Consider the following 105,024-nt stretch of genomic DNA (forward strand, 5'->3'; position numbering starts at 1 on the left):
ACAGGAAGTGGCCATGGCCAGAGCGACTTAACTCATCACTAAATGTGGCTGTAAATATTTTCTGTTTGGGGAACATGAGAAAAGCCACACTAATTTCTTCTCAGTCTTTTTTCTTGTAGGAAGTTCAAGGCACTAGGAGGAGAGCGAGAGGTCAGTTCGGCTTAGTATGTTCTGTGGGACTTTCATGCGCAGCTTCCTGTCAGTTCTGCTTTCCCATGAGCCTCATGGTCCATAAAAAGACCTCGTATCTTATCTTCCATGGCTTCATTAACCTAATGAAAACAATTACGGACCACGAGTCGGCACAGATGGTTCTTATAAAGCGAGCGCACTGATCTGACGGGAACACCTCCTGAGAAACGTTCGGAGAAATCTGAGAAAGGAAGTTTTGGAGGGAGACAAAACCTTTCACGTCTACACATATAACCTGTCAAGTCCAAAACCGTGTCCAGAAGTATTTTGGTGCCTTAAACAAGATATATTTCCTATGATACCGAGATCTATTATATTGACCTTTAGAATTCCAGATAGGAACAGAATGCTTTTTCGTGTTTTCTGGAATGTTTTTTTTTCTTTCTCCAATACGACATTAAAGCTTTAGTTGTGGAAATCATCACTCGTTAATTTTGCTGATGCCACTATTAATTTAAAAACTTATTTTTATTCCTTCGGAGTGAACGCGGGTGAATCTGACTGCAGTAGATGTGAAAGAAATATATTAAAAATGATGTTAATTCAGCCAGCGCACATACCTGTATTTACATCCTGTTTTCGGTCGAAGTCCACAGTAGTCGATTGTCGAGTTCACACGCGTGATCATAGGTACTAAACCTATGCGCGTGAACTCGACAATCGATTAGGGACTTCGACCGAAAACAGGATGTAAATACAGGTATGTGCGCTGGCTGAATTAACATCATTTTTAATATATTTCTTTCACATCTACTGCAGTCAGATTCACCCGCGTTCACTCAGAAGGAATCACTCACATGACCTGTGCACTTGTAATGACACATCAAGGATGTTAAGAGGCTAAAAGCAGGTTTAAAACTTGCCCCATTGAAGTCAACAGGGTGCAAATTTTAAAAAGAGGATAACACGGTGTAGGAAACACCGATTTTTGTCGTTGTTCTCTGTACTGACAGCACTCCAAATATACAAAAAAATTAGCTCAATGTTAAAATTGACCGGAGTTCTCCTTTAACATGCTAACTGTGGCATTGGGGCTCTTCAGGTGGCCTGTGCCTAGAAACGACCCGGACCATCTCATTCCAAAAGCCTATTAGTAGACCGCACGGCTATTTGAGCGGGACAAGTAGAGATTGCTCATACCTCTCAATAGGAAAAACAATATTCCCAAGAAGAACAAAGACATAGACACTAAGACATAGGTGAAAATTGCTTAAAAACATCACTCAGCGCTCCATTGGTGTACCTCAGAGAGAATTATAGGTACTCGGGTAGCACCGGGAGGCTGTGGAGGGATAATAACCTCTACGACACAATTACCTGCTCCATGAGAGGCTTTCAAGATCAGTAATCATCCCATCAAAACCAGATTCCCTTTGTGTTCGCTGAATAAATCCCTGACTCCTCAGCCTGATGGAAGCCTTCCAGAGTATGAACAGCATTCAGCAGGTCGTCCACACACCTCATAAAGGAAAATATGGGACAGAATTGGAACTGTGAGGACCTGATGCACAAGAGGCTTACAGGCGTGTAATGATGTTGAAGTGCCAGAACTGATGATAAGCTCAAAATGATTCTCCACAGGACGTCACAAGACCTTTACGGTGATCTATAAGTTCTGGCTTTATATTGGCTGTCTGAGATTACAAATAGATGAGTTTTGTGGTGTCTGCACTTCAGTGTTAAAACTGATTAAGGAATTCTAGTCTTTTTGAAATAGGATTGTAAAATTGTATTTATAGTAACAGCCATCTGTATATTATATTCAGTACATATCTATCTGTAAACATTCTGTTTATAGTAATAGCCATCTGTATATTATTATATTCAGTACATATCTAGCTGTAAACTCTGTTCACAGTAATAGTTATCTGTATATTATATTCATAGGACAATCTATCTGTAAATTTTTGTTTATAATAGTATTCAACTCTATATTTATTCAGTACATATCCATGTTCTGCACTTATGGAACCACTGTATATCCTGCACTTGCTGCTATTGCACTTCTGGTTAGACCTAAACTGCATTTCGTTGCCTTGTACCTGTACTTGTGTAATGACAATAAAGTTGAATCTAATCTAATCTAATCTAATCTAGTCTTTTTGAAATAGGATTGAAATAATTCATGAAATAGTTCTTTCATGGAAAGATGTGCCAACTGGAAGTAGACACACTGGATATAGTTGTTCGTAGTATTGACAACAGCTAAAAATCATGTCAAATATGCAATTTTCTTTTCTCATCAATAGATCATTTGGATGTTTGCATGATGTATTTTGTGGGCGGAGCCTATCTGGTGGCAGAAAATGACAGTTCTGCCCGGAACAAAATTGTAAACAAGGTAATTTTGAGATTATATCTCCCAATTCTGACTTTTTTCATGCAATTTTGAGTTTATATCTCACAAGTGTTTTCTATTTTAATATATTTTAAAATATCATTTATCCAAAGCTACATTTTCAGCTTTCTAATATGCTGATTTTGTGCTTAAGAACCATTTCTTATTAATGTTGAAAACAGTATATTTGTGGAGGTACTATACAGTTATCCGGACCACACCTGACCACAACCGCTCTTGGTTGGTCGTAACCCCAGTGATGGGTAGGTTTAGGGGCGGGGTTGGGGTAGGTCATCACATGTGGTCTGGATAACCGTATAGTACCTTTGTGGAAATCATGATATGCTTGTCCCAGGTCCAGTGTTTTTCAATTGCTTGATTATAAAAAAAAAAATACACAACCCTTTAGCGCCACCTGCTGCCTGCACATGAGAAGACTTACACTCCACTAGGGCATTGTTACATTTTCAGCAGGTTTTTGTCTGGCTTATACAATATTTTGGTGTTTGGATATATTACAAGGCACCTTTTAAGAATTTCAAGAATCCTGATAGGGATTACAATGGAGATGTAAATATTATTTAAAAAAACTATAGTTTATTGTTTCAAATTATACTTATCTATACAGAGACAAGAGGAAAATCTCAAAGAACATAAAGACAGAAACTTCTATAGATCAAAGGGGAAAAAAACAAAGAGAAAATGGACACAAATTCTGATCTAAAGACAATGAACGACAGAAATGCAGCCCTGTTACATTTTGATGGTGAGCAAAGTCAAAGTAATAAATAAAACTTTTCTATCTCATGACGAGTTCATTCCAGCGTAATATGAGGTGCCCACTACCCAGTGGGACGATTCAATCTGTACAAGGAAGAGCTTAAAAACAAACACAGACAAACATACAGAAGAGCTAAGAGTGGCCACTGAGGTTTCCACAAACACTGTTTAGCACTGGACTTCTTCATTTTCAGTCTCTGCTAAAAATGTCCGAAAGCAAGTGGCATCAAGCGTTCTCTGTTTATCACCAGATCACTGCAGATGAAAATCCCCCTGAAACTGGTCAGATGCACAGTAACACCGTTCTTAGCGATGGCCCAATAGAACCACTTCTCTTATTGAATCTGCTGTAAATAGTTGCTTCCCATATTGCTTTTTTTTTTGGCAGGCATCAAATGTTAGATGTTTTATTCCAAGAAACCATCCAGAGTGGTCAGGCTGGAGGTGGGCTTGCTTGTAACGGGCCTGGAAACCTTCTTCCTCTTGGACTTCATGGCGAGGGGTCGAATCTCAGATAGAGGAGACTGGTGCACATACTATAATTAAGGAAATCTTATGAACAAAAGCAATAACTCAAATCATTATTACTAGCAATATAACTATTTTCATGGGATAAGGATACAGGTTGGATAAATTTGGCTCTTCCTCCAAGTCCATCATAGCCGGATCTTACCTGGAATAAAAAGCAAGATACATGAAGGCAAACTGCACAAACACAACAAAACAAAACCAAATATACATTAACATTTAAAGGTTGGAGTCAGTCAGATTTATTTAAAAAAAATAAAAAATTCATGGTTTCTAACCAAATATTAAGCAGCACAACTGATTTTAACATTGATAATAATAAGAAATGTTACTTGAGCAGCAAATCATCATATTAGAATGATTTCTGAAGGATCATGTGACACTGAAGACTGGAGTAATGATGCTGAACATTCAGCTTTGCATTTTTTTTAGATATATTAAAATATAAACTAATTATTTCAAATTGTAATAATATTTCACAATATTACTGTTCTTACTGTATTCATGGTGAGCATAAAAACTACATGAATGGTTTTGGAGAATAAGTTACAAAAACGTATATGTCTCTCACAGTGCCAAATTTGCACGGGTCCAGCATGCTCCCAAACGCGTTCTTTCTGAAGAGCAGCGAGTTCCTTAACATGGGCCCCATGACATCATCTTCTTTAACACGACCATTCTAGGAGCAAAAACACACACATGCATATATTACACCCTCCATCTAATCCAATGTCACATTCTTCAACACCAAGACAGCCCGCTTGAACACATACACTACGTCCGTGTGCATTTTCCATGTTGTTGGATAAGGGTCTGTGGAAAAATCAAAACAAAAGGATATCACAAAAAAATCTGATGAACATTAACTAAACAGTACAGCGCAGAATGAAAACTCACGCCGAAGGGTCCAGACGAATCTTCTTAGACGGGACCTGAGCGGGTTTCTTCTCCACCTGTTCAGGTGTGTTGATGTCAAAGGTCAGGTTCAGGTCAATTTCCTGAGAGTCTGTCATCGGACCATGACCAGGAGGCTTCAGCTCCAGAGGAGCAGGGCTGGAAATGCAGGAATAAACATCTCTTTCAGCAGATCTATCAAATCAATCTCAAAGTATATGATCTACCAAAGAGAGGATTTAGTTCAAATAAAAGTCATTTCTGACCTTTCAAACACCAGTCTGCTGATGGCCTCATTAGTGCGTGTTGGAGTGCTTAACGTCCGCTGAAGAATTTCCACCTTCTTCTTCAGGCTCTGCAAAACATCAGATATCAAACCAGGAGTTTAGAAACACAGCTGTAAGAGTGTGCATCTTGTCAAACTATTTCCATGCTTATTATAAATGCATTTTTCCAGAACAGTAAGATTTCTCAGTTCATCTTTCCCTTGAATTTCATTTGCATTCGAATTATGTAAGTTTTAACCTTAAAACACACCAAACTGGAAAAACAATCAATATAAGCTATAAGGGTGTTTGTATATATTTTATAAAACAAAATTGTGATTTTCTAACAGTGATCTCTTTGTCTGCGTTGGACAGGTCATTCTGAAGTGCCTTCATGTCCTCCTTTATCCTGTTTGTCTCTTTAGTGGCTTTCTGCAACTGCAGTGGGAAAAAAAAGTATAAATAGGAAAGTGATCATATAAATAAATAGATGCTAAAGAAAAGTATAAAACAATCAATAAGCAATTATACATTTTAAAATCATATTTTTTAATGAATAGTTTCACAGAAAAGAAAGTAACCTTGCTGTTAGAAGAGAGCAGTTCCCTTTTTAGCTTCTCACACATTTCATTTGTTGATTTCTTGCTTTCTTTCAGGTTTTCATACTCCCTAAGGACAAATACAATAAGTCTGAGCAAGTCCTAGCATATATGAAGACGCACAACTGGCGTTTTGAGGAAGTATTGATGGTTTGGGAAGTAAAACTTCTAAAAAAGTTCTAGGTTTAAAACTACACAACTGCACTAAATATACAGCGGTGGCAATGTGTGGATTTGCTGGAAGTAAAACTTACTTTTTAAGTGAAATGCAGTAAATGGAGAGCTGTTCAACTGCAGACTGACCAACACCCATATCAGTGATCATAGCCTCCACCTCTGACCTTTGACCCTGTAGGACCACATCTAAACTAAAGGACAGAAACATATGCAATATTTATTTAATAAAATAAGAATAAAGCTCAGTAAATATTTATTATCCATATAACTTGCATCAAAACTTCAATAGACCATTTGGGAGTTTGCAAACAGTGATGAAGCGTTTTTTTGGTCGGATCCTACCGAGTTTATATCTCACAATTCTGAGAAGAAAAATCATATTTGTGAGATATAAACTCAATATTCAGATTTAAACATTATGCATTGCACTCAACAATCATTGCACTCAAATTGTGTCTATCTCTCCATGTGATCAATAAAAATAATTAACTTTAATCTTTGAGTGCAAATCACTATTGAGGTGTTCATAAAAATACACTGAATTATTGATGCTGGAAAAACACAATCATTCACTCGTCCATTTCTCTATAACTCTCTCACACACGTTAAACTAGAGTTTTTTTTTATTTTAGATGCCACAGACCAAATGCAAAAATTTAAAAGGCATCTGTCTTTAATAAATACCCAATTTATAAACTGAAAAATATATAAATATATTTTATAAATATATAATTTTATAAATATTATAAATTATAAATATAAAATTAATTTCCATTAAGATACATTATTATATACATTTACTTCTCACTAATGTTAAATGTATTATTTATTTATTTATTTGTTTATTTAATATTAATTGTATTATTTATACTAATCAGTCGTTGTTTTTAATCTAATTTAATCTATTAGAATAATAACTACCTTTTTTTTTTTTTTTTAAATCACATTTTTTTTTAATCTAATTTATTCATTTACTTATTTTTTTTAAACAGTTTTTCTCTAGACTTTTCCACAGACCGCTGCATTAGTCTTACGAGACACATGACTTGTACCTCTCATAGGTTTTCATTTTGACTCTGAGTCGCTTGGCTTCCTCCTTGGCTGCCTGTCCGTCATTTTTCTGACTCTCCAAGAAATTCATCTGTTTCTGAGAATTCATATACAACAAAAAGACCAGCATTAAATTAGTGCGGAAAGCATGCCAGACTAATAGACAAGTTTTCCAAAACACGTACCCGGAGGACAGAACACAGCATCTCTTTGTCTCCGATGTCCTTCCGGACTCTATCCAGGTCCTTCTTCTGCTTCTCAATTGTGTCTTTTAGAGTGTCCACTGACTTCTGCTTGTCCCTCCATTCTTTCTCTGGAATGTACAACACATGCAAACATACTAATATGAATGGATGGATTGATGGATGGACCAATCAATAACTTGAGGAAATGATTTCCGTCTTACCTTTTACAGACAACACTGCTTTCATGCGATCAAGCTCATTCTGAAATCGGAACAATAAAAGAAGACAATTTTGTCAATATACGTTGTTAAACTCTGAGCACTGAATAAATTCAACAGCATGCTTTATCACCTGTAAACTTTCGGGGTCCACTGGCGCCCCATCGTCCTCTGGGGCTATGTCAAAGAACAGCTTGTTGATAATGTGTCGCGTGCTGACCTTAAACAGAAAGAGTGAGGGTTTCATTTCAGTCCAGAAATTCATTTAATTGTACAGGAGAATTAGTCAGTTCGCAGATCAAGCCAAAGGTTTACCTGTTTTCTGCATTGTGGACAGGTTTTGCTTGGGGCCGACTGAAACCACTGGAGAAGACTTTGTTGAAAGGAAAATAAACATGGGAAGTATTGTAATGTCATTATTCACTGTTTAATTATTCAAACATTGACATTTCTAACTATTTGAATGTACATGCATTAATACTCTGTTTAAATTTCCCACACCTTTTGACTGGTGAATGAAACTTTATCAGCTTTTTTTCTTTTTATTATAGTTTTATAGAGACTGCATAAAGAGCAATTTCAGCCAATTAAATATTGTTCAGAATAACTAGGACAAAAATATTTAAATTTACATGACTCTTCCATGGCAATGAGGATCTTGTGTTGAGCAATACGTAATGTTATGTTGATATTATTAATAAATATATACAAGTCTCACCAATAAAAACAAACATGCAGTAGAATGAAAAAGGAGACACTTACCAGACATAGTGAAAAGTGTGACCACAGTGAATTGCAGCCACATCTTTGGAATTATCAAAAAAATCCGAGCAGATGGTGCAGTATGCGCGAATGGGCATCGTTGGTCTAAAATATTAGACACAAAAAGCTTAAAAACTCCACGTTGACGGAACGTTTTGTGTTTTGTTCTTTACTGGTGTGTTGTGTAATACCTTGTGCTACTGGTTTATTCCTTCATGTGCAGTATATACTCACCCAGATGACGCTGAGACGGTTGAAGGGCCTTATTCACACGAATTTCCTCAATTAAACGCCATAACCATGATTAAATGGTCTGTTTTTGGTTAAGTTTTGAGCTCCCGATTACAGCAAAGCAGCGCGCTTAGTTCAAACGTAATGACTCCTCCTCTTTGTTCGCGTCATCAACATACGACTCCGAGCTGCCTGAGAAATGTACAGAAATCCGTTAATATCAAACCGTTATAGAAAAAGCCAAGCGAGATTTATATGGTTTGCGTGTAAAATTAAATTTGACATAAAAAGCGTGTACATTGTATTGAGCAAAGTAACAATACTTAAACAAAACTACAAGTTCCCGAATTAACAACTACATTTCCCATAGTTCATCTCTTTTCTTGTGTTGCCTGTTCTGTGACAGTCGGAGTTGATTTTTGACCCAACGCCAACGGCAGGTTAACTTACACTGATTTGGATAAAGACCGTTTAAGGTACAGTTGCGATAAATTGTTTTATTAGGAGTCTAAACTGTGTGGACAACATCTGTTAGACGTAATTAAATTGAAGTTGGCGCAGAAGAAAATGTCTTGTTGTGAAATTCAACAGTTTTTAGAGGTTTAGCTCAGTGGCTAAGTGCGTTAGCCTGTGCTAGTGGATTTATGCACAAATGAGAAAAATCACAAATCAGGTGCATGAATATCTCAAGACTGGCATTAACATACACTATGTTTTACAGCTTTAAACCGAGGAGCTTTTTAATACGTTACATTGGATTTTAATTAAAAATGTATTATTATGAAATAATAACAACAATAGGCTAATTATTATTATTGTTGATATTAGAAGTATAAACAGTCTGAATTCCTATGATGTAAATATATGCTAATATTTCTTTCATAATTACTAATAACACATTATTATTAATATTAACGTTACAGATAAGCATAGTTTTTCCTAACAGTTGTTCAGAGTTCTCAAACACATATAACTTTCACCCAAAAAATAAAAATTATGCCATTTTTCCACTGTTGTCTGTCACTTTGACCCAATGTCTGAAGTTAACTTTTTGAAATTGAGGAATTTACTAATTTCTGGTTCCTCTTTTAATGTGTCTATCTGTAATTTCACTTCCAGACATTGATGGAAACTCTTTCAATTGTACTGTTGGCCCTTCAGAGCTGTAGGGATCCTGCAGTGAATCGCTCCTGGCACTGACTGGCACTGCAGGACACCGCGTCTTCTCTTATGCCTGATGCCAGGATGGCGGCAGACGTCCACAATAAGGGTGTATCCTGGGAGGTTAAAAATGGCAACTTGGCGCCATCAGATCGATTCCGGCAGGACCGTTCGGACAGTCCGACCCCCGGCCTGGTGGAGGGGACCGAGCCAGGTTAGTTTCACAGTTCACACTCTCAGCTATAAAGCTGTGGAATGATTATTAGATTTAAATAGATTTTGTTTTTGTCCAAGATTGTAATCTTTGTTCATCTTAGAATTTTCTTAGTTTTTATGATGCTGTAACAAAGTAGTTAACGAGACCTATATGGTTTTTAAGCCTACATGTTGGTCCTTTATAAACAAACCACACCTTTTTTCTTAGTCATGCATATCCTCATAATATCCCATTGTCTTTCCTGTAGTGAGTGATCAAATAACCCAGATGTCGTCTGTATATATGTGATAGATGACTAGAATCTTAGAACTAGTTTAGTCATGTAAATGATTCTTTACAGAAGTTGAAGTTTATCAAAACAGTTTCATAATGCTTTGAAATCTTCAAAGTCTTCCGGCTGTTTCCTCAAACTGGAAAGTAAAAGAGTGCCTGTGTTAAATAACAGTGGCTACTTGGCTTTGTGGGAATTCTTGATCCTAAATGAGTTAAAAGTTTTTAATACATTTAGTTGATGCATGTACAGAAGCACCTCAATCTCATTGACTGTCCAGTCTCACTCTTAACCAGCAACCAGCAAGGAAGGGCTTGATGCTTGCTTTTTTTCACAAGAAGCACTTGTTTCTAATTTTTTAAAAATTTAGGAGTACATACAGAACTTTAAGGGCGCAATGAAAATGTAGAGATTATTCCTGTGATGCAAAACTGAATTATTTCTCCAATCTTCAGTGTCACATGATCTTTCATAAATCAAACTAATATGCTGATTTGGAGTTCAAGTAACATACTATTATCAATGTTTAAAACATTTGTGCTGCTTAATATTTTTGTGAGAACCATGATCATTTTTTTTAATGATTCTTTTATGAATCGAAAGTTCAAGAGAACAGCATTTATTTGAAATAGAAATCTTTTGTAATATTATACATGTCTTTACTGTCTGAAAAAATCTTACTGACCCCAAACCTTTGAATGTTATATGATAAAATTTTATGACAACAAAATGAAAAGTACAGAAAATTTCGGAACATTAATCGTAAATTAACTCTTAATTTCCATGTTATTTTACTCAAAATGCACAGAAAAAGACTTATTTTTCTTGATTTTTTATTATCCATTGTCAACACTGTGATTTACATTAATGATACCTCAAATCATATAGCTTGTTGAACAGAGGTGTGCTAGTACTTTTCTAAGCAATGTGTCACTACTTGACAGGTGCCGGACAGGAGGGCGCCATGTTTGTTCACGCCCAGTCTTTTGAGGACCTGACTGCTGACGGTGAGTCTAACACTGATGATAAATCTGCAGAGGTGGGCGACGCTCAAGAAGCGTCTCTGGAAGGAGGTGAGGAGGAGGCACAGGAGGAAAGCTTAGAGGCTGAACAGGAGGAGGTGGGCAAAGAGGAGGTGCAGAGCAGGAAAAAGGCAAAAGAGGAGGATGTGACAAGCGAAACGTGGCGGAGTCACAGGAAGCATGTGTTTGTCTTGAGTGAGGCTGGGAAACCCATCTACACACGCTACGGCACAGAGGAGGCGCTCTCCAGCATCATGGGAGTCATGATGTTACTCATGTCAATTGTAGAAGATAAGAAGAATATCATCCGCTCCATCCATGCAGGTAGGAAATATCCAGAAAGGAAACAAAAAGGAAAATAGCTGATATTGATATATGTGCACTACTATTCCAAAGTTTTGATGCTGAAATTTTTTTCAGCTTTTTTATCTTTTCCATCACAGGAATAAATTATATTTCGAAATATATTTAAAATAGAAAACTGTATTTAATCAAATAAATGCAGCCTTGATGAAAAAAATCTTTCCAGAACTTGAGAATGGTTGTGTATACTTGTGAGATATTTTTGACAATTTTTATCAGGAACATCAGTTTACATTTATTCATTATTATGTATTAATAATATTTATTAAAATTATTTTATTTTATAATGAAAAAAAAAAACTTACTTATGCTTTGCTTTTTGGCTTTATATTGTGTTTTAACTAAATCATCAAAATGCAAATGCACTCTTCCATGAGTTTTTGCCCTACAATCAATATACCCTAGACATTTTTGCGTAAACATCTCTTTCAGATGGCTATAGGGTGGTATTCCTGCGGAAGAGCCCTCTCATCCTGGTGGGCGTCTTTCGAACAAGCTGCTCCGACCGGGAATTGATGCGAGAGCTTCATTACATCTACTACCAGATTGTTAGCCTGCTCACCCTCACGCAGCTGAACCACGTTTTCCAGCACCGGCAGAGCTACGACCTGCGGCGCCTGCTGGCCGGCTCAGAGCACCTCACCGACAACCTGCTGCGGCTCCTGGACCAAGACCCGGGCCTGCTGCTGAGCGCCGTGATGTGCCTGCCTTTGGCCAGCTCGGCCCGGGACATGGTCTCCTCCAGCTTGCAGGCTGCGAAAGCTAAGAACCTGGTATTCTCCATCCTGCTAGCAGGAAACAGGCTTGTGACGCTGGTGCGCAAAAAGGACCAGTTCCTGCACCACATGGACCTGCACTTGCTCTTCAACTTGGTCGGCTCTTCGTCCTCCTTCCGTGCAGGCGAGGGGTGGACGCCCATATGTCTGCCCAAATTTAACCCGGCTGGATTTTTCCATGCACATATTTCTTACCTGGAACCAGCCTCTGATCTGTGTCTGATCCTGGTATCCACCGATCGAGAGGATTTCTTTAACCTCTCCGACTGCAAGAAACGGTTTCTGGAGCGTTTGCGCAGACGCAATGCATATCAATCCCTACAGGAAGCGCTGAACATGCCAAGTTATCCTGTCTCACAGGTCGGCATACCTGAGCTGCGACACTTTGTGTACAAATCTAAAAGCTCTGGGCTCTATACAAGGTAAGAGTTTAGTGATGATCATGAAAAGACAATAAATGATAGATGGATGGATGGACAGGCATTGGAGCTTGATATTCATTGCTTTCACCTGCCTTTTATCTAACTTCCTGTTTTCCTGTCAGCCCTGACCTTCCAGAACCATACCAGGGAGAAGAGGAGAAAGAAAGGCTGATGGGATTGTACCAGCAACTGCACAGCTGCCTGCATAACCCCACACGCCTCCTACGCTACATTTATCGCTGTGCAGACACTGAAAACCTTTATGCCTTGGTGAGTCTGCTGTAAAGTGCATTAGATGGATACCTTTCAGAGATGTTGTCATGTTTTTGCATTCTTGAGGAGGTATCCAGTTAGTTCACCCAAAAATGAAATTGAATTTCTGTCATCATTTACTCACCCTTAAGTTGTTCCGAGCCTAAATTCAATCTGTTCATCAAATAAAGCGATTGCGTCTCTTCAGAAAATTTGGGCTAATCACTTTTACGATCTCTTTATACATTTTTGAAGCCTCAGAGTGGTAGTTGCGTAGCTGTCAATGGAGGAACTGAAAGCTCTCGGATTTAACAGATCTTCATTTGTGTTCAGAAGATGAACGAAAGTCGTACGGGTTTGGAACGACATGAGGGCGAGTAATTAATGACAGAATTTTCATTTTTGGGTGAACTGTTCCTTTCAGTGCATTAAAACCCTGAGGTTTTTGCTGCTTTCTACCTTTCTTACATTTGTCAAACCTCAACTCTCTATAGGTAACAAGTGGCTTCGAGCTCTACCTCTGCTTCAGTCCTTTGGGAACAAAGAGCCTCGCTGTATCTGCTGTCAACAAACTCCTAAAGTGGATCAGGAAGGAGGAGGATCGTCTGTTCATACTCAGTCCCTTAACATACTGAGCCAGTTCAGGTAGCTCTCAACACCTGTAACACTAGTGAACGTCTGACTTCAGACTGCTGGAAGAGCAGCACCCGTGAGCCTACGTGAATGCATGAATATGCAAATGGATGCTGTCAGATATTAAGGGCTTGATTGCTATTTTGAGGGCTACTCACACTGGTGAACTGCAGTCAGTGGTATCAGGAAAGGTTGAAACTGAGTAAAAAAAGCTGGGAAAAGTGTTGTGAAAGTAATGCTGTATTAACAAATAATTGCTTTTAAATGTGGCCCTGTAACCAGCAGCAAAACATCGAAGGCAGTAGAACTAAACAATCTAATAAATGCTTACACTGTCTGTACGCTGCTAGAAACTGAACATCTAGGCCTTTGCTTTTTATATATATATATATATATATATATAATAGACCTGTCACTGTTTCAACCTAACATCTATAGTTTTAAATGAGCCATGTTAACAAGTATTACTGATTGCATTAATAGATTATTGAGCTGTGGCCTTTATGTTTCTCATACGTTTGGGTGACATTCAAATATGTGTGATGTAGAGGGACTGAAAGTATAGCTAACCAAACTGACTAGCATTTTATTTAAAAGACATGACTGACTAGGTGCAAACATTGCAAAAACCTGAAGCATGGCTCGATTTAAAGAGGAATCCACTTGTGAATTGGTCTGTATAAAGATCTCCATCTCTCTGGTTCAAATGTTTCAGTGACTGACAATGTGTTGCTACTGAGCGCCTCTCCAAAACTATATCTAAGGACCAATTGAATCAGAGATAGTAACTTTTTATATTATGATTTTCTTTTGTTTCATAGGTGCACTTGATTTTTAATTTGTTACTAATGCTTTAATTTGAATTAATAGTGTAAGTGACACTGTGTGTCATTAGGGATTCTAATGCAAGTTATCCATGTGTGGTCTGGTTATTCTAGTCCTATGGGAAATCATGAGATAAATGATGTAGATGTTAATATATGCCAGAGAATAATAGAAATTTGTATATCTGGTATTTCAAAAATATTTGTGGTGGTGGCGGTGGCACTCATGCTTATACTTTCCGTCTAAAGCAATTTTGACACGAGTTGAAAACAATCTTAAGAAATTAAATGCATTTACAGAAGACATATACATTTTGCCATATGTTTACTTTATTGGTTGGCTCTCTCTTTTATTCATCAAATGAAAAATTACATGATGCTGTTGTGTAGGATATAGGATTGACAGCTTTAGTCATGTCGGACATTTATTCTCCTTATAGTTTTTATTTATGAATATAAAAGAGCAATAATTAACAAATGAATAGTAATCAATTCAAATAATCAAAGAATAACATGTTGATTTAATATTTGTGTTAAGATTTATTTGTGTCATTAAAAGCTATAAAAGCGTATTTGTGTCTTGTACACTACTGTTCAAAAGTTTGGGGTCGGTAAGATTTTTTTTTATTATCTTATTTTTTTACCAAAGCTGGATTTATTTAATCAAAAATACAGTAAAAATTATTTTGTGAAATATAATTACTATTTTAATATATTTTTTAATTTAACTTAATTTATTTCTGTGTTGCAAAGCTGAATTTTCAGCATTACTCCAGTCACATGATTCTTCAGAAATTATTCTAATTATGCTTGCGTATTTGGTAATAAGAAACATTTCTTATTATTATCAGTGTTGACATTTTTAGATGATGATGAATAAAAAGTTCAAAAGAACAGCATTTATTTGAAATAGTTTAAAAAAAAATCTTTACTTTCACTTTTGATCAATTTAATGAACCCTTGTTGAATAGAAGTATTCATTTCCTTTAAAAAAAAAAACCTGAACTTTAAAAAGTTTCCTCAAGTATGTGTCTAGAGACAAAGGATTACTGATTCTTACAGTATGAATAGAAATTTGGTTACTCTGTGAATAAACTCATGCTATTCTTGATGTGACTGGAAAGGTGATACAAGGAAAATACACATGAAATGCAAAAGTATGCAAATCAGTATTAGTGACAAAAGCAGAAATAAAAATGCTGAAAATATGTTGATGTTCAAATAAAGTTAGGATGGGTGCAGTTAATGTATTTGTGTGTTTCACAGAAGTTAATACAGGTTTGGAACAACATGGTGGTGAACATGATGAATTTTCCTTTTTTTGTGAACAAATGGGTCTCCTCTGCTGTCAAGATGTCACATCTTGCAGGTAATAAATAATTCTAAAAAATGAAAAAAGGGATGAATGCTTATGGGATTTCTGTCATAATTTAGAACCAATCCTAATGAAATAACATATTGTAAGGATCAAATATTCTAGTAGACAAACTCAAGAAAAAAAATACTATGGAAGTCAATGGGGTCCATCAACTGTTTGGTTACCGACATTCTTCAAAATATCTTTTGTGTTCAGCAGAAGAAAGAAATTCATACAGGTTTGAAACAACTTGAGGGTGAGTTAATGATGATATAATTTTCATTTTGAAGTGAACTCTTCCTTTTAACAACTGACAGTCTATATTCAAAGGTGAAGAAAACCTTTTTATATCCACATATGTAAACATGACATTTGCATTCAACTGTAGATTGTAGAGAAAAATGCAGCATGCAAATAAAAAACCCTGAATGATTTGAATTTTTCAAACAAACACGAACTTTACAGATTCAGGTGTAGTATGTAAAATAAAGGGGAAATAGTTGATGTCAAGAAAGTAAAATCACATTTATTTTTGGTTGGTCTCACTGAATCATTGTCATCAAGTTGAATTTATGATTTTAGACTTTACTTTTTAACAAGCACCAAAGCGAATTATTTTATGTATTACTTATTTCAATTATTTATATTAAATATATATTTATTTTGAAATGGTAATAACTGGTCAGTGTTACTAAATCATTGTCAATAAGTTGAATATATGCTAACAGAGTTTACTTACAGTTTTTATTGATTTATTTGAGAATTGACATTATCCACTCTCAAAAGAATGAGAAGACATATCTTAGTCTCATAGTTCATAATTGTTATTTTTGAGATATATTCTTGTGTGTTGTTATTCTGAGATAAAACATTTATAAATACAACATTTATAGACATCTCCATCTGTAAAATTAGAGTCGTGAAATACATTAACATACTTTTTATGAAAAGAAATTGTACTTTTATGTACTTCTGCATTCAAATTCACAAATGATGAATGGTATATTTTGCAAACCAGTTTTCATGTATATTTAGTTAGAATACATTCTTTCTTTTATTATATTTACATTATTTACTGTATAATATACTATAACTCAGTAGTGTCATGAGGACATGTATTCTGCTGAATATATGAAACCTACATTGTGTATCACGTAATTGTGTTTAGGTTATGCAAAGGAATGTCATGATGTAAATCTAACACAAACCCCACCTCTGTAAATCCAGTATATAATATTCCCGCACTGTCCATCTGACACCCTTCATCTGGATCATGGCACTGCAGATCATCTCCGTGGTTCTTTTCACTGTGTTTTTCTCCGAAGGTACGTCATACAGGATTTATTTCCATGTGTCCATCCATTTCTTTTATAGCTTTGCTGATAAATGAAATTTTATTACATTTTTGTGAGACTTTTGCAGACATTTATTTCATTGTTTAAAAAAAAAATCACATTTAGAAATGTTTTTAAAAGTTTTATATGCACGCTATGAATGTCCCTCATTATCTTCTCATTGTCTTTCAGCACTGACACTGACGTGTTTCAACTGTACTGACACTATCATTACAGCTGGAACATGCATACAAACTGCTAACTGTCCTTTAAATTCACAGTGCAGTTCCGTGACCACCACGAACAGTAAGAATAACATGATTATGAAACGTGCATTGGGTAAGGAATATGTTATTGACTGGGTTTGCTAGTGAATCTTCTTTATTTTTAATGTTGTTGATTGTAGATGTTGTTGTGAAGAGTTGCGCTACTGCCTTGTGTGTTAATTCGAGCATAAATGTTGGAGTGTTCGGGACGTCCTCCAAATGCTGTTCTTCAGATTCCTGCAACAATCCTACAGGTACTATAAACATATGAATGTAAAGGAGGAAAATATTATTAATAAATATTTTTATTAAATAACATTTGAAAAACCTCTATACTGAACAACAAAGAACAATATTAACTAATGAGTGGTGGTGACCAGAGAGAAATGCACATTTCATTCGGATTACATAAGCAGAGAGCTTTCTATAGATATATTTCTCAGGTCTGTGAGGCAAGTAGCTTTTAATAACAGCGGTTAATTTTTTAATAGTAGTGGTTAATTTATGAGACGAGCTCCAGTTCACGTGCCAGCGCCTCCGTGTCCTGATTATATTGCCTGCAATATTTACTTCTTATTTATTAAATCCAGGCAATTAGTTGATGAAATTAATACAAAACGAAATTCACTTTAAAGAAAGGTTTTCTACAAAAACAAACTTAATGAAGTGGTCAAAATCATGTCTACCCACTCGTCTCCAGATATACTGCGCATCTTATGCATGATCTTACTCATGCTTTTCACTTTTCATATAATCAACAAAGATGAAATAAAAAAATAAAGTATTTTTTTTTAAACATAAATATGAAACTAAATCGTTTTATTTAATGATAGGCTACAACACGTAGGCTTATTAGCGCCGCTTTCAGAGCGCTCACGTCCGTAACGGAGAACTGTCACGTCCTTAACATTGTTTTTTCCTCATAAATGCAAAACACGAAAAATAAAATGAAATGAATATTTTATGTTCTGTGGAGAGCCAACCCTCCTTCATCCGGTGGGTAGTATTACTTTTGGTTTGCGCAGTGTATTTCACAGAATGACAAAAAAATATTTTGCCACCTAAAAGTTAAAGATTTGAGTACATCAAAAGAAAGTACATCATTGATTTGAAATCAAGATCCAGGTCATTCTGACTGCTTTTGTTAACTGGATCAACTGAACCAGGGAAAAGATCTCCCTCAAAAGAATTATTTATTTCTGAATCATGTTCTTTTTTCAGAGAGTTAATGTTTAAATAAGTATGTTCATCATACAAAGCCATTGTATAGATTCAGAAGATGTAAATATAACGCACAAGCCCTATGGATCACTTGTGTGATACTTGTGGTGTTTCGTGTCCTTTTTGAAAGTCTCTGACAATATGGCGACAGTTGCTAAGGCTTTTTAATGTATGTCTGAGTTCAACTGTCTCTGCTTTTCTTTACAGCTTCAGACTCAGAGAACGGAATGAGCTGCGACACCTGCATTGGCACAGACTGCACAAAAACACTGAAATGTAAAGGTGTCGAGGACCAGTGCATCACTGCAGCAGGTGATTCATGGACAATTGCTTATTAAAATCGAATCTACTATGCAGAGACCGAATTGCTGCTTCCTAATGTGAATTCCCCTTCTCTTTTTTTCTCAGTTGGATTAGATGGCGAGAACTCAACTGTCAAAGGATGCACAAGCCAAAACATCTGTAATAACCGTGCAATAGTGAGCAATGCACTACCCCCAGGACTAATCATATTTTCTGTTTTATGTCTTAAGGCAAACAATACCTTGAATATGACTATGAATATGACACTACCTGTTTCTGCTGGTACCAGTAGTTTCCCAACTTTTTTCCATCTGAAATCTGGTTTTCTTTTGGTTTTCTTTGTATTTGGATGCTCAGTTTTGTCAATGTAAAGCAGTTTCAAGCTTTTCTGATAAATTGAGGGAAATGTATTTGTTGAAAATGATCACCTGTCTAATAAGTGTGCTGTTGTATTTCTAATCATGAAGTTAATCATATAAAATAACCATTTATTAACATTTACTTTATTAGCAGTCTTATTAAACACAAAAATTTGAATTATCAAAATCCCTCGCTATATTCTTGTCGATGTGCAGAATAATTTGAAAGAGAGGAAAGTAACAGGGATTAATAATTTCATATTGACGAAAGTTGAATTACAGCACATTTTCACTGTTACATGAGCCCATACACTTTAGGTGTGCTTTGTATATTTATAGTAGTATTTTTAAGATAAAAAAATACACTTCTCCCAATCGATTGCATTTTGAGGACACAGTAAGAGATCATATGAAATTAGGTTTGTGATTTAAATTAATTAACATAATTTATCAAGCAGTACTTCAATGTTGATAATGTAATGAATGTCGAGTATTCAAGCCCCTTCATAACTATATAAATATAACATGTTATAATATAATATATTATAATATAATAGTGTGGATAATACATTACCATATTTTTCTGTGAAACAAAATAATAATAGTACATTTGGACAATTTAATGTCAAAGTACTTTTTTTTATAATTTAATAAAATATGGTATTATGATATAACATTAGGAGAACAAAAAGGTTTGCTATGAATAAGTAGAAATATGTTTTTCATTAAATCAGATACCATAAACTAATGTTAAATTAGTACAAACAATTTTCCACAAGTTTCGGTGCATGTCTCTTTAAATGATAATGAGCAACTGCTCACCCCACCCCTCTCTTCATGTTGACACGTGCTGCCATGGCAACCTGCTCAGCAGAAAGTATACAAATGGCTGAGGGCATAAATATGCTAATATGGGACAGTCCGTCAGTGGTCGTGGGCGGAGCATGAGCAATATGACGTCATGATTATGGAGAATCTTTAGGCTTTTTGAGGATAAAAAAAAAAAAGAGTGAATGGATTTTTTTCATTGTATGGTGGTTGTGTACACACTGCAAAGACACATTTATATGCAAACACCATATATAAAAGAGATTTTTGCATCCGATGACCCCTTCAAGCTAGTAGTTTACAATTTGAAAAGACGGTTGGAACATTTTGAGGGTTATGTGACAAACAATATTTTAAGATTTGTTATCAAAATACCCTGCATGTTTATCTATAAATTTCATATCACAAACAAAGGTATATGCATTTAAATACAACCAAAAACATTGCCATACATAATTCTGCACATATGATTCCATAGAATTATGCATAATTGCTTGGTTAAGAGTTTCTCTGTCTGTCATAAGGGTTGAAGTCACATGTGTGCCAAAAAGCTGTTTTTTTTATTCTCTTGATAATTATTAACAATGCGACCTAGTGTAAGATTCACACCAGCAATTTAACTCTGGATTTAGGATTTCAGATCAAGTTTGGTGCTGTCAAGACACTAGGCTGTATGTAGATTACAATCATAAAGTTAAAAAATTAGAGGTTGCTCTGAAAAACCTCACTCAACAAGTACGAATTCATGGTCATATATTAATAATGATTTTGGCAAAGTTTGAATTAGATTAAATGGAAATAGATTAAAAAGTTTGCTTTTGAGGTTTGTACAGCTCAGGGGTCTCATTTATAAAGCGTGCGTACGCACAAAACGGGTCTGGAAACGTACGTACGCCAGTTCCCACGCAAAGGTTGTGATCTATAAAAAACAAACTTGACGGGAAAATGCGCACACCTTTAAGCAAACTTTGAGCCGTGCGTACGCACATTCTGGAGACAAAGGGAATTGGCGACACCGATGGTGAGCTGGAGTTAAGTGTCTTTTTGGTCACTTTTAGACAGAAAATCTAAAGAAAATTTAACATATACAGAAAGATAATACAAATATAATTTCACTCACCAAGCCTGCCACTTGAAGCAAATATCCATCCCTTCTTAAATGTCCGTGCCAACGAGCGCGTTGGGCCGTTTAGTGAAACTGACGCAAATAACAGTTTAAATAAATAAAATAATGATTTAAACTAATGGAGTTAAGCACTTAAACATGAAGTCATTACTGAGAAGTTACAACATTTTTATATTCAAATTCAGTCAATAGAAATATTTGTTGTTAATGCAGTGTTTTTGAACACTTTTCCTCTGGCATGCTTTGTTTTAATGTTTTAACCACAGAGATAACTGCTTATCATGATAAGAATAAGATTGATTGTCTGAGAAAATAGTTTCGTGCAAATAATGCCCAAGGACTATCTGTTTCCATTAAAAGTATCAATTAAAAATACAATTCGGCCAGTGGAAAAGATTGAGAAAAACTTTCTCTGAAATGTATTTTACACTATTTGATTTATGTATTCAAAAACAAGGCAAGGATAGGCAACTACTTGATTTTTATTAATGTAATGTGTCTTGTACCGTTAAACGTTATCACGTGGGTGAATAATCATATGCAAATGATATGCAGATGAGGATCTGCATAGTAAAACTAGGCGTTGTAAGCTCCATATATGGTTATTTCGGGGAGGAGACGCATGTGCGCAAAATCTTCCGCTGACTGGGATTTATAAAGTGTATTCTGCGCAGGTTCTGGCGTACGAACGTTATAAATCCGAATATTATTTTGCGTAGGCCTACGCCATTTTTGGCTTTCGGGCGCACGTACACTTTTAGTAAGGTTCCTACGCACAGTTTTATAAATGAGACCCCAGGTGTGTTCTCACAACCACAGTGACACATTACATTATTTGGACGTTGTGTGCGTGAGATTTATTTATTCTATTCATCAAAGGAATAATATTGAATTCTACTATGCCTACTAGATTGGCTAATGAATATTAAATAGATCACGTGACCAAGGAACGTCTGCATGCGTAAATAATATTAATAAAAATGCCGTCACCATAGTAGCGTTCATTCCATTGACTGTATAAAAAAGGTTCAGTCCCGTATGCTGGTGGGCGGGGCCTATCAGCTCCAGTCAGTGGCGCTCGTGGATCAAACGAAACAAAGCAGTCGTCCCAAACACCAAGACAGCTCTCTAATTATGTATCGCTAAAGTTTCTTATCTGGTTTTATGTATAAACGAAAGTCAATATATTCTGTTACAATATTTGGAAAGTTGTTTCCCCTCTTTCATTGTTTTCACTCGTGGGGAAGTTTCTACACGTTTAGAGTTGGAAATGCAGTTATTGATCTGTCCTGAGATCTGTTCTTCGCTGGTTTATCATCATCATCATCATCATCATCATCATCACTAACAGGTTAGTGTGTTCTTATTGTCTGTTTATCCTAAAATATTATTACTATATATATATATATATATATATATATATATATATATATATATATATATATATAAAATTAGGTATTTACAAGATTATATTTTTTTTGTAAACAATCCTTGTAAGTATTCGATCATTTATTGTCTTTTGTTCGTTTTGTACTTTGTATCCTCCATCATTACATTATAAAATCTACCAGTTGCAATACCTCAAGGCAGATTAAAAACATGAAAAACTTTGGGTTCTCATTTAAATAAATAAATAAATCGAACACAACATGTTTCTTGTCATTATGCTAAATCGATAACGATTGAAGATTTCAGAGGCTCGATCTCTGACTAATATCAAACGTCAAGCCAACTTTATCTCTGTTGAACTTTTGTCACTAATAATTATTAGGATTTATAAATGGCAAGAAGAGTATTAGATAGGTACAGAGCATCACAAATATGTTTTGTTCATTTAACCGAATAAGCATTAGGCTACAATGATTGATCAGGCGATATCAGACACAAATTGCATAATCTTTTCATGGACTAAACAATCTCAGGTTAACCTCAACCGTTGCCTAAACGTTATATCCTTGATACAAATAAATCAAATGGAGCAGCCGTATCTTTGACAGAGCAGCCTACATGTATTTCAGAAATTCTACAAGTTTGGGGACTCTGAGATTATTATAATTTTTTTGTCAGTGCAAATATAACAAAGACAAGTAGCCTATGTTTTACATGGTACATGGTAAGGCAGTCATGTAAGCCTGGATCCAAGTTATTGAATATTTAAAAAAGTAGTTTTTCACTAGGATCTTTTAAAAATTGATAAGCCTGCCTAGTCAGATTTCTATCCTAACTATGCATCGGTATATGGTTATTATTTGCATTTAGCAATCGAAAGAGACCTGTGATCCATTATAAGGTCCCTATTCTTTGGTCAAGATCTGTTTTAAAGAAACGCATACTACTTTCCATTGTTTCCCTAAAGATTAATAAATTCTATACATGTAATGCATTCTGTGCCACGGTGCAAATGCTGTGGCACGATTTTGAAAAGTAATTAGTTCATTTGTTACTTTAAAAGGCGCTTGACTGAAAAGCGGAACAGTCCATTTGCAACTTTTGCTCAAAAAAGCACGTCTAGGTTGTGACAAGAATGTCAATTAGAGAGGCCCTCAGTGTACAACATGGTGATGAGCTCTGTTAATAAATAACTCAGAGGAAAACCAAGAAATATAACATAGAACATTCTGTTATCTCAGAGTTGTACAAAATATCTATTTTTACCTTTTAGTGACTTTCTCTCTTGCAGAGATGCTGGCACAGAATGACATGAATGCGCAAAACCTCGGTTGGTGTTTATAGACTTACTGAAGTCAGAATTATTTGCAGTCATTGAAATCTTTCCCTCCATTACAATAAGACATTGTTTATGTCATTTTATTATAATTTAGATTCTGAAACCTTTATTTTAAGATAGTAGGATCACTTATTAATTAGTATTACTTGCTAATATCCATGAGGTTAGGGTTAGATGACTAAATGATGACAGAATTATAATTTTTGTCTGAGCTATTGATTAACCATTTTAAATAAAGCTTCTTTTGCGTTTGTTCTGTTCTCAGGGCTTCCTGTTTTCAGGATGTCTTCTCTGACAGATGCCTGCTGGAGGTAACCGAAACACTACAGCCATTTTTTTCACCCTGGAGTGGACATGGTCCATTGGGCCACTCATCTGGTGACATGTGTCTGGATACAGGCTATAATGTCTTCTGCATTAGACACTTGTCCCCCAGCGGCCCCCATCGCTGTGGACTTCTCGGTGCCGTACCCCATGACTTACTTTCAGACCCGCAATCCCATCCAGAACATAGTTACCAACTCCGTTTTCCAAGAGGTCTATGTGGCCTCTCAGAACATCATCGAGGCAGTGAACATCACTCTAGGGAAACTGTGGGAACTCCGTACGGGACCGGTGGCCAGTCCGGAGTGTGAGGTATGCAATTTGTGTGATATCGCAAGAGATCCCTTCCATGAGGACACAGACAATGAGGTGTTGCTCCTAGACACGTTCCTGATGTACTTGTACTCGTGTGGAAGCTCCCAGTACGGAGTTTGCTATTTCCATCAACTCCATGAAAATGGAAAGCCTCCCGGGCCTTCAAAGTGTTTATTCCGGAAGAAGTTCAACTCTCCGCAGTTCTGTCCGGATTGCATCGCTAGTCCTTTGGGAACTAAAGTCTCCATGGTGGAAGAGGGTCAAACGGTTTACTTCTTTGTCGCGGCAACAGTGAACAGCAGCGTGACTCAAAAATACGGTCGCATGTCCATTTCCGTACGCCGACCAGTTGCAACCGAGGATGGTTTTTACACCGACGTCAGAGGGTTGACGGTTTTGCCTGCTCTATGGCAGACATACAGCATCGAGTACATTTACAGCTTCTACACGCAGGACTTTGTCTACTTCTTGTCTGTCCAACGAGAGAGAACCGACTTGGACACTTCGCCCTTTCAAACAAGACTAGGCCGTCTACCACGCCACGAGTGGGAGATGCGACGGTATCGTGAAATTGTTTTAGAATGTCGCTTTGAACCCAAACGGCGACGGAGAAGCAACGTCAGCGAACCTTTCAAAGACGTGGTCTACAACGTGGTTCAAGCGGCCCACTTTGGAAAGGCTGGACGGGAGCTCGCCGATGAGCTGGGTGCTGAAGAAGAGGATGATATCTTATATGGTGTGTTCGCTGTGACTGATGACTCGGGTGTTCCTGAAGATGACTCGGCACTTTGTGCATTTCCGATGGATACGGTAAACACAGCAATAGATGACGGAGTGGAGGACTGTTGCAAGTCGGGACCAGAGCAGCTTTCCAGAGGCCTTTGCCATTTTCAGCCCTGTGAGAGCTGCCCACACGAGGTTGGTGCATTTCAGCTTATTTATTTACCCCTTTGTTTTTGTTCACAACAATCTACTGTAAATTCTGTACGATTTTGAACCAGTTTTATGGAAAGCATCCACGACACACTGTCGATAACCACAGAAGACTGACTTCTAAAGGAAAAATGCAATTAATGTTTAATTTTAGCACATGACTTTACGTGTGCTTTTGAAGAATTGGTTGGTGGACTGCATTTCTTGTCCATCATAACTTTCCATATGTTGGCTTTAATTGTTTCCGTCTTCAGTCTGTTCCCATTACACTCTCTCATTTCGCATGTTATTGTTTTACATTGAGACCTGCGAAGCTTTTTAAGTGGGCAATGGCGTACCTTGCCACCTTAAGAAAAGGCTAAAGGTATTTTAATTGGCTTGCTTCTTTCTTTTTTGTTATTTTGTTGTAAAATGTTTCGAGTGACCACAGTCTGGGTCATAAGTCACTTGCTTGTATATTCTGTCTCATGTCTTTGTGTTTGTTAGGATTTCAACTTCTATAGAGAGTAAAAATGGCACTGAATGCACTACACTCATAAAACAATAACTGTGTGGTTTGATTGAAGAAACCATGTAAAAATTCTTTGTAACTATTTACACTGAGGCTTTTTCAAGCACTTATTAGGTGTTGCACTTATACACATGCACGCAAAAACAGTTTTTGTTAATGCAGGAATTAAAAGCAACTATTGTAGTCCAATAGAATTATTGGGGAAAACACAGTGGCAAAGCCATTTGGCACCCGCTGGACAGTTGGTTCAGACAGATTCTCACAGGTTTATGAGGTTGATATTGCGTTATAGTCACTGTTTTTTTTGGAGGCTGTGCTTTTTGTGAGTCTGATCGTCTGAGACATTACTCATAATGATTTAGAACTTGAATCAGACTTGCAAAACAGTGACCTGCTTGACCTGCTAGCAAAATAACACTAAACAACACCCAGTTTAAAATCATGCCTTTTAAGACAAGATTCTTAAGTAGACTGTGCTTTGCTTTGTGTGTGAGTGTGTGTTTAAATCATATTTTTTTCTTTTTCTGTTATGTATATTTCATATTCAGGCCTGCAATAAATAGCTCTGCTTCTGCTAGACTATCTAACATCTGTTAAATAACTTACTGAATTCTAATGTTCCCCTGCTCTGTATCACAGCAGGATTCGTAGAAAACAATCTCAGCCACTTATAGGAGATGCTAACTTCATTTTCTTTCATTATGGAAAGCATTAAAAGTCTGATTTTTCAGTTTTGTGGAAGGTTTTGGAACATTAAAAAAATGTGAATGGAAAAAATGCACTTGTAAGGCAAAGTGTTTCAGAGGAACATTTTTGGGCATGCGGCAGATAGAACACTTTTAGGCTCCACTGAGGGTATCAGAGAAACTTGAAATTAGGGAGGAGGACATTGAGTTCATGATTGTGGTATGTGTTCTAAAACTAGCATGAGGTTGTCTACGAAGTATGTTAAACACTCTTTTCTAAGCCATTTTTGCACTTACTTTTAACCAGTAAGTGTCAGATGATTTTTAGTGGATATATGAAGTTTGATATATCTAATGCAGTGACACTGGATTCATTTTTGCATGTCTGAATTCTTTTTGCGAAACTGTATCATACCTAAGTTACTTACATTTCTCTGTATATGCCTATAATGCTAATGTACATTTGAAATGAGTTAGAAGCAGCATAAATGTGTGGCAAGTGTTTTAAAATATGTGAAGATCATTCTTTCAGTGTCCAGATGAGAACTGTCTACTTTTACGCAATCCAAATTTCCTTGTAATGTGTGGGAGAATGTCTCAGAAATCTCAGAGTGTGATTGCGAGTTTGGTGCTATAAAAACACAGTTTACAGATGGTATGTGTGTATGAGTGTGTGATAGTTTAGTTAAAAGAAGAGTTTATCCATTGTGGTCAATGTTTATGGGAAATGAGTGGAAAAAGTAGAAAATTACAGTGTAATTTTTGAGATTTCAATGAGAGACACAGATTACTCATTTTGTTAAAAAGGATGATTTAGCATTTTGAACAGGTAAAAATGTTTTTTTTTAAAAACATCATCTGCATAGAGCTAGTTTAGTTTGTGGTAAATCAGTCTACATAGTAAAATATTTAGTTTCCACACTGGGAATGCATTAGTGAGAATTGTGCTGTCTTTGTCACCCCCCTTACTTAAATAGTAAGTCAGTCTCAGCCACTTATTTCATAGTTATGTAGGACACAGTTTTTTGGTTGATCAGGGGTTGTGTGATTGTGTGGTTAATGTCTACACAATGTATATGCCAAACAATACAGGAAAGGCTTCAGAGAGCCACATGTACGAGCTCACCATAGTTTACAGCAGAGCAGAATACCATGATAGTATTCACCAGAGCACGGCACAGAGAAATTTGAGTCTGAGTTTGTTTGTGTTATGGTTGGAATTATTGTGGTAAGATTCTATTGGTGGCCTAGGTTACTGGAATATCCAATTTTTTGTTTTAAATATTCCTCGCAAAACATTGTCATACAACTGCCATTTTATCTGTGAAAGCATTTACATTACACTTACATTTAATCATTTAGCAGATGCTTTTATCTAAAGCGACTTACAAATGAGGAGAGAATACGCTGAAGCAATCAAACTAACAATAGGGCTGTCTGTCTATCTGTCTGTCTCTCTGTATGTCTATCTGTATGTCTGTCTGTCTGTCTGTCTCTCTGTATGTCTATCTGTATGTCTGTCTGTATGTCTCTCTCTCTGTATGTCTATCTGTCTGTCTGTCTCTCTGTATGTCTATCTGTCTGTCTGTCTGTATGTCTATCTGTCTGTCTATCTATCTGTATGTCTGTCTGTCTGTCTGTATCTGTATGTCTGTCTGTATGTCTGTCTGTCTGTCTATCTGTATGTCTATCTGTCTGTCTATCTATCTGTATGTCTGTCTGTCTGTCTGTCTATCTGTATGTCTATCTGTCTGTCTGTCTGTATCTGTATGTCTGTCTGTCTGTCTGTCTGTCTGTCTATCTGCATGTCTGTCTGTCTATCTGTCTGTCTGTATGTCTGTCTGTCTATCTATTTGTCTGTCTGTATGTCTGTTTCTCTGTATGTCTATCTATCTATCTGTCTGTCTGTATGTCTGTCTCTCTGTATGTCTGTCTGTATGTCTATCTGTCTGTCTGTATGTCTGTCTATCTGTCTGTATGTCTGTCTCTCTGTATGTCTATCTGTCTGTCTGTCTGTCTGTCTGTCTGTATGTCTGTCTCTCTGTATGTCTATCTGTCTGTCTGTATGTCTGTATGCCTCTCTATCGTTAATTTGTCTATCTCTCTGTCTCTATCGTTCATCGTTTTGTCTATCTGTCTGTCTTTTTATATTTTGTATTTACTATATTTTTATTTTTAACTTTTTATTTTATTTACTTTGTATTGACCTATTTAAAAATATATATATTTATTCATTTTTTCTTCATTTTTTGAACATCCCATGTTATTTTCATGTTATGTTCATTCTGGTTATTTATTTACAAATATGCAAATAACTTTTGTGTGTGGGTAAATGACGGATTTTAGAAAATGAATGAAAGTGTTTGTGAAAATGTCGAACTTTTGGATGTTGTACCACGGAGCATCTATTGTAAAGACAGACAAACAGATATCTGTAATACAGCAGTGCAACTCTGTTTGTTTTCTTGCATATGTGTGATCAGAGCATGGAGCACAATATGACCTGCAGAGATCAGCCCACCCTGGTGTCTCAGCCGTACTACAGAGTAGACCTCTTCAACAGACAGATGAGAGGCGTTCTGCTCACTTCTATACTGGTCACCAGCATCGAGAACAAGACAGTGGCTCATATAGGCACATCAGATGGGAGACTCCTGCAGGTGTGGATCAGAATGCTAGCTATGCCGGTTTGATTTATCATTATACCAACCTCTTTTCTTTTCACTCCACAGCTTGTCTTGAGAAGGTCCAGCCCTGTCATCTTTGCGAATTACTCCCTTGTAGAGAACCAGAAGGTCTCGTCTACCGCAGCGGTTCTCTCCCCAGACCATCTACTGTTTGTTGTTGGAGATAAGGTATGATCCAGATAAAGTTCCAACCATGATTTCACATGCAAGAAATATTCCAAGTGGACATGGCCAAGTTTCCAGAAGGCTTTATTCCTTCTTTGGGCTAATAAAAGTTCTATATTCATAACTGGCAGATGATTCAGGTGCCTCAGAGAGGTCCAGGTTGCCGGCACTTCCTCACATGTGCCATGTGCCTGACCGCACCAAAGTTCATGGGGTGTGGATGGTGCTCGGGTCAGTGCACCTGGGCTTCTGAGTGCAGGGGATACTGGGGAAATGAGTCATGTCCGCCCGGCATCACAGAGGTGAGATATGATTTGAAAATTAATCGTACAACGATCCTGTAGATGTAAAGAATGGATACATTTATATATATAGATATATGTTTATACATGCACTGCCCAGCCCCAAAAAAAGTTGCTCTTTGGATTTATTATTGGATCATAATTGCTGTGATTTTAATGTTTCTAGCATGTTACATGTTTGGCAACTGTTCTTCTAACCCTAATTGATGGAGTGTGTAGCTTTTCATTTCTTAAACAACCATGTAGGAACTAGGAAGACACATCATGGCCATATTTCCTTAATTTTTTAGTCAATGCAAGAGTCAAGCACTTTGTAAAGTTTCCTCCAGCTCATCCCAAAGACTTTCAATGAATTTAAGGTCTGGACTCAGAGGTGCCGATTCATGTGTGAAAATGATTCTTCATACTCCCTCCCAACCATTCTTTCACAATTTGAGCCTGATGAATCTTGACATTGTCATCCTGGAATATGGCCATGATATTTCTTCCCACATGATTGTTTAAGAAATGAAAGCTACACACTCCATCAATTAGGATTAGAAGAACTGTTGCCAAACATATAACATGCTAGAAACATAATAATCACGGCAATAGTGATCCAATCATGGACTCTTAAGCATTGCTTTTTTGGCCGGTAGTGTTTACATGTGTTTATATATGTTTACCCACAGGGTAATAGAAAGCATTTAGCAAATAAAACATGAATGGAAATGTTCTGTGCTCAGTTTTTCCCCAAGACAGCGCCCCCTGATGGTCAGAGTGAGATGACTCTGTGCGGATGGGAGTTCCAGTCGCCCCTGCGACCCGCCATCACGACCAGAACCCATGAGGTGAAGCTGGGTGAGACCGCCTGTGTGGTCCAGCCTCACAAAAGCAACAACACACAGTAAGTATTCCTGATTTCCTCTTCTTACAGATGATGAATAACAATAAAAGTGGATTTTTTTTTGGGTCAAACTTTGGTGGCAGTATTTTTTTATTTTTTTAAAGAAATTAATGCTTTATTCAGCAAGAATGCATTAAATACGTGCACGGTTTTTTGTGTAAATTTACACTTTGTTGAAAGATATTATTATCAAATAAATGCTGTTCTTTCTAACTTTCTATAAATCAAAGAATCCTGAAAAATGTAGTTTTGTTTCCACAAAAATATCAAGAAGCACAACTGTTTTCAACATTGATAATAATAATAATAAATGTTTATTGAGCTAAAATCTGCATTTAGAATGATTTCTGAAGAATCTTGTGACACTGAAGACTGTTGTTATGATACTGAATAATTTTTCGCTGTTTTTCTATATTTTCTAATTAAATAAATGTGAGCATCAAAAATTCATTAAACAGTTTTACTAATCCCAAACTTAATATATAAATTATATAAAACCTTTGTCAAATTCACTCAATCTTAACTGCACAATGAATAAATAGTGTTGAAAAAGTCATTAGGCAGTTAGGCTTCATTTTCACATAAATATTTGCAAATATATTTTGTATGCTCATGGAAAGTAGAAAGATTTTTGGTTAAATTTTACATGGTTGAATGAAGGTAAGTGTTTAAGTCATGTAACTGGTCATTTTTCTGCCCAGCTTATTGTGTAAGATCCGCTCTGGGGCGTCAGAGCCACTTTTTAAACCAGTGAACGTCACAGCAAAAGTGCACGAGGGCCGAGTGGAGGGCCGTTACTCTATTGAAGGAAGTGCAGAGATGCCTGGATTCACCTTTGTGGTAATTAGTTCATACACAAGCAAAACATGCATTTTCTTGTCAAGTTGATTTTTTTTAAGAATAGTCATTAGCAAGTGTGTAGACAACAGATTACCTTTGATCAACATCCTTTTTTTCACCAGGTTCCAAACATCACTGAGGTTCAACCTGACTATGGGCCGGTGGACGGAGGAACCCTCATCACCATCACAGGTCCTTATCTGGACTCTGGCAAGAACAGGAAAGTTACGCTTGATGGAGAAACATGTCCAATCCGAAGGTGTGTGTGTATCCATTATATCAGTCTTCAACTGGTGGCCTGAAGAGGCACTGCCAATTATATCAAATACATTTTTGTGTGAATATTCCTAAAAATCAAATTATTAATAGTTATAATAATGTACACTAACTTTTAAAAATGTTAAGGTTGGTTAAAAATTTTTTTTAATGTCTTTAAAATAAGTCTCATTTGCTCACTAAGGCTGCATTTATTTAATCAAAAATACAGTAAAAAGAGTATTATTGTCAAACATTATTCAGATATAAAATAACAGTATTATAATCAATCTTGAAAACAGTTGTGCTGCTTAATATTTTTGTGAAAATATTTTTATGTTTCAGGATTCTTTGATGAGTAGAAAGTTCAAAGGAACAGCATTTATTATACTTTTACGTCACTTTTGATCAATTTAATGTGTCCTTGCTGAATAGAAATTAATGACCCCAAACTTTTGAATGGTATATTACAGTAATGATTAATTTAATTGTTTTGCAAAATGTGTGAAATATATCATAAAGTATGTAAATGCATGTTATTGTTGGCCAGGTCTAAAATGCACAGTTTCATACAATACGTAATGATGTTCATGCTTCAGTGTATCTGTGGCCAGAGGAAACCTGTCCTCCATCGTATGTGTCTCTCAGCCTGTGACGGAGGTGAAGGACGTGGTGCTCCGTGTCTACATCGATAAGTCCCGTGTTGTGACCACTAACGTCTTCCGCTACAAAAAGAACCCTGAGATTCTTGCGGTGCTGCCCGATTGCAGCTTTGACAGGTACTGTAGATGCAGGAAGTTATAAGTTGTTTATTGGCAACTGAGAAAAGCTTTCAGGAAAAAAATGGATTGTCTAACATTTTATCTTGCTGAATTGCAGTGGGTCAAGAATCGTCATTGAAGGCCGAAATCTGGACTCTGTCTACAAAACTGTTGTCTACTTTAAACCCAAAGAAAGCCACCTCAAGCCGGTTTCCACTGTATGAACTCTAAACTTTTGCTCTTGAGATATTTTATACTACTGATCTTTTACCTTGTTTATTTAAAGGTTTATCATGAGGAATATTGCTTAATAGTTTAAAATTAAAATGTATTGTGTTATTCTGTAACTTTCAGAACTCAAAAAGTTCAAAAAGATTTATTGAAGCTACTGTAGGATTGAAAAACGGTCAATTCTAAAATCCTTAAGAACATTAAATATCTAGTTCAGTCATGAAACTCTAGACTAGAGGACACGGGCTTATAGGTCCTTTGAATGCAGTCTACAAGCAATCACATTATTACCGCATGGCACAAACTGAGTTTCCTCTGCTGTTCCTGCAGCCAATAAGATCACTTGCTATTTAAATAGTCTGGTTCATTGTTTACTGTAAGCTAGTCCTGCAACGTGCTATCAGAGTTCCTCTGAAATCCTCCTCCTCTCCCAGCTCCACCTGCCTAAATCTGCTATGGGATTTACTGTATGTTTATTTACACATTTTATTTAAGCATATCTTACTTGCTCACAGCAGCGTGTCTGTGTATCTATTAGCAGTAGCAAGTCCGTACTTGCTCTACCGCAGCACCAATAATCAACAGCAGCACCACCGTACCAGATCTAGTCCGCCAAGGCTAAATACATCAACATTTCCATATTCAATAACATGCTAAAACTAATCAGAGAGTTGTCATGAATTAACTGAAATTTAGCCCACACAGTCATGGTGAGGCAATAAGAAGGTAGCAGGATAGATAATCTTATTCATACACACTAGTAAAACTAGTCAAACATTGTGTGGTTCCTAGCTGTGTAGCACCTAAAGCTCTGCACATCTTATATAATCTAAATGTTAGAAAAGAGTGGCTGGAGTTTATTTTTACGTTTCAGTCGGATCTGTTTCAGTGGCATGTTTTCAAAGCACTGTATCTCATTTCAAATCATACAGCGCGTGCAGAATTATTAGGCACGTTGATTTTCTGGTCATATTTTTTTCCAGGCACATTTGACCAATTCCAAACCACATTAATCGTAATAACTACAATTAATTTTGTATTTAAAGGGATAGTTCACTTTGAAATGAAATTTTGGTATGTTTTAGCTTACCTCAAGGGCATCCAAGATGTAGGTGTCTTTATTTGTGTCTGTCAGTCATATAATGCAGGTCAATGGTCACCACCTCAAAGAGCATGCACAGAGAAGTCCAAATTAATCAATTCCCCATCGTAAGTACACATTGATGGCCTAAGACACGAAACGAGCGGTTTGTTTGTACACAACCACGTCCAAGTGATCTGAAGCCAGAACGCGCGCACACGTCACACACCAGGAAGATCACTTGGGCGTGGCTGTGTACAAGAGGTAAAAACTATATAAATACTGTTCATTTTCTCACACAAACCGCTCGTTTCGTGTCTTAGGCCATCAATGTGTACTTACGATGGGGAATTGTTTAATTTGGACTTCTCTGTGCATGCTCTTTGAGGTGGTGACCATAGACCTGCATTATATGACTGACAGACAAGAACGGTTTGACCTAAAAATATCAAAATTGAAACTACTGCGGAAACAAAGACACCTACATCTTGGATGCCCTTGAGGTAAGCTAAAACATACCAAAATTTAAGTTCAAAGTGAACTATCCCTTTAATCATTTATAAGTGATAATTGTTCATGAAGGCTGGAAATGAAAAACGCCTTATTTTCAGGTGTGCAGAATTATTAGGCAAGTTTTCTTTTACAGATAAAATAAGCCAAAAAAGAGATTTAACTCAGACTGAAAAGTCAAAAATTATTAAATGCCCATGAGAAGAATGCAATACTAATGCAAAACTAGAAATTGCAGTTAAGGCATGACCATTGGACAGTGAAATACTCATTAGGTCAGCAGGGTCAGACAAATACAGGTGGAGAAGAAAAGACACATGTTAACTGCAAAAGAATTAGGAATTAAGGTGAAGAATTAAGTGTGAAACCATCAGGAACCCTTTAGTCTCCAGCGCCACCATTTTCCAGAACTGCAACCTACCTGGAGTCTCCAGAAGTGCAAGGTGTCAGGGTCTCAGAGACTTGGGTTAGGTAAAGAATCCTAAAAATGTACCCCCTCTTAATAAGAATCACAAGCTGAAGTTTTGTGAAATACATGAAGACTGTTTTTTTATAGGCTTTATAGACAGATAGATTGAGAGTGACTCTTGAAGGACCAGCACCACATCCTCTTCTACCACTATTTGAAGAATTTATCTTCCAGAATCTGACAGTAAGTATTGGGAGTTAATTTTTAGCCCATCTCTGCAAAACGGACTTCAGGGTAGGAGATGGACTAAAAATAAACTCCCAAAACATATTAAAACGTATTCTGGAAGATGAATTCTTCAAATAGTGGTAGAAGAGGATATGGTGCTGGTCCTTCAAGAGTCACTCTCAATCTGTCTGTCTATAAAGCCTATAAAAAAAACAGTCTTCATGTATTTCACAACACTTCAGCTTGTGATTCTTAAAAAATATGATCAGAAAATCAACGTGCCTAATAATTGTGCACGCACTGTATAATCGTCTTATAGGCACAGCAGCCAATTTAATTAACACAAATTGGATAACATAAAGCTACAAGTATAAGTGTCCAGCTCTCTTTATTTATTTTTCTGTTTAAAGATTATATATGTAGTTGGGTGAATCTACCTACTCTGTTTAGGGTGTGTTCACACGTGTAGTTCGGTTCTCTTGGTTCCTTTGGTCCAGACCAAAAAGGAAAATGACACATTTAGTCCTGGTTCACTCTGTGTTCACACTGTCATTTTTAACACCAAACCTAAAGATGGCAACAACAACAAAAATCGCACCAGAGTTCGTTTTAATCGAACCAAACCTGCCAAGTGTGAACACACGCTTAATGACCACAACAACAATGCATGGTTTTTGGTGTCTTCGGAGCATGTAAGACTTTCATAATGTTGTCTCGGTTCTTCCGCGAGAGCTGCGATTATAAATGAAAGATTAAAGTGTTTTAAATCTTTACGTTTGCAGTGTTTTAGTGTTTTCAGATTGCAACATCATAGCGAACAGATATATATTTGTGGGCACATGGCACAATCTGACATTCGCCTTGTTTTACATTTGTTCCATACTGTTGTTTTCTGAAGGAGTGCAGGGGTAAAGCAAAACCCACCCGAATGGAGTGCGTCACCCCAGTCTTCCATCGCGATGAGACCGAAGAGGGCGAGCTCTCGTTTGACATGGACGGAGTGCTTGGCCTGTGGAAACAAGACTTCTCCTACCACCCCTATGGCAGACCCATCCCGTTTGAGACTGAAGGTCACATACTGAGACTCTACCCTGGGTTTGATGAAGTGTCCTTGCATGTATGTATTAAATCACATTATTCCATTGCTGCTCTGACTTTTTTCACTCTCGATCATCTTTCAATGTATGCCTTGATAACGTTTTATTGGGTCCAAAAGTCTGAGACCACATTTAAAAACCAAAGAATTTTGAACATTTTAAAAGCTAAATCATATTTAAAGATTTCACTAGTAATATCTTTCACTATAAAGACACTGTTTGTGACTATACAACTTTTTTGTTCTTATGACGCAGCATCAGAAGTTGAACCTTGTGAGTTCTTGCATGTCAATCACGATGACGGTTGGAGACGCTGACTGTGGCGCCAAAGTTCTAGATAATGAGATCACATGCAGGATCCCTAATAATATCACTATTCCCAGTGAGGGTTTACCTGTGAAGGTGAGTGCTTGAAAGCATGTGTAGATCTATAAATGCAATAATTTTACCTTGTCTTTAGCCAAATCACCTTGATTGCCATTAGTTGCATAATACAACCTTACTCTGACATCAGTATTTTCTCATGCCAGGTAACAGTTAATGGGTACACACATAATGTTGGCACTGTAATCTTGGTCAGTAACCACTATATGGTGGGTATTGTGCTTGGCATACTGGCAGCTCTGGTCACTGGTGCGGTTATGGCCTTCATTGTGCTGAAACATCTGAGGAAGCAGAAAAAAGGTGAGCACATTTCACATTTTCCGTTCATTTAAGCAATGCCAACTCTTATTTTGCGGTCAAATCTTTTTCAGTCATTTTTCAGTTACACATCTTAGCAAGCACAGTTAAGACTATATCGATTTTATCAATACTTTTTTTTTTTTTTTTTAAATCCACAGCTTCGCTGGCAGAAAGTCGTCTGTCTTATTTTTCCCACAGTCGTTCGCGTAATAATAGTGTGGATTTATGTCCCTTAGGAGACTACAGACGTGGTGAGACGACACTTTCACATCAGCAACCAATAAAAAAAAAGATCATAATGATCGATCACTGAATTATCAGCGTTCTCATATTTTTTTATTGAAATATTTTTCAATATAAGTTTTAGATATATAATTGAATGGTTTCTACTAGGGATGGGGGAACAGTTCTGGTTCGGGTCTGATTCTAATTCCATATAATTCCAATAAATGGAACCAAACATTATATATCATAATATATGATTTAATATAACACATAACTAAAATAAAGTATGTGTCCTACTAAGAGCACAAACCTAATTTTTGTTCACATGAAATATTAGGTCTACACATTTACTTGAAGGCTAAAAATATTTCAGAAGCACTTCCATTTTTCTTTGCTCCTTGTAGAACTGCCCGTCACAACCATCATTGCACCTGCTGGGGTCGTGGCGTTCCCCGGCCTGGCCTACACAGGCACCCTGGACACAACCCTGACCCCTCTCATGCCCCCAGAGAAGATCTCCATCACCAGTTTCCGCCCTGAGCTTCTGGAGGAGGTGAAGGACGTGCTGATCCCAGCTTCCATGCTCAAGGTTCACCACCACCAGATCATCGGAAAGGGTATGCTTAGAAATCAAATATGCTGAATGCTGCAAATAAATTGATAGGGGGTCGATAAGATTTTTGAAATGTTTTGAAAGTCTCTTATGCTCTTCAAGGATGCTTTTATTTGATCAAAAATACAGTAAAAACAGAAATATTGTGAAATATTGTTATAATTTTAAATAACTATTTTCTATTTTAATTCTTCAGTGTCACATGATCCTTCAGAAAGCATTCTAATATGCTTATTATGCTGATTTTATTTTTGTGGAAACCTTTATACATCATTTTTCAAGATGCTTTGATAAATAGAAAGTTCAAAAGAACAGCATTTATTTGAAATAGAAATCTTTTGAAACGTTGTGAATGTCTTCACTATCACTTTTAATTAATTTAATGCATCCTTTCTGGATAAAAGGATTCATTTCTTCTTTTTTTTTTTTTTACGTAAAAATATAACTGACCCTAAACTCCAGGGTTTAGAATATGATATTGCTTCATTTCTCAAAAAATGCAATTACTGAAAAAAGGAATAAGGTCATATTTTGAACTTGAAGATTAATAAACATGCTTTTTTTCGTAGGACACTTTGGCACAGTTTACCATGGTTACCTCACTGACCACAACAACAGAGAAATCCATTGTGCTGTGAAATCTCTCAACAGTAAGAAACTCCTCAATGGCTCGTAAAGATGCTCCTGAAAATCTGAACTGCACTCTTGGGATGACCTACCTGATGAAAAACATTTATTTCTCACAATGAGCTGCCTTTAAAATTGGCTAGCTGTTTGCCGTGTTCCTGTTGCTTAAACCAAGGTCATGGGTTTGAATCCCTGGGAATGCAATAACTTAGTAAACGTCTACCGTACCTTGAACGCAAATGCAATTTCCTTTGGATAAAAGTGTCTGCCAAATGCATAAATGGTACTTTATGAAAAAATAGTTTTCATTCCAAAATATTCAAAACATTTGTTTTCAAACAACATCCTGGGTCTAAGATCATTTTTAGAAGACTGATCTCTAAATGTAAATTGACTTAATATATCATATAAATGCTTGCATCACAACTGTTTTTTGTCTGTTTTTGTTTTCTCTGGTAGGAATAACAGATGTGGAAGAAGTGGAGCAGTTTCTGAAAGAGGGCATTCTGATGAAGGGATTTCATCACAGTAATGTTCTCTCTCTTCTGGGTATCCTGCTTCCTGAAGAGGGACTTCCCTTGGTGGTCTTACCTTACATGAAACACGGAGACTTGCGTCACTTCATTCGCTGTGAGAAGAGGGTCAGTTGCTAGAACTTGAACTCAGACACATCAAATATGTTATGTATTTTGCCTTTCACAACATGTTTGTATTTGGGGATGGATTTCACAACATGACCTCCTGCACTGCTCATAACCTTTATAGAAGTTCCAGGAAGTGATGTTGCCAAAAATTATACAAACTCACTGTGTCTGTTTTACTTATTTATTTGGGTCTTATATAGTCTTGTTGTCTTATCCTAGAGTCCCACAGTTAAGGATTTGATTGGCTTCGGGCTCCAGGTTGCTAAAGGAATGGAGTATCTGGCACAAAAGAAATTTGTACACCGCGATCTAGCGGCACGCAATTGCATGTGAGTTTTGCACGCACAAAGATTATGAATTAAGGCCCTGATATACTTTAAGCGAAATCGAAGAACAAACTGATGTGACGTCATTTCGAACAAAATCAGGCCAAAACAAAGTTTGTTTGGAGTTTTCGGGAGTTTGAAACAGCTTGCCAAACAAATATTCAATAAAAGTTCACTTCGACTGACAAATACCTTCAAACTACTATTGGTCCATTCTGATTAAAGGGTCAGTTCACCCAAAAATGTTAATTATCCCATAATTTACTCACCCTCAAGCCATCCTAGGTGTATATGACTTTCTTCTTTCAGCCTAACACAATTGGAGTTATATAAAAAAAATATCCTGGCTCTTCCAAGCTTTATAATGGGAGTGCCAATTTTTTGAAGCCCAAAAAAGTGGATCCATCCATCATAAAAGCAATCCATACGGCTCCAGGGGGTCAATAAAGGCCTTCTGAAGCGAAGTTTTTTTAAAGAAAAATATCCATTATTATAACTTTATAAACTATAAGCACTAGCTTTGCATTATTTGCATTCTTATCTTTGCTTTATTTTAATTCGCCTATACCAACTATTCTTATGTATGTAAATGCACAGTGAAGTTCAGAGTGCAACTGTGAATTTGGTACTGACTCATCCAATGTTCTCTCAAGGCTTGATGAATCCTACACCGTAAAGGTAGCAGACTTCGGAATGGCTCGAGATGTGCTTGAGAAGGAGTACTACAGTGTCCAGGATCACAGGAAAGCCAAATTACCAGTTAAATGGATGGCCATTGAGAGCCTGCAGACGCAGAAGTTCACGACCAAGTCAGATGTGGTGAGATATGAAAATGAAATATGCTTATGTTTAACTACTGGATTACTATAAGTATTAATTATACACTGTTTCTTCTTAACTTTTTATTCTGTCTTTGATTGCAGTGGTCTTTTGGGGTTCTGATGTGGGAGATGCTCACACGAGGAGCCAGCCCGTACCCTGAAGTTGACCCATATGATGTCACACATTACCTCTTAAAGGGACGACGGCTACCTCAGCCACAGTATTGTCCAGGTCCCTTGTAAGTTTCTCTATTTTTCTACAGGATGCACTTATACTCCAACTTAATTTTCTTGATCGATCGATAATGTTGGTGTACAGTAGAAAAGTTTGGCTTACACAGGCTGGTTTTTATTCTGCAGTTGTTTTCCATTCTTCCATTTGTTTTTAGACATTGCTCCACAAGAGTGACCTGGCCTTTTGGAATTTCAATGGTTTTAAGTAGCTGTCAGTCCGTTTAGTGTTTTTCCACCATTTGAGGTTCAGAGGGTTTAGAGCTTACTCAGTATTCAGAGCGGTGGAAAAGGTCAATCGAAAGGTTATTGTGAATGTCCCTTCAATTATCCATCACCTCAAGCACTACACTCATAGAGTTAATCATCATTCATTTTCAGACAGAGGGAAATATTTAAAAATCCCAAGTGACACTGCAAAACTTTGTAAACCTTGAGAAATTTCCAGCAATCACTAACCCAACTTTTAGCTTTTAGGCAGAGTTGAACTGTGAAAAATATGTCTGGGAATATTCTAAAAGAGTTCCATGATAACAAAATACGTTTTTTTCTCTCTTAAGTTTTAGATATTTAAAGCAAAACAAAAGTATAAACTTTGTTTTTCTTGGATATAGTTACAGAAGCCCCATATACACACACAACAGTTAGTTCTGGTTCTCTAATCTGATTGACTGAGAGCCTTTTCCAGTCATAAATTATATTGAACAACAGAACTACATTTTAAAGGGCAGAGTTGGAAACTCTGGAACACTGAGTCACTAACCATTCCTTAAATTATGACAGAGTGTTGTAACAGGATGTGGAAACATGACGGGTGGTGAAGTTCAGCCATGGAAACTGTGAATGTGTTTGACTCAAGATCATATGGGGTTACTATGACATCAGATGCCTTATTTTGCAAATATAGTATGACAAAGCTGGTCATTTTTCAATTGAGGTGAGCCAGTTGAGAGATGACTGACCCTCACCTCTCTATCTGCAGGTTTGCCATTATGCTACAGTGTTGGGACCCCGACCCTGAGAAGAGACCAACCTTCTCCACACTGGTGTCCGCTGTAATGAGTATCCTGTCCAGCCTGGAGGGGGAACACTACATCAGCCTGAAGGTCACATACGTCAATCTGGACCAGCCCCGGCCCTACCCCGCTCTAACAGACTCTGCCGATGAATATGATTCGTCAGATGCAGATGATGCAGGCTCAGTCTCTAGCTGATTGGCTAACTGGTTTGATACTCTAAAAAGGGAGTCTTTTTCTCGGCCTTGCTGACAAGGCAGTAGGTGTGTTCGACTTGAAGTGGTGCTGCGCAGACTGATCGGTGTATGACATCAAAGTATCGCGAGAGCGATTCGAAAGCATACTACACACCTAATGACTGTGCTTTAAAGAGGACTACTTATGCTTTTTTCTTTAGTGTGTACTGTTGTTGTTTGAGCATGAAAAAGGTCTGCACTAGTTAAGTGCTGCAAAGTTACAAAGCACAAAGTCCACTATAAAGGGAGTTCTTCTCTATATCAGTAAGCACTGTTTCTGAAATCCCTGAAACGCCTCGATTGTAGTCTCGAGTTTTCTTCTGGTAACGTACACGTCACAATATCCCTAATTTATAATCATAATTCCCGCCCAAAGGCATTTACAAAAAAAGTTGCAGTTGCATTAGTTGTGTGTTGAAACTTGCGGTTATGGTAAGGGTTGTGACATTTACGAAACACGCCCAAAGCAGTTGACCAATCACACTGGTCCAGCCGACCAATCAGCACATTGTTCTTTTAGTAAGGAGGGGCTTCATAGAGACAGGAACTAAACAGAGCATTACTGACAGACTGGGAAGAGAGGTGCTGCAACAATGTCAAATATGTGAAAAATAAAGTTATTTTTAAACATTTAAGTATGCAAACCTATTCCAGTAGACCCCAAAAACAAAATCAAGACTTTGTAAAAGTGAATAATGTGGCCTCTTTAAATAGCATGCTAGAATACTACATAAACAGTACTATTTTAACAGTAGCCATACTGGTGCACGGTATATGGATTTAATAGGGGCTTTTGCACTCAGTTATAGGAACTAGCCACCATGGTGGTCCCCCGAGAACTGCCGAGAAACTCTGTCACTTTCGTCCTGCCGTTCTGGTTGTTGTGTGGGATTTTTATTTTGACAACGCTGAGACCGTCTTCCTTAGTTTATACTAGATAAGTAAACAGTAGAAAGAAAGTAAACAGTATGCGAAAAAGTATTATAGCATTTGGCTTGTGGTTGATGCCCAATGTCACTGTCTGAGCAGAAATACATAATCATGTTTCGCTTGTTCCCTTCAAAGTCGCGTTGGATTTCCTCCTTAGCTTAAAGGTGGAGAAGTGCCTGGATTTCGGCGGTATTTCCATATTATTGGAGTAAATATATAGGCTATAAACTGTTTACATAGCTTTTTTAAAATGGCGGGTACCGGTCTTTCACATGTGTTCGACCAGTCAACGTACACTTATGTCACTGGTAGCTCCTTTTGTGCTAGGTTATGCTGCCTTCATGTGCTATAAGAATTATCATAAATATGGGTTTCCTAGTTAAAAATTGAACATGAATGCCCTCTCAAGTCATATTTACCTCTGGGAATCTTGGGGATAATTTTGATACCCAAGTTCCCTTAGTGGGGCGGGCAATAAACTTTAAACATGGCCGAGGGAAGAACGATTGCTGCTGTGACTGCTATTCTTTATTAGTTTTTCACAACAGCTACATCGCCTTGTCTTGTCATTAAAGTAATGCATATTTACATATATGAATAATCATTTAAAGCGTATTGTACAGCGAAAATACCCTGTGTTTGAGCGAAATTCCAGAATCGTCAGCAGGCTGACTATATAGCGCGGTGAATGTTTGTATGGTTGTGAATATTGGACGCTAAATTATAATTTGGGCTTTTATAAGATTTTCCCAATAAAATATAGAATAATGAATAAACCGTCCTCAATGATTCCTGTTCTTTTCGCAAACGAAGCACTTGAATGCGACGAGCTCGTACTCACGACTTCAGAAGTGGGAAGTAGTACATTTCCGATTACACGTGAAGGCAGCATTCAACCCTAGTCTGAAGTAGGAGCTAATTTAGTCCCCCCAAAAGTCATTCCTATAACTAAAATCGTTCCCCGTGCGAACACGCCAAAAAGCTGATACTTCCACCAATAGTTATAGGAACTATGAAAACGTTCCTCCGGTGCGAAAGCCCCTATTAGGCTTTTATAATGAAACATTTTATAATGTAGCCTATGCATGGAAGAGTTGGATGACCTAATACAAAGTTTTGTAATGAACCTCTAGATGGTGCAGACTTTCAGTCATATCATTCTCTATAGGTTACAGCTGATTGGTTCCTGCTGTATCTGTAGCCAATGAGCTTGCGTGCTCAACCTTCAAATACTTGGTTAGCATTTGCCTTAGCAGTGCAGCACACTTTCAGAAACCCTCCATCTTCCCCAGCTCCACCTGTCTAGATCTGCTACGGGTAATTCATGTACGCTATATTGTACAGCAGCAGCATGTCTTATATACTCACAGCAGCGCGTCATGTATGTATTGGCAGTGGCGAGTCCTGTACTTGCTCTGCAGCAGCAGCGTAGCAGATCTATTCCAAGACCAAATATATCAACATCCTCATACCCATTACCATGCCAAACGCTCTGAGAGTTGTCATGACAGAACTACATTTATAAAAATGTGCAGTATACCAATGCAATCAAACTAAGTTACATTTATGTGTAGTTCGTATCATATGACGTTATATTTTGCATATAACAGGGCAAAACGCTCGCCATAAGAGTCAAAATACTGTATGAAACCTGTATGTTAGTATACTTCTGGCCTTGTACTGTATGTGCAGGATTGTTAATGAAGCTTTTGAAGTGATTAACTTTGAAATCAAGTCAGCAGTGACAGGAACAGCACTTAACACATTTGTTTCTCACTCAAGCACTGTCCTCATTAGACTTCATTTCAGTTGTAGAGGATGTATATTTTATTTATGAAACAACTACATTTTTATGTGAATAATTTTCTGTATTTTCCTATGTATATATAGGCCTATATCCGCACCACTTAATTTTAAAGATAGGTTGTAATCAGTGAGCCTTAACTTGGTGTTTGGTTTGTGATTATATCAGATGCTTGTACAGAGAAGGGATTGAGTGCACAATGTTTGGGATGAGTCAGCACTGAAAGGTGTTGAACTGAATATATCACCGTGCTGCAGTTACAGAGCCTGTAGAAACGAGTGAGAATTTGACATCTACGATGCACATCTCTAAATAAAATCCAATTTTGCCAAAGGTGCCAGGGTTTAGTGTATACTTGAATTATCTTGGGTAATATATATATATATTTTTTTTAAGAACTTATTAAATGGCATCATTAGCATCTGGAAATGACGAACAAAACCAAAATGCTCTACATTTGTATTAAAAAAGGTTTTGTACTGATATAAGGACAAGGGATCTATACATTGTACAGTTTTTGTTTTGGAGTAAACTATGACGCCGATATAACCGGCATTATATGTGTCTTTGCATATTAAAGTGGGGTAGAAAAAAGTATTTTAAAATCATAAAAGGGAACACACTGTACCTTTGAGCTTGTGCTAGAAGAGAGCACTAGGGGTCAGTAAAAGCCTTTTCGTGATGGAGCAAATATTAAATGGGATGCGCTTTTCTCAGTTTGCAGCAAAATGAACAAAACCAAAAACAAATTATGATTCCCTCATATAATTATGCAGTTTAAAGTCCAATAATCATTTTCAAAGCAATGTGATTATTTTTTTTATTTTTTTTGAGAGAAGAGTGTGTGTCTTTCAATATCACTGTATGGTAGTTTTACTATTATGATTCCTTGTCACTGTGTGTTATATTCCGTTATGCATATCCTTTATTCACTTTTCATGCACAGACTATAAAACCGGCAACACTGAATTGACTGCACAATTGCAAAACTTGTTGGCCGACAGTGTCAGACAGAAGCATGAAGAGAATAAAAAGAGAGATCCAAGTCGACAAAAGCCACAAAGAACTCAAGGTTCAGAGGTAGTAAGTCTCATTCCAACAACAGAAGCCAATACAAATAAAACAGAGAGGGAAACAAACATCATAACGTTGTTTTTCCCTCCCATGTCTCTCGCTCACTTCCTCTGTTACAAGATAAAAGAACCAAAGTAAATTCCCAGAAGATGCAGCCTTTGATTGTGAGCTCATATCTGCACCAGTGTCAAAAGTGTGTGTGTGTGAGGGAGAGAGAGAGAAAGAAAATTTCCTACTGGGTGAGATGAATAGTGAGCTATAGACACAGGCTGTTCTCGCCGCATAGTCACAACCTGCAGCCTTGAACCCTTTCATCATGTTCTAACAGCTCGGATTTAGATCAACACTCTCTCTCTCTCTCTCTCTCTCTCTCTCTCTCTCTCTCACACACACACTTCACACTCACTCACACACACACGTTGTGTTTTCATGCTTTATGGGGACATTCGATAGACATAATGATTTTTATAGTGTACAAACTGTCCCTACAGCGACATGGAAAGTCCCCATAATGTAGGGTTTACCTGAATCACACACACACACACACACACACATGGTTTCAATGTTTTATGGGGATTTTCCATAGACATAATTTTTATAGTATAAACTGTATATTCTATCCCCTAACCCTAAAGCTACCCATCACTGACAGAACTTTCTGCATTTTTATGTTTAAAAAACTATTTATGATTTATGATTTTCCTCATGAGGACCAAAAAAATGTCCCCACAAGGTTAGAAATAACTGGTATTACTACACTTGTGGGGACATTTGGCCCCCATAATGTAGGGGATACCAGGACAACACACACACACACACACACACACACACACACACACACACACACACACACACACACACACACACACACACACACACACAGACAGTTATGAGATACATACAGTACAAATCACATGCTTGTTGCTGCCTATTTTTTGAAACAAAAGATTTTTAAATTGCTTGTGAAAACTATTCTAATAATATGCGGAAATAAATTTCCTGAATATGCTGATAAATATATTTTAAAAGATTACAGAATTTTGCTTCTAGTAAATTCCCAGCTAATATGTTCAAAGAGCCTTTTACTAGCATTCCTATTAAGTCATGAAAGTTCATGATTAGGTTCAAAAGGTCAGTTTTAAAACAATTTTTTTTTTTTTTTTTGTCATGTGAACATTCCGTTTCATCATAGTGCAAACATTGTTACTCTGAACATTCTGAAACAAGAAGTACCATTTAAAAAATGTTAGACAAACGTCCAACTAAAATGTTTAAAAAACATGAGTAATGCATAAATAAGGTTTTAATGTTTTGAGAACATTATTAAACACCAGATAACTTTGACCAAACAATCTGTTACTGGAATGTTCATAACTTTGAGAAAACCTTGAATGTAAGCCAAAATATAATCTGCTGGTTATATCTTGTTTTAAGGATTTTTTTATATTTTTTACTGAAAAACAACACAAACATACTGATTAAGTCATTTTTTTTGCAGTGTTGAGCTCCATAAAATGCTTTCTAGGAAGGCAGCTCACAATTTGAGTCATTAATGTCACATGGTTTTGATGATGCACAATACATTGAAATCATATCTGATCAGGTGGCGTGATATATTTATGCTGCTGGTATTAGAAAGAGAGATCAATGAGGCTGGTGAGTCAAAAAGAAATTTGGTTTAGGTTGTTGAGTCCAAGACAGAGACAGCTTTAGAGCAAACTCTGAAAGACAGAGAGACAGGAGGAGAGAACCAAAGACGTTCCGGCATGTGTGAGAGTTTGAAAACACGTACAGGTTTGGGTTATCATCCATAGGGATCTGTTCCAACAGTGTTGCTCTGAATCACTTATTACTGAGCTCCAAAACAAAAGTTCTATAGGTGCTGGGAGAAGTAAAGTCAGCGTCTCAATAAAAAAAAAATCCTCTAGATGCATCCTGCATATCTAATGGGAGCTTTCCATAATTTAGATTATTTTTCGTATATAGGAGATAGGAAGGAAATATATGTATCAGGACGTCTGATAGGTTTATTTATATATTTAACACAACGTAACTGTAGAAGAGACTCGACAAACTAAAGGTTAACACACATTATCTTATATACCTTGCCTTTGAAACCTGGGATCATTTTTTAAAATATTTCAAAAAGTTTGCCAGACCGTTATCTAAAGTTCTGAGAACATTCCCTGTTAGCTGGGATGGTAGTACACTATTTTAAACATCAATAACTGCAGAATGTTCCTCAACCAATCTCAAATGCATCAACCAATCACATGCTCTTTCACTTATTTCACCTGACAAAAAGGAAGTTAAACTGAATTCACTTGAATGATATCTAAAATTGATATTTGTGATGGCGTCCTCAAATTAGGAGTCATAGCGATGATTCAGAAACAGACTGGTAGCAGTTATTGTATTTGCAATGCATGAAGAAACGAACAATCTGATTGTTAAGCCCTGTTGTGTGAGGTTGATTGGCATCACCTCCCAAAGCACGTCTACAGAGAATCTCATGTGAGTATACATGCATTTGAATTGCAGAATAAACTTGTTATTCTCAAGCCTAATTTTACCATGCCTTTCTTCCATCCAAAACCAAATAAAGAAGACAACTGGCAAGCATTCTGGACATTACATGTACATTTGGTAGACAACCACCAACCAGCAATATGACTAATGAAGCTTGTCATGACCACTGAATATTACATGAACACATTCATGGAACACAATCTAATCGGCAAAATCAATCTCAATGAATATTTAGTTGCAAGTGGTGAAGTTATTTATTCACATGGGTACTATACCGTATATTATTCTCAATGCAGAGGCATTAGAAAAACCTAAAATATCTTTGGAGCATTATGTAGATCTGGCACTTGCTTCCATCAGTTTAAATATGGTAAATCCTGCGTCTGTAAGCTTTTGGCTGGCTCTCATTGCTAGATGAAATAAGACATTAGAACTCATCACCGTCTCAGATTAATCAGTATCTAGAAGGGCATTAGCACCTCCTTAGCGTGTGCTGAAGAGCGGGAGTGACAGGAAATCATTGTCTTGGCCAGTCTGCTCAATCTGAGAGTCAGTGGATGGAGTCTCTCGAGGTTACTGAGGGTTGTGTTGGAATAGGAGAATTCATTTCTATGTGTGTTTGTGTGGGTGTTGATAACATAGAAATGTGAAATATCACAGGTACTGTAGTTGTTGTCGCTATCATCGGTGCAGTTAAGTTCTGTTCACATCAGACCTGTTAGGATTAGTTGGCTTCAACAAATATAAAAAGGAAAGAATTGTTTTGTGATGCTATATAGCAAGGCTTTTAATGGTGAGACTGGATTTAGATTTATCGACCAATATATTGGTCATCGGCTTTCAAATATAAAGAATTATTGGTTATCGGTATCGGCCAAATTTTTTTTATATTGTGTTAAATAGCATCCCTACTGTAATACAATATAAATATTAGATGAAAAACTTAAACTTAAAAAATTTAAATGAAAATTAAATATGTTGCCTTGGCAACTAACTGAAATAAATATTATTGGAGAAGTACTAAAACTGAAAAAAGCTCATTCAAAATATCAGTAATAATAAAACAAACTGCTATAGAATAAGCTTTATTAACCACGTATTATGGTTGACCTTACATAGCCTACATAGATAACAATAAAAGAAAGAAAAAATGAAATAAGACTGCTTTAAAACATGGACATAAGCCAAGGGCATACAGCATAACCACCTGGCTCCAGTCACTTGGTGAAAAAGTGTTTTTCTGGCTTGAGATTTATGCAATCTGTCCAATATTTAACAACTTAGAAAGGTTAAAAGCATTGGGTTTTCACCCTTGGTAAATCACAGCAGAAGCAAAGCAAACTGATAAACTTCTTCTGTTCGGACCATTACAAAACTTTCAAACGTCAACACTTCTGGAGTTTTAAAGGTTTTGTTTGCAGCACAAAAACGGAAGTTAAAAGACACTATTCTAAAGATGGCGGCGCCCTCGTTTCTCTGGCGCATAAGGTCTATACCATTAGACATAACTTTGTACCAATTAAACGTCCTGCAAGTTTCATAGCTTAAAATACCCTCCTCATTATAAACAAAACATTTAATCAAGCTAAAAAAAAAAAAAATGAATATGGTGGGTTTCTGTGACATTACACAAGCAAATATATTTGCAAATGTCTGCCTAGTGCCTCCAAAGCAAGACGTCGACAAATACATCATAAGCCCCGCCCACTGACGTTCAGGCTGACTCGTTGCTCAAGTCAAAAGCAAATTGAACCCATTATAATCACTGACGCTGTCTACACTGGATACAGTTTGCTGACTCCATGTGCTTGAGTCTGCCAACAACAGTACAAATGGAAGAGTAATTGAAGCATATTTGCAATTTGCTCGTCCTTTTTAAACAGCCCATTACTCATTTCTTTGGATACTTCAGAAGGATAACCAGCATCATGGAACAGGTGGATGGTTTATTTTTAATGCATCGCGTCAGAGGATTATATGTTTGTTCGGAGACTTTGATGGCAGGAGGCACAGGAGAGTTCACAAATAAACTTTTGTTGACAGATGAAGCAGTCAGCTGTATCTGATTCTGACAGCAGTCGCATCACAAACTGGTAAATTATTACATAATGCTTTGTCTGTAAATGAAGGTTTTTTTTATGGATAATGCTTTTAAAACACTCTCGTGCAATGGTGAGTGGGAGTTGATACTGTTTCTTATGCAATGACAGCCAATCATAACAGTGGCCGTTTACTGACAAGCCTTAAAGGAGCCGCGCCGTTAAAAAAAAGGATCATTTTTCTGTCAGAGTCAGAAGGAAGGTTGAAAATAATCGTTTTTCCACGTACTGTATATGAATTATTTTCTTCCACAGAACAAAATTTGAAAACTCCATATGGAATTACAATGAACAGAACAGGGGATAAGTACAAATAGATGCAACTGCTCCATAAAAATATCTTAAAATTATTCCATAAAGCTTGTACACTATATTCACAAACTATTTACTTAATAAACACACCTAAATCAAATCCAAAAATGCTTTTTCTTCCAAAAAGGTTCATACAGATCTAAACAAGCCCCCTCTCAAGCTACACAATCTCATAAAAACACATTATGCATGTGATTATGTGTAGAGTGATGTTTACTGTGTGCTCCAATCATCCTGAAATAAGTCAGTGTTGTTCGCTCACTCAAACAGACCATGCTGTTTTTAAGCCCTTATAACCAATGTTCTCTCTCGACCCCACTGACAGCCTATGACTGCTGGGAAAACAGCAGCGCTACTCTTGCCTATGTGATGGGTTTGCTGCAATATCACACCAACAAGTTTGCTCTTCACATTCACATCCATATTTAATATGGGGAGCTGGCTGCACTACCACCTGTCAAGTACCCCTCACACACGCACACACACATACACCTGACCCCTGTGGGTTTGCAGAGGGAGATAAGGGCTCTTGTGGGCATCAAACTGAAGCTGGGAGAGTTGCATGGGTACTATTGGTTCTGGATCAGTCAAGAATTATATTATATAAACCTGTGCTTCTCATGAGCACAAATACTTCCATGCATAAGTTCAATAATGACGTCAATGCTTTTTGATTATATACTCTATTTCTAATAACGTAGGTAAAAAAAACTGTTCCCCTTCAAAAACACAATCTCACATAGTTTATCTTTTACCTCCGAAATTCAATTACATATCAGATGCTGGAGAGAAAATGTTTTCATTGAAGAGGTCTCTTATGAGCAGTGGAGGAAAGAGAGAGAATATCAATTCTAAGAGTTTTAGTTTACCAATATTTTGCTGCAATGTGTCTAGTTTTGCACACTTAATGCAACACCCTGAACCTCATCCCTGCTAACAGGGAACATTCTGGCAAGGGTCTCTCAACATTATGAACAAACTTTCTTATTCGTTCAAAGTTAGCTGGTCTTTAATAATGTTCTCAAAAGACCACCACAAAAAAAGTTATTTATACAGTACATCTTTTATAGATGCTTTAGTTATACTTTTTGTCTATTTTTTTTAAACGTTACTACTTGTTTGAGACCATTCAGAGAACATTACAAAAGTAACGTTTGCATATTGATAAAATGGACCGTTCTGTAAATGGAGAAAACATTTTTAAAACATTTAAAACACTGGATGTTTTGTATGGAGCCCCGCACATCACATGCAGGGAAAAATATGTTTATTGTGGCCACAAATTAACAATTAGTTCCTACAACATATACGTCAGCACCTTTTACTAATTCGTTACCTCATTTTAAGTAAATTGTGCGCACAATACAATAATTCACTCTCTTGTTTTACTAAACTTTGGCCACATTGTAATGATTCATTCCCTTGTTTTGTTATTCCCGAATTAGTTCAACGTAGGCCACGATTCAACTAAGGGTACGTTTGCATGATGTACTAAGTTTTTAAACCGTGCACTTTATTTGAAGAATAAAATGAGAGAATAAACAGGCACACGAGGCATCATTAGCTTGCCTCATCATACTCATCATTAAGTGTTTAAGCTGCCATTGGTGATGCATGGTACCATCAGCTTTCAAATTATCTTGCTGCTGATTTATATAAAATTGTTAATTATTCAAGCTCGAACATGGTTGTTAAATCTAAAGATAATCCAACACATTTTGCATTTGAATGCCTGAAGCTGTCTAACATCGACGGGTTGTAACTTCAGAGACACAGCACTTTGTAAATCAATGGTTATTGACTAGCATGTTGGAAGATCACTGCAGGATGTCTTTTCAACGAGGCTCTGTAAAACTGTAGCTGAGTCATTCCTACTATCCAGCACATTTTCATGTTCCGATAATACATGTCGTAATTGTGACGTCTGTTCTGGGTTTGAATTTAGTTTGAATTGTGATCTGTGTTTGGCGCGTCTCAATCAGCTTCCTAGTTCAGTAGTTGGAGCACTGATCAGGGAGTCGGCCATTTTAAGGGCTGTCTCAATCGCAAAATCCTTCCAGTGCACTGAAACGTTCGCTCCTTCAAAAGTCACACAATTTACTGTAAAAAAATAGGGAGCATTGATGCATACTATGTTCCCTTAGTGGACGTTCTGAAGCGTGAAACATAGGCCTATATCACATGAGCCAACTACAAACCATTAATAATATTTCAGGTAATGACCCAGACAACAACATAGTGTTGGCCCAGATCCGGCCCACATCTGGACCGCATGGAATCCACGTGTACCCGATGTGGGCCGGATCTGGGCAGACACTATGTTGGTGTCTGGGGAACATAATCTAGCTGACATTTATAATTGATTTATGGCTAAAATAGGCATATATGTAACAAGCAATGTATTTATTATAATGTACTATAAATAACATTAAAAAATAATATCAGAAATCAGTTCTGCGGTTCAAAATACCAGTAGTGAAGTTGTACAATGAGGACGTTGTCATGTCACCGGAAATAGTCTTCAGTGTCCTAATGTGTAGTGAGCCAGCATCCACACTATCCTAACCAGTGCCTGAATATGTGTACACGATATACTGATTCACAACCTAGGAAGCTAGGGAGCTGATTGAGGCGCACCCATCATTTTCTGTTCAGTTTCCTGTGTTAGTTCATGTTTCCTTAGTTCATGTTTGTCTTAGGGTACGTTTACACGACAATGAAGTACTAAAACCGGAAACGTTTTTTTCCTTTCGCCTAATGATTACAGCCCCATTGACACCCTGTGCCAATGCATTGACGAAGTCAACAGTTGGATGTGCCAAAACTTTCTTCAGTTAAACAAAGACAAAACTGAAGTCATTGTGTTTGGAAACAAAGATGAAGTTCTCAAAGTGGACGCATACCTTGACGCTAGGGGTCAAATAACTAAAAATGAGTCAGACCTTAGTTTCAGTAGTCATGTCAAAGCAATAACTAAATCAGCATACTATCATCTGAAAAATATTGCAAGAATTAGATGCTTTGTTTCCAGTCAAGACTTAGAGAAACTTGTGCATGCTTTCATCACCAGCAGGGTGGATTACTGTAATGGACTCCTCACTGGGGTTCCCAAAAAGACCATAAGACAGTTGCAGCTCATACAGAACGCTGAGCAGAACCAGAACATATGAACACATCACACCAGTCCGCAGGTCTTTACATTGGCTCCCAGTTACATTTAGGATTGATTTTAAAGTATTATTACTGGTATATAAATCACTCAATGGCCTAGGACCTCAATACATTGCAGATATGCTCACTGAATATAAACCTAACAGATCACTCAGATCATTAGGATCACATCAACTAGAAATACCAAGGGTTTACTCAAAGCATGGCGCGTCTGCTTTTAGCTACTATGCCAGCCGCAGCAGAGCCAGCTTCCAGAAGAGATCAGATGTGCTCCTAGTCACATTCAAATCCAGACTCAGCTGAATGAGCACTGTGCCACTGTTCGTCCGACTGTTTGCACTTTATTTTATTTTATTTTTTATTCTAAACTGTTTTATTTATTTGGATTATTTTAATCTCTTCTATGTAAAGCACTTTGAATTACCATTGTGTATGAAATGTGCTATATGAATAAACTTGCCTTGCCTTGCGTTTTTCGCGTACAGACGACAACATTGTCAAAAACATTTGTTCCAAAAAAACAATTACAAATGCTGTATTCTGCTGCCATACCAGAGGTTGGCGATGTCACTTTGAAAAGAAACACTACACGCCTATAGACTGAACACGTAATACGCATGTGAATGACATCATCTTTTTCACAGATTGACGTTTTTGTAGTTTACACAGAGATGATAATAGTATCGTTAAAAACTTGCACTTTGTAACCCGTTTTCAAATGCTATGGCATTTTCAAGCCCCCAAAATGCCATGGCCGTGTACATGAACAGCCAAAACGCATAAAAAGTTTTCAGTTTTTGAAAGCGGTATCGTCTAAATGACCCTTTAGTTCATCAGTTGCCATGGTTTTTGATTTGCCCTCATGTGTTACACCTGTGTCTAGTTAATGATCTTGTTTTGTCCATAGTGTGTGCCTGTGTATTTATAGCCCTGTGTTTGTTCCTTTCTTTTTCAAATCTCATCTAAAAATAGTGGTTGTTCTGTTTATCGCATTTTTGTTTCCTGTTATCCTGAGGAGTGTTACTTTGAGTTTGTTTTCATTAAAATAACTGCTTGCGAATATATTCAACCTATATTTTCAATTTTTTTGCTTCAACCCCTTGCTGACAGTAATATACTGGATAAAATATTTAAAGATTATATTAGTATCTTTTATATTTTATCACAATATCAACAATTTAAAGAAGTTTTGATAGACTTTTGTTCCCTATACGGTGACATATCCGAGTGAAACAGCTTATCAATTAAGAATAAACAGCAGGACTTGATTTTGTAAATAGAGAATTGATTGGATGGTTGTGGTTTGCTATTGCTGTGATGTCATGTGAGTGACAGGTTGCCCCTCCCTCACACGTCATCAGAGAAGAGAAGAGATGATGCTGCAAGTTATTTTGATTTAAGATTATATGGGTATAAAATTGCTATTTTGGTGTTTTGTTTTGTTCCTCTCTCTAATCAAGATATTTTAAATAAAACCAATATTTCTCAGGACTATTGTTTTTATTGCTTATTATTTTTTTTAAGTGTCCTCAAAATCACTATCCATCTTCTTGTTCTTGTTCTTTTTTTTTTTTTTTTTGCAGTATCCCTTTAACAAAAGGCCTTGATGACCTCATCATCCAGGAAGTGACATCACTTTGGAGGGAAAACAACAGCACAAACATACTGCAAGTAAGTATGAGCAATGGATTCAAAGCAATATATGGGGTTTTGTTTTATTAATTGATTTGTCTCACTCAAATAAGGTATCAAAATGTCAAAAGAAATGTAAACAAATAGAAATGAACTTATAGTTGATAGACCGTTACTGATTAACTTTAGCTCTTTTTTCTGTTAGGTTCCATGCTGTTGATAATAATGTTTCGTTACCATTGTGTAAAATTCCCTGAGCTCTACTAAAACATATTTGTGTGGTTTATTTGACAGTTTTACGATCTCTTTATGAACTTTTTGAAGCGTCAAAGTGGTAGTTGCATAGACTGGCAATGGAGGGACAGACAGTTTTTAAGACAATTCATGTAGTTGATTTTGAAAAAATATGCATATTTGCACACCACTAGCAGGATCTCAGATAATCTACCTCCTGAAAGTGAGCAGTTTACCATTCCTTCGGCAAACTGCAAAAACGAACGCAGACAGCAGGAAAATGTCATGGTGTTCTGATTAGCCGTATGTCATGCAAACAAAAGTGCTGCTTTCTCATATGCCATCCTGTGCTTTGACATTACCTTCCCCTTCTATTCGTTTAACAGTAATACCAAGAGGATAAAGTACTGTCAGTGCGAGTATGAGTCTTGTTGTTCCGCTAGTTACTCTGGTCGCTCATTAGAAGTCTGTTGAGTCATGCATATAATGATATGTTCTGAAAAATCACTCGCATTCATATCGCAGCCTTGAACCCAAATCCCTGTAGGTTTGTTGAACAATAACTTGGAAATGTAGCTCATAATCTCTCTACGTCTTGCTGACATGAGGAAAATGATGTTATATAATGTGTTAACAAAGCGAAATACCTAAAATATGCAAGACACAAAGTGGGGAATTCATCAAGAATGAATGATGCTGATGATAGCATTGCTAATTGTTCGTATTGTCAGCGTTATTTTAGCACATGATTCACTAAAGGTATTATGCAAATTAGGTAGTGGCACAAACACCCCAACAATTTAATTTGCAGGGCAGTTTTGAGTGCTAGTTTGTAGGATGCAGTCGACTCAGGAAACATTTAAGGCAAGTTTTGACGTGTTTTTCTTTAATAGTCCTTTAACACTGATAATAAATGAAACTCCAAACAGCAACTGAATTGAATTGCAGAATGCTATCCTTTGATTTTTGTGAGTGATGGTAATTGGCCTTTTTTAAATTGTGAACTCATTAAATCAACGCTATTAATCGCCTAACGGAGAGCATATTTGTAAGCCATTCTCTTTAACACTTATTCTCTTCATATCAGCATTGTTATGAAACTAATTATCAGAGGAAATTGTTGTAGAAGTGTTGAGTTTTGGCCTTAATTCAGGGTTCACCTCAGGGCAGATCCTATAGGTTTTCCTCTGCCAAGTTTAAAGGTATAGCGGAGGATTTTCTTTTTCCGGGTGGATCATCAAGACTATTGGTCCTCCTAAGTGTCAATCATTCTGGTGATATGTTTACGTAAGGCCGTCGTACGTGCTCGTGCACACGATTCACACGATGGTGTGCGCTCAAAACACAGGTTAGGCTTCCCACTGATGCTTCAGTCGCGAAGTTTCTACTTGACAGGTAAAGTTTGGCATGCTATTTGGAGAAATCCATTTAAAATCACTGCTAGTAAAAGTTAATGTAAGCTATGATTAGCTCGTGCATGCTCTCTCGTGCACACGTTTAATAGGCGTTCCCTCTCGGGAGCAGGTAGAGTGTTGCGCATGTGCATTTTTTTAAAAAGTGGAGAGGGCGGTTCTTTTCTAAAATTCGGGAAAATCCTCCGCTATACCTTTAAAATAGAAGCAAAAAATGTTAAAAGCAGTGCTAAAGTTATCAGTAAATGATAATCTTTTAGAAACTGCAGCTATGTGTGTGTGTATGGAATATTTAAAAGGTCAGTCGAAGACTGCAATGTTTTTTTTTTTTTTGGAAAAGGATGTTTCAAAATCCAGATTTCATCACTGAAAATAAACTGATGTGAGTTGAAAATATCTTGGCTGTCACACTGTCTCTAACTGTCATATCAGATTAAGACACCAGATCTCATCTGAGCTTGAATATTCCTTCGCCCTTCTGAAAATCCCCTCTAGTGTCTGTCACCCTCCCTGTATATAAACCCTTGAAATGTGACTAACTGTCTTCAGTCCTCTTGCTTTGGTTGAAGTCATTACAAAGTGCCCTTGGTCGCCCCCCCCTCTGATTTATTTGGTTTGTTATGCTGCCAGTTCAGAGCCTGGCTTGTGGGAATGTGGCACTTACTAAAAGGAATCCTCTATAAACAAAGTCAGTCTATGAAAATGCATTTTGGGTAGTACTTTTAGTAAGGAAAGCTTTTATTAAAATGTATTGCTGTTGCTATGATCTACTGTGTTTACATGGGCATTTAAAAATAATAATGAATAATTCATTGTAAAATCTATACATGAAGGCTTTTGCTATCTGTTATATCAAAGGACAGAGGTACAGGTATTTTTCACAATAAGTAATAAATCAGCTACAGTTTTTTTTTCCGAAGTCATTTAATTATTAATAATAATGATAATAATTTGTTACATTTATATAGCGCTTTTCTGGGTACTCAAAGCACTTTACATGGAAGGGGGAATATGTGTGTGTGTTTGTGTATATGTATGCATTTATGTATGTATAAATGACACATCCAAAGAATTTTAATTACATTCTTAAATACAATTTAATTTTGCACACAATGTTTTTAATCTTTTTTTTGTTTTATAATATTTCAGTATATAAATGTTTTTAATGGTTGTACATTAGATGGATATTTACATTTTTGAAAAAACAATAACTAATAATTATAATTTATTATTGTGCCTTCATGCTAATAATTAAAGAAATAATGAAAGCTACTTTTACAATATATTTTACAATATATGTTGTTTATATTAATAACCCCTGATCTTTTGAAGATCTTTTTTTTTTATCATCTACCTTTTACATTATATTTAAATTATATATCCAAAGAACGCAGTTTTTTCATTGGATAAATGATAATTTTATTCATAACATTTTTAAATTCAATTCAATTTATTTTAATAAAAAAATACTTTTTACATTATTCTTTGTTTTATACATTTTATATTTCATTATACAAAGATTTTTTAAAGGTTATCCATTAGATGGATGTTTACATTTTTATATCAGGCATAATAAAGATATATCTTGTGATATATTTTACAATATTGCTTATTCAAAAAACCCTGATAATTCAATAATTATAGTTTATTGTTCAGTTGTTTTTAATAGAATAATTGCACACACACCAAGGTTAATTGTTGACTACTAAATTTGAAGTCATATATTTTGTTGTATTTTGCATCGGCTTGTGCGTTTGTCATAGAGATATTGAATGCTCAGTGATCATGCTGTGCCACTGAAGAAATGCACCTCCAGCAGACGTCAACACTCATGTGTGTGCTACCTGTGTAATCCGCATAATCGCATAGAACGAGCCCAGAGGCACTCAAAGTGCCAACACAGTGTGTAGATTCATACAACACAATGACACAAACACATGCCATACAGGGCCACACAGCAGAATACATTGTCTTCACCACATCTGACCCAGTTTCTCACAAGGTTCATGAGCGTTATGTATGGAACACTTCTTATTCACATTTCATGATGAACTGAAAGCCATACTCCTGCTGCGGCTGATAGGAATCGGAATTTATGCAGAATGGAGGGTGTTGGTGTCGAAATTCATGAGGCAGTCATGGACTCATAAGAAATCCAGTGTGACATTCACATGGAGAGCTGCTGTAACCCATCATGTCTTCTAGATAGACACCATCATGCTATATTTTTCTTTTTCTTTTCTGTCTCTAGAAACCTCCCAGAACTGGGATTATGCGGTAAACAGTGTTTTCGAGGTTTTGTAGCATTGTTACAGTTTTGTCTGACAGTTTAGCACATGGTCAGTGAAATTGTACTGTATGTCTAAGAAGGAATCTGATCATGTATCAGTGTGCAGTTCTTTTCATAGAAACCAATAACCAGATAAGACACAAAGATGATGTAACCAGTTAAATTTGAAATGCACAGCTGTTTACAAATTATTTTCTGTGGTAATTGGAAATATTACACAACTGCTGTATTGGACCTGAAAGGGTTCAAATCCTTTCTTGATCTACTAGCTTAGGACAAATGGTGCAACAAATTAAACCAAACTTGTAGTTTTGGACCTCCAAGAGTGAACTTTACATTGGATTTAAGAGACAGGAAAAATGTAACAAATTATGTTTTTGTCACTGGGGCAGTATATATTGTGGTGGCCAGAAGGAAACAGTCCATCACAACGCAGCACAGTCACCTGCAGCACCATGGAGAGCACCATCAGAGGGCACAAGGTCTGGGTGAAACAGTGGTGTTCAGGACCAAGGACAGCTCTAACACAGGTGTGCAGCATTCCCCTCTGTCAGGCAGCCTCAGCTGCAGGCTGTTGGGCCCAATTAGTAATCACATAAAAGTGAACAAAGAAGCCACAGTAGAAGGAGAAGCAGGGGAAGAGGACAGACACAGTGTTGGATGCATTCAAGCCCAGCTAGCCCCACCACCCTCTTGAAGACAGAGGCTTAATTGACGGCGTGAGTAAAGTGAATCTCCTTAACTAATCCTACGCCTCTTCTGCCTCTTTTCCAGAAATAAATTGATGCAAAAAGGAGCAACCTGAGAAAGAAGTACCTAAGTTAAAGTTTTTTTCCCGTTACTTTTAACCCCGCTTTATGACAAATAAAGAACTTTAAGTTTTGCTCCAGTGAAGTCCGGGCTGGTGATTTACTTTGAACTCCAGAGCTAACCCTCTCAGCCTTGTGTGTGAACTTTAACACACTAACACACACACACACCTACACCTACCTAAAGGATTATTAGGAACACCATACTTATACTGTGTTTGACCCCCTTTCGCCTTCAGAACTGCCTTAATTCTACGTGGCATTGATTCAACAAGGTGCTGAAAGCATTCTTTAGAAATGTTGGCCCATATTGATAGGATAGCATCTTGCAGTTGATGGAGATTTGTGGGATGCACATCCAGGGCACGAAGCTCCCGTTCCACCTCATCCCAAAGATGCTCTACTGGGTTGAGATCTGGTGACTGTGGGGGCCATTTTAGTACAGTGAACTCATTGTCATGTTCAAGAAACCAATTTGAAATGATTCGAGCTTTGTGACATGGTGCATTATCCTGTTGGAAGTAGCCATCAGAGGATGGGTACATGGTGGTCATAAAGGGATGGACATGGTCAGAAACAATGCTCAGGTAGGCCGTGGCATTTAAACGATGCCCAATTGGCACTAAGGGGCCTAAAGTGTGCCAAGAAAACATCCCCCACACCATTACACCACCACCACCAGCCTGCACAGTGGTAACAAGGCATGATGGATCCATGTTCTCATTCTGTTTACGCCAAATTCTGACTCTACCATCTGAATGTCTCAACAGAAATCGAGACTCATCAGACCAGGCAACATTTTTCCAGTCTTCAACTGTCCAATTTTGGTGAGCTCGTGCAAATTGTAGCCTCTTTTTCCTATTTGTAGTGGAGATGAGTGGTACCCGGTGGGGTCTTCTGCTGTTGTAGCCCATCCGCCTCAAGGTTGTGCGTGTTGTGGCTTCACAAATGCTTTGCTGCATACCTCGGTTGTAACGAGTGGTTATTTCAGTCAAAGTTGTTCTTCTATCAGCTTGAATCAGTCGGCCCATTCTCCTCTGACCTCTAGCATCAACAAGGCATTTTCGCCCACAGGACTGCCGCATACTGGATGTTTTTCCCTTTTCACACCATTCTTTGTAAACCCTAGAAATGGTTGTGCGTGAAAATCCCAGTAACTGAGCAGATTGTGAAATACTCAGACCAGCCCGTCTGGCACCAACAACCATGCCACGCTCAAAATTGCTTAAATCACCTTTCTTTCCCATTCTGACATTCAGTTTGGAGTTCAGGAGATTGTCTTGACCAGGACCACACCCCTAAATGCATTGAAGCAACTGCCATGTGATTGGTTGATTAGATAATTGCATTAATGAGAAATTGAACAGGTGTTTCTAATAATCCTTTAGGTGAGTGTATATAGTGCTTTATACAATACTGATTGTTTGTTGTTTCAAAGCAGCTTCACTTTAATAAACAGAAAAATAACACTTCATGTTGTAAAAAGATCAGTTATTATACAAATTCAGTTTAAGCTGTAAAGAAGCTCTACTGAAAATAATAGTGTCATTACTCAGCTCAATTTAGTTCAATGTAGTTTAAACTGAGTTTAATTACTGTCAATGTTGCAACATTCATCAATTATGAAACAAGTTCAATTCAGCTACATACTACCACTATTTGAAGGTACTAATATGGACCTTTTAGGGGTAAATACGGTATAAATGAGTCCCTTTAACAGCTGTGCCATAGTGAGAAGCTGTTGTACACATAAAGGTAAAGTGTCTTGTCTGGTTTCTTGTTTAGAAACTTCTGTAAAAGTGGAGATTTCACTGTCAGCAACATGATGCTTCTATTGATGGAACAAATGTATTGCTGCCACCACCTTTCCCAATTACACAGAATAACATCAGAAATTACTCTCCATTTGAAATATGGCCCAAAATTTGAGGCTTGTAAAGCCATTAGCCTGCAGTGCAGACAGCCATTTTATACTTAGCTACAGCTATCCACACCCATACAGAGACAGAGTGCTTGTTTAAATCGATGATGGAGTCTTCTCACCCGTCAAAGAACTATTAAAAATGAAATGGTGATCATTATTTTTGAGCTATATGGTCTGCTTCTCAGAGCTGAATGTTCAATCCAATATTGAGTTTCACACTGTGGCGAAGCCGTCTAATGCTGGAAACTTCAGCTGGCTCTGAGACGGAAAGTTTGTGATGTAAAAGTTTTTATTCGATGAGTGATCTGGAGAGAAGCCGAGTGAAAACGAACAAGGGCTAGAGGAAGACAGAGTGAAGTTAGACAAAAAAGGTCACTAAAACAACAGTGGCACCTGGAAGCCAACAGCTAAATGTGTAACTCAGACCGCCCACAGTATAATTACAAACACTGTAAACACCAAAATAACCCAACGAAGTGCTTACTCTTGACACTGTGCCTTGACCCCACTCACCACAGCAAGAGCCCAAAGCACTTTAGAGGAAGTTTTGTTGTTGTTCTAGTGTTTACTTCTGAGAAAACAATTTCTGCACAAATTGCGATATTCAATATTTCTGACACTGCATAAGAACGTTAATTTATGTTACTAGATTTGCATTTCCAGAAGGAAACAGCAGTGGAATAAATGGAGCCTATAGTGTTGAGTAAGCTTAGCTTTTGGCGTAAATTTTTGGTGTAAATGAAATGCTGCATCATAGCTGTGAAACTTATAATGTGCAGTGTAGCTTATACATAGTATAGTATACACTAGCCGCGTTTCCATTACCCTTCAAATTGCGCAAATTGAAAATACGCTCAATGGAAACACGTAAATTTCGCAAAAACTCCCATTTATCGCAAAAAAGTTTTTGTGCTCGCATGAGGTGGTTTTTCAGGCAATTCGAAAAAGGAATATTTCGCAAAACTGCAATGGAAACAGTTTTTGCGCATTTACAGTCACCTGACTTAGAAGGCGCGGTGTGTTTGGAGAGAATACGAGACAGTTCTTGAGAAGAAAGAATGACAGAAATACTGGATTCTAAACCTCAAAGAAATGCCACAATCAAGACCTCGGAGCAGAAATGAGTGAGAAAAACCCAGAAACCCCTCATATGTGCCACTCACAGTATAAGGATCTTTCCTAGCCATTAATGGTTGGATAACACTAATAATAATAACGTCTAGTGCGGTACGTGGCTGTGATATATATATAACATATAATATAAACTTACCAACGTGCATTGCCATGATTTTTGGAATGACTTATTGCGAGAGGAAAAAAAGACGTTTTAGTCGCATAACACATCGGTTAATGGAAACAGCATCATTTCGCAATAGTTTATTGTCGATATTTTGAAAAATTGCGCAAATCTTTAATGGAAACGCGCCTACTGTCTCAATCAGCTCCCTTGTTCAGTAGTACGAGCACTGATCAGGGAGTCGGCCATTTTAAGCGCTGTCTCAATTGCAAAATCCTTGCAGTGCACTGAAACGTTCGCGCCCTAAAAAGTCCCATAATGCACCATAAAAACCAAGTGCTCACAATGTTTCCTTAACTGAGGTTTTGAAGCACAAAACATAAGTTGCAAAAGCCAACTCAATACGCACCATGACACGCGATAGATGTTTAAAAATACAAACCGTTATTTAATTATATTTCAGCATGAAAATGCATCGCTTGACAGGTATTGAACATAATCTAGCTAAAATGTATAATTAGGCATAATTTACAAATGAAATGTTAATGATATACTGATTAATGACCTAGGGAGCTGATTGAGACGCACCCAACTGATAAGAAATGGATCATGCTAACCTTGACCTTTGGTATTATCTATATTGTGTAGCTGCCCATGTGGCGTTATCAAGATGGCCGCCGAGTGAACTGACTTACCTGAAAGGGACTCAGTTCATGACCAGTTCAATCAAATCCTGCCACATTTTGAGTTTAAACTGATAGAGTCCACATATGATAGCCATGATAGACTGAGACCCAGGAAATCTATGTTTGCGGTACAGTGTCCTTCCTCTCTTGATGATCGGAGTGTTTGCTTGTAATTGGATTTTGGATGGAAGCTGTCCTCTAGGCATGAGAAATGTAGGTCGAGCATAAAAGTCTCACCCTGTTGAGGAGAGGTGAGCTAATGGAGCGATTCTGGGTGCTGACAGGATTTGAACCGGTTCTGTTTACACCTTCTCTCTGGCTTGACTGTGTTGAGAATGCAAAGCTAATAAGAGACAAGATTATAACACCCCTCTGACCATTACTACTTACATAAACATATCTCAAACACTTCTACACAGTTCTACAGTTGCATTAGAATGGCATTGTTATACCCAGAGGAAGATTTTTATTACTCACAGGCTCACAGCTCGGCAGACTTAATGGAGTTCTCAGTTACGCATCATTTAAGTATCAAATTTGTCTCAGATGATTCTCCTAAAATCCCTTCAGATGAAATAAAATAGATAACATTGTTAACATAAAGTAATCATATTGAACATAGCTCATATAATTTGATCAAAAAGAATTTGAAGAGAAATTATTGATTTCTGACTAATGATGACAAAATCTCACTGATGTCTAGGATAAAATATTATCTTTTTTAAATTGAAATATATATATAACAGAAAGATATTGACTTTGAATTGGTGGACAAAAGTCAGAAAAAAGCTTTATCATTTATAATTTTTCTAAGAAATAATAATAATAAAAGATCATGCCAAAAATACTTAAATTGTGTATGAGTAAACAAATAAATAAATGAAGGAATATTATTAAAATTGCATTTGTGCAGTTTTAATGGCTTTCATTTAATTTTCGTACAGTTTCGAGGCGAATATGATAGCATTGATATTTTAGTATTATTGATATTTCAGTTAATGTTGATATTTTCTCATACTTTAATTTTATTTAAAGCTTCAGTAAGCTTGAGTGTTTTTGTCATTTTTATAATTTTTAATACTGTATGTCTATATAATTTTTATTCATTATAATTTTTTAACTTTGAGTAATTTTAGCACAAGTTAAACTAATCCAAAATTAGAAATGTTGCCTAGGCAACTAGCTGAAAATAAAATAAGTGTATTTTTTTATGTTCATTTTGTTTCAAGTAACAAAACGTAATGAAACGTCATGTATGGTTTTAGATAACGGCATTAACCCCAAGTTGAAAGCGTGCAAAAATGTTGTTTACTGCATTAGATCTCTTCCAGAAATAGCAGTTGACGTACGATTCATAACATCTATTTAGAGAACTACAAAATCTGTCTGGTTTCATGTTCAGGGACAATAGAAAATTCCAAATGTTCCATATGTGATTTCTTGCCGTGGACAGAAGGAGCTGCAGCTGTGCTTTTCAGAGTGTTTCCGTGGAGATGGCACTGAGGATCAGTACAGTAGAAGCGTTTGTGATTACGTAAATGTGTCTCACCGATCCAACCTCCACTCTCTGCTATCGCTACGTTTGTTTCTTCCCTAGCATGGCCTTATTGTCGTGATCCTGTTGCCTAGGTAACAGATTTTTTGACAATGAGGATGTGTAGGTTGCCAGAGGCAAAGCCAGAATTTTGGTTTATAGATTAACGGGTCTGCGTTTGCTTTACACACGCGTTTGTTGCTTTCTGACTGACTTTTATTAAAATGGAATTATTCACAGCTACGAAACATCTCTCTCTTTCTCAAGCTGTCTTTATTTTGCTGCCGTAGATCATAAAACTGGAATAGTGATTGTGAAACACTTCCAAACCAGACCAAATGGCCTTGCTTGTGCTTTTTTGAAGGATGTAGATGTAGTGAATAATGGATTCAGTTCAATATGAAGTGTGTATTGAACAGTCTGAACTCCAGGCATAAGTGCACCATTTTTCCCTCTGAAATGTTTACATTACATAAGATGTGTTGGGTCATGAAGGTTACTTTTTTATTTTTTATTCAGGAATAGAACAAATACATAAAGGGTAGATGGAGGCACTATAAGGAGGCGTGATGCTCTCACTGGAGTTTTGTGTTGAATGGTGCGGTCAGAGCGATATAATAGGCATTGGCAAACAGTGAGTCTAGTCTGTGAACTCGAGAGAGTGAGAATTCTCTCAGAACATGATCCAATGAAATGTCCTAAGTAACAGCATGAATATGCAAAACACGTACGTGGCTACAGGTTTGCTTTGATATTCCAGAATTACAAGATCAGCAGAAACATTATCAGTGAGTTTTTACATTTAATGAAGTTTTAGGATGATTTCGCAACCACAGCTTCCAAACTGACTGTAAGTGAAAAGGTTTGCAATTGGATGTTATGTTAGCATTAAAGTGTGCCTATGATGTTTTTTTGAATATTACCTTTCATGCAGTGTGTAATGTAGATGTTTGTGAATGTAAAAGGTCTGCAAAATTTTAACTAAGCATTGTCTCATAAATAACGGAAATTTCCGTTACTGAGATTAAAGAGTTAACTCTTTCCGTGAAAGATTTAAGCCGGGCTCAGACTACAGGAGTTTCAGACTGATTTATGCCCGTGAAAAAAATCGTGTCTGGTCGGTTCTGATGTTCGGCCCAGATTATCTGGTAATGTGAGCCGTTTACAGATCAAATCTTAAACCTCCTAAATTACTCGTGGACAGATCGGGGCCGCCCGGACAATATCAAACATGTTTAATATTTAGGACTTTAAATCAGGATGATTACGTCAGTACTTCCACAATAGCTAATGAGAGACAAGTCAAAGTCCCTTAGCTTTGGACAAGTCTACAAGGAGACGGAAGTGACGGAAGTTTTGAAATGGCGACCGTGAAACAACGAGCAGCTGTACGGGTCCTGTGGACAGCGGAGAAGGAGGAACGGCTGGTCGAAATGTGGCAACAACACAACTGCTTTTATAATGTCTCCTCATATAATTTCTACAGCAAGCTGCCACGACACAGTATCCATTTTGTTTACATCCACTTCCCCGTGAGGTACTAAATCTGGCATTATAATCTTAAGAAAATCTTACACGTACGTCTGCAAGATGTCTGTTAAACATCACTTCATCTGGAAAGCATCTGCTGTTTACTAATATCTGATAGACGTCTTTAAGATGTCAGTTTTACATACATTCTAATTCATAAACATCTTAAAGACTTTTTCTAAACGTCTATCTGACATCTGACAGGAAACGTCCTATAGACGTATTGCAGATCAGCAAACACTCAAATAAATGCCTTCCAGATGTAAACACGCACATCAAATAGATGTCTCCGACCGTGATGTAGCCTACGTGTGCTATCAGGGCGTCATGATTTTCCAGTCTTGTAGTGTGTGTAGGTTTGAGATTTGAAAGAAGAGAATTCTCCTTTTGTGCATGAAGCAACCAGATTTAACAATTGGTTAAGATTTAAATACTCCTATAATCTGAGGCCAGGTTTAATGTGAATAAAATTAATTTAAAATGACTCTCTTTAAACAAGATGGTGATCTTTTGTATGTATTTAAGAACTGGCATACGGGTTTCCAACCTTTTTCTTTTTTTTTTTTCTTTTTTTTTGTGAAGAATATCCCTTTGGTTCACTGCCTGTAGGTTTATTTCTGTTTAATCAAGTTTGAAACATCAGAATTGTGTCTCCTGCAAGACTGAAGCTGAAGATTGAACCTGTGTCTTCCAGTAAATAATAATCATATTGAAGATATTATGTTATTGGATTGGATGATAGTGATTAGACAGCCAATGGTTCCCAGTAAGGCCCGTGAATTATTCATCCCACCCCTGGGCGGGTGAATGATTCATGCAGTAGAGGGACCTACGGTTCACTCAGCAGAGGGGGGGAGGTATAATTGCGGCTTCCTGTCCAGCAGTGCTGTTTAATTAAAGATCACACATCGACCTGCACCTCCTATACCTGGGAAAATCCCCACACTCTCTTCCTGTTAGAGAGTCTTCCTGAGAGGCTGATGATAGTGCCTTGTTAGAGGTGGAAATGTGTGGACTTTTTGGAGAACTGTTTGAAGTTAATAGTTTGAATTGGAGTTTAGGAAAAATGGCCTGAGATCTTTAAGAACATAATATGGTATACCGGTACAAAAAATGCCATTGCAGCAAAATGATCATTGTTTTGCAAATTACAGTAAAACTGTAAAAAATCGAATGTTTTTTAAAGTTGTAAATACAACAACATTGGAATACCTTTTGCAACAAACAAAAAAAAAAAATTTTTTTTTGTACACAATTTATTCATCACAGTTTGGCATTTCACCTTTCTATATTTAATAAATTACTTTTATTTAGCAAGCATGCATTAAACTAATCAAAAGTGACTTTTTTTTTTTTACTTTCTATTCATCAGAATGATTTCTGAAGGATCATGTAACACTGAAGACTGGAATAATGATGCTGAAAATTCAGCTTTGCCATCACATTATTAAATAAAATAAATCTAAATATAAAACAGTAGTAATAATATTTTACCATTTTTTTACTGTATTTTTGATCAAATAAATGCAGCATTTGTGAGCTACTTCTTTCAAAAACATTTTAAAGTCCCCCTCTAGTCAATAATTGTATCTCTTAAAGGGATAGTTCACCCAAAAATGAAAATTCTGTCAGTAATTACTCACCCTCATGTTGTTCCAACCGCGTAAGACCTTCGTTCATCTTCGGAACACAAATTAAGATATTTTTGATGAAATCTGAGCCTTGTCTCACTCCTCCATAGGCTGCTAGGTGGCCCAAACTTGCTGGCCCAGAAAAGTTATTAAAGAGATCGTTAATATAGTCCAAGTGACTACAGTGGCTCAATCTTAAGTATATCAAGCGACGAGAATACTTTTTGTGCGCAAAAACAAACAAAAATAACGACTTTATTACACTATTCATTTCCTTCTCTCTGGGCCTCGTAGTGTTTTTGCGCTGCGCGTCTGTGTTATACGTAATCACGCATCACACACATGACCAGCGTCGGCCAATAGTGAGCCTACGTGGTGACGTGTAACACAGACGCGCTGCGCAAAAACACTACACAAACCAACTAGAGGTCGAGAGAGAAGGAAATTAATAGTGGAATAAAGTCGTTATTTTTGTTTTTTTTTGCGCACAAAAAGTATTCTCGTCGCTTGATATACTTAAGATTGAGCCACTGTAGTCACTTGGACTATATTAACGATCTCTTTAATAACTTTTCTGGGCCAGCAAGTTTGGGCCACCTAGCAGCCTATGGAGGAATGAGACAAGGCTCAGATTTCATCAAAAATATCTTAATTTGTGTTCCGAAGATGAACGAAGGTCTTACGCGGTTGGAACAACATGAGGGTGAGTAACTACTGACACAATTTTCATTTTTGGGTGAACTATCCCTTTAAAACTCATCTTTGATCACCAAAATTACATATTTAAATGTTTTTCCTTAAAAAAAAAATATTATTCCAAATGCTATGTTTGGAAAAGTGCATAATTAATAAGCATAAGTCACACTTTATTCCTGTTTTTGAGTTATGCAAGTGTGTCTTTCGCAGAAAATGTCAGAAAAGTTTGCCTCCAATGTATATTGTCAAATGTGCAATATCTTTATTATAAAAATAATGTTATTCATGCCTTAAAATAGCTTGAATGTAACTCTACACCCTTGCCTCATATACGCGGTTCTATGAATATGCAAATTAGCCCCGCCTCCACTCACTCACACCAGCTCAGACATCCACTCTTTGACGGTCACACATTGACGTGATTTTGTGACGTCAGAAACACGTTTTTGAGACGGTCTTTGGTTCACTGCAGTTTTAAAGAGAAAATACTCAGCAATGGGGATGACTGATGAATTTGCACATGGTTTGTCTTAATGCATAGTAAAACGACATTTAATTTATATATTATATTATATTTAGACATATAAACAACATTTAAAGCTTAATTTTCACCACAGTGGGACTTTAAAAACTTGTGAACGGTATAGTGGGTATATATGGACATATATTCCGTCAAAGCATGTATCATGCCAAATCCAAAGGTTTGGTATTGAGTCAAACCTAAACACAACAGATATAAATTAAGAGCAGCAAAGTGCAGAACACGGTAAAGTGTTATATAATCAGAGTGTCATTGGCCAAATGAGTAATCACACAGGAGGATCATTAAAATGATTGGAGAGCGGTGAAGCACTCTTTCTCATCTCTCTGATTATCAACACTCCATCCATCACTCCTCCATCCAAACCACTCCTGCTTCTTCGAGCATAGAGGACCCATACGCATCTGCGTTTGCCGTGCCGATGGATGTGTGATGTAGTTCCCATGGTGATTTGTTTGGTGAAGATGAATGTGCTGTTCTTTCATCACTGTCATCTTCACAGGTTATAAGAGCCCTGAACTCTTGAGTTCATGCAGTAGACACTTCATTAAACAGAAATCAACTAAAGGGCCACGTTGAACCGAAGAGACGTTCTTCAGAAGATAGGATATTTTCAGTCAGCTAAGGTGAAAACCTTGACAGCAGTCCATAAATAAACTACAGGGCTGCAAAGAATTCGTTCAAAGAAATTTGTTGACTCGAGAAAGACACAAATATTTCACAAGGTCATTGTAAACAGAACACCATGAGGTTTAGAGTTATTTTAAAATGAGTGTTAATGCGCATAAAGAAAAATAAACCATTGATTTTTAGTGGTGCTTGCCCTTGAAAATAATGCTAGGTTGTTGTTTGGGGGTTGTCAGGGCATTGGTGTATGCTTGCTAGCTGGTAGCTTAGGTTACTTTTACATGACAATATGATTTCTGAAAAAAAAAAAAGCGTTACCTTTGCGTTTTTGAAAAGGTTCTCTTACAGACAACAACTTTTTCTCACGGATCTGTGAAAACGACTAAAACCGCTGTATTATGCATGCCAGGCCAGTAGTTGGCGATGTCACATTGTAAAGAAACACTATGGGCCCTATTTTAACGATCTGAAACGCAAGTATCAAGCACGAAACGCAAGTAACTTTGTGGGCGGGTCTTGGGCGCTGTTGCTATTATACCGGCGGGATAAATGACTCTTGCACCTGACGGAAATCTAAAATGGGTTGGTCAGAAGTAGCTTCATTATTCATAGGTGTGGTTTGGGCGTAACGTGAAATAAGCCAATCAGAGCGACATCTCACATTCCCTTTAAGAGCAGGCGTGCTTGTTCCATGGCGGCTTGCTATTATAACGGCGGATTTGCCAGGCGCGCGCCAGGAGCGGTTCACAGCCGAGGAGACCGACGCTCTCGTCAGGGCCGTAAAAGACAGAGAAGTGACATTGGGGATGGAGAAACCCACCCAAATTAGCTTCGGTTAAACAGGCGTATAATAATTTGGGTAAATGTGTAAGCTAGATTTATGCCTATTTTTTTCACATCTTCATGGACACAACAATGATTTCCCTCGTGTGTTAATATTTTTCCTTGTAATAATGTATGATTTGCAAAAATGAAAACTGCTGCGTCTGTGTGTAGATGAGAGAATCAAAGTGCATGCGCGTTGTGCACACGCTACATTGATTATGGCCAAGCATGCGCCCTTAAAATAGCATATGAATAACATGCGCAACGCTCACTGACTTTAAACTAGGTTTTTCCTGGTCAGTGGCGGAATTGTTTTCTAAACCTGCAAAATAGCATCAGGGAACGTTTGCGGCGAAACACGTCTCCTCTTTTCGCTGAACCGCCACCGGGAGCGCAAGTTCATTCCCTAGTTTACCAGCGTGCGTCTGTGGAGGGAAAAGTCCGCTGTGCGCGGGTGCAAAATAGGAATGATACATGCGTTAGTGTACAAAGTCAATTGCGCTGGGTGCAAGATAGGGCCCTATGCGTCTGTATACATGCATTCTTCTACAGAGTGGTGAATACAAACAATGGCGAAATCGCATACTCTCGCATACTTGTTTTGAAAAAGTAATTACTTCATGGCTGCTAAAAAGTACGTTTTATATAGTATGAGAGTGTGTAGTGTGAATGTAATCTGGATGTACTACATTCGCCATGTTGTGATTATCATGTGACCTACCAGCATCAGTTGCGTCACTTCACTGCCATTCATAAATCCTCTCCCGTGGCCTCATGCTATAGTAAAGTGTCCATCGTTTTCACTCTTCAGAATCTCGCCAGAATCATTTAGTCATTTACTCACCCTCTTGTGCACCCCATATGACCGGTGATGTTATTGTGAACTAGAACTAAAATGTTTTTGTTAATTGAAATAAAGCTGTAATGAATTAAAGTATCAATATTAGATGAAAATTTTAACTTAAGCTAAAATGAAAATGAATACTGAAAATAAATGCAAATTTAAAATATTAATAAATATTATAATAGTGTGTGTATTGTGTAAAAAATACTAAAAGAACATCATTTGATTCATTCTTCCATTGAACACAAAAGGCTGCAGCGATTAACAGCTCACTGGAGGGGGATGATTTTCATTGAAGAACTGATTTAGTAGCTTAGATCTTCACACAAGTTATCTTATGACTTGGTATAACTTTGATATATAGTATACGAGTCACATGGATCATTTTTCGCAAAAACTGGTGCATTTTTGTCATTTTAGACTTTGCTCCATTCTCATTTGCTTTCATTAAATGGAAAGTAGCATCCACAATAAGTGTGTTCCACAAAGGAATGAAGTCATACTGATTTGGAACAACCTGCATGATGAGTAAATAATCATAATAATAATTTTCTACAAAGCACATTTAAATGAGGGTATTTCATTTATTTCTCGTCTCTGTATTCTCAACAGCCATGCTGATCTTTTGTCCTTTGTGAGATGTTTTTCACTTCCCCCACTGCTGTATTTTTCCATTGCCTCTCCATAACTATGGCAACCCTGATGAGTCGGATATATCTGTGACTATAGTAAAAAACAACAACAAACAAACAGATATTGAAAGCTGACTTTTGGCATCATAAAGATAGACCATTTCTTCATCTTTGCATTTTTCCCCGTCAATGGACAGTAAGAGAGAAAGAAAAAAGAAAGAGGTTAAAAACGCTGTACAGACTAGCAACCCACGAGTAGACGTCAACGGCACCTCACCACCTACCAGCTGCTTGTAATGCAGACAGTGTGTGTGGGAGAAGAGGGAAGCGTACATCCTTGGAAGTCTGTAGTGTACTATTCCTTCCTCTGCTTCTACACACCACTGATATATCCAGGTTCATCTACATGTTGCTTTCAGTCGGCCGCGTCTTATGCATGCTCATTACTCAGCGTGAAAGAAAAAGTGCAACTCTACATAGCTGGTCATGCACATATGCTGGGATTTAGACGCTGGTCCTCAGCATGGGATGCTGCTGTTTGCACCAAGTGGTGATGTGCAAATAATTTTAAGATCATAGTTGTTAGTCTAATTGATCTTAAAAGGAAAGTTAAGTCAAAAAGAAAAATTCTTGCATCATTTACTTTTTTAAAGCTGTGTGCATTTTTCTTCTGCGGAACACAGAATATTAATTGAAAAACGTTTTTTTCAGGGTTCGCCTGACCTAATTGAATTCGTTTCTTTACATTGAGTCACGTGTTTTTGTGTTTGAAAACAGCTGGATGGAGTGCAACTTCACATATTTCTGCATTTTCATTAATAAACACAGTGATTGCAGCTATGTTCTACTCCCTATTAAAAAAAAAAAAAAAAAATATATATATATATATATAAACTTTTTTTTTTCTTTTTTTTTTTTTGCAGTGATGCATTACAAGAACCATTCATTCATTCATTCATTTATTTATAAAGCACATTTAAAAACAACCCTAGGTTGACCAAAGTGCTGTACATAACAATTTACAAAGGGATAAAAGACAACTACATAATATATTTTAGACTAACAACATCTGTTCAAGAAAATAGGATCTAAGCATAGTTTTAAAAACAAAAAAAGATGTTGCTGTTCGGATGGCTACAGGGAGCTTGTTCCAGAGTGTTGGACCAGCAATAGAAAAAGCTCGATCACCACGGTGTTTCAATCTGGACCTAGGGATGGACAACATTCCTAAATGTCCCGATCTGAGTGGGCGCGAAGAGTTGTGTGAGTGCACACAACTCAGCAAGATAGACTGGTGCAAGATTATGTAAAGATTTAAAAACTAGGGTTAATATTTTGAGTTCTACTCTGGATTTAACCGGCAACCATTTCAGGGAGATCAAAATTGGAGTGATGTGCTGAAACTTACGTGAGCTAGTCAGAAGCCTGGCCGCTACATTTCGGACCATTTGCAGTCGCTCCATAGATGACCAATTAATCCCAAAATAGAGCGAATTGCAATAGTCTAAACGGGAAGTGATGAATGCATGAATAATTGTTTCAAATTTTTTTTGAGATAAAAACTATTTGACTTTAGCTAGGCGACGAAGATGGAAGAAACACGACTTAACTACCGCATTGATCTGCTTATCAAACTTAAGACCAGAATCAAATCGAAAGCCTACATTTTTTGCACACGGCGTGACCCATTGGGTTAAATAACCAAGGTCGTAGGTGCTCGCATTAAAAGCATCACTAGGCCCAAACAGAATCACTTCGGTTCTGTCTTCATTTAATGTCAAGAAGTTATTTGTTAACCATAATTTAAGTTCCTGAATACAATCAATCAGAACTCCCATTGCATGTTTATCATTAGGTTTTAAAGGGAGATACAGCTGGGCATCATCAGCATATAAATGAAAAGACATCCCATATTTATGAAAGATTGAACCCAAGGGCAGCAAATATATCATGAATAAAATCGGAGCAAGAATGGAACCCTGAGGGACACCACAAGTCAAAGGAGCAGTGGAGGATGTATGTTGTCCAGTACGAACAGAAATCTTACGGTCACTTAAGTAGGCCCAGAACTATTCAAGAGTGGTACCTGTAAGGCCAATGCAATTTTTTAAATGAGAGATGAGTGTATTATGGTCTATCATATCAAAGGCAGAGCTGAGATCTAGTAAGACCAAAGCAACAGCATTTCCGGCATCAGTAGCCAATAGAATGACATTTGAAACTTTTAGTAGAGCAGATTCAGTACTATGTAATTTTCTGAAACCAGATTGAAAAGTTTCATAAATATGGTTTGTACTAAGAAAGGCCTGTAATTGAAATAACACCACTTTCTCCAAAATTTAGGCCATAAATGATTGGTCTAAAATGTGCTAAATTGGGGCCTTTAACATTGGAGTAATTGTTGCATGTTTAAGACTATCGGGGACCATTCCAGTGCTCAAACTCAAGTTTACAAAGAATAGCACATCAGCACCAACAATATTTATAACTTGCTTTAAAAAGTGTGCAGGCATGACATCAAGAGGACAGACAGTAGGTCTTAAATGTTCAATGATATTTTTGCAAGTAGGAAAAGTAATAGGATCGAAGGTGGACCAAGTAGCAGGGCTCCATGGTATGTCATAAATATCAGAATTAGAATGGACATTTTGTGGTCTCAGCCTAATAGCTTTCTCAACAACATTTTTTTGAAAATTCTCACATGTAGTTTCAGACTCATCTATAAAAACATTTACCATCGGATTTAAGACAGAATCAGCAGTAGAATATAGTATTTTCAGACTATGACTATTGTTATTTATAATCTCTGACAAATATTTAGCTTTTGCAACCTTGACCGCTTGTTTTTTAACCATGTTTGGTTTCCCAAAGAATGTTCTTAAAAGAATGATGTTTTTATGGAAAGTTAGTGTTTTAACCTTTTGTGCAATGGAAAGGTTCATGGATGTTAACGGTTCTTCATGGAGCCATCAGTGCCAATAAAGAACCTTGAGTGTATGTAAGAAAATATGGCAGAATGATGTAATATTTTGTCAGAGTAGCACCTAATATTTTATTCTAGTTACATATGTGTCATGCAGTATACTTATTAGACACATTTTAAGTACGGTAATGTTTTAAAAACATTATGCTAATTGTGAATTAGCATAATAGAATCTTTTTTTTGTAAGAAATTTCTTTAACATATCCATATGACCATTTAGCATGTCCATGCGTCTTACAATGGTTTGTTGGTTTGTCAGGGCATTTTCTGATGCCTGACCGGTGTGTTTCAGTGCGAGGTGACTCTAAAGTGTGGAATACTGTGAAAAAATATCAGAGCAAAAGACTTCCTGGATTTTCAGCAGAATGATAAAAAGATTAGCCTAAGCCTGTGGCTTTTTTTGCTAAATCCAACATCTCATTTGAATGAAGTGAACCTTATGTTAGCAGGCAGTGCTTTTAAGGGGACGTCTTTACTGCACTTCTAAGAAGCACATCACCATAATATAGGCTGAATTCAGGTGAACTGGGCCAGTTTTTGACATTGACAAGATTTTTTATTTTAATCCTGAGCTCACCCTACTGTCCACGGGTATTGCAAGAAGAAGATGAAGAGAGAAGCAGTAGTTCAAAATAGTCCTTTAATAATACAACAGATGAGTCAAAGAAACAGTGTACACAAGCACAGACAACACCAGACAATGATGAACTGAAACAGAGGGCACACACACACACACACACACACACACACACACACACACACACACACACACACACACACACACACACACACACACACACACACACACACACACACACACACACACACACACACACACACACACACACACACACACACATATTCTTTGCCTAAATCTAACCACCTATTTGTAAAGATTTTAAAAAATGTAAATGTAAATTGGCAATTTTTTTAAAATTGTGTTTTTTCAAGTTCTTCAGTGTCACTATAGTATTTATGTAAGCAGAGCCTAATTGTTCTTATCCCATGAGAATGCACTGTCTCTTAATTATTCATGACACAGCGTGACCTTTGACAGGTATTGATACCATACTGAAGGAATGGTTGCAGTTGTTGGTCTGCATGATGCAAAAATGTGAATATGTTGCATGGCTTCCCCAGCAATGGCAATAGAATGTTAGGCTTTCAGTTGATGACTGACACTTTTTAGATGTTTTATAGGAGAGTTTCTGGAACTCATCATGGTCTGACACTGGTAGTTTGAGTCCATAAAACATCATCCATTATTATGCGAGTGTGTTCAGAACATATATAAACTTGCCTTCAAAAGTTTGGGGTCTTAAGACTTCTTTTAAAAAACATTTAAAAAATCTAATGGCAAAAATGCAGTGCATTTAAAAAAAAACATTATTATAATTTATAATATCTATTTAAATTTTTTTTTTTTATATTCCTGTGATCAAAGCTGAATTTTCAGCATCATTACTCCAGTCTTCAGTGTCACATGATCCTTCAGAAATCATTGTAATATACTGATTTACTACAAAAACATTTCTTCTAATTATTATCAATTTTGAAAACAGTTGTGCTGCTCAATATTTTTGTGGAATGCATTTTGTTTTTCAGATTTATTTTTCAAAGTTCAAAACTAAACTTATTTATAAATAAATATTGTAACATTATAAATGGCACTTTTTTAATCAATGTATGCATTCTTGCTGAATAAAAGTATTAATTTCTTTTTTTTTAAATCTGACGCCAACCTAACTTTCTCACACACACACACACACACACACACACACACACGCGCGCGCGCGCGCGCACACACACACACACACACACACACACACACACACACACACACACACACACACGCGCACACACACACACACACACACACACACACACACACACACACACACCACATTTTTATCAGATTAGCCCAGCTCTGCTGTGTTTTAGAGCATCATTTGCTGCCATGAAGCTGGAGGCCATCAGGTCTTAACATTTACCAACTGACGCACATCTGAGGACCCAGTGGTCGTGGGAGGTGGGGAAATCTAATGATGCTACACCTAACCTTTCCCCTCGTGATTTACAACCCAAACCTGAGGACATCCATAGACCTGATGGACGTCTACCTCTTCTAACTTTAGTACGTGACATTTTTTGTTTCATCTGGGAAGAATCAGTAGGGGGGAAGAAAAAAAAAAGATTTGAAAAAAGCCATATTTGCCTTTCCGTGATTGTTAAAACTGAAAAGAAAAAAAACCAGACATTTAAGCAGGTATTTGTTTTGACTGATTGTAAGGGAGCTGTTAAGAAGTGCACATGCAGTTATTGCTCTCTTTGTAGCAAAAGCATAATTTCAACAGAACAGACACAACAATTCTTTTGGTTTTGTTTCAAATTAGTCTTATCAGTGTGTGATTAAATGTGTCTGTGTCCCTCCTGTAATCCAGCTGTGGTGAATGAGTTATATATCTGCAGGCTAATCATTCGCTCCAGCCTTGTACGTATCTTGTATGAGTGAAAAACACATTAATCTTGTGTAGTTACCCTCTTACATAACCCCAAGCAGCTTTCCTCATTGTCATAAAGCTTATTATTTTTCTGACAGTTTCAGTGGTTGAAATTAGATTCTCTTTCTCACAGTAAAAATGTACATTATAGGCCTACAGGATTGAACCTCAGAATCTTGGTAATGGTTTTTTGACGCTAAAATACTTCCTACTATCCCAGTTTAAAAGTGCACTCATTATTTTACCACTCATGTTGCGTTGGTTGGTGGAAGTCATCTTTGATTTACACTGATGTAAATCTGCGTTATTTACAGTGATGCAAAAGCTGCATTATGCACACAAAAAAAACAATTGCTTTTATCTACCGATAGCATTTACACACAAGTAAATTCTCCCTTTCAGGAGTGTTCGGTAATAGCGACATTATCAGGAATAAATGAGTAGTGCTTTGCATGTCAGCCCGCATGAGATGGCCCTATGTTGTGTGTATATATATACACTGAACAAAATTATAAACGCAACACTTTTGTTTTTGCCCCCATTTTTCATGAGCTGACTTTTTGTATGTACATAAAAGGCCTATTTCCCTCAAATATTGTTCTCAAATCTGTCTAAATCTGTTAGTGAGCACTTCTCCTTTGCCGAGATAATCCATCCACCTCACAGGTGTGGCATATCAAGATGCTGATTAGACAGCATGGTTATTGCACAGGTGTGCCTTAGGCTGGCCACAATAAAAGGCCACTCTAAAATGTGCAGTTTTACTGTATTAACAAAAAAAAAAAAAAAAAAAAAAAAAAAAAAAGGTTGTTGATTGTGGCCTGTGGAATGTTGGTCCACTCCTCTTCAATGGCTGCGCGAAGTTGCTGGATATTGGTAGGACCTGGAACACGCTGTCGTATACACCGATCCACAGCATCCCAAACACATTCATTCATGCTGACTGCAGGAATGTCCACCAGAGCTGTTGCCCGTGAATTGAATGTTCATTTCTCTACCATAAGCCGTCTCCAAAGGTGTTTCAGAGAATTTGCCAGTACATCCGCAGACCACATGTGACCACACCAGCCCAGGACCTCCACATCCGGCATCTTCACCTCCAAGATCGTCTGAGACCAGCCACCCGGACAGATGCTGCAACAATCGGTTTGCATAACCAAAGAATTTCTGCACAAACTGTCAGAAACCGTCTCAGAGAAGCTTATCTGCATGCTTGTCGTCCTCATCGGGGTCTCGACCTGACTGCAATTCGTCGTCGTAACCAACTTGAGTGGGCAAATGCTCACATTCGATGGCGTCTGGCACTTCTTCACGGATAATTCCCGGTTTTCACTGTACAGGGCAGATGGCAGACAGCGTGTATGGCATCGTGTGTGTGAGCGGTTTGCTGATGTCAATGTTGTGGATCGAGTGGCCCATAGTGGCGGTGGGGTTATGGTATGAGCAGGTGTATGTTATGGACAATGAACACAGGTGCATTTTATTGATGGTATTTTGAATGCACAGAGATACCGTGATGAGATCCTGAGGCCCATTGTTGTGCCATTCATCCACAACCATCACCTCATGTTGCAGCATGATAATGCACGGCCCCATGTTGCAAGGATCTGTACACAATTCCTGGAAGCTGAAAACATCCCAGTTCTTGCATGGCCAGCATACTCATGGATGGATTATCTCGGCAAAGGAGAAGTGCTCACTAACACAGATTTAGACAGGTTTGTGAACAATATTTGAAAGAAATAGGCCTTTTGTGTACATAGAAAAAGTCTTAGATTTTTTAGTTCAGCTCATGAAAAATGGGGGCAAAAACAAAAGTATTGCGTTTATAATTTTGTTCAGTGTATTTATATATATATATAAAAGTTGTTGATTGTGGCCTGAGGAATGTTGGTTTGTATCATTGTATCGACCAAAACTGTTCTTCAAAATCTTGTGTGTGTGTGTTTCAGAAGCAAATGATGACAACTATTTTGGCTGAACTATTCCTATTCCTATATATTATTACGTAATTCAGATCCCAATGTATCTCAGTGAATTAAAGTCTTATTCATATTAAATAAGCAATTAAAGCTTACCTTAGTACCAACATGCATATGCATTTTAGAAACACTTTGGGGCATTCACTCTCTTATTCTTAACTTACTCAGTTGAATGCAGAGGTTTGGTATCTACAGATGTCTGTAGAACATTAAAATTTCATGGCCTGCCTCTGCATGTTGGTATAGTTTTTCTCTACACTGCCAATTTAAAATATGGTCATGCACTGCAACAGAACCGCAGAGATTGTTTGAAGTCTGCACCCATGGTAAAATGATGCAAATATAGTAGCTCTACCTGCTTTTTTAATGCTTCCTTATTATCTATCCAGGCCAAATCACATGAGAAGCATCTTCGTTTGGAATGATTAATGTAATGCATCTATTGTGGGTGTCTCTCGTCTGATCTTACTACATAATCACCCATTTTAATACTGGTTCTGGCGAGCTGTGACCATTTGTGCGAGCGTGGTCGTTGTCTTGTTTTCCTGTGCAGGGAAAAAAGAAATGACTTTCTGTACAGCAGCCAAATACCTTTCATTTGTATTGCAGAGGCATTGCAGAGTAAATTTCCTCCGTCTTCAGTCAGAAATGGTAGGTCGTCCTTCAATGTCATTAACTTTTTAGGTACCCCATTAGAGTAGATGAACATATCAAAAGTTTCACATTTGCACACTAACTGCAATTTGAACGCAGCTGGGTGGCTAGAGGCAAGAACAACAGTCTGTTTGTACTACTTATTGTGTATCACTTATTGTGAATCTACTTATAGATTCAGGGTATTGAGGCTGAAATGTGGTATTCCAGTGTAAAAATAGTTATATACTATACTCACCCGGGCTGCTTTTATTAAATTCAGTTAAATACACTAATAAAACAGAGCCATTTAAAATAGCCATTGAATAGAATGTTCAAAAGAACAGCATAATGTGACATATTTCTGAGTGAAACAGTACATTCAATGAGAGGATTAGAGCTGGACTTGATTTTATCCAATGAGAAATGACTAGATTGTAAAAAGTGTTCTCTATATAATAGGTAGTTGTAAGGGAAAGGTTGAAAATACTGTAAGAGGACTTGGAGACGTCAACAAAGAAAGTAATTTCAGGTGGAGCAAGTACAATTACATTTTGATGAAAGATTACATGCATTTGATGAAAGAAGACATACATGCACCAAGGATCATTTACAATAAGACCAGGAACGTGTTGTAAGAAAGTAAAGATACATTTTAAAACCATGTTGACTGTAATCACAGTGATGAATAGGGCAATTAAATGTGTATTGGAGATATATGGGATGCTGCATTGCTGGATTTAATGGTTTAAGAAGGAAACTGATGGGAATCTTTCTGAGAAAAGGTTTCGCTTTTTAGTAGCAGCTGAACTGTTTTCTAAGCACAGCTGTGGTCAACATCTCTGCAAAGTGCAGAATGGTAGTGGCAGTGAGAAAGAAAGAGAGGAGCAGATGATGGATGATGTCCTGTGTGAAATAACTTCTCATCTTGGATCTAAACAGCATTGCATTATGAACGATGCAGCGTTTACGGCTGACTTATCTGAACATAACTTCAGATCTAAAACCATGCCAGTGTAAAGCAAAAGGTGGCCAATAAACAGTGGAAAAAAAGCATGCTGAAGCCAATGAAAAATAAAAAAATAGTTTAGCACTGCCACTAGGATTAATGTGTGTGTGTGTGTGTGTGTGAGAGTGTGTGAGCATCTTGCACCATGAGCATTTCTATGACGATGTGTCAACTTTAAAAGATAGTTCAACCAGCCTAATTACAAAGGGCAAACCTATTATTAGTTGATTTTTTTTAGGTGGATACTAAAATGCATCTGAATACCTTGTTGCCATTGACAACTTTTTTTCTTCTTTTGAAAAGACTATCTGACTCACCTGGCAGAGCATTTTAGTCAAGCTGCTTAGAGCTGGTAAACCTCTTTGGACCTGCACAAATACAATTTCATCATGTCCTACGTAACTAAATGTGTCCCTTTGCTGCTCTTCATCTTCTTTTTTTTGTCCTTCATTATGATAGGACTCTTAGAGCTTGGCCTGAGCACGGCATGCTGTTCTCACCTCTCTTGGATAAAGGGAAATCAACAATTTCTCCAGGGACTTTAAATGGCTGCTAGAAAACCTGTGAAAGTCCCAGAGTGCAGCTCCCTCTGGTCTTAGGTAGTGTTATCCAGCATACATCATTTCCTCTCAAGGCTAAGTGTTTCTGTGCTCCTCCAGAGCTTCTTATCAAGTGAGTGTGCTAAAATGCCTGGGAGATTGGCTCACACTCTCTGCCTATATTAGAGCAATTTATCAAAGGATTGCATGGAAAATTTCAAAGAGTTGCACATGCATTTTCATACTTGGGATCAGTTATTCTGTAACTATTATTTCCTCTAGGAATTCTCTGTATATAGTATTACAAGGTGTAATGTATTAAGTTAACAATTTTTTCATACTTTCCACATAAAGAGATTATATAGAGGATAGCAGCAAGCCTATTGGAGCCCATAGCACATTGATTTATGGCCTAGTGAGTTAAAAGCCAAATTCATCAGATTTTATTTCACAAACTATGATAACCACATTTTCCACCAAATACCATTCCATAAAAATATTCCATAGAGATACTTTGAGGTTCTTAAGGGTAAAAATATTATATAGAATGGGGTCTTTTGATATGGGTTAGTAAGCAATGGTTAGATTGTTATCTAGAAACCTTGTTAGAGTGGAAGTATTTTAAAACCACAAGCTTACTTAAGGGTGTGTTCACACTTAGCAGGTTTGGTTCCATTAAACGAACTCTGGTGTGATTTCTCTGTTAGTGCGGTTTATTTGAATAAGTGAATAACGCTGCCATCCGAACCCTGGTGCGCACCAAACAAGCAGACTGAGGCCCCTGAAAAGGTTGGTCTCGGTCCGCTTTCAAACGAACTCTGGTGTGGTTCGACTGAAATATGAACGCAACACGGACCAAAGACATCTAGATGAACCAAAAACAGGATGTGATGTCACAAGATGCGACCCTAAAAAGGACAGAATGCTGAGGCACGCTTATTAAAAGTTAGGCAGCAGATCTTTGTTTGTGTTTGTTATGGAGGGATTCCTGCCGCTGTTTTGACTCCTTTACACATTTATAAACTCTTCAGTTATATAAGAGTTCTCAGCTGGTCAACATACTGAGAAGATACCAGCAAAAAAATACATACATACCAGCAAAAATACAGGTTTTTTTCTATCTTAAAAAATGACAGTGTAAATGCGAACCAAGACTAAATGTATTATTTATTTATTTTTGGTCTGGATCAAAAGAACCAAGACAGCCGAACTACAAGTGTGAACACACCCTAGGTCTTTCCTTGACTTTGGAGTGGACGGTTCTTTAAATGTAAAAAGCATTTATCTAATGGTGATGATTTCCCCAGCGCAATTGACTTTGTACACCGACGCATTTATCATTCCTATTTTGCACCCGCGCACAGCGGACTTTTCCCTCCACAGACGCACTCTGGAGAACTAGGGAATGAACTTGCGCTCCCGGGGGGCGGTGCAGCGAAAAGAGGAGGCGTGTTTCGGCGCAAACGTTCCCTGATGCTATTTTGCAGGTTTAGAAAACAATTCCGCCACTTACCAGGAAAAACCTAGTCTAAAGTCAATGGCGTGTTGCGCATGTTATTCATATGCTATTTTAAGGGCGCATGCTTGGCCATAATCAATGTAGCGTGTGCACAACGCGCATACACTTTGATTCTCTCATCTACACAGAAGCAGCAGTTTTCATTTTTGCAAATCATACATTATTACAAGGAAAAATATTAACACACGAGGGAAATTATTGTTGTGTCCATGAAGATGTGAAAAAATAGGCATAAATCTAGCTTACACATTTACCCAAATTATTATACGCCTGTTTAACCGAAGCTAATATGGTTGGGTTTCTCCCATCCCCATACAATGTCACTTCTCTCTCTTTTACGGCCCTGACGAGAGCGTCGGTCTCCTCAGCTGTGAATCGCTCCTGGCGTGCGCCTGGCAAATCCACCGTTATAATAGCAATCCTCCATGGAACAAGCGCGCCTGCTCTTAAAGGGAATGTGAGATGTGGCTCTGATTGGTTTATTTCACGTTACGCCCAAACCACACCTATGAATAATGAAGCTACTTCAGACCAACCCATTTTAGATTTGCATCGGGCGCAAGAGTCATTTATCCCGCCGGTATAATAGCAACAGCGCCCAAGACCCGCCCACACAGTTACTTGCGTTTCGCGCTTGATACTTGCGTTTCAGATCGTTGAAATAGGGCCCCTTGTGTTTGGATCACTGATGTCAACTATTTAGCTCTAAAAGCTGATTTAAAGAGCAGATACATGTTGCTCTTTACATATCCTTATTTACTACCAATAAGGACAGAATCACACTCCAAAAATATATGACCATACCTGGCTTAAAACAGTATTTAGTCCTGCTTACCTCATTTATGGCAAATGTATATATTTTACCATAATCTCTCCAATGAAACCAAAGGCCTTCCTCCAGGACTGTATGAGTGTTTTAAATAGACATAATTTCCACCCAATAAGACTTCCAGTGTTTTAAAAAAACAGGAATGGTAATGAATTTGGGAAGCTCAAAGGACTTAACGTATCCTCCACAGGCCCAATCAGTCTATGGAAATGCATGAATGGCATTGGAAAAAATGAGTTATCAGATGCAATCGGAAGTATTGGCTGATTCCTACACCCGCGTTTTCCACAGAGAAGCTGGCAAATAATTGTGCAGTCAACGGCACAGTTGGCTTAAATGAATTCTCATGCTGTTCCATCTTTAATAAATGTTATTTTCGCCGTGTGCTCGCCAAACTAAAAACATATTCCTCACCTATCCCCTTTCGACTCGGTTGTTGGCATAAAGCTGAATTGGAATCTAAGTGAAAATACAGCATGCTAAACATATTTATGTGCTTTCATTTCAAAATGTCAGCTTAGTTCTGACTCAGTTAAACTGCTTTGTAAGACGGAGTATGTGGGTGTTGATGCCGCTCAATCCAAGGTGGGACCGCTGTGCCGCTTCCAGTTGATAGCAGTTAAGGATGTGTCAGGAAGTGCTGAAGCAGCTTGTTCTATCTCTCTGTCAGTGCCTGCTGCTCTCTGTAATCACCTGCATCTCAAATATTCATAGCTCATCTTCCACTTGGAGAAATTGGGATCACGGATTTCTTAACTCTTCTTAAAAAGGGGATGATGGATTTCTTTTATGACTGCATAAAGGAGCTAAAGAGCAAAATGACGAGTGTTGAGGGGATTGCTTTGCAGTAAAGGGCCCGATATACTTCAAGCGAAATCTAAGAATGAACTGCTGTGACGTAATTTCAAACAAAACCAGGCCAAAATGAAGTTTGTTTGGAGTTTGTTTTGGGAGTTCTAAACAGCTTTCCAAAGAGAACTTTCCGGAAAAGTTTGTTTCGGCTGGTAAACACCTTTGGTCCGTGGTGATTATGTAATAGGTGGGTGTGTGCGTAGGCCCCGCCTCTTTTCACGTGGAAGCCTTTTCCGGTTCATTTCTCCTGTTCAGTCCATCGAGGTCAAAAGAACTTCATCGGGATTATATCAGGGCCTTAAAGCCTCTACTCCGCCTCTCTCTCTCTCTCTCTCTCTCTCTCTCTCTCTCTCTCTCTCTCTCTCTCTCTCTCTCTCTCTCTCTCTCTCATTTTCTGTTTGTTAATATTTATGCACCAAATATAGGAGCAGATAGAGTACAGCTTTTTTAAAAATTAGAAATCTTTCTTAAACAGCAGCAAGATGATGATTTTACTGTGATGGGTGGTGGTGATTGGAATTGTACTTAAAATTTTACCCTAGACAGAAATGGGGAAGAACATCATGCACAATCATCTTTCTCTTTAGACAGTATAATTGAAGGTTTGCATTTCTCAGATGTGTGGAGAGAATACAACCCTACAACTCAGCAGTACACATGGGTAAAAGTCACCAATAATAGAGTTGTTGCTGCACGGTTGGATAGGATTTATGTATCACAAAATATGAGAAATAGAATTTTAAAAACTGCTATAATACCAACATCGATTTCTGATCATAAACTTATCACAGTGGAATGCACATTAGAAAGAACAAATCGTAAAAGCTGCTACTGGGATTTTAATATCAAATTATTGGAAGATAAAAATTTCTGTGAATATTTTAATGGTTTTTGGGAGACCTGGAAAAGGGAGAAGAATTATTATGAAGATATTGCTCAGTGGTGGGAAGTTGGGAAGGTGCACATAAGAAACTTCTGTCAGCAATATACATCTCATTCCTCCTTGGTTGTAAAAAATACAATAGATTTGCTAGAAAAAGAAGTTATGGAGATTGAAAGAGACATGATTGAAAGCGAACCTACAACTTTAAAAGAATTGTGGGAAAGGAAAAAAAATCAACTGAGCTCAGTTCTAAATGAAAAGGCAAAAGGAGCGCTTGTGAGGAGTAGGTTCACTGCAATAAGAGATTTGGATGGTCCTACAACTTTCTTTTTTAATTTGGAGCGTAAAACTGGGCAAGAAAAACGAATGTTTTGCTTAGAAGACATTAATGGACATGACACTTCAGACCCGGTGGTTATGAGAGGAATTGCTGTTGATTTTTATTCTGAATTATATGCTGTTGAAAATACAGATGAACAATGCAGAAATGAACTGTTGCAAGACCTTCCTAATATAACTCAAAGAGACAAACTTTCTCTAGAGACTGAACTTAACTTTGAGGAAGTTACCACCGCTGTCATGGGACTCTCCTCAGGCCGTGCACCAGGTCTGGATGGACTACCTGCTGATTTTTTTTTAGTGTTTTGGAATATTATTGGGAAAGATTTTTTTGAAGTACTTCAAAATTGTCTAAGAAAAGGAATCCTTCCTACAAGTTGTCAGCGTGCGGTATTATTGCTGCTCCCCAAAAAAGGAGATTTGACACTGTTGAAGAACTGGAGGCCGGTATAGCAATCTTGTGCTCAGACTATAACATTTTCTCTAAAGTTCTAGCAAATAGATTAAATGGTGTAATGCATTCACTGGATGCTCATATTGACCGTTTAACCGTTAACCGAAAGTAAAAATTAGTTAAACGGTTAAACGGTTCAGTTAAACGGTTTAAAACGTTTTTTTTTAAGCTTCTTTTTTTTTTTTTTTTTTTGCTGCATGGTTTAAAAATAAAATACGATATAGCTTCTATTTATTAACTCACGGAGCGCGTAGACACGCGCAACCACACACGTCTCTAGTTACCTGTGTATTCCCGGGACATCGATCCGTCCCATAGGAGAGGGTGTTTTCAGCCGCGGGTCTAACGGCGTGTTCACACCAAACGCGAATTTAATTATTTGCGCGAGTAGATTACATACAAAGTCAATGCAAAGACGCGAATGACGCGAATTGGGCGACGCGTTTGCCGCGAAAGCTCGATAATGGCCTCAATCGCGTCTTCCACGCAAGACAAGTTGAAAATTTTCAACTCGAGCAGAAAATTTGCGTGAAGAGGTGAAATTCACCGAGTTGAGTGCGCCTCTGGATGGTGATGTGAACCCAGACACGTCGGCGTTTGGCTTTCCTCCGTATTTGGGACTTCCACAACAAGTAGGCCTACAGAGCAGCAATATCATTTATTTCAGACATGACGGAACAATTATGGCAGAAAGAAATTGTGTTGTTGTTGTTGATGATGATGACACTCCTTTGCGCGGTATATTTTTATTCGCGAGTGACGCGAAAAACAAGAAAAACATCCCGCGAGTAATCTAGAGCGAGTAAATAACGCGATGCGAATACACTTCGCGTTTGACTGTCAACAGGCTGCGCTCCAGACTGACCCCACATCACGTCGATTGATATGTTGCTTTTTTTAAATAAAAATTAGACAAGGTGTTGAGGTAGGGCTGCTATTTTTATTTAACGAAAAATCTTAGTCTAAAGGAAAAAAAAAATCCGGTTTTTGAAAGCTTTGTTCAAACGGATTCAGTGTTTTCATTTTTTCATCTTAATTTGTTAATTATTTAAGTTTAAAAAATATATTTAGTGTAGGCCTATTTTGTTTTTTATTTGTATTATTTTGTTCTGTTTTTCTCTCACTGTCAGAAATGCTGCAGGTGCGTGAAAATTTAAACTGAATCCAGGTTCTGTTGTTGATCTGTTCTGTATGCTGCTGTTTGCACTTTGCACGTTAAAATAAACCCTAAAAAAAACAAACAAAAAAACTATTTTTTTAAAGGGTCACAGATACCCGTCATTTTTATTTGGAATCTTATCAGTTAACGGTTAATAATCGATTAAAGAGTGCCGGTTGTCGGTCGGGAAAATTAATCGAAATGAGCATCTTAATGTCCACAAAGATCAGTCTTATTGTATTAAAAGAAAAAGAAATTGGGAGGGTTTAGTGGAAAAAGTGTGTGCAAGGTTGTCTCACTGGAAATGGGTGCTGCCCCAGCTGTCCTACAGGGGAAGAGTGCTTGTCTGTAACAGTTTGGCTGCTGCATCTTTGTGGCACAGAATGAGGATTCTGGAACCACCAGAAGATATAGTGAGAAGACTACAAATGTGCCTGGTAGATTTCTTCTGGTCGGGACAACACTGGGTGAAAGCATCGGTGCTGTATCTACCTCTGCAAGAAGGAGGACAAGGACTAGTAGACATAAGATCAAGAGTAAAAGCCTTCAGACTCCAGACCGTGAAGAAACTCCTGTATGGGGAAGATGTGAGCTGGGCTGAAGTCGCCTGTACCCTACTGAGGAGAGCAGGCAATATGGGGCTAGACCGCCATTTATTCCTAATGGACATCAACAAGATAGACCTGTCTGGATTAACAGTTTTCTACACACTGCAAAAATTTTCGTTGTGAATTTACAATAAATAATTGGATAAATTTTGCATGACTTTCACAGTAAGGATTACAGCAATATACTGTGAAATATACTCACAGCAATTTACTGTAATTTTATATCTGTGATTTTACAATGCATTGTTGTAAAAGCACAACTGTATACTGTAACTTCACAGCTTCAATGACAAAGCAATTACTGTGATATTACAGTACATTACTGGGGAATTACAATCTTTTGCTGTACATTGTTACAAGGCCCTGTACTTTTACAGTGTGTACTTTGAAAGTAATGTACAAGTTGACAATAATATACTGTGAATTTACAATCATTGTACAATTAACCCCCTCCCCCCAACAAACAACTCTGAGGTAAAGTCAATGTTAGCCCAATGGCATATTTATTAACAAATACATATTTTTCAATGTACAGCAGATGCCAAGAACTTCAAGAGTTCAAGAAATTCAACTTTCTAGTCATAAAAGTCAGAAAATGCAGAGAAATTGTGCAAACTTGCAATTCAACTAGCTGTGTCACAATAACAGTAATGGACAGGATGGGAATGAGGCCTTCATGGCAAGATAAGAGAGCGATGAAGGAATGTTGTAAAGGGGTCAGGCGCTCCTCTCAGTCTCAAACATTATAATGAGTCCACACGCAACAGCATTGTGTAAAAATCTTGTAGTGCAAAGTTGTCTTGAAAAATTACAAAAAGAACAAGGCTACTCAAAACTGAGCCTGACAACTACCGCTGCAAAAAAAAACTATGATGCCCACTCAAAGTCAATAAGTTTCCTCAAAAGGGTGCTCACATGAGGGTTCATTGTTGTCCGCTTCTTGGTCTTTGAGCCTCTTTCAGGATTGATGCCCAGGAAGCACCTGTTAATAAGCAAAGATAGTTTCAGTTTCAAATAGACTTACAGTATGTATTGCAGACAGCATTTATCAAGGTGTGCTTTTTGCTGTGCTTTTTCCCCACATCAAACCCTAATAGATTTATAATCCAAACTTGTTAGATCTTACTCTCACCATAATTTTTTTTTAGCCATTTTTAGCCAAGGTGCCTCAGGTTAGGTTTGCCTGAGGCAAATAGGGTTGATTTTCTACTATGAGAGGCCATATCAACGTGTGCCGCCACTGAAATGCATCTTCACGCAATTGGCCAGTTGGTAAATTAAAACCAAACCCTGTTGAAAGTATGACAAGCATATCCTTTTCAATAAAGGGCCTGAGAGCATTTTGTTCTGCTTTGAAAGAAAATTTCATCTACTTCATTCAATACATTCGCATTTCGCAATAGACGTTTCAAAATCATCATCACATAGCCTGCCCCAAAACAAAATAAATAGCTGTGATTGGACCAGCAGGTATTTGTCAGCATAACATGTGTAGAAACCCAGACTGATCTGCAGAGCGAAATTGAATGAGTTCGCGAGATCAGGGTGGTCTCACCAGGCTAGCCTCAGGCCCCGTCCACACTACTGCGTTTTAGTTTAGAAACGGAGAATTAAAACGAATACGATCGCCGTCCACACCAGCGTTTTAGCTGCATATTAGAATTGATCTCCGTCCACATTAAAACGACTGAAAACGCGTATCACGTGACCATTCACCAACACTGGGCATGCGCGTGCCGGTGTAAACTTATTAATATGTATTTGTGTCAAAATGACATATAAACATGTTTTCCTATTCTATTTTTCTTGGAAACGCTTCCAACACGCTTGCGTGTCGCATGAAAAATAGGCGTTGGTTCTATATAGCATGTAGTGCTATGCGTTTACTGCGCGAGCCGCACCTGAGACGCTTCCAAGAGGCAGTTTCTTCTTCTTCTTACTGTAAGAAACTGTTCCAGCGGGTGGAGTTTACTGGTACTGAATATTACCTGTGTATACTCCATGACTGATGACACCCAATCATAGAGCCGAGCGCGAGCCTCTGCGTCATCGTTTCTAAAGTCCTCCGTTTTGACCCGTCCACACTAAAACGCCCTCCGGAGTTTCAAAACGAAAAACGGGTCGGCAGCGTTTCTAAACTTCTCAGTTTTGGGTCTCCGTTTTTGCCGTTTTAGTGTAGACGGGAGGTGTAAACGTAGCAAAAGGTCTCCGTTTTTAAACAAAAACGCGGTAGTGTGGACGGGGCCTCAGGTACCTCGTTTGTCAGCATTTTAGACCTCAAGACAATCATTGAGTTGGAAGCCTGTACTATAATGTGAATTACAAGATTAAATGTGATCTTTATAAAATACCTTTGAATGAACTCCAGCGTTGACGATCCAGCGGCAGGATACTCAAGGTTGAAGACGTAATAGCTGCTGAAGAAAGCAGCTACTCCGTGTAAAAAGAAAGGGTGTGGGCCCATCACGACATGTCCCTCGATGGATATAAGCCATCCAGAGGGCTTCATCATGTCACCTGAAATGAACAGATACAGCATTATGTGTTATGAGCACTTTGCGATCTGCTTAAGATACAAATGGCTATACAAATGTAATTATTATTATTATTATAATTATTATTACTTATTGTGGTCTTGTAGATTTCTAGAATGAAAACAAAATAATGAGTTAGAAATGTCGATACTAGATCAAAGTAACATTACCTTGAATGATCAAGCAGGGGCTGCTGGGGAGTTCTGCAGTATTGACCAGTGGCACATGGCTGTAACATAGTTAACACACAATAGCATGGATTTAGGATAAAGGATAAATATTGTTCATTGGTCAGAGGTAGTAAATCATGCAAGGTAAATGTTGATAATGTAATCACTCATTTTGCATTTTAAATATTTGAATAAAAAATCTTACATCAACTTCAAGCATCAAACTCTCTCTGATGACCTGGAAAGAAAAGTAAAAGGAGAAATTACACAAATGCAACCAAAAATAAGAATTTCAGTTTGAATGCAGATTATGATCATTGATCATTGTAATTTAATTTTAGCCGTATGTCAAAAATGATAGTGGTATATATATATAGTGTTTTTTTTCTGTAGCACTTTGAGATTGCTCACTCTAACGTGCATTTACAACTTTTACAATTATTATTCATTCATATCAGGACAAGTGGGAAACCCTAATGTTAAAACCCTCCCGTTGTCGAACACGACATGAGACTAAAGGGGGTCGCACACCGGATGCGCAGCTCGGCGCCGCGCCGCGCCACGTCTTTTAAATTCGAACACATTATTCTCTATGAGAGTACACACACCGGCGGCGCCTTTCGGCGTCTGTCCGCGACGCCCAGCAACGGCTCAGGACCGTGTTCAAAATCCTGCCGCGCCACAGAGCGCCATTTACACGGTTTTATATAAAATTTACATTTATAGAGATGTATATCTTCCTCTTACATTCTCATAGAGAATAATGTGTTCGAATTTAAAAGACGTGGCGCGGCGCGGCGCCGAGTTGCGCATCCGGTGTGCGACCCCCTTAACAGTTAGCTCAATCATGTTGTAACTAGGATATCCGCTGAAAAAAATATTTTTTCATGGACCGTTTGAATCACTAAGTTATTAAAGTTAAACAGCTAACGGTTAGCCCTGCTAATCTATGATAACCTTGACTAATTACAGAAATGTGCACACATAAATAGTAATGTTTGTCCCATCATTGGTTTTTATAAACTTTACAAACACCAGATTTGTCTAAACGGTGATAGTGACATGAAAAATTATAGCGAAACTCTCTTCATTAGCTACTAACATTACTACTATTAGCAAATGCTGTGAGAGAACTTTCAACAATTCCGGGCACTTGCTAACAAAATGTGAACTGTGTCATGCGATAAACGTTTATTTGAAAGTAAATATTATCATCATATTAAAATAACATGGGTGTAAGTGCTGCAAACATGTATGCTACTCACCTTCTCCATTCAGCCCGGAAATTCAGAAGAGGGACACGACCGCGCCTTTTCAGTTCAAATTCAAAACAGTTCGGTTATGTCATGTGACTTTCCAGGGCATAATTTCAATACAATATTTCACTGTAATAATACTGTTTAATGCTGTGAAATCCTTTTTTTTTTCACTGTGTTGCTGTGATATTACAGACCTTGTTGTGATATAACAACAGGTTTTAGATTGCAATATTTTACTGTAAAATAAGAGTTAAATGCTGTAAAATCCAAGGATACTGTAGTTTTTACAGGTATTCATTGGGATATTACAGGGAAACTTAATTACAACAAGTTACTGTAAAATAATACTGTTAATTATTGTGAATTGCTGGTAATTTTTAACAGTGCAGGTCAATTTTAACATCGTGGACAGTTTGCAGAGTATCCCGAGAACACAATGGTGTGCAGAGAATGTGGCTGAAAGAAGAACTGATTCTTTTCAATCCTGCATTGGACTTAAATATTTTAAAGTCAATATCTCTAAGAAATACTCTAAAGACTGCAAAGTTATTAAAAGTTGGACAATTTTTATCTGAGGAAGGATGGATATCTGCTGCCTTTTTAGCTGAAAAACTGGGTATAAGATCAATTCGGCTCGCGCAGAACATACTGACTCAGTTGAGTAAAGCCCTACCTTTGGATTACAGACTGTCTCTGGAAACGCATGATGATGAAGAGGATTGTTTTTCCTTCCCAGAGTTGACTATTTCTGCAGAGACTGGATTATGGAATGAATTGGAGGGTGGACTGCTGTCTTTTGGGACACCCCAACTTGGCTTGTTCAGTGATGTTGGAAAAAAGGCTCTTTATGTGTGTAAAAGTTTTATACCTTCAAACGTTGGACAGTGTAAAGGAGTCAAAATGGCAAGAGGTGTTTGGAGCAGGTGCTTCCCCTAAAGGTAGCTGGAGGTCCCTGTACAAACCTCCTACTGAGGATAGTGCATGGTATAATAGCTACAAACAGACACAGAGCACACCTTGATCCAGAGGTAGGGGAGGGGATGCCCTTTTTGTGGGGTACAGGAAACTGTTTTCCATTTGTTTTTTAATTGTGGGAGATTGCAGTTATTATTTTCTGAATTAGAGAAGTGGTGCCAATCGTTGGGCATCGTTTTTACCCCAATGGGTTTTATTTATGGGCCAAAATATATTCGAAGTAAAAAGGAAGTACTTGTTTTACAAAAAAAATTATTTGGACAGGCAAAAATGGCAATTTGGTTTGTCACGTAAAGGAAAAATAAATGATACGGGGTCCACTGATGTTTTATCAATTTTGAAAGGATTGATAAAAACACGTGTTAAAATAGAATATGCTTATTATAAGCTAGTTGATAATCTCGAGGCTTTTAAATGTAAATGGGAAGTAAATCAATGTGTGTGAAGTTGATATTGATGGTAATTTGCAAGGTAATATCTAAGGTGTATAGGTTTTTATTTATTTATTTTTTTACCTATGGTAGGTAGGTAAAAATGTCATTTTTATGTCCATGTTATACTTATTGTCTGTTTTTAATAATCTTAGATTGTAAACAGTCAACAAAAGTGTAATTGTGAAAGAGGAAAGAAAAAAGAAAAAAAAGGAAAAAGAAAATGAAAAGATATATATGAAGGAAAATATATTTTTGTAAAATAAAAGAGACCCTAAAAGTCTCTCTCTCTCTCTCTCTCTCTCTCTCTCTCTCTCTCTCTCTCTCTCTCTCTCTCTTCTCTCTCTGAAATATGACAAGGTATGATGCAAGGCAGAAGCTTCTTTTCAGTAAATTAGTGTAGATTTGAATTTAATTGACCACACGTAACTATGTTGAATTGAAATTGGAGAAAAGGGACCTTATTTAATTACAGTTTAAAATAATTAAACAGTTACACAACAGAGAAATTTCATTAGCCCAAAACACACAAAAAAGCATTCATTTCAAGAATTATCTTTTAAGATCTGTTTCATGTAGCTATATCCATTTGGAAGACTTTGGGAAAATGACTTTTTCTCCACCATTGTTAGGTTTAACCATAGAATTTTTATTATTATTAAATATTATTATAATATAAAATAAATCATAAAAATATGATTTTCTTTTTTCTGGAACTGGACCATGTGTTGTGTGCAGTGTTGGGTAAGTAATCAATTAGCTACTAATTATATCTTCAACAGTGTAATTAGATTAATGTACTAATTACTCTCTCTAAAAAAGTATTGTATTACTTATTACGATTTACTTTCTAAATCCCATATCAACCTCAACCAGTTGAACAATTGAAGGATAGATATGAAACTGCTCTTTTAATTGTTTAAAGTAAATAACATAAAATAGTAAAAATTAATCTTGAACTGACCAGAGTGTTTAAAGGGAGAAGGTTACATTAAAAACATACATAGATGTTACATTTTGATGTTAAATCCACTATTCTATTTAAATAGAATTGTTCTATAGTCTAGACAGTATTTCAAGCAATTACATCAGAAGTAACTGTTATTAAATTACAGAAAAAAGTAAGAGTAATCCCTTACTTTACCTTTTTAAGGGGAAATAATTAAATTACAGTAATTAACTGCTTAGTAATGAGTTTCAGCCCACACTGGTTGTGTGTATGAAAACATGATTATGGGTAATTCATTTCAGGAGAAATTAATTTCTTTTCTAATTATTTTTCCTTAAATTACAATTAAATTCTGCATCCAGTTTATGACCTCCAAGGGCTGAATTGGAATTTCAAAGACATTCTCAATTAAATTCTGAATGGTTTACAACACTTGCTACCTCTGCAGGCTCCCAGGCTGCCAGTTCTGCCCCAACTATGCTCTTCCTGGTCCTACTGAGGATGCAAACCATTGAAAGCACAGACCTCAGGGAGTGCAGTCTTAATTGGGCCTTTCGCTGCCATCCCTACCCCTGGCAAGTGTTTTCACAAGCTCACACTTCCCTGGATAATCGAGTAGCCACTGGTGTAAAGGAAAGTCTACAGGAACAGAAAAAGAAAGGATGTGTATGCGGGGATGTGAAAGGAGGAGTAAATGAACTGCAATAAAGAGCATCATTAGTGTCTGGGCCATATTTATGCTGATTGGGCAGAACTGAAAGCCTGCAGACAGCCATTTGCACCTCAAACCTTAATAGAAACTAGATTAATATTATTATTACAGATGTTTTAAAAGAGAATGTGAGTGCTGGACAGTTAAAAACTCGCTGTAATGATGCTCTAATGTTCTGTCATTGCCTTCTTACATTCTTATACCGTTGCATTCTGTGTGGTTGCTAAGTGGTTATAAACAGGGCGAGGCAGGACGTTCGTGTGCAGTTGCTAAGTTGTTCAAGATGGATTTTAGTGCATTCTTGCTTAAGTGACTTCTAATGTATTGCTAGGTGTTTTTTAAGATGTTGTTTTGGGTCATTGCTAGGTTATTGCTTTGGTGTTCTAGGCGGTTATTAGAACGTTCTGAGCATAGATATACAGTATATGTGTAAGGGATAATGTAGAGCGAGGCGGTTGTTATAGTGAATACAACCCCGACAGGCTGATCAGGACCCCGACGCGAAGCGGAGGTGTCTTGAATCAGCCTGAAGGGGTTGTATTCACTATAACAACCGCCTCGCTCTACATTATCCCGCTTATTACATGGCTACCTACCAAATAAATCAATAATTTTACACAAAATATTTAGTTTATTGATTTAAAAACGATTGTATTGCTTCCGCTAAAGAAAATAGCCCGTTCCGTCTCTACGGTTAGAATCCTGCGTCCATAGCAACACTCTGTTTTTCATGGCAACGGTGTGTTATACAGTACTTAGCAGCGGCCTGTTATCAAGAAATAATAGACCGCATTCTACATTAGAATTTAACCAAGCCATGTAATAAAAAAAATATATAATATGTCCAAATATATATATATGAAGACTTCAGATGCAAAAGTCTCTAAGTGCCATCTTAAATTTTCTTCTAGAATGATCATTTTTATCAAGCTTGTATGTTTATGTTCAGTTATTTCACTTTAATGGCAATGATAATTATTTATTAATTGTCATTAAAGTGAAATTACTGAACTTAAATATACGAGCTTCTAAAAAAATTTTGAAGAGAATTTCAAATGGCACTTAGAGGCTTTTGCATCTGAAGTCTTCATATATATTATATTATATATATATATATATATATATATATATATTTTACATATAAAATGTGTATTATTAGCATATATATATATATATATATATATATATATATATATATATGCTCAGCTGTCTTATTAGCAGCAGTTTCTATAGGCCACTATACATAAACCACCCACCATACTGCTCAAAGCCGTTCCACGAACATTCGAGAGCAAGTTGACTGAGCGTCTGCAACCGTAGTTAGACACGTGTATGAATATCTGTATCTGCAATATGACTTTGCTAAACTAACACAATACAACAAGATGAAGGCATCAGCTAACACGACATTAAAAAGTTACCACAGTAAAAACCTGTAATATTGAGTTAATACATGTAAAAACACATTCACACCTGTCAAATGCTGAGTTGTTTCAACGCAAATATGGGTGAAATATGGACAAACCAAATATTCAAATATTCACAACCAGATGCTGAGCAATGTTCATCATTAATTCTTACTGTAAGTGACGGCACGCTGACCGTTCCAAGATGGCCGGCACGCCGAAGTGTCTGCAGAGGTCCAATGTGGATTCTACATATAAATATCTATGGTTCTGAGTGGTTAATGATTGGTTGTTTAGGGTGTTCTCTGGTTGGTAGGGTCTAGCATTCTTAGACATTCAGAAAAATGCGAAAAACAAATAGTAAAAAGCACTGACAGAAAGACGTCTCCGTAAGCTGTAGAACAATTTGTCAAGTTATTCAAGTGCTGATTGTGTCTGAAAGTAAAATACGAACAGTTCAAAAGCAGTGCTCCAACAAATCCATGGGTTGCATAAAAATGAGCAAACATATTGCTAGCTTAATCTACTCTGTTCAAAGCCCGGTGAAACCTGCGAGACGGAGGCAAATGCTGTAATACAATCTGAACAGCACTTTCCGTGTGGATGCGCAATGGATGTAAAAGAAAAAAGAAAGGATTCTGATAGATCTCTGTGCAGCGTTCTCTCAGCAGGCCTAAAGTGGAGCCCCAGGGGAGCTGAAAATCTCATTTAGACAGATCTATCCTTTGCCCTTAAAATCTCTTTCAAATAATATGTAATAAACATTGTGAGCAGTTCGCTCTAATATGACCAGTGTAAGATTTAATTATCTGTGAACAATAATGAGAGTTAGAGTTAGAGAGGGGCTGCTTGTATCTAAGATGAGTGTAGTGCTATTCAACAACCTATAATCAATGTTGAGATTTATTGAGTTCCTGAGTTTAAACTGCAATCTGTCATCTCATTCGTGCTTTGCTGCTCGTTTTTAGAGATCTAGTGCATTAACGTCATTTTGGGCAAGAGAATCCAGCTTTTTAGGAGACAAGTACTGTGGCATTAGTTTTAAGAACTGCTAATGTTTAATACTACATGATGACCATATTATGACCATACTAAAAATACATCCAGAAATGTGTAGTGTGTGCACTAGTGCGTGGCATGTGTGTCATGAGTGTGATGTAATGTCACCATGAAATCGAAATTGACAATTCTTCTTTTTTTATGGAATATAGCAGTATTTATTATAAATGATGTATCTGTCATGTGCCCTCATAATCTTTAATCAAAATAGCTTCCCCTCTAGCAGCAACATCTCTTCTTTTCTCTGATGATGTGTTTACTGGGGGCGGGGCAACCTGTCACTCACATGAGATCCACCAATAGCAAACCACAACCATCCAATCAATTCCCCATGGATAAAATCAAGTCCCGCCCTACATTTTTTTCTTGTTTAAGAAGCCATTTTGTTCGTATATGTGACAATAGGGAAGAAAAGACTACAGCCAACTTAAGCTAATGATTTGATTATAATTCACAACATGGAAAAGAACATGAAAAGAAAGAAAGGTCGGTAAAGAACATTGAAATGAGCAAAACATTTTTATTCAAGTCATGGGTTTGATTCCCAAGGAATGCATGGACTGATGTATTTTGAATGAAGTCCCTTTGGAAAAAGGCATCTGCCAAATGCATAAATATAATGTAAAAGTAAACCTAAAATATATTGGAAAAATTCAGAGAGAAAGAACATTGCAAATTCCTATCTTTCTTATTAAGAGGAGCCAGATAATAAACAGTGTAATTTTCAGTGTTATGGATGCAACTGTACTTTATTTAGCTAATATCATCAGCGCCTCATCCTACGCAATCATACGCACAGAAACCGAAAACCTGCTTTCCCTGCGCCTTACGTCATCTGGCCGATGAATTGGTGTTGTCTGTAACGGAAGGCCAGGGCTGGTACAGAAGCCATGACGTTATTCCTCTGGGGTAGAACGGCATCGCTGTTTTTCTGGACCCCTGCCTGAGCGACAGAAGGCAGATAAGTGGCTGTTTGGTTATGCAAATTCTGATCTGCTGCCCAAGAAGATGTCACTGGTTTTGACTAATTTAAAATGTAAGAGTGCAAAGATAGTAGGGATAGTAGGTGTGGCCTGAACTACACTCATTTTAATGGATAATGTTTGTCCATTGCTTGTGCTTTAACTGCTTAGAGACATGGGAGAAATGGTTCTGATTTCTTGGTTGGTTTGTGATTCAGGTTTGAGAAAGAAAGGTCACATGAAGGTGAATAAATGACACATTTTTCTTTCTTGAGTGAACTAACCATTTAGTTCAGTAGGTTTTAGCCTGATGCTGAATGTTGCAGAAAATATGCTGAGCTGAGTGATATTGAAATATATTCTGTGTGCTGCATGTTAGGCTATATATAGCACTGTTTAGCCAGTGTGTCAGACAGATTCGGTTTTTTGTACCACAATATGTTTAGATGTTAAATGCCACTCAGATGCTAATGGCAACGGCCTGACTTAGCACTTAACACACAGTTTCACACTTACACCATCACTTTTACCCAGACTTGAGTGTGTGTGCATGCTTGACAGAGTGTGTGAAAACATTTACCTAAAAAAAAAAAAAAAAAAAAAATTGTATGGGTTCTCCTAGAATTTCTTTAAAAAAAAACGAAACACTGGGATTATATCGATTATTTAACTTAGTTTTTTTTCCTCAAGTCATCTTCCATTAAATATTGAATACCATGTTTGTCCCTGTACTGCACTGATTCACTGAGCCCTGTAGGATATTACATGCTGTTCTTGTTGAGATTTGGTTTGCCATTTATTTGGGAGGTTGTTGGAAACTGATTTCTCCGTTTTGACAGTGATGTAGCTAGAGACTGACATTTTAACTAAGTTGTCAAAGTGACATGAAATGTTAATGCTGCGAAGGAAGTAATACACTGTATCTGTCTGAGGCATCAGTTAATAGCGATGAGTTTGGAACATATTGTGTCGCCCAAAAATGTTGCCAGCCTTTATCCTACACTTTTTGACTTTGAGGAAAAGTTACTAAAATAAAGATGCTCATCAAAATGTAAAATTCTTTATTAAGTCTTTTAGTTTTTTGAGTAAATTTGCATTTTCCTCATGGACTTCACCATCAGGATTGGTGAAATGTACAAGAAATGTTCTCAAATAAATTGGTATTGAATGAGCTGCGTTGAAGCCATGAAATATATGCATGTCTGTCTTTTTTTTATCATAATATATAAATATTATACTACTACCACTAAAATATATATTTAAATCATTTTTATGTATTATTTTAACATTATTTTTTATTGATATTTTGTTTTATAATTTTTTATAATTTATTTTACTATAAAATAATATTTTTTTTAAATAATTGTTATCATGCTTTCTGTTAAGAACACAAATTATGCAGTTTTTTTATGTAGGTATACTAAACTTATCAGTTTTGCCTTACATTTATAATTATGGTTTGATGATAAAATGTTATATTTTTCTAATAATATCTGGTTAACAACAAATACTTTTACATTTACCAATTAGGTGAAAACTAGGCTAGTTCTTCAAGATATTTATTCAGTATATGAGTTCCTTGGGAACCAAAACCATGACCATGGCATTATTTGCACATGAGTTACAGGAACACTGTAGATCTAAATGCTAGGCAATGTGATTGATACTGTATTATGATAAGCATGAAAAAAATAAAAATATATATATATAAATACTACCTTTTCCAAGTCCATTCAAAGAATGTGGTTTTTGTTGGACATTTTTTCAAGGCTTTATTTAGCTGTGTATGTCGGAGTGGGGGTATTCCTGTGGGGTTCATTACGGTGCTGTGATTTTCTAGCAGTTGCAGGGTCTCTCTGGAGAGTTGCGTTGGAAGGCTGCGGGTAAAAAAGAAGTGCCTTTTTGCTCACATTTCCCCCAATCTTTTAATGAGGCTAAGATCTCTGTCATAAATCTGTCCTTCATAAGTGGCCCTTAATTTTCAGAATGTATCTGTTACTTTTTATCAGTTTTAATTATGATGATTCAGTCAGTGCTGGTCTGAGGAGCCATACTCAGCAACTGATCCAACAAGAATAAAAATATACCGGACCCCGCTGGGAGGAGAGTTTGTACCAACCACACCACCTGCAGTCAGAGTCGGTGACGCTCTGGAAATCTGTTAGATCATTAAGGCTTTCAGACACCATTCTGGTGTAATGGTTCTTCTTTTCGCACCACTAATGGAAAAACAGCAAAATGTTGGTAAACAGAAAGCATTGTCAGTATTATTTGCCCACATAATACTTTCATTCCTATAGTCGCTTCCAGGAACAGAGCAGAAACTCGGATAAAGACGCTTCAAAGAGACCTGCAATTCATCACTGTAGACTGACATCTTCCAGTCAGATTTATTGTTAATGTTTACATTTTCTGATGATGGATGCCCATGCAAAACTGCTGTGGGTGGTGGAGTTTCTAGGGTGTTCTGGATGTTTGTTTCAGCCGAGCAACAATTCTTTTTGATATTTTGATGCCAATATTTGTCTTAAAGGGCTAGTTCACCCAAAAATAAAAATAAATGGTAATCAATTACTCACCCTCATGTCGTTCCAAACTCGTAAGACTTTCATTCATCTTCGAAACACAGATGTTTTCGAATGACTCCATTGACAGCTACGCAACTACCACTTTGTCGCTCATACAGAGAGATCATAAAATCATACAAAGTGAGTGGTTTAGTCCAAATTTTCTGAAGAGATTAAATCGCTTTTTATGATGAACGGATTCAATTTAAGTTTTATTCACATATAAACATTGGGCAGCGACATAAACAGAAGCGCAACCGTACTTGCTTGACGTGCCAGAACAAATTTCATTGGTTCTTGCAGTCTTACGGGTTTGGAACGACGTGAGCGTGAGTAATTGATTTTCATTTTTGAGTGAACTAACCCTTTAAGTCCATCTTTCAGATTTTGTTCACCTGCTTTATCATGAAAACTTCTTCTCAACAAACCCCATGATTTGATGTGTAATTTATGTTCGACACAACATCAAGCAAGTCTCTCTTTAAAGTTTAATACTTGTAGGGTTAGCGGATGGTTTACAACATAATACACTCTTAGAAGAAAATGTTCTATGGAACCTTAAAGGGTTCTGTCAGGTGCAATACAGTATAGAAACTTTCAAGGGTCTCATCATGGGATCATTTTATGGATTTAGTTTTGATTATTTAATTATGTTTTAATTTATTGGTAGCACTTTATTTCGATAGTCCACTTTAGACATTTTACTAACTATAAGTTGCTTTGCAGCTACATTAGTAGACTGTCTGCTTAATATCTGCTAACACTTTATTTTAATGCTCCCCCAACAGACATTCTATTGACTATATGTAACTTTGCAATTACATGTCAACTTATAACCTAAACCCTAACACACCTAACCCTAACTTTACAGTCTACTAATACTCTGAGAGTTAGTTCAAATGTAGTTGCAAATTAATGAGAGTTAGTTGACATGTAATTACAAAGTCATTGTAAAACAGCCACCTTAAAATAAAGTGTATCCAAAAAAAGGAAGTAGCTCGTTAAACATGAAAGTAATAGGCAATCGTTTAAGACATTTGTGAACTCATTTAATTGATGATCTTTACAATGGAACTAAATCAACACTGAACTGACTTCATTTGACCAATGACACTCTTTTCTTTTAGAGCTGCTGTACAGCCGAAATAAATTATGTTTGCATCACTGAATAATTTTTCTGTTTTCACTGTAAAGCTAGCCTGACTACGTCAGACTTCGTACTTCCGCTCAATTTCAGTTCGCTTCTGTACTCAGTCTGAGATAGCAACCGTTTTCCCCGTTTTCCTCCGGCCTCAAAACAGCCGGCCAATCAACGAACAGAGGGCGGGCTGAGAGCCGTGACGTAGACGCTGATTGTACCGTGGATGCGTAGATTTACTTCACATAATCTGCAAAAGTCGTTCACAGCCATGTTCACGGCGGTATTTCGCTCGATGGTTTTGTTTTCGCATCATACATGTGTTTACAGTGGAAGTTAGATGCGGCTGAGCATGCGCATAACACACGCCATAACGTTTGGTTAACGTTTGGCTTACGGGTAACCAATGATTTTAAACTTCAGACAAGCCCCCCCCCCCCCGCCACCCCCCCGCGAGAATGAAAACGCTTTACAATTATGCCCTTCCAGACTCTGTCTACGAAGCAAAGTGAAGTAGCAGAGTTTGATATTACCAGGCTACTTTAAAGCTGCTTTGAAACAATATAAAGCACTATATAAAGGTGACTTGACTTAACTAGACATTTCTCCTTATATAGAACCTTCACTCTAAAAAAATGCTGGGTTGTTTTAACCCAACTTTGGGTCAAATATGGACAAAACCAAACGTTGGGTTACAAATGTAATTTAAAAATGTAACCCAACGGCTGGGTTTGTCCGTATTTGACCCAACGTTGGGTTGAAACAACCCAGCATTTTTAGAGTGTTTTTGGCATAAATGATTCTTTAAAATTGAATCAAGAACCCATGGGTTCTATGTAGAACACCACTGAACCATTTTTTTTTTTTCTAAGAATGATTACAAATTTGAGTAATAGGGATTCTGCTAATAATTGTGAAACTTGCAGTTTGTTGAACTTCCACACAAATGTCAGTAATTTCCACGGCAAAACAGAAAAATTAAAGCATATCTTAATTTTAGATGCTGGGGATTCAATGCTGAGAGGATCCTGAGAACACCTGCAATATAAAGTAAACACACTGACAAATTATTAAATTATTCGTGTGAGGGATTTTGCTACTTGGTGCAAGATTGTCAGGGTTGAACGTTGTGAACTTTATCATTTTTATGACTACAGTATATCTAAATAAGCAAATCTGAATAATGTAAATCAGCTTCACTGGGATGTTGCTGAAAAGTTTCTACATCCTCACTGGTCTTTACTCTGTCATTTGTCTGAAAGAATGATCAGTGAATTAATTCTTGTTGTATAGTACTGAGTTTTGACTTTTCATATTCAGGCTTTGTAAACAGTGTCCTTTGTAACATGAACAGCTTTCAGGCATAGTTTTAACAGCTTTTGCGAAGATCATATCTATGTCATTCATTTTGACTTTGAGGTTTGTTGTTGCTCACTGGAAATCAAACTGTTGACATGTTGCAAAGTTCCTTTAGGCAGAAAAACAGTGAAAATAGCCATTCTGAGAGGCATGCTGCCTCTGTAAAAAAAAAAAAAAAGAACAGAGAAATAAAAATAAACCTTAAACGTCATCGATTATCACCTGATTATTTAAACAATCACAATTAAATGAACCAAACAAGATGGAAATAAAGAGCTATAGCTATAATGTTAGAATTGAGCTTTACCTTACATGGGGACTTGAAGTATACACACACACACATACATTTTGTATTTATTTTATTTTATTTTATTTTATCTTAGTTTAGTTTCACTTTATTGTGATTTAAAGCAAACTCATATGATTTCCATCCATTTCCTAATATTTGATCTTAAAACATAAGTTAAGGGGACATGAACACTACATTGTTTGAATGACCCAGCTGTGTAAATGATACGACAGCTACATTTGCTTAAAGGCAACCATTTGAGTGTGTATTAGTGTGACACAGAGTCTGACTCAGGTCACATCCATCAGTGAACTGTTGACCTCTACCTCGAAGCATCTTTCTGTTGGGAAGATAATCTCTCTAATTATAGTCTGTCAGAAAAGAGGCAGAGTATTAGACCTTTAAAAGGAGGCTCTATTTTCTTTCTGATTCTTCTCTGGAACCTTGACCTCTCTGATTCTTTCTTAATCAGAGAGGTGTAATCTGAGAAGATGGCTGTGGATGATGATAAAGGTCAACCTGTGCTGTTTTTTGCTGAATACAGTCACGTTATCTATTTTCCTAACACCTATTAAGGTGAAGTGTGTAATTTTT

The 105,024-nt window shown here is 37.2% G+C and overlaps 4 protein-coding genes and 1 long non-coding RNA gene across 8 annotated transcripts; 3 read left to right on the forward strand and 2 right to left on the reverse strand.

The window, feature by feature from the left end:
- Window positions 1-3,113: 3,113 nt before the first annotated feature.
- traip (TRAF-interacting protein) lies at window positions 3,114-8,392 on the reverse strand. The gene is made up of 16 exons (XM_084396068.1): window positions 8,224-8,392; window positions 7,990-8,094; window positions 7,543-7,600; window positions 7,361-7,447; window positions 7,231-7,270; window positions 7,010-7,137; window positions 6,827-6,921; window positions 5,852-5,965; window positions 5,580-5,667; window positions 5,347-5,436; window positions 4,999-5,087; window positions 4,736-4,891; window positions 4,612-4,651; window positions 4,410-4,517; window positions 3,933-3,983; window positions 3,114-3,834 (listed from the first exon to the last, which is right to left on the reverse strand). Exons 2-16 carry the CDS (start codon window positions 8,085-8,087, stop codon window positions 3,718-3,720), a joined length of 1,359 nt encoding a protein of 452 aa, XP_084252194.1. The 5' UTR covers window positions 8,088-8,094; window positions 8,224-8,392; the 3' UTR covers window positions 3,114-3,717.
- Window positions 8,393-8,617: 225 nt separating this feature from the next.
- Window positions 8,618-13,685, forward strand: mon1a (MON1 secretory trafficking family member A). 2 transcript variants are annotated; one of them, XM_084395463.1, is made up of 6 exons: window positions 8,618-8,696; window positions 9,340-9,595; window positions 10,814-11,215; window positions 11,687-12,452; window positions 12,575-12,722; window positions 13,199-13,685. In XM_084395463.1, exons 2-6 carry the CDS (start codon window positions 9,451-9,453, stop codon window positions 13,337-13,339), a joined length of 1,602 nt encoding a protein of 533 aa, XP_084251589.1. In that variant the 5' UTR covers window positions 8,618-8,696; window positions 9,340-9,450; the 3' UTR covers window positions 13,340-13,685. The 2 variants fall into 2 exon arrangements, with proteins under 2 accessions (XP_084251589.1, XP_084251590.1); XM_084395464.1 differs by having other exon boundaries at window positions 9,382-9,595.
- A 2,959-nt stretch (window positions 13,686-16,644) lies between these two features.
- Window positions 16,645-19,184, forward strand: LOC311282006 (uncharacterized protein). Of its 2 annotated transcripts, XM_084395465.1 has the most exons (5): window positions 16,645-16,843; window positions 17,045-17,158; window positions 17,259-17,372; window positions 18,547-18,651; window positions 18,748-19,184. In XM_084395465.1, the coding sequence occupies exons 1-5, from the start codon at window positions 16,792-16,794 to the stop codon at window positions 19,011-19,013; spliced, it is 651 nt and encodes a 216-aa protein (XP_084251591.1). In that variant the 5' UTR covers window positions 16,645-16,791; the 3' UTR covers window positions 19,014-19,184. The 2 variants fall into 2 exon arrangements, with proteins under 2 accessions (XP_084251591.1, XP_084251592.1); XM_084395466.1 differs by having other exon boundaries at window positions 18,547-19,184.
- A 2,885-nt stretch (window positions 19,185-22,069) lies between these two features.
- On the forward strand, window positions 22,070-44,394 carry mst1rb (macrophage stimulating 1 receptor b). 2 transcript variants are annotated; one of them, XM_084395711.1, is made up of 21 exons: window positions 22,070-22,306; window positions 23,949-25,240; window positions 28,936-29,112; window positions 29,185-29,307; window positions 29,436-29,606; window positions 30,332-30,492; window positions 31,194-31,332; window positions 31,455-31,591; window positions 32,187-32,366; window positions 32,467-32,566; window positions 35,706-35,924; window positions 36,160-36,306; window positions 36,435-36,588; window positions 36,747-36,839; window positions 37,218-37,430; window positions 37,996-38,076; window positions 38,513-38,694; window positions 38,917-39,026; window positions 39,677-39,842; window positions 39,947-40,083; window positions 41,058-44,394. In XM_084395711.1, the coding sequence occupies exons 2-21, from the start codon at window positions 24,038-24,040 to the stop codon at window positions 41,287-41,289; spliced, it is 4,125 nt and encodes a 1,374-aa protein (XP_084251837.1). In that variant the 5' UTR covers window positions 22,070-22,306; window positions 23,949-24,037; the 3' UTR covers window positions 41,290-44,394. The 2 variants fall into 2 exon arrangements, with proteins under 2 accessions (XP_084251837.1, XP_084251838.1); XM_084395712.1 differs by lacking the exon at window positions 36,747-36,839.
- A 44,706-nt stretch (window positions 44,395-89,100) lies between these two features.
- LOC311281590 lies at window positions 89,101-92,645 on the reverse strand. The gene is made up of 5 exons (XR_014625822.1): window positions 92,590-92,645; window positions 91,530-91,562; window positions 91,325-91,383; window positions 90,972-91,137; window positions 89,101-89,602 (listed from the first exon to the last, which is right to left on the reverse strand). It is a non-coding gene; the product is annotated as an uncharacterized lncRNA (long non-coding RNA).
- Between the last annotated feature and the right edge of the window lie 12,379 nt (window positions 92,646-105,024).

The sequence above is a fragment of the Rutilus rutilus genome (assembly GCF_951802725.1).
Source record: "Rutilus rutilus genome assembly, chromosome: 22".
NCBI lineage: Eukaryota > Metazoa > Chordata > Actinopteri > Cypriniformes > Leuciscidae > Rutilus > Rutilus rutilus.

Coding starts and splice junctions, on each gene's coding strand:
- traip (XM_084396068.1), bottom strand. CDS start 8,087: ATGCCCATTCGCGCATACTGCACCATCTGCTCGGATTTTTTTGATAAT. Junction 6,922..7,009: donor TGCTGTGTTCTGTCCTCCGG/GTACGTGTTTTG, acceptor ATGAATTCTCAG/AAACAGATGAATTTCTTGGA. Junction 4,652..4,735: donor ATTCGTCTGGACCCTTCGGC/GTGAGTTTTCAT, acceptor ATTTTTCCACAG/ACCCTTATCCAACAACATGG.
- mon1a (XM_084395463.1), top strand. CDS start 9,451: ATGCCTGATGCCAGGATGGCGGCAGACGTCCACAATAAGGGTGTATCC. Junction 12,453..12,574: donor AGCTCTGGGCTCTATACAAG/GTAAGAGTTTAG, acceptor TTTTCCTGTCAG/CCCTGACCTTCCAGAACCAT. Junction 12,723..13,198: donor CTGAAAACCTTTATGCCTTG/GTGAGTCTGCTG, acceptor AACTCTCTATAG/GTAACAAGTGGCTTCGAGCT.
- LOC311282006 (XM_084395465.1), top strand. CDS start 16,792: ATGGCACTGCAGATCATCTCCGTGGTTCTTTTCACTGTGTTTTTCTCC. Junction 16,844..17,044: donor CACTGTGTTTTTCTCCGAAG/GTACGTCATACA, acceptor ATTGTCTTTCAG/CACTGACACTGACGTGTTTC. Junction 17,159..17,258: donor TTCCGTGACCACCACGAACA/GTAAGAATAACA, acceptor TGTTGATTGTAG/ATGTTGTTGTGAAGAGTTGC.
- mst1rb (XM_084395711.1), top strand. CDS start 24,038: ATGGTCCATTGGGCCACTCATCTGGTGACATGTGTCTGGATACAGGCT. Junction 25,241..28,935: donor GTGAGAGCTGCCCACACGAG/GTTGGTGCATTT, acceptor ATGTGTGATCAG/AGCATGGAGCACAATATGAC. Junction 36,589..36,746: donor TCTGAGGAAGCAGAAAAAAG/GTGAGCACATTT, acceptor TTAAATCCACAG/CTTCGCTGGCAGAAAGTCGT.